Source organism: Silurus aristotelis (assembly GCF_946808225.1).
Source record: "Silurus aristotelis genome assembly, chromosome: 14".
NCBI classification, from domain to species: domain Eukaryota; kingdom Metazoa; phylum Chordata; class Actinopteri; order Siluriformes; family Siluridae; genus Silurus; species Silurus aristotelis.
The window spans coordinates 23,070,938-23,209,338 of record NC_139587.1 but is presented as its reverse complement, the minus strand read 5'-3'; the positions used below and the strand labels follow the sequence as shown (position 1 = coordinate 23,209,338).

The window sequence follows — 138,401 nt, the reverse complement described above, 5'->3', positions numbered from 1 at the left end:
TAAGCTTTCGGAACATCAGGCGGCCACGCCATTGTCAACAAACCTTTAAAAAATTATATGTTCGATAATGTTTATTGAGGATTTTTGAAAGAAGTCTCCAAGTTAAAATTTTTTGAGATTTCCCATCGGCCCTTTCTTTCAACAAACTTCATTTTGTTTGTCTGATAAATTAAAGAGGCAGACAAACAAAAACCTGATGAGTGATAACATAAATAATGTTTCACTCTCTTTGCAGACATTACAATGGATTAAGTGTAATTATAACTAGGCAAAAAAAGACGATTCTTTAATGGAGTAAAAATTGTTGAATCCCTGAGGCATATGGCGAATAAAACCGAGGATGCACTGATATTGGAGAAGAATCCATTTCATAATAGTAATAGCTACATACATTTTGTGCATCATGCATTGAATGGTTTCCTATAACTGTGTTTTCTATCAACTCATGGCCTAAATGGAGTAAATCATGTGTGTTAAACTAGGAAGAGCACAAATCTCATTAAAGTCTGACACGTTATGTCTTCTGTGTTGCAACATAATTTTTTTTTTTTTTTTTTTTGCAATTGCTCTGTTTAAATGATATCTCGCTAAGCCACTGATACTGACATCTCACTTATTAAATTTAGCTGAAGCTCAATCATGGTTCATCATGTTTTATCAGATAGTGTTCAAGAGCTATATGCTTTGGGTTTAGTTGTAATAGCTTGCCAGAGCTCTAAGACTGTTTAACTTGGAGACCTCTATGTCCCTTAATCCCCTGTTCAGCTAATCCTCCTCAGCCATTCCAGGTATTTGCAAAAAAAATCCCAGAAACAGAACTATTCTGAGAGCAATATGCACTAGAAGCATTGTCTGGCTTCCTCAGCTGCCAAAAACAGTGCAGGCCCTCGCTGCCCATCTACGGCCAGATTGATTACTTCATATTAAATTTGCTCTGGTTGATCCTTAAAGCTAAAGAACAGTAAAGAGCATGTGCCATCACTTATATCGAAGATATAGCTCTTGGGTTCCTGGGTGGTCCAGCTGTCTTTTGTAAAAGCCAGTTTTCCCTTTGATTTAAGATAAAAATCGATAAATTGCGATATTTTATATTTCTATTGGCAGAATAATTGAGGTATAATAATTCTGTATAATATTCAGCCATTATTTAACCATTATAGCTGAAACTCAGGAGTATTATAATAATGTATAAATTATTTTCAAACTTTGCAACTTTGGATTATTATTTATTTTTTAATCCATTCCAGAGTTCATGAAAGTATAATTGCTCTGCTCTCTGGGTGACAATCAAAAGCATCTGCTAGCTGTGTTTGAAATAAGGCAGTTATCTCTCTTCTCTCTCTCTCTCTCTCTCTCTCTCTCTCTCTCTCTCTCTCTCTCTCTCTCTCTCCTTCAGGCATAGCTCCCCAATGTGACACTGTGCGAATGATAGGGATGCTCTCAAGAACCCAGTTCTGAGCCAAACCCCGTTTTAAATGAGGAAAACCGAGGTCAGACATGACTTCCTCGGCTGTTAGCGCTTAAGGATTTTTAATTAATGGATAGGCGACACAGGCTAAAGTCGCATCTCTTTCTCAGCAGCACGCAATCAATTTGCAGGTGAACAAAGAGATTAGAGATTTAGTCTGGAATGCTTGCAATAAATAAAAAGTACAATAAAAACCATTGCCGTCATGTGTTGGGCTGAACTGCTCATATTACCTTGTTTAGAAGTACAGCACTGTGTAAATCAGCCAAAATGTGGAGCGTTTGAATGCTATGCTGCGCTCACAGCTTTATCTACCTTATGTGCCTTAACCAAATCATGAAAGCCAGTAATATTATTACATTTGGAAATAAATCAAATACATTTATATAGACACAAAAGTATTGAGATGCCTGACTTTTCACATGTGGTACTTTCACAAAATTCTGAACACATACAATTGTGTAGGATGTCTTTTAATGTGGTAGCATTAAATTTTCCCTTCATTTCTGAACTAGAAGACGCAAACCTGTTCCAGCATGACTATACCCTTTTGCACAAGGCCAGCTCTATGAAGATATGCTTTACATGGTTTAGAGTGGAAGATCTTGAGTGTCCTGCTATAAAGCTCAACCTTACGGAACACCTTTGGGATGAACTTGAACACTGACTGCACCCCAGAGCTCCTTACATACATCAGTACCTGACTTTACAAACACCCTTGTAGCTGAATGATCGAGTCTTTACAAGATCAGTCCAAATTCTAGTGAAACTTTTCCCCAGAAGACTGGAGGTTATTATAACAGTAAATTCAGACTAAATATGGAAAGGGATTTTTTAAAAGCATATATGAATTCTGTGGTCAGGTGTCCACACACTGTTCTCCATATAGTGTTCATATAGGGAATTGGCTGATTTGAGTTTGAAACGTAAGAGTTGATCATTGTTACAGGGCTATTAGAGGTTTGTTTGTAGAAATGCAGTAAAGCAGCTACGAATGCTTGGAAACAGTCATCAGCGATCACTTGTTGTAAGTCGAAGTGCTATTCATGGCACCTTGCACTCATTTTAAACATAAAACTCAGCACGAGGTGTTCGTTATTATCAGCGCACTTCTGCAACCAACAAAAACAGAGATAAATAAAGTGTTTCTTGACTCCCCCTCTCCTTGATTGATAAACATTTAAAGAATGTTACTTATATTAGGATCAGACGCTCACACCGGTATTATCTGTTTCACAATTATTCTCAGTCGTTGGTCGGTTTCAGGGTTTTTTTTTTTATATGTATGTTAATAGGGTCAGTAAACAGAATTGCCTTCCTGCAGGTTTCCCTCGGACTACTCCACGGTAGAGCATCTCACATCTTATGGCCTCCAAACCGGTGGCAGAGGATTAAACCGTGTGTTCCAGTTGCCCGCAGACCTCTGCTCAACTCGGGAGGATCAACAGAAGAAGATGGTGATGAATACAATGATACAAAATGACCTTCTGGGCAGATAGACAGTAACACTGACTCTGTTCAGGACAGGAAACATGTTTGAGCTGTAGATGTGTGTACAATGTTTGTTTTTTTTTTTACATGCAGAAGAAGGAGAAAAACATAAAGACCTTTGAATTTTCAAAGCTAAGATTAATTTGAACAAATAAAGTTGATGGATACAGTAGGTTTTTCCTGATAATGGTCTTTTTTTTTTTTTACCAGTCAGTCACTGGTTCAATTGTGTGAATGACAAGTTCATTTATCAATTAGGAAAAGCCCATTAGAAGCAAATCTATGCCTGGAGGATACCTGATACTATTAAACTTTTAAAAATGTACATTTATGGCATTTGGCAGATGCTCTTATCCAGACTGAACTATAGAAGTACTTTAAACTCTATATCAATAAATACATCCTCATAATGGTTCACTAGGTCAGGCAGAAAAAGTAGTATTTTTCTACTTGGTCGAAGTGAATATAGAAACTTATTCACCATAACAAATTCAGCATTTAGTATTTACTAGGGATAATAATTATAAAGCCCCAGCTCGAGTAATTTATGACTTTTAAGCCACAGAGATTTTGAGGAGAAGGTTGACGTATGCAGAAAAGCTTTAGACGCATGACAGAAGGTTCAGCTAATGATCGTATGCTGCCTATGACAGATCCATCCTTAAAAGGTCCTGCAATGAATTTAGCTTTCTCTAAAGATCAGTTCTTTAGGAAGGTCAATCACCGTAGCTCTAAACTCAATAGGTTTTAATGTGAGTGGCCGCAGGTCAATACAGCTCTTCGTGCTGGTCTGTGATTAGTTCTTTGGATGGCAAACATAAATCGGCTCTGGAAATCTTTTAGACACTGTTAGAAAAGAGAACCGGATCCTGAAGGATATGTCAGTCAAACTTTGTTTCGTATGATAATGGACGCTTAGGCTTTTTACAGTGTGTTTTTGCTTGTGCCCTGGAAAGATTGCATGATTTTTTTTTCCCCCTCACAGAGGACGACCCTATCAAAGCAGCTTATTAGTATACCGAAGCAGCTCTTCACAGGGGAAACAATCTCTTATTGAACATGACAAGCACATTACCTCCAGTGCAGGAGAAATTGAATCCCAAATTGAATTTCCCTAAAAGCCAGTGGTGGAGGTGCATGCATGCGAGTGTGTGTCAGAATCTTTCTCATAAAGCTGTTTGTCCACAGGGACAGACATTCAGCAGCTCAGATATGAGGTTCAGTGTCTGAGCCAAGCTGATTTCAGCATGATTAAGATGGCCACATGGGATTTCAACAAGACCATGCAGGAAGAGGCACCCTTTTCTTGATTTCTATTACTCCTTGCATGCAGCATATGGTATGTTTTCTGTAAATGTCATTTAGTTATGTGCGGTTTTATAACCATTTCCTAATCCTGTTAGCCAAAATAATATTTAGAGCACCGAGCAAAAAAATAAATAAATAAATAAAAAGAATAAGAAGAAAGAATAAACTGGATAAAATAACAATAAAAAGCATTTAAATTAAAAAAAGGCCACATTTAGAGATATTTTTTACTAATTTAGTCACATATGACTGAGTAGCTGAATCACTGACACGCACATTAACTCACTTTGACTGACATGCTGAGAGTAACATATATAGTGATTAACTCACACATTGATTCACTAACTGACCCACTGACTCACTGATTTCCTGTGACTGATTTACCTTGATTTAATGACAGCCTGACTCACAGATTACCTCCCTGATTTACTTAGACTGATTTAATGAACATTGAGCTCACTGACTCGGCTTAAAGCTGCTTTGAGACGATTTCCATTGTTAAAAGCACTATACAAATAAAAATAAATTGAATTGACTCACCTACTGACTCACCCATTGACCCAGACCACAGCAGTGACAGCTTGTTGGTACTGGGAATTTGTCATGACCTTAGATCCAAAGTACAACACCTTAACCACTGAGCAACCACATGAACCACACACACACTCACTAACTCATTAACTGACTCTTTCACTGCATCACTCACTGATTCTATGACCGACTCACACATTGCCCCACACAATGACTCACTGATTCACAGAGAGTCATAGCCTCATTTAATCACTGACTCGCTGTGCTAGGTTCACTGGCTAACTCACAAACTCTCAGTTCATCCTCAACATACATAAAATTACTTACAGATGACAGTGGCTACAGCTTGTAAAATTACACTGTTTGCTATCTGGGCTTATGGCATCAAACTTGAGAAGAAGGGAGGGAAAGAACTGCTGTTGTTCACACCTAAATGATTTGACCTAAAAAGTCATTAGCACTGATTAGCCCAATAAAACTAATTTGATTAACCTAAAAAACAAATGAGTAAAATTTACATAAACCTCATTACGCCTAATATCCTTCCTTTTTATCAATATTAATGTCATTACCTTGGCACAAGCACACACTATCAGTAGCCTAATTAATGTTAATTAAAGCTTTTATTCATTCACTCGCTTTTATTCTTTCATCTACAGTAACTGCACCAGTCTGTCACACCATACACACATACACCAAGGGGCAATGTAGAATAGCCAGTCCAGCTACCTGCATGTTTTTGGCAGGTGGGAGGAAACCCACACAGGGAGAGCATGTGATCCCAAGCGCAGGGTCGCCTCAGAAACCCTGAAACTGTGAGTGAGAGAAGCCAGAACTACAGTAAATAAGTCATAATGTCATGTTTGATGAATCAAATGCAGATTAAATGATCTGTGTCACAGCTTCGTCAGGTGGCTGCTGAATGATTTCTAAACGACTCAGTTTCTCTTTGGACACATTGCGAGTTACACGCACACATCCTGACGTTTGTCCTGAGCTCCATCCAGCCTGAGCAGGAGTGGGGTGGTATTGTTGGAAGAACCAATTAAAATTCAATTTCAGCGCTCAAACTCCAGGGGTAGACTGAGGCACTCTTGAGCTTTCACTTGATAAGTTGTGTGTCGCAGGAAAGTTGCTTGTTTGTGATTCTACCTCTTTTTTTTAAAACATTTTTATATACAGTGATCGCCTCAAGCCGTTAATAACACAGAAGATACAACTTGGATATTTGCAAAGGATAATAAGCCTTTTCAGCAAATCACTATAGTGTGTATGCATGTGTCTTTGTGTCTATGTGTGTATGTTTGTCTCCTGATGGGGATGAAATATCCACACTAGAATGCCAAGAAATTGCTTTTTTTTTTTTTATCATTAATTATAAGCATTAATAATGGCAGTGAAAAGTCCTCTAAAGGAGAGTAATACCATGTTGTGTGTGCTGTTACTTTACAGAGTAAAGAGTAGAAAGAAATTTGCATTTTGTAAACAACAGTATTTAACATTAATAACATCAGTGACACATTTATTGTTATATTCAATCGAATATTTAGCATTGCATGTTTTGTTTTGTTTTTTTATTTAACCCCATTACCATGTGGAAAACAAAATCGTACCCAAAAGAAATTGAGTAGGTGACAGATAGATCTTTATCTGTACATGTCAGGTGATGCGGGTATAAAATAGTGCTATAACTCTGCTATATCAAATGTCAACAGACATTCAGCAACACTGAAAATTGTTAAAATGTTACTGTGGTATAAAATAGATAAAACATCACACAGGAGCGTGCATTTATTTACATTTATGAAATTTTGTAGATGCTGTTAACCAGAGCAACTTACAAAAGTAAGTTGAAAAGCTTCTGCTGGAAGAGGAAGAAGTGGAAGTTAATTCCACCCCCTCTGTGCCAGAGTCTTGGAGCATGTCTCCCTTGTATGCTGAGAGCTGGTGGGACGAGTCAAGCAGAGGTGAGGATTGGAGAGATGGTGCTTTAGTGCGAGGTAAGATAAGTGCTGAGAGGTAGGAAATGTTGGTCCATTTTTGGCTTTGTAGGCGAGCATCGGTGTTCTAAATCTGATGCAGGGACTGACAGGATGCCAGTAGATGGAGTGTAGCATTTGGGTGGTGCGAGAGAACTTAGGAGGTCATGCAAAATGCATTCTGGATCAGTAACTCAGCATAAGAGTGAGTTGCAGTTATCCAGTCTTGAGATGATGTGAGGTGAACAAATAATTTGGGGTCGTAGCTGTAAACTGTTCAATGGTGTAAACATGTGCATCTTCAGCAAAATGACTCTGAATAGCTGTTGGAGATTTCAGTGTTGAACATCACTTCCAAACACTTGCAAATGTTTTTTCCTCCTTTAGAAGAGACCCTTCACTGACAGAACTGTTCTAAAGTTGAGTCACGGCGCCCTCTTGAGGCTAAATCAAGACACTGACATCTGTTTATATAAACTAGTTTTATTTGGACCTATAGCTGTTATATACAGGTTCTGTACAGAGCTTTGGTTTAATACCCTATTTGGTTTCAGTCATCTAAAATAATTTATCATACATGCATGACGGGGAAAAAGAGGGGAAAAAAATCTGACAAAAACTATAATGATAAAAGGCTAAATCAATCTACTAAATCTTTATTACATGCATAAAAGTTATAGGGACGCTACCAGGTATATTTGTAATCGATATAAATCTGAAAAATCTACTTCGGCACAATATTAATTGCTAAAATGCTGCACAGGTAAACAGTATTTAAAAACAGCACACCTCAAAGTTTTATCAGTAAAAACAAAAGGATTAGGAAGAGAGAGGATTTATATGGATTCTAGCGATCATTCTTTTGCAAGTTGCTGATTATTATCTAAATTCAAAAGATTTCTACAGTCCTATTATATAAATACTGAAGATTTGCTATTACAAATCCTTTTATCTTACTAAGTCTATTTTTTGTACAATGAAAATCAGGGGAGAGCGCGAACGCAGTCCCCCACTACCACAAATTATGCAGTCGAGATTCCTACATTTGAGGAATTCGCAGGGGTCAGCACAACCGGAGTGCAATGGCTGAGCCTCGCCCTGGGTGAACCACCTTCTTGATCATGGTATCTCCCCTGCCAGGTAAGTATGAGTTCTACAAGCATCAGCTACGGACTGCACCACAGCACACACTGTTCACCATCATGGTGAGTAAAACAGCACTAAACCATTACACACATTTCCGAGTGTAAAACACTGCAATCTAAAAGCACTGCAAAAGCAATACTACCTTTATTAAACACACACCAGTGCATTCTGTTTTATTAACAAGCAAACCCACTCACACATCCCATGATGCACTGCTTCTGAATATGTAATACGATGTTCAGGAAATGGCTTCGTTTAAGTAGCAAACGCACTAAAATTACACGTTTTCTCAGGAGAAAACTTAAGCGTGTCATTTCATGGTAAACTTCAATAGTCAGTAATAATATTTAATTTGAGTAAAGTTTGTTTTGAAGTCTCTCTACAATATTAGCCCCGCCCCCCGTGTTTGCAGATCAAAGCAAAACTACAGAAAAAACACAATTCGTTGTTTTAGCGAATAGAATAAACAAGTCGAATATGAATTGTATGTGATTAGAAGTTACTATATAGCCATAGTCTAAGAAAACAAATCGCTGTACAAACTACAGCAGAACATTCTGTCCGACCGGTAATGAGTCCGACCGGTAACGAGAATCCAGATACATAGTTCCGTCTGATTTATGTATTATATTTATCAGTTATACTTTATTACCCGTATAATTGTATATTTTAGAAACGATGTTGTAAGTATTCGGTGCCAAACTATACATAAGAAATGTTTTTATTATAACTGTTAAATGAGAATAATTTAGTTTACTTTCTTGTGCCAGTAATCATTATGTAGTTCATCTCCACTCTGTACATTCTGTATCATCTGATTCCTCCATTGTCCCTCTGAATCATTATCTCTGAATAGTTACAGCTAATTATAAATTCATATAATATCCTAGAATAACTTTTACATGTCTATATAACATCTGTATATACAATGTGTAGAGCTTTCGTACGTACAGTGTATATCTTATTGTACATTTCTCTACATATACTGTGCCTTACACACATCTTGCTCTAATCTAATTTTACGGATATACACTTACATGTACTTGTTCTACAGCTTCTGCACATTTCTACACTTCCAGTGCCTTTTAAATTTATTTGCTCTACATATGTTTTACAATTTTTCTGCATTTGTCAGTTTGCACAAAGCTGAAACTTCATCTATGGAAGGTGGGCACGGTTTTACTAAGCTGGACTGAAGAAACGCCTGGAATCTGAAAAGGCACCTGCACAGATTAGACAGACAACCGGAACCAGACGAGGGACTTTATCTGTAAACAGTTTCTCTTGACACATAAAAGTTTCAGACAAATCTAGAACATTTCCCAGCATTTTCTGCTGGGCAAGTGATGCTCTGCTAACACACAGGCAGGAAATACAGAGTGATGCCGAATGGCTACTTCAAGACCATTCACCAGTGAATCAGTCACCACTTCAGGTAAGGAAAAGATTCTACGTCCTGTTATATCATTCCCCAAAATGAACGAAACTCCATTCACTGAATGAACTGCCACTTTTTGGAAACCTGGAAAGTCCTCATTCTCCAGCTATATGTAGTGCAGAGGTTCATGGATCACATACAGTTTAATGCCCGAAAGCAATAAATCACTGCCTGCATAGGAGACTTCTGAAAAGGGTAGCACATTTGTAAAATAACGGATTGAGCAACACCAGTGTCTCTCAGAACTATAACTGGATGTTTGACCCTATTGGGGCCTAGTGATATATAACCAGAAGAGATAAATGACTCAAATGCAGGCTCATCAGTGGGCCTTGTTGCAGGACCCTCTGACCAACCACCTGCAGCATTAACATTGTGAATTGAAACCTGCTGGTCCTTTATTTTTATTTATTTAATTTTTTTATTAAACCAAGGACTTGGGAATTAAATTACCTTATTCATGGGTGTAAAACATTTGGTAGTAAAACATTTGGTAGTTTTAGGAGGAAAGCTGGTGGATGCACATTTGTGCATTTAAGTGCCATTAATGCATAGACAGATGCACCGTAATGGGAAGATTGTGAAACTTTTGATTTGGAAAGTTTTGTGGGTCAACACTGCAGCTCTATACAACCAATCTGACAATTCCCTTAAGACTGTGAGTGTTAATGCTTAATAAAAACTGTGAATAGAGAAGACATTTATGTCTGACTGGGCAGATACTACACTGTTTGAGGCGTTTTGGCAGATCGCTCTTTGGAGGTATGCATCAGAAGTCTCTTTGTGGCTTCAGACAAAACCCTCAAAGAGTAGATTTTGCACAGGTGGTGGAAGGTAAGTGTTTTTTTTCTATATTCTCTTTTAATTAACTTTAGTTTTAGTGTTTTAAAATAGTAATGTTATAGTATAGTTTTTAATTTTTATTCTTGTAGTTGTTTTAGTCTAGTGGTGCCCCCAAAATGTCAGCTGCTTGTGCCCGTTTCAGGAACCATTTCTACAGAGATTGTCCTAAACGAAGTTTGGAAATTCAAACTCCCAGCCAGCCTCATGGCAGACCCTCCGAGACATTTTCAATTTACGAGTACAGTGGTGAGAGATGGCATAAGATGAGATGAAAGTTTTTTTGATTTGTTTTCTAAGAAAGGGAAGAAAAAAGAATATGGAAGAAAGACACATGCTAAGCCGGATGCAAAAAAGACTGCAGAAATATTTTCATCTTTTAAATAATGGTTTTGGTGAATAAATCAGTTAAATGCTTTGAGATTTATGATCACATGCGACTATCAACCCATCCGACCGGTAAACCAGTCCGACCGGTAACGACAGTTCGGATACATCGTTCCGCCTGATTATAGTGTTAACTTGTTAGTCGAGTATACAACTCCTTTCACAAATAATTAATAAAGGTGAAAAATATAGCTGATCTTTCTTTACCAGTAGAGAGGGGGTGCACCGTTCCCGGAGGTACTGCAATACCGGGTCGATGCGTGGAGTGGACGGAGCAAGCCCCTATTCCATCTCCCAGTTCCAAAAATCAATTTAATATATGGTCCCCGGGTAGGGGACGTATCAGATATTAAACTGATAAGAACAGATACTACACTTGATCTTAGCCAAAAGGCCGAGAAGCGATACCGATAACTTCCACCAACAGACAGACACATTCTACATCACAGTAGACCAGAGGACGGTGACCGCTGATTTCTCTTTATTTTGGATAACAAACCAGAATAAAACACAGGGAATGTAGCGGTAATTTTTAAATGAGCAGGAAAATGCAATAAAAATCGTAATTCACACAAAACAAGAGAAACTATAATATATGCACAAACCGACCAATCAGAAACGCGAATATCAAAATCTAACACACTGCAAACTAACACTGTTTTATAACGTAGTTTTCACAATAGACCTTCACACTGGATAAATATACTTTAACTGAAGTGACTAACACATGACAACTCAATTGTGGGAAATTTAAAACATGTTAAGACTGACTCGAATTATATAACACTGCCCCTAATGGTCAAACGAGGTACTGTAGGAACACATCAGGGATAACATTTAAGAAAAATGTCTAATTTATAACACACGTGTTTACATCTATTTCACAAAGAAAAGTTGAAATAAACTAACAAAGGTCTAAATCACCAAACACGCTAAAAGCAAATCTCACCTAAAATATTTTAGTAAGTACAGGTAGTCGCCGACTTACTTACGACCACAATCGCAAGCCGCGGCGTACGACAGTGCGTACCAGGTTCCGGCATAATTTCACAGTACTGAACATACAGCCTACTCTACTTATGACCAAATTGTGTTACCACTGTCGTACGCCATTTACAATCAGCAGTTTATACAGGCCTGTTGATCATATACAGCACTGTCTAAATTCATTTGATTTATTCTGAATTTGCATTATTTTCCAAAATATTGCATTTATGGACACTTTAAATTAAAGTCTTTTAAAATGTGCTTTCCTTGTGTGGCTTACACAATCCCACCAGTACCTACCAAGACATAGACTACTGATACAGATTTCAGAACAGCTTCACAACAGCACCACCTAGGGGTCTAATTAAAAACAAAGCCAAACAGCTGATCAGCTGTTAATAATGTATATAAATTACTGCAATAAATTATTACACAGGTTCATGACCCTAGTCCCGGAGTCCCTGACCTGGACAAATTAAATGTTTTCTCCACTCTAACACAACCTTCATTTTAGTGACTTAGTGAGCTGTTAATTAGCTAATTCATTCAATCAGGTGATGAATGTTATGAGCAAAGAAAACTTTAGGACATGCAGGTGTACTCCAGGACCAGGGTGAAAAAGTGGTGGTTGATAACTGAGTCCCTTTGGTCATTTCTATCTATTTGATCTCTTCTGGTCTTCTCTGTACCTGCTGGTTCTGCTTTTCAATTAAACATGAACTGTTTTGCATGATTTACATTTGTATGCAATTGAGTCTGCTGTGTGTGTGTGTGGTGGGTTATAACTATTTTGAGACCACTTATAATCCACCCTTTATTTGGAGACTTATAAAATCAACAAATGGGGATTAAAGTCTGGTGGAAACATACAGAAACAGGAGATTTTGAATTATAATATTGTGCATGCCTATATAGTATAATAAAAAAAAAGAAACAGTACGTGTTCAGTAAAACAGTGCACCTATCCAAATTAAAAAATATTCACAAAGAACATAGAATAAAGCAAGTGTAAATGTTTAGCAAATATGTGTAGAGTATAATCATGCCATTTGAGGCACCTAGCTGGATTTTAACATATTAACATAGTCATAAATGCAGCAACAGACACTTTCTGAAAGCAGCACTTCCTTCTTTTCCACACTATGTAAGAAGACTCAATCAATGCATAAAGCCCAGACAATACTTCTTTATTTGAAAGACCTCATCGGTTTCCAAAGAATATTACTCCTGCATTTGGTTTAGATCGGGAACCTGCAAACCACAGAGGCACGAACACAGCATGGAAAAAAAATCCCTAATTTATCAGCCATTAGATGTTCTGGTATTAGAGTTGGTGATGAATGTACTTTTCTGAAATAGACTGGAAATCTTGAGGCCCAAAGTATCTGCAGTTCTCCTTAAATTCAGATGTCCATGGAGTATGGGGCGTAATATATGAAAAGTTTAATACAGACAGTATGTTAGATTTTTATCATGCCCGAACAAAAACTTAATTCTTGGAGAGGTTTTCCATACAATCTACTTTTCTGATCAAGGAAGAATCACACAGCACACAGAATGGTGCATATGTTCTTCAGTGTAATGCAGATTACAAACAAGTATATATGCACACGGAAAAAACCTGAGCTAAAACTGTTCCTGCTTGGGTAAGAAAACCACAGATGTGTGAGCCCAGACAAAGACATTTGGTGTACTCATCGTAAATCTCCTATAGACACTAAACAGACAACATAGGAGAACTAGTGTGGGGCTCAACTTAATACTAACAATGACCACTTTAACTTATTTATTTATTATTATTTAGTGCCTCACACCATTACCTAAGATGTTCTTCATGGGAACAGGATCGGTGTTATAAACTGCAAATTAAAAAAAAACAAATTTCATTTCATTTTGTCCCTACATGCATGTCATCCTTCATCATTACAAATCCAATCGAAGATTTTATGGCCTGTCTTACCATCGTCATCAAATATGGCAACATACAAAGTAAAATTACATCAATTCAACATACAATATAACAATCAATTCTAAACGATATTCAACACTTGTAAACAAATTTCGAATCTTCTCAACCAAAACTTTGGTCAGCAGTTACTTCATGTCCTCCGAAACATCATGAGGCTTCAGTGATGTTTTTCGCTGCTTGTTCAATATCAGGTTTATGTAACAGTTTCCCCTCTTTGAATAAGGTATTCAAAAGGGAATAAGAAAAAAGTGGAGGGTAATTACAACTATGCACATATTGTTATGGACTTGAGATCTAGAGCAGGGTCAGGTTAAGCTAAAGAACACAGTCGAGGGAGTTTGATCTTCACCCTGGAGGTGTCCCCTTTCTACTGTAAAGAAAGGATCTTTCTGTGGGCTCTCAACTGTTTCAGCACTGAGTACCCACTTAGGTGGGCTTCTTAGGCCATTAGACCAATTAGTGCACAGATTAAGGGGTGCTGTTTTGATCCTGCTTGTGTGAATCCACTGTGGCTGATAATCAGTCAGAACCCCTGTTCTGGTTACAGCTAGAACAGTCGCTGGACCCAGATACTTCGGCTCACCGACCTTGGTAGGCTTCGTATCAGAACCTGCTGATTAGGCACAAAAGAGTGTCGTGGCTTATCTGTGGGCAGAGGGAGAGTTAGTGAAACATCATAAATTTCTTAACCAGGGCAGAAACGTATTTGTCCACCATCACTTCCAGGTTACTTAAGAAAGAAATACAAGTGCGGCCTGGGCTGCATATACTGCAAATACTGACTCGTGGGCAAACTTTAAATGTTTTTTGTTAAAGATGGGGTCATTCTTATTTCTGTGAATACTGTTGGGAGAACAACAGTCCAATTTCGGGCCTGTCTTCCACTCCAGCTGTCTGTGAGAGATAGGGAATATTTAAATAACAATCAATTGCTAAGCTTTTAGACAAAAGTTGTGTTACTTTTTTAGATTCAAAAGGTGTGCCGTTGTCACTTTCAATCAAATCATCATCAAAACCATCTAAATCAAAGTTTGGTGCCCTGTAGCTTCGGCCAGACGGCAAAAATTAAAAAGCATATGGCTTGGATGTGAGAGATCCAGAGTGATGTTCTGAGCCTTTTTTCTCACTCTGGATGTGTTCTTGAAGAGTTGGCAGGGGAGCTGCAATAATCCTCTCTGATTTTGTAGCCGAGTAATAACCAGTTATTGAATTGCACAGGACAGACTCGATGATGGCTGAGTAGAATTGTTTGAGCAGCTCCTGTGGCAGGTTGAACTTCCTCAGCACTATGCATTCTTTAGCGTTTTATGTCCAGCTTCAAAAATATCTCTTAAAAGAAAAAATCCTGACAATTCCGCCTATCGAAGGGGTAAATAAATAAAGGATGGAAGGAATGAAGACATTTGTTAAAGTATGCTAAAATAAGTAGAACAGTTAAGTAAATTATGTCTTTAGACAAAAAATATTAAATGAAAAAACACTTATATACACATCTGTGTTACACAAATAGAGTTTAACAAAAGGTTAAACACTACTCTTCTTAACTTTTCAATTGAATTTTTTTAATCATTTTTCTTTGTGCCAATTTAATTTATTAAAGTTTAATCAATATAATGAAAAGTGTATTGCATTCATTTGATTTAATTTTTTTCTTTTTTATAAAATATATAAAATATATATATATATATATATATATATATATATATATATATATATATATATATATATATATATATATATATATATATATATTTCTATATATCATTTAACAAAACAGGTATTTTATTAAAAATGGTTATAAATTTGTAAACTGTTCATGCGCACAAATGTTAATAATAATCAAATGACAAGCATTTTTACATTTTGCATTTCTTCCCCCAACAGTACAGAAATTGTAACGAATAGTGACTTAAAAACCAACGAACATACCGAATGGTGAATTTTGTGTAAGGGGAGAATGCAGTGAATGCAGTCCCCCACTACCACAAATTATACAGTCAAGATGCCCACATTTGCGGAATTCACAGTATCACTGTATCCTGTGGAAAGTCAATATAAATATTTAAGATTAAGCGTGATTTCTTTACTATTAAATTTTAAATAAATGTAATTATTTTTACACGCTATGCCTGGGGAAATGTTTGTGTATTCTGTGTTGTAATGTTTATAAAACATGATTTTGAACATGAAATTTGGAAAAGAACCACATATAGCAGGAAAGATCAGGTGTCCCAATACTTGTGTGTGTGTGTGTGTGTGTGTGTGTGTGTGTGTGTGTGTGTGTGTGTGTGTGTGTATGTATTGTATATATATATATTTTTTTTTTTTTCTTTTTCTTTTTTTCTTTCACCAGGCCATATTCCAAATTGTAGGGTTATTCCAGCTATCCTTGAAGACAACTCAAATTTATTATGATATTTTACGAATGACAAATTTAAGGTCCTTTTATTGAAGTTCAAACAGGAAGTTTATCATTTATACGTCTACATCTGATAGCCAGAAAATAATACACCAGTGATATGGTGAAAAAGCAGCAAAATGAAAAGTTGATAAGCTGGAAGCAGCACTCAATGAGAAGAAATAATACTAAAAGTAACAAGGCTGGTTCGAAAATGTGAAAATTAGAACGTACAGTTATTTATGTATAAATGTAATAAGTAAAAGTAAAAAGTTGTCAGAAAAATAAATAGTGGAGAAGAGTACTGATAGCAGAAAAATCAACTTAAATACTTCCCACCTCTGGGACAGGGTAATATGGAGGGGGATTAACCACAACCACAAAAAAATTATAAATAAATTAAAAACAGAACAAAGTTATAATAAAATAAAAAATATAAAACAACCAAAAAGCAAAGTTATGAATTTGAAAAAACAATAGTATGCAAGAATTCTGTTTTTATACAGTGAAATCAGGGGAGAGCGCGAACGCAGTCCCCCACTACCACAAATTATGCAGTCGAGATTCCCACATTTGGGGAATTCGCAGGGGTCAGCACAACCGGAGTGCAATGGCTGAGCCTCACCCTGGGTGAACCACCTTCTTGATCATGGTATCTCCCCTGCCAGGTAAGTATGAGTTCTACACGCATCAGCTACGGACTGCACCACAGCACACACTGTTCACCATCATGGTGAGCAAAACAGCGTTAAAACATTACACACATTCCCGAGTGTAAAACACTGCGATCTAAAAGTACTTCAAAAGCAATACTACCTTTATTAAACACACACCAGTGCAATTTACTGTTTTATTAACAACCAACACCACTCACACATCCCATAATGCACTGCTTCTGAATATGTAACAATTCAGGGAGTTGCTTATTACTACTAAAATCACAAGTCTGCGTCACTAAACGGTAAGTTTGGACAATCAGTAAAATATTTCCAACAATGTTTAATAAAGGTTATTTTTAAGTCTCGCTAGTGTTAAAGCCCCGCCCCCGTATTTACATGTTAAAACAATTTCTTTACAATCACTTCCATTCACTGTTTTAGTGAATAAATCAGTGAAACGCTTTGACATTTGTGATTTTATACATCAACTGTTCGGCCGGTAATGAGTCCGACTGACAACGAGAGTCGAGATAAACAGTTCCGCCTAATATTAACTAATTATTTATTACCAGAATAATTCTATGTTTCAGAAACGCCGTTTTTAAGTATTTAGTGCCACGTTAAGTTTAACTGTACAAAATGTTTTTGTGGTTGCTATAACCGCTGAATGTTAAGAGATACAATTTGGATCATGTTAAAATAATAATAATAAAAAAAAACAGTCATTCCAAAATGAACACACTGATCCTGCATGAGCAAAGTCTTAAATCAAAATGCTTCACTGTAGTAAACTAAATATATCAGATTTCGATAATATTGTATGCACAACCTTGCTTGTACACAAAGCTGATCTCTCTTTACCAGTAGAGAGGGGGTGCACCGTTCCCGGAGGTACTGCAATACCGGGTCGATGCGTGGAGTGGACGGAGCAAGCCCCTATTCCATCTCCCAGTTCCAAAAATCAATTTAATATATGGTCCCCGGGTAGGGGACGTATCAGATATTAAACTGATAAGAACAGATACTACACTTGATCTTAGCCAAAAGGCCGAGAAGCGATACCGATAACTTCCACCAACAAACAGACACATTCTACATCACAGTAGACCAGAGTATTTTTTTTTAAACAATTTATTACATAACCAAAGCGAAATTATAACAAACAGAAAGAGAAATAAATGTTTTCTTACTCTCTCTCTCTCTCTCTCTCTCTCTCTCTCTCTCTCTAGATAGATAGATAGATAGATAGATAGATAGATAGATAGATAGATAGATAGATAGATAGATAGATAATGTCCAAAGCCTTGTGTGGAACTGGTTGTTATATGAAAGTTGGAACGCTGTCATTTGTAATAAATAGTATGTGTACAGTCCTTTTTTTTTTTTTTTTTTTTAAACTCTTCTTCCTGTCGTTGTGGCATTCTCTTTGATGAATTGCCTTCTCCCTCCATTTCACTCTGCTGTATTAGAGCCAGTGTTTTTTCCATCACAGGCTACTATTTTCACTTTATCCACCTTGACCAGGTCAGTGACCTCACGAAACTCCACATCGTTTAAAACAAATGTCCATACATTGTCGCAAAATCTGTACGTGTTCAGCGATCCTTTAAAGTTGACTCTGTTGCGAACTCGGTTAGCCAGTGCAGTGTTGATGGCTTTATCAAACTGTAACAGTACTTGAAGGGCTAGCTGTGGGGTAATCTGTTGAGTCTGTATAAGTTCATCAAGACTCTCTTGTAAACTATTTCCGAGTGTCGTGTTTCGGTAGAACTGATATGCCATTGCGTGTTTTATACAGGAAGCAAATTTGACCTCCGTAGATAGAACCGTTAGTGTTCTGTCAGTGTTCGTTAGTGACACATTCTACATCACAGTAGACCAGAAGACGGGGACCGCCGATTTCTCTTTATTTTGGATAACAAACCAGAATAAAACACAGGGAATGTAGCGGTAATTTTCAAATTAGCAGGAAAATGCGATTAAACTCGTAATTCACACAAAACAAAAGAGAAACTATAATATATGCACAAAAAACAGAAACGCGAATATCAAAATCTAACACACTGCAAAATCACATTGTTTTAGAAAGTAGATTTCACAATTAAGATTTAAATTAGATAAACATCCTTCATCTGAAGTGACCAACACATGACAACACAAATGTGGGAAATTTTAAAACATTTAAAAACTGACCCGAGTAATGTAACACTGCCCCCAGAGGCCAAATAAGATACTGCGTTAAAAAAAAACAGCTCAAGAAGAAAAAAAGTAAAATATTTTCATAAACTTATTAATTACTCACAAACACAAAATATTTGCACGAGGATTGAAATTGAAAGGATCAATTGTGGGCGATAGTTCTTTTTTGAAATCGTGTTTGAATCACAAACACGGAGTGAATATATATTTATATACAAATATTGTTTCTCATTTGAACTAATGCAGAAAATCTTCAGAAATAAAACATATCTCTAACTTTCTTTAACATCCTTCTACTAAGTCCCACATTTAGTAAAGAAGAATGTTCATCTTTGCACAAGCGTCTCTCTTCCGCCATTTTCAAAGAGCAGTTTATAGGCTGTAGATCATATACAGCACTGCCTTCCTTCTTTTCATTTACTATGGACTCTGAATTTATGTCTACAAAGTGTATTGACCTACCTTACAGACTGTCAGAAGCATCTGAAGAAGAGTTTTGATTCCACGATCCAAACTCCTCCGACTATGAAAACAATTGCTAAGGAAATAATTTCAAACATTTGAACGCCACCTAGGGATCTAAATCAATACAGCGAGACAAAAAGCAATTAACTAATTATAATAACTATACACCCTTCATATTTACAATTACTGCAATACATCAATAAACAGATTCACGGCCTGGTCTTGTAGACAATCACAGATTACAAGGTGATGGGTACTGTTGTAGAAAAACACCCAATGATTTCATTTTAAAGGGGGGATAACCAAATATTTAAAAATAAAATAAGCAAAAGGGGAACGGTTTATGCAATGTTTTACAAAGAAATTAAAATATTGAACAAAAAAATAACCGTGAAAAGAGAGCCCTAAGGGGTAGATAAACATTTTTAATAAGGATATTTATGGAAAATAAAAAAATATATATATATATATAAAAAGTAAAATATAAAATATTTAAAAACTCACAGCTGAAGGAAAATTTGAAAAAAGCTTTTTGCAAAAAGACTCATTTATAATTCCCCAACAGGACAATACAAAGTTTGCACAAAGTTTGCTATTTACAAAGAAAAGGAGAAGACAAACTGTTCCAGATTAAAAGGTAAGTCTGTGATCTGTGACTGATCTGCTCTGCTCTGAGAGGAGATTGGGGTACAGAAAGAACACAAGCAAAACTAAGTAGAAAGAAGGATATATACAATACATTTTTTTTTTTTTACATTAAATTTGCTTTTCAAACATTGGACGTTTCAATAAATAATATTCAAATGTTATTTGTAAAAGTGGACATTGTCCCAAAGAGGCTTGATAGAAAAAAATGATTATAAATATTCATTTTACATTTAGTTTATACAAGTTATCCATCAGTGAACAGTTGATAACATCAACTGTCCATCAGTGAACAGTTGATGTTATCAACTGTTCACTGATGGACAATTGAATGCAAAAATGTTCATGGCACTAAAAGCTCTAAGCTATTGTTGCATACTGTTTATATTAATTACAGTCCAAATCCATCAGTAGGATTCTTGACTTTTAATCTATTTATCTTGACTTTTGATTATTTAAACAAAAAAATCTCAGACTTAAACACTTCACACAGTAAATATAACTCATGGTACAAGGCCTTATGCACATACAATAATTCATCTCTTCACTGATATGCACTGACACATAAACTTACACACACACAGACTGATACCTGAAAACATTTCTTGGCATTTATACACATACAATGATACTGGTTTTATACCATTTTACTGCACATCTTGATGTTCATTTGAATTCTCATTGTTAAACATTTAATACAATCTTTTACTGATGATATAAAATACACTTGTTTTAAAATTTTCTATGGGATAGAAAACAAACAGAATGTCATTACGACAATATATTTATAGCACAATTATCCTATATAGCAATGGATGTACAGTAAGAGTAGAAGCTGGACTTTGCTTATAACTAATATGTTTATATGATGAGATAAAGGATCTTTTACTCCTTTCTAGTTAAGTGTAAAGGGGTATATAGGGGGTGTTTGATCTAAATTCCAGGATTACAGTGTAGAGGAATGGACTCGTTTAGATGGCATGAGAAAGAACCTTGAGAGGAACGAGACTCGGAAAGGGAACCCATCCTTATCTGGTTGGTGCCGATTGCCCAGTTATTACAGTTACATCACTGTTGAGGTGTACAGTTCAGTGCAAAACTGTTCATGCAAACTGTGGTCCTGAGCCATTGTAGTAGACTGTTGATATTAATTACAGTCCACATCCATCCTTAAAGTTCTAGAGTTGCTCATTAACTTAATGGATCTTTAGGCTATTGATGTAGAACCATCCCCAGCTGCACAGAGTGGCCACCAATTAAAGATAACTCCATCTAGAGGTAGAGTATAAGAATGAGAAGAGAAGAGAAGTATTGTTAAGCACTGTCATTGTTTCAAGACACTGTGTGATCAAGGTACAGGTATGGACTCTACAAAGACTAGCTTAGGCAGCAAAACTAAAAACGAGTGCCAAAAGGTAACAAAGACATGAGGGATAAGAGACAGCACACCATAACGCCTTCAATAGATTTGAGTAAAAGCGTGAGAGTGGGGGACAGACCGCAATCAAATATCCAAGTTCACCAAAACACTCATGATCCCTCCAGATCTCCTTTTTTACCCAAGAAAAACCTACTGACAAAAGTCTTGACTAAACAAATGTGGCTTTAGCCTAGACTTCAACACTTAGACTGTGTCTGATTCCCGAATTCCAATTCCATAACTGTGCTAGTTACAAGTATTAGTAAAAGTCCTGCCCCTTACAGTAGTCTTAATTATTTGGGGTACCAAAAATTAGTCAGCACCTTTTGATTGAAGTAAGTGTGACAGATTATAACAGAACAAAAGTTCACTCAAATTTTGTGGCGCAAAACCATTCAGTACTTGAATGTAGTACTTCAGTAGTAGTATTTTGTAAGAAATGCGAGTAATTTACACACCTCTAAAATGTTACTCTTGGTTACCTCTGACTGTCAAAGGCATTTATCATTGTATCGTAAAAACTATCGAAGAACGGTGATCCTGTAGGCGAGTAATAGCGTTAGTGTTGGCCTGCAAGTATGCCGCCAAGTCTTCACCCACTCATTCCCCTGCGAGGGCTTCAATGTCAGAGTCGGGGGATTGATAACTAATCCTATGGCATCCCCTGCAAAAAACAGTACTGCTCTCAAAACAGGAAAACAGAGAAGAAGCACTTTTCCAAAAGAAAATTACAGGAAATCAAACCAATAACTCAAGATTATTTAATGAAAAAAAGGAGATAGAAAACTGTAAAAATTTTATTAAAGGCATGTTTAATATTAAATATATTCCACTTCTTTCCCTTCAAAACTCAGTTTGCATCTGCAGTATGTTTTTCATCATTTTCCATCTATACTATGACATGCCATTCTATCAACTTGGCTAGACAGTACAGTATATCCCTATACAAGTCAGAATTAATCTGAACCAACATCTGTCTGTAAATCAGTTTTGAGTCAATTGGGGAAAAAAAAGGGACAGGGTAGACTACATAATGAAGAAATGTATTTACTAAACCCTTCCTTCAAATTAACGGTGAATAACCTCAAATTAATGATAAGAAAGCAATTTAAGCCCATATTTCTTCATACAACAGTAACACGTAAAATGTATATTTGAGTACTTCTTCCACATCTGCTTATAAAATTAGATATTGTTCTTGAGCATGTAGAAGAACTGTGTTCTGCTGTCCATGTAGCTTTTTAAATCAGCCAAATTCAACATATAACATGATGTTAGATTGTTATGCCCAAACAAAAAATTCATGGAAAGAAATCATGAAGAGGTTTCCCATGCGATCTACGATGCCTGTGGTGTCTTTTCAGATCAGGGAAGAATCACACAGCACGGCGCATACGTTTTCTTCAACTAAATGCAGATAACAGAAAAGTATGTATACACGCTGGAAAAAAAAACCGAGCTAAAACTGTTCCTGATTTATTAAGAAAACATAGTAACCAGAGATGTGTGAGCCCAGACAGTCCCAGACATTCTGTATACCTTAAATAATCATATTATAAAGCTTATATAGCCACTAAACAGACACAATAGGCACATGCAATATAAGAACTAATAGAAAACCCATCTTAATAACACTTGAAACAAAAATACTCAGACAAACAGACAGTAATGATGCACAAAATAGCAAAAATCGATCATTAACACAGTGAAATCAGGGGAGAGCGCGAACGCAGTCCCCCACTACCACAAATTATGCAGTCGAGATTCCCACATTTGGGGAATTCGCAGGAGTCAGCACAACCGGAGTGCAATGGCTGAGCCTCACCCTGGGTGAACCACCTACTTGATCATGGTATCTCCCCTGCCAGGTAAGTATGAGTTCTACAAGCATCAGCTACAGACTGCACCACAGCACACACTGTTCACCATCATGGTGAGCAAAACAGCATTAAACCATTACACACATTCCCGAGAGTAAAACATTGCAATCTAAAAGCACTGCAACAACACCACTACATTTAGTACACATACAGGAGAGTGATCTACTGTTTTATTAACAACAAAAACCACTCACACTTCCCATGATGCACTGCATCTGAATATGTAATAAGATGATCAGGGAATTGCTTTTTTTAAGGTAGCAGATGCATAAAAATCAGAAGTCTGGGGAAAAAAAAAAAAAAAAAAGATGCTGAAACTATATTGTAAGCTTTAAAAGTCAGTAAACATATTTTTAACTATTTGATTTAAACAGGCTGTTTCAAAGGATCTACGGTATAAGCCCCATCCCCTGTGTAGTTGGGTTAAAAAACTTATCTAGAAAAAAAACACTTCATTGTTTTATTGAATAAATCAGTCAAATGCTTCAAAATTTGTAATTACAAGTGACTACATATCAACTGTCTAAGAAAACAGAGCGCTAAACAAACACGAATTGCAGGTAAACGTTTAATCCAACCGATAACGAGAGCCTGGATACATCGTTCTGCCTGATATTTGTATGCATTTAGTTGTCACAATTTAGTATTTGTATAATTGTATAATATTAAGACAATGATTTTAATATTAGGTGCCAAAAATTACCCAAACATATTTAGTTGTAACTGTTAAATGTTGATGGCAGATATAGATAATGATTTGAATAGTGTTAAAAAGGATCCTTTAAAATAATAAAGCCACTTCACACAAAAAAAAAATAAAAAAAAAATAAAATAAAAAGCAAACAGACACGGATTAAACAAACCCTAAAAGGAAACCATATTCCTTTGTCAACTGAGCACAGTGAGATTACAAATAGCTCATATGCATGACTCCATTTCTAAGTAACAAGTGAAGATCAGATTGATACTGACCTACAAAGCTGATGCACCGTTCCTGGAAAAAACGCAATACAGGATCGATGCATGGAGATGGTGGAGCAAGCCCAGTATCAGATATTAAACTAATAAGAACAGATACTACACTTGTTTGTTGCCAAAAGGCCAAGAATAAATATCTATAACTGCCAACAACAAACAGACACATTCTACACAACAGTAGACCTGAGAACTGAGAGAGCTGCTTTCTCTTTATATTGGACAATAAACCAGTATAAAACATAGGGAATGTAGCAGTCACACTCAAATTAGCAGGAAAATGGGATAAAACTTTTAATTCACACAAAACAAGAGAAAAACTATAATGAAAGCACAAACTGACCACTCAGAAACATGAATATCAAAATCCAACAAACTCACATTGTTTTAGAAAGTAGATTTCAGAAAATACCTTAAAACTGGACGAATATCCTTCAACTGGAGCAACCAGCACATGACAACACAAATGTGGGGAATTTAAACTAATCAAATACAGGAAGCTATGTCACACAGCTCAACTATAGAAATAAAAATGGGTGTTACACAGGTTCTTTGGAGAAGGTATATTACTATAAAGCACAAAATGTGTCTTTGGGTACTTCCTTGGAACCAACTGGCTTTATCTTGGATAAAAGCTTATTTTGGTATCTCAACCCTGGATTCTGAACTTTCTTTTACTTGATATTTTAACTTTTTTACTGACTCTATTACTTCTGCTGGTAATTAGCCATGACACTTTCTGGCTTTAGTTTTGTCTTCAGTAAATGAATGCATACTTGATGATTGATCAATTGATCAAGTGACTCAGCTACTACAGAATATTCCACTTCTTTCCCTTCAAAACTCTGGAGTTTCTTATGCTGATCATTTTCCAACTATGGTATGACGTGCCATCCTGTAATTCCTAAACTCTTTTTCCAAACTGGATGTGAAAACCCTTAAAACAATTTTAAAAGAGCACTTTGAACCCATATTTTTACACAACAGTAACACTCAAAATATATTTGAGTACTCTTTTCACATCTGCTCATAAAGATTGACATTGTAATTGAGTCTGGGTCCATGTAGCGTCTCAAATCAGCCAACTACTTTAATTAATGTGAAAAAAGTTACTTACACAAATGAACAGAAAAACATCATAAATAGTACATGTCTATCTTTGATACAACAAAAGTCAGGGGGAGAGCGCGAACGCAGTCCCCCACTACCACAAATTATGCAGTCGAGATTCCCACATTTGGGGAATTCGCAGGGGTCAGCACAACCGGAGTGCAATGGCTGAGCCTCACCCTGGGTGAACCACCTTCTTGATCATGGTATCTCCCCTGCCAGGTAAGTATGAGTTCTACAAGCATCAGCTACGGACTGCACCACAGCACACACTGTTCACCATCATGGTGAGCAAAATAGCGCTGAACCATTACACACATTTTAGAGTGTAAAACACTGCAATCTAAAAGCACTGCAAAAGCACTACCTTTATTACACATAAACCAGTGCAAGCTACTGTTTTATTAACAACCAAAACCACTCACACATTCCATGATGCCAATGAATTGGTTTTTATTTTTATTTTTATTTTTTTTTAAGTAACATACTAAAAATCACAAGTCTGCCCAGGAGAAAGAGTGCATCACTGCATGGTAAGCTTTGACAATCAGTAGAATATTTTCAACAATACTTAATAAAGTTTATTTTTAGGTCTCGCTAGAATTAAAGCCCTGCCCCCGTATTCACAGGTTAAAACAAGTTCTCTACAAAAAAAAAAATCACTTCCATTCACTGTTTTAGTGAATAAATCAGACAAATGCTTTGAAATTTGTGACTATATATCAACTGTGCGATTGGTAATGAGTCTGACTGATAACGAGAATACAAATACACAGTTCCGCCTAATATCAATTTATTAGTTTATGATTTATTACCCGTATGATTGTATTTTTCAGAAACGATGTTTTTAAGTATTTAGTGCCATATTAAGTTTAACTATGTAGACTGTACACTTTAACTGTGTTGCTATATTAGCTAAATGTTGAAACAGATATGCCTTGTATAGTGTTAAAAAAAGAATTTGGAGAAATAAGAGTAATTCCTAAGTGAGCACACTGATCCTGCATAAATAAACTCTGAAACTAAAGAGCTTCACTGTCTTCTTCTTCTTCTTTCGGCTTCTCCCATTAGGGGTCGCCATAGCGGATCATCTGTCTCCATACCCCCCTGTCCTCTACATCTGCCTCTTTCAACCCAACTACCTGCATGTCTTCCCTGATCACCTGCACATTATCAACTTGTGCTGTTAATATCATGAACAGCAGCTACGCTACTTTCTCTCCACTGCTTCTCTTTCTCTCCCCATCCCGAGACACCCTGAGGTTCCATCAGCTCCAGTCACCTCCCACCTCGTGATGATTCCGGACCTTTGAAGAAGTAGATGCCGAACTCGCAAACATCCCGAACCATCTTGAGACTTACCAGTGCCAACTGGATCCCACTACATGTGTGGAGTTTTGACATTGGACCTCCTGGAGTGTTTAAAGGCTCTGGCATGGAGAAGCTGATGCTGGATCTGTGATGATCACAAATGCTGAGCTCATAAAACTAGGAGCTACTAACCATAAAGACTGTATAAGACTGCAGAAAGAACATCACTTATAATCTTATACTCCAGTACTCATGTTAGTTCTCACTCTCCAGTGTTCTGTATTGTTGAAAGATTTATGATCACACTCTTGATGTCACCCAAATGAGGATAGGTTCCCCTTTTGAGTCTGGTTCCTCTCAAGGTTTCTTCCTCATAACATCTAGGGGAGTTTTTCCTTGCCACGGCTGCTCATCAGGGATAAATGCACACCGTTCACCTTAACTGTTGATTTCTGTAAAGCTGCTTTGAGACAATGTCTGTTGTGAAAAGCGCTATACAAATAAACTTGACTTGATTTGACTTCCCTGACCACATCCATAAACCACCTCCTTGGCCTTCCTCTTTTCCTCCTTCCTGGTGGCTCCATCCTCAGCATTCTCCTACCGATATACCGCATGTTCCTCCTCTGCACATGTTCAAACCATCTCAATCTCGCCTCCCTCACCATATCTCCAAAACATCCTACATGCTCCTCCTCTGCACATGTTCAAACCATCTCAATCTCGCCTCCCTCACCATATCTCCAAAACATCCTACATGCGCTGTTCTTCTAATGAACTCATTTCTAATCCTGTCCATCAACTCATTTCTAATCCTGTCCATCATCGTCACTTCCAACAAAAACTTCAGCATCTTCAGCTCTGCTACCTTCAGCTCCACCTCCTGTCTTTTACTCAATGCCACTGTCTCTAAACCATACAACATCGCACTTCCTCATTCCACCACCTCGTCTCTGTATCTTCCTTTCTATTTTCAGATGTCACACCAAGTACCTTACTAGCTGTCTCCCATATCACTTCAGCAGTAGTTGCACAATCATCCAGCACCTCTTCACCAGCACTGAGCCCCTGTCTGACCTTTATCTCTTTCATCCACACCATGATAGAACAGTTTAAACCCCCCGACAATGTTCCTAGCCTAACGCCCTGGCTTGTGCAATCCTAATATCGGAGTTAGAAAGCTTTACTATAGTAAACGGAATTACATCGGATTACGCCAACGTATATGCACAATGCCTCTGGTAAGTAACTAATGAACATAATACACAACGCTGATCTTTCTTTAACAGTAGAGAGGGGGTGCACCGTTCCCGGAGATACTGCAATACCGGGTCGATGCGTGGAGTGGACGGAGCAAGCCCCTATTCCATCTCCCTGTTCCAAAAATCAATTTAATATATGGTCCCCGGATAGGGGACGTATCAGATATTAAACTGATAAGAACAGATACTACACTTGATCTTAGCCAAAAGGCCGAGAAGCGATACCGATAACTTCCACCAACAAACAGACACATTCTACATCACAGTAGACCAGAGGACGGTGACCGCTGATTTCTCTTTATTTTGGATAACAAACCAGAATAAAACACAGGGAATGTAGCGGTAATTTTTAAATGAGCAGGAAAATGCGATTAAACTCGTAATTCACACAAAACAAAAGAGAAATTATAATATATGCACAAACCGACCAATCGAATATCAAAAAGTTACACACTGCAGAATCACATTGTTTTAGAAAGTAGATTTCACAATAAAGACTTTAATAAGATAAACATCCTTCATCTGAAGTGACCAATACATGACAACACAAATGTGGGAAATTTTAAAACATTTAAAAACTGACCCGAATAATGTAACACTGCCCCCAGAGGCCAAATAAGATACTGCATAAAAAAAACAGCTCAAGAAGAAAAAAAGTACAATATTTCCATAACCGTATTATATACTCATGCACATGAAATATTTGCACGGGGATTGAAGTTGACATTGAAAGGATCAATTTTGGGCGATAGTTCTTGTACAACACGTGTTTGAACCTCAAACACGGACCGAATATACATTTCAACATCAAATATTGTGACAGTACAGAGAAATACTTGCGTGTTTCTTAGTGACACAAATGCTGAACATCTTCAGAAATAAAACATATCTTTAACACTTTTTAACATCCTTCTACTAAGTCCCACATTTACTAAAGAAGAAATGTTCATCTTTGCACAAGCGTCTCTCTTCCGCCATTTTCAAAGAGCAGTTTATAGGCTGTAGATCATATACAGCACTGCCTTCCTTCTTTTCATTTACTATGGACTCTGAATTTATGTCTAAAAAGTGTCTTGACCTACCTTACAGACTGTCAGAAGCATCTGAAGAAGAGTCTTGATTCCACGATCCAAACTCCTCCGACTATGAAAACAATTGCTAAGGAAATAATTTCAAACATTTGAACGCCACCTAGGGATCTAAATCAATACAGCGAGACAAAAAGCAATTAACTAATTATAATAACTATACACCCTTCATATTTACAATTACTGCAATACATCAATAAACAGATTCACGGCCTGGTCCTGTAGACAATCACAGATTACAAGGTGATGGGTACTGTTGTAGAAAAACACCCAATGATTTAATTTTAAAGGGGGGGATAAACAAATATTTAAAAATAAAATAAGCAGAAGGGGAACTTTTCATGCAATGTTTTACGAAATTAAAACATTGAATAAAAATTACAAAGCAAATAATAACCTTAAAAAATGAGCCCTAAGAGGTAGAGAAACATTTTTAAATAAGGATATTTATGGGAAAGTTTTAAAAAACCCAGAAAAATATAAATGATTAAATATTAAAAACTCAGAGCTGAAGGAAAATAAAAAAAACTCCTTTATAATTCCCCAACAGGACAGTACCCCTTTCTCACAGGGACAGTGCAAATTGGAGAATAAGTGAATATAACATAAGTAAAAAGCCAGAAGAAAGCGGGAAACACTGCAGCTAAAGTGCTAAAGCACACCCAGAGGTGAAGAGAACGTGTGTGGATTCATACAGAGAAGTTAAATCTGCACAAGCAGACATGAAGAAACCTATGCAGGAAAGTGAAGGTGTATCCGAAATATCAAGTACAACGCAGGTAGAAGATATCGAAAGCCAGATGGAGAGATGAAAAAGGTGCAGTGGTGGATTAAGTACACAAACCATGTACTTGAGTTAAAATAGAGATACACTCAGTAAAGTATTACTCCAGTAAAAGTATTTGCCTTCCAATGTACTTAAGTATCCAAAAAACTATGATTTATTATGGCTATAATTTTGTCACAAGACTCTTGTTTAATCAACTCAGTTTATGTGAAAAGACTCTAATAGTACTCTCAGCACACCAATTTATGAATAGAATGATTTTAATGAGTCAAACACTGATTAATATCTATTAAAATCATCATGAGCCCAAAACCTTCTTTTTAACTACATTAAAAATATTGCACAAATAAAGCAACAGGTGTTGTGGCAGGTTATAGTCAGGAGTTTCTTCCATCATTTATTATTCTCAAAATGTTATGCAAAATGTGTTGAACTGATGGTGAACTGTATGTTTGTGCTAAGTAGATACCACCAAGCAGCAATCACTCATTACTCATTGAAAAGTATACAGTATCTCACAAAATTGAGTACACCCCTAACATTTTAGAAATCATTTTATTATATTTTCTCAGGGACAATACTATAGAAATAAAAAATGTAATATACTTCAGAGGACTAAGTTTGACTAATAAACTTTCACATTTCCAATTAAAAGTAATGTGAATCCAACATATTGCATAAGATGCTTTAAAAAAATCCACTTTTGTAAAATTAGAGAGATCTTTATAAAGGACAGTCTATGGAACATTTGCCCATGATGCTAAAAGCTTATATGAAAATACTAACTGCAATGCACAGAGTTTGCTATTTACAAGGAAAGATAAGCCTGTGACCTGTGACTGATCTGCTCTCAGAGGAGATTGGGGTACAGAAAGAACACAATCAAAACTGAGTGGAAAGAGGGATATATATACACAATACATTTTTTTTTACTTTGAATCTGCTTTTCAAACATTGGACGTTTCAATAAATAATATTCAAATGTTATTTGTAAAAAGTGGACATTGTCCCAAAGAGGCTTGATAGAAAAAATTGATTATAAATATTAATTTTACATTTAGTTTATACAAGTTATCCATAATGAGCAAGCCAGTAGCCAAAGAAAAACTCTGATATTAGGAAGAAACCATGAGTGGAATCAGACTTAAAACTGAACCCATCATCATTTGGGTGACACAGAATGTCCATTAATTATGGTTCCATCATAAACTATTGTAGCATACTGTTTATATTAATTACAGTCCAAATCCATCAGTAGGATTCTTGACTTTTAATCTATTTATCTTCACTTTTGATTATTTGAACTAGAAAGATCTGGATAAAAAAATCTCAGACTCAAACACTTCACACAGTAAATATAACTCATGGTACAAGGCCTTATGCACATACAATAATTCATCTCTTCACTTATATGCACTGACACATAAACTTACACACACACACACACACACACACACACACACACTGATACCTGAACACATTTCTTGGCGTTTATACACATACAATTATACTGGTTTTATACCATTTTACTGCACATTTTGTTCATTTGAATTCTCATTATTGAGAATTTAATAAAAATTTTAACTGATGATATAAAATACACTTTTTGTTTAGGCTAGAAAACAAACAAAATGACATTACGACAATGTATTTATAGCACGATTATCCTATATAGTATTGGATGTACAGTAAGAGTAGAAGCTGGACTTTTGCTTATAACTAATATGTTTATTTGATGAGGTAAAGGATATTTTACTCCTTTCTAGTTAAGTGTGAAGGGGTATATAGGGGGTGTTTGATCTGAATTCCAGGAGTACAGTGTAGAGGAATGGACTTAGCAAGTTTGCAAGGTAGTCAGTTGGCCCCATTATTGTCTTTCTCCATTTCAGATTTCTTTCACTTTGGCATAAGGCTTTAAGAAGCTTCAGAAGAGGGAAAATATGGTATTTATTTGTATTTTTAAACAATGTGACATTTGGAGATGATGGTGCCACTCAACTGTGGTCCTGAGCCATTGTAGTAGACTGTGTAATTACAGTCCACATCCATCCTCAAAGTTCTTGAGTTGCTCATTAACTTCATGGATCTTTAGGCTATTGATGTAGAACCATTCCCAGCTGCACAGAGTGGCCACCAATTAAAGATAACTCCACCTAGAGGTGGAGTATAAGAATGAAACAGACAGATCTGAAGAGAAGAGAAGAGAAGAGAAGAGAAGAGAAGAGAAGAGAAGAGAAGAGAAGAAAAAAAAAGAGAAGAGAAGAGAAGAGAAGAGAAGAGAAGAGAAGAGAAGAGAAGAGAAGGGAAAACAGTATTGTTAAGCATTGTCATTGTTTGTTAATTGTTTAAAGACACTGTGATCAAGGTACAGATATTGACTGTTAACTTTTGGCACTTTTAGTTTTGCTGCCTAAGCAAAAGTCTTTGTTAAGACATGAGGAATAAGAAACAGCACACCATAATGCTTTCAATAGATATGAACTAATACAAAACCCATCTTAATAATAACCTTGATATAAAAACGACTCAAACAAACAGAGATGATGCACAAAATTCCCTTCAAAACTCGGCTTTGATTTGGCCAGACAGTACAGTATATCCCTATACAAGTCAGAATTCATCTGAACCAACATCTCTCCATACATCAGTTTTGAGTCAATTGGGGAAAAAAAGGGACACGGTAGACTACATAATGAAGAAATGTATTTACTAAACCCTTCCTTCAAATTAACGGTGAATAACCTCAAATGAATGATAAGAAAGCAATTTAAGCCCATATTTCTTCGTACAACAGTAACACGTAAAATGTATATTTGAGTACTTCTTCCACATCTGCTTATAAAATTAAATATTGTTCTTGAGCATGTAGAAGAACTGTGTTCTGGTGACCATGTAGCTTTTCAAATCAGCCAAATTCAACATATAACATGATGTTAGATTGTTATGCCCAAACAAAAAATTCATGGAAAGAAATCATTAAGAGGTTTTCCATGCGATCTACGATGCCTGTGGTGTCTTTTCAGATCAGGGAAGAATCACACAGCACGGCGCATACGTTTTCTTCAACTAAATGCAGATAACAGAAAAGTATGTATACACGCTGGGAAAAAAAACCCCGAGCTAAAACTGTTCCTGATTCATTAAGAAAACATAGTAACCAGAGATGTGTGAGCCCAGACAATCCCAGACATTCTGTATACCTTATATAATCATATTATAAAGCTTATATAGACACTAAACAGACACAATAGGCACATGCAATATAAGAACTAATAGAAAGCCCATCTTAATAACACTTGAAATAAAAACTACTCAGACAATCATACACAAATTATGCACAAAATAGCAAAATTCTATCATTAACACAGTGAAATCAGGGGAGAGCGCGAACGCAGTCCCCCACTACCACAAATTATGCAGTCGAGATTCCCACATTTGGGGAATTCGCAGGGGTCAGCACAACCGGAGTGCAATGGCTGAGCCTCGCCCTGGGTGAACCACCTTCTTGATCATGGTATCTCCCCTGCCAGGTAAGTATGAGTTCTACAAGCATCAGATAGGGACTGCACCACATCACACACTGTTCACCATCATGGTGAGCAAAACAGCACTAAACCATTATACACATTCCCGAGAATAAAACACTGCAATCTAAAAGCAATGCAAAAGCAATACTACCTTTATTACACACACACCAGTGCAATCTGTTTTATTAACAAGCAAACCCACTCTCCCACCCCATGATGCACTGCTACTGAATATGTAATAAGCTGATCAGGGAATTGCTTCTTTTAAGTAACACAATAAAATCACTGAAGTCTGCCCAGGAGAAAGAGTGCGTCACCACATGGTAAGCTTGGACAAACAGTAGAATATTTCCAACAATGTTTAATAAAGGTTCTTTTTAAGTCTCGCTAGTGTTAAAGCCCTGCCCCCGTATTCACAGGTTAAAACAAGTTCTCTACAAAATAATCACTTCCATTCACTGTTTTAGTAAATAAATCAGACAATTGCTTTGAACTTTGTGACTATGTATCAACTGTCCGACTGGTAAGGAGTCCGACTGATAACGAGAGTACAGATACACAGTTCCGCCTAATATCAATTTATTAGTTTATGATTTATTACCCGTATAATTTTATTTTTTAGAAACGATGTTTTTAAGTATTTAGTGCCATATTAAGTTTAACTACATATATCTTACGTATATATGTATATCAGCTAAATGTTGAAAGAGATATGCTTTGTATATTGTTAAAAGAATAATTTGAAGAAATAAGAGTAATTCCTAAGTAAGCACATTGATTCTGCATGAATAAACTCTGAAACTAGAATGCTTCACTGTCTTCTTCTTCTTTCGGCTTCTCCCATTAGGGGTCGCCACAGAAGATCATCTGTCTCCATACCCCCCTGTCCTCTACATCTGCCTCTTTCAAACCAACTACCTGCATGTCTTCCCTCACCACATCCATAAACCGCCTCCTTGGCCATCCTCTTTTCCTCCTTCCTGATGGCTCCATCCTCAGCATTATCGTACCAATATACAGTACCCCATGTCCCTCCTCTTCACAAACCATCTCAATCTCGCCTCCCTCACCGTGTCTCCAAAACGTCCTACATGCGCTGTTCCTCTAATAAACTCATTTCTAATCCTGTCCATCCTTGTCACTCCCAACGAAAACCTTAACATCTTCAGCTCTGCTACCTCCAGCTCCACCTCCTGTCTTTTACTCAATGCCACTGTCTCTAAACCATACAACATCGCAGGTCTCACCACAGTCATAAACACTTTCCCTTTCATTCTTGCAGATACTCTACTATCACAAATCACTCCTGCTATCACTCTTCTCCACCCACTCCACCCTGCCTGCACTCTTTTCTTCACTTCTCTAACACTCTCCATTACTTTGCACTGCTGACACCAGGTACCTGAACTCCTCCACCTTCTCCACCTCTTCTCCCTGCAACTGCACCCCTCCACTGCCCTCCCTCTCATTCACACACATGTATTCTGTCTTACTCCTACTGACTTTCATTCCCCTTCTCTCCAGAGCGTACCTCCACCTCTCCAGGCTCTGCTCAACCTGCTTCCTACTCTCACAACAAATAACAATATCATCCACGATCATCATAGTCCATGGAGACTCCTGTCTGACCTCTTCTGTCAACCTGTCCATCACCACTGCAAACAGGAAAGGGTTCAGAGCCGATCCTTGATGTAGTCAGACCTCAACCATGAACCAGTCTGTCGTTCCTACTGCACACTTCACTGCTGTCACACTGTCCTCATACATGTCCTGCACAACCCTCACATACTTCTTACAATACCACAATTCCTCTCTCTGCACCCTGTCGTACGCTTTCTCTAAATCCACAAAACACACAATGCAACTCCTTCTGACCTTCTCTATAATTATCCATCAACATTCTCAAAGCAAATAATTCATCTGTGGTGCTCGTCCTCGGGCATAAAACCATACTGTTGCTCACAGATGGTCACCTCTTCTCTCAGCTTGGCTTCCACTACTCTTTGCCATAACTTCATGGTGTGACTCAATTTAATTCCCCTGTAGTTACTGCAGATCTGCACACTCCTTCGCCATTTCTCAGGCACCCTCTCACCTTCCAAAATCCTGTTAAACAGTCTTGTTAAAAACTCCACTGCCATCTCTCCTAAACATCTCCATGCTTCTACATGTGTCATCTGGCCCAACCGACTTTCCACTCTTCATCCTCTTAATCGCTCTTCTCAACACACTTTCCTCACTAGTCAACACATTTCCATCTTCATCCTTTATTGCTCTAACTTGTAGCACATCCATTACAGCTCGGTCCCTCTGCCCGGCCAAACGGTACAAATCCTTTTCTCCCTCCTTAGTGTCCAACTTCTCATACAGCTCCTTATATGCCTTTTGCCACATCCCTCTTTACCTGCTGCCGCATCCCCTTGTACTCCCTGGACTCCCTGCATTACGAATTCTACACGCATTTCGGGTTATACCCTCTTTCCGGTTCATACTTCTCCTCAAGCCTCTGCCCTGTATATGTTCAGACTAAATAAAGACAAGGTGTTTAACAATACTCCGGTTTCCGACTCGCAGATCACTGGTAAGTGGCGCTATGGTGAGCCATTTTTTTTTTTTTTTTTTTAAAGGCCCGCGGGCAACTTTGTGGTCCTTGCGGACGACCTGGCGCCATGTTGGTGACCCGTGCCTTACATGCTCACATCATAAAGCTTCTATAGTCACTTAACAGACACAATAGGCACATGCATTAAAATAACTGATAAGAAACCCCATCTTAACACTAAAAAAATAACTACTCAGACAATCATACACAAATTATGCACAAAATAGCAATATTCTATCATTAACACAGTGAAATCAGGGGAGAGCGCGAACGCAGTCCCCCACTACCACAAATTATGCAGTCGAGATTCCCACATTTGGGGAATTCGCAGGGGTCAGCACAACCGGAGTGCAATGGCTGAGCCTCGCCCTGGGTGAACCACCTTCTTGATCATGGTATCTCCCCTGCCAGGTAAGTATGAGTTCTACAAGCATCAGCTACGGACTGCACCACAGCACACACTGTTCACCATCATGGTGAGCAAAATAGCGCTGAACCATTACACACATTTCCGAGTGTAAAACACTGCAATCTAAAAGCAATGCAAAAGCAATACTGCCTTTATTAAACACACACCAGTGCAATCTACTGTTTTATTAACAACCAAAACCACTCATGCGTCCCAGGATGCACTGCTTCTTAATATGTAATAAGATGTTCAGAGAATTGCTTCATTTCAAGTAACATACAAAAATCAGTAAGCTTTGACAATCAGTAAAATATTTCCAACAATGTTTAATATGTTTTTTTTTATCTCGGTAGTGTTAAAGCCCCGCCCCCGTATTTACATTTGCGACTATATATCAACTGTTCGGCCGGTAATGAGTCCGACTGACAACGAAAGTCTAGATACATAGTTCCGCCTAGTTTCAACTCATTAGTTATTATTTATTACCAGAATAATTTTGTTTTAGAGACGCCGTTTTTAAGTATTTAGTGCCACTTTAAGTTTAACTGTAGACAATGTTTCTGAGGTTGTTATAACCGCTGAATGTTAAGAGATATAATGCGTATTGTGTTAAAAAAATCATGTGAAGAAATAGTCATTCCTACGTGAGCACACGGATCCTGCATGAACGAAGTCTTAAACTTAAAACACTACATTGCAACATATTTGATAAATAAAATAGATAACAATATCATAGTATGCACAAACTCGCTTGTATACAAAGCTGATCTTTCTTTAACAGTAGAGAGGGGGTGCACCGTTCCCGGAGATACTGCAATACCGGGTCGATGCGTGGAGTGGACGGAGCAAGCCCCTATTCCATCTCCCAGTTCCAAAAATCAATTTAATATATGGTCCCCGGATAGGGGACGTATCAGATATTAAACTGATAAGAACAGATACTACACTTGATCTTAGCCAAAAGGCCGAGAAGCGATACCGATAACTTCCACCAACAAACAGACACATTCTACATCACAGTAGACCAGAGGACGGTGACCGCTGATTTCTCTTTATTTTGGATAACAAACCAGAATAAAACACAGGGAATGTAGCGGTAATTTTTAAATGAGCAGGAAAATGCGATTAAACTCGTAATTCACACAAAACAAAAGAGAAATTATAATATATGCACAAACCGACCAATCGAATATCAAAAAGTTACACACTGCAGAATCACATTGTTTTAGAAAGTAGATTTCACAATAAAGACTTTAATAAGATAAACATCCTTCATCTGAAGTGACCAATACATGACAACACAAATGTGGGAAATTTTAAAACATTTAAAAACTGACCCGAATAATGTAACACTGCCCCCAGAGGCCAAATAAGATACTGCATAAAAAAAACAGCTCAAGAAGAAAAAAAGTACAATATTTCCATAACCGTATTATATACTCATGCACATGAAATATTTGCACGGGGATTGAAGTTGACATTGAAAGGATCAATTTTGGGCGATAGTTCTTGTACAACACGTGTTTGAACCTCAAACACGGACCGAATATACATTTCAACATCAAATATTGTGACAGTACAGAGAAATTCTTGCGTGTTTCTTAGTGACACAAATGCTGAACATCTTCAGAAATAAAACATATCTTTAACACTTTTTAACATCCTTCTACTAAGTCCCACATTTACTAAAGAAGAAATGTTCATCTTTGCACAAGCGTCTCTCTTCCGCCATTTTCAAAGAGCAGTTTATAGGCTGTAGATCATATACAGCACTGCCTTCCTTCTTTTCATTTACTATGGACTCTGAATTTATGTCTAAAAAGTGTCTTGACCTACCTTACAGACTGTCAGAAGCATCTGAAGAAGAGTCTTGATTCCACGATCCAAACTCCTCCGACTATGAAAACAATTGCTAAGGAAATAATTTCAAACATTTGAACGCCACCTAGGGATCTAAATCAATACAGCGAGACAAAAAGCAATTAACTAATTATAATAACTATACACCCTTCATATTTACAATTACTGCAATACATCAATAAACAGATTCACGGCCTGGTCCTGTAGACAATCACAGATTACAAGGTGATGGGTACTGTTGTAGAAAAACACCCAATGATTTAATTTTAAAGGGGGGGATAAACAAATATTTAAAAATAAAATAAGCAGAAGGGGAACTTTTCATGCAATGTTTTACGAAATTAAAACATTGAATAAAAATTACAAAGCAAATAATAACCTTAAAAAATGAGCCCTAAGAGGTAGAGAAACATTTTTAAATAAGGATATTTATGGGAAAGTTTTAAAAAACCCAGAAAAATATAAATGATTAAATATTAAAAACTCAGAACTGAAGGAAAATAAAAAAAACTCCTTTATAATTCCCCAACAGGACAGTACCCCTTTCTCACAGGGACAGTGCAAATTGGAGAATAAGTGAATATAACATAAGTAAAAAGCCAGAAGAAAGCGGGAAACACTGCAGCTAAAGTGCTAAAGCACACCCAGAGGTGAAGAGAACGTGTGTGGATTCATACAGAGAAGTTAAATCTGCACAAGCAGACATGAAGAAACCTATGCAGGAAAGTGAAGGTGTATCCGAAATATCAAGTACAACGCAGGTAGAAGATATCGAAAGCCAGATGGAGAGATGAAAAAGGTGCAGTGGTGGATTAAGTACACAAACCATGTACTTGAGTTAAAATAGAGATACACTCAGTAAAGTATTACTCCAGTAAAAGTATTTGCCTTCCAATGTACTTAAGTATCCAAAAAACTATGATTTATTATGGCTATAATTTTGTCACAAGACTCTTGTTTAATCAACTCAGTTTATGTGAAAAGACTCTAATAGTACTCTCAGCACACCAATTTATGAATAGAATGATTTTAATGAGTCAAACACTGATTAATATCTATTAAAATCATCATGAGCCCAAAACCTTCTTTTTAACTACATTAAAAATATTGCACAAATAAAGCAACAGGTGTTGTGGCAGGTTATAGTCAGGAGTTTCTTCCATCATTTATTATTCTCAAAATGTTATGCAAAATGTGTTGAACTGATGGTGAACTGTATGTTTGTGCTAAGTAGATACCACCAAGCAGCAATCACTCATTACTCATTGAAAAGTATACAGTATCTCACAAAATTGAGTACACCCCTAACATTTTAGAAATCATTTTATTATATTTTCTCAGGGACAATACTATAGAAATAAAAAATGTAATATACTTCAGAGGACTAAGTTTGACTAATAAACTTTCACATTTCCAATTAAAAGTAATGTGAATCCAACATATTGCATAAGATGCTTTAAAAAAATCCACTTTTGTAAAATTAGAGAGATCTTTATAAAGGACAGTCTATGGAACATTTGCCCATGATGCTAAAAGCTTATATGAAAATACTAACTGCAATGCACAGAGTTTGCTATTTACAAGGAAAGATAAGCCTGTGACCTGTGACTGATCTGCTCTCAGAGGAGATTGGGGTACAGAAAGAACACAATCAAAACTGAGTGGAAAGAGGGATATATATACACAATACATTTTTTTTAACTTTGAATCTGCTTTTCAAACATTGGACGTTTCAATAAATAATATTCAAATGTTATTTGTAAAAAGTGGACATTGTCCCAAAGAGGCTTGATAGAAAAAATTGATTATAAATATTAATTTTACATTTAGTTTATACAAGTTATCCATAATGAGCAAGCCAGTAGCCAAAGAAAAACTCTGATATTAGGAAGAAACCATGAGTGGAATCAGACCTAAAACTGAACCCATCATCATTTGGGTGACACAGAATGTCCATTAATTATGGTTCCATCATAAACTATTGTAGCATACTGTTTATATTAATTACAGTCCAAATCCATCAGTAGGATTCTTGACTTTTAATCTATTTATCTTCACTTTTGATTATTTGAACTAGAAAGATCTGGATAAAAAAATCTCAGACTCAAACACTTCACACAGTAAATATAACTCATGGTACAAGGCCTTATGCACATACAATAATTCATCTCTTCACTTATATGCACTGACACATAAACTTACACACACACACACACACACACACACACACACACACACACACACACACACTGATACCTGAACACATTTCTTGGCGTTTATACACATACAATTATACTGGTTTTATACCATTTTACTGCACATTTTGTTCATTTGAATTCTCATTATTGAGAATTTAATAAAAATTTTAACTGATATAAAATACACTTTTTGTTTAGGCTAGAAAACAAACAAAATGACATTACGACAATGTATTTATAGCACGATTATCCTATATAGTATTGGATGTACAGTAAGAGTAGAAGCTGGACTTTTGCTTATAACTAATATGTTTATTTGATGAGGTAAAGGATATTTTACTCCTTTCTAGTTAAGTGTGAAGGGGTATATAGGGGGTGTTTGATCTGAATTCCAGGAGTACAGTGTAGAGGAATGGACTTAGCAAGTTTGCAAGGTAGTCAGTTGGCCCCATTATTGTCTTTCTCCATTTCAGATTTCTTTCACTTTGGCATAAGGCTTTAAGAAGCTTCAGAAGAGGGAAAATATGGTATTTATTTGTATTTTTAAACAATGTGACATTTGGAGATGATGGTGCCACTCAACTGTGGTCCTGAGCCATTGTAGTAGACTGTGTAATTACAGTCCACATCCATCCTCAAAGTTCTTGAGTTGCTCATTAACTTCATGGATCTTTAGGCTATTGATGTAGAACCATTCCCAGCTGCACAGAGTGGCCACCAATTAAAGATAACTCCACCTAGAGGTGGAGTATAAGAATGAAACAGACAGATCTGAAGAGAAGAGAAGAGAAGAGAAGAGAAGAGAAGAGAAGAGAAGAGAAGAGAAGAGAAGAGAAGAGAAGAGAAGAGAAGAAAAAAAAAGAGAAGAGAAGAGAAGAGAAGAGAAGAGAAGAGAAGAGAAGAGAAGAGAAGAGAAGGGAAAACAGTATTGTTAAGCATTGTCATTGTTTGTTAATTGTTTAAAGACACTGTGATCAAGGTACAGATATTGACTGTTAACTTTTGGCACTTTTAGTTTTGCTGCCTAAGCAAAAGTCTTTGTTAAGACATGAGGAATAAGAAACAGCACACCATAATGCTTTCAATAGATATGAACTAATACAAAACCCATCTTAATAATAACCTTGATATAAAAACGACTCAAACAAACAGAGATGATGCACAAAATTCCCTTCAAAACTCGGCTTTGATTTGGCCAGACAGTACAGTATATCCCTATACAAGTCAGAATTCATCTGAACCAACATCTCTCCATACATCAGTTTTGAGTCAATTGGGGAAAAAAAGGGACACGGTAGACTACATAATGAAGAAATGTATTTACTAAACCCTTCCTTCAAATTAACGGTGAATAACCTCAAATGAATGATAAGAAAGCAATTTAAGCCCATATTTCTTCGTACAACAGTAACACGTAAAATGTATATTTGAGTACTTCTTCCACATCTGCTTATAAAATTAAATATTGTTCTTGAGCATGTAGAAGAACTGTGTTCTGGTGACCATGTAGCTTTTCAAATCAGCCAAATTCAACATATAACATGATGTTAGATTGTTATGCCCAAACAAAAAATTCATGGAAAGAAATCATGAAGAGGTTTTCCATGCGATCTACGATGCCTGTGGTGTCTTTTCAGATCAGGGAAGAATCACACAGCACGGCGCATACGTTTTCTTCAACTAAATGCAGATAACAGAAAAGTATGTATACACGCTGGGAAAAAAAACCCCGAGCTAAAACTGTTCCTGATTCATTAAGAAAACATAGTAACCAGAGATGTGTGAGCCCAGACAATCCCAGACATTCTGTATACCTTATATAATCATATTATAAAGCTTATATAGACACTAAACAGACACAATAGGCACATGCAATATAAGAACTAATAGAAAGCCCATCTTAATAACACTTGAAATAAAAACTACTCAGACAATCATACACAAATTATGCACAAAATAGCAAAATTCTATCATTAACACAGTGAAATCAGGGGAGAGCGCGAACGCAGTCCCCCACTACCACAAATTATGCAGTCGAGATTCCCACATTTGGGGAATTCGCAGGGGTCAGCACAACCGGAGTGCAATGGCTGAGCCTCGCCCTGGGTGAACCACCTTCTTGATCATGGTATCTCCCCTGCCAGGTAAGTATGAGTTCTACAAGCATCAGATAGGGACTGCACCACATCACACACTGTTCACCATCATGGTGAGCAAAACAGCACTAAACCATTATACACATTCCCGAGAATAAAACACTGCAATCTAAAAGCAATGCAAAAGCAATACTACCTTTATTACACACACACCAGTGCAATCTGTTTTATTAACAAGCAAACCCACTCTCCCACCCCATGATGCACTGCTACTGAATATGTAATAAGCTGATCAGGGAATTGCTTCTTTTAAGTAACACAATAAAATCACTGAAGTCTGCCCAGGAGAAAGAGTGCGTCACCACATGGTAAGCTTGGACAAACAGTAGAATATTTCCAACAATGTTTAATAAAGGTTCTTTTTAAGTCTCGCTAGTGTTAAAGCCCTGCCCCCGTATTCACAGGTTAAAACAAGTTCTCTACAAAATAATCACTTCCATTCACTGTTTTAGTAAATAAATCAGACAATTGCTTTGAACTTTGTGACTATGTATCAACTGTCCGACTGGTAAGGAGTCCGACTGATAACGAGAGTACAGATACACAGTTCCGCCTAATATCAATTTATTAGTTTATGATTTATTACCCGTATAATTTTATTTTTTAGAAACGATGTTTTTAAGTATTTAGTGCCATATTAAGTTTAACTACATATATCTTACGTATATATGTATATCAGCTAAATGTTGAAAGAGATATGCTTTGTATATTGTTAAAAGAATAATTTGAAGAAATAAGAGTAATTCCTAAGTAAGCACATTGATTCTGCATGAATAAACTCTGAAACTAGAATGCTTCACTGTCTTCTTCTTCTTCTTCTTTCGGCTTCTCCCATTAGGGGTCGCCACAGAAGATCATCTGTCTCCATACCCCCCTGTCCTCTACATCTGCCTCTTTCAAACCAACTACCTGCATGTCTTCCCTCACCACATCCATAAACCGCCTCCTTGGCCATCCTCTTTTCCTCCTTCCTGATGGCTCCATCCTCAGCATTATCGTACCAATATACAGTACCCCATGTCCCTCCTCTTCACAAACCATCTCAATCTCGCCTCCCTCACCGTGTCTCCAAAACGTCCTACATGCACTGTTCCTCTAATAAACTCATTTCTAATCCTGTCCATCCTTGTCACTCCCAACGAAAACCTTAACATCTTCAGCTCTGCTACCTCCAGCTCCACCTCCTGTCTTTTACTCAATGCCACTGTCTCTAAACCATACAACATCGCAGGTCTCACCACAGTCATAAACACTTTCCCTTTCATTCTTGCAGATACTCTACTATCACAAATCACTCCTGCTATCACTCTTCTCCACCCACTCCACCCTGCCTGCACTCTTTTCTTCACTTCTCTAACACTCTCCATTACTTTGCACTGCTGACACCAGGTACCTGAACTCCTCCACCTTCTCCACCTCTTCTCCCTGCAACTGCACCCCTCCACTGCCCTCCCTCTCATTCACACACATGTATTCTGTCTTACTCCTACTGACTTTCATTCCCCTTCTCTCCAGAGCGTACCTCCACCTCTCCAGGCTCTGCTCAACCTGCTTCCTACTCTCACAACAAATAACAATATCATCCACGATCATCATAGTCCATGGAGACTCCTGTCTGACCTCTTCTGTCAACCTGTCCATCACCACTGCAAACAGGAAAGGGTTCAGAGCCGATCCTTGATGTAGTCCAACCTTCACCATGAACCAGTCTGTCGTTCCTACTGCACACTTCACTGCTGTCACACTGTCCTCATACATGTCCTGCACAACCCTCACATACTTCTTACAATACCACAATTCCTCTCTCTGCACCCTGTCGTACGCTTTCTCTAAATCCACAAAACACACAATGCAACTCCTTCTGACCTTCTCTATAATTATCCATCAACATTCTCAAAGCAAATAATTCATCTGTGGTGCTCGTCCTCGGCATAAAACCATACTGTTGCTCACAGATGGTCACCTCTTCTCTCAGCTTGGCTTCCACTACTCTTTGCCATAACTTCATGGTGTGACTCAATTTAATTCCCCTGTAGTTACTGCAGATCTGCACACTCCTTCGCCATTTCTCAGGCACCCTCTCACCTTCCAAAATCCTGTTAAACAGTCTTGTTAAAAACTCCACTGCCATCTCTCCTAAACATCTCCATGCTTCTACATGTGTCATCTGGCCCAACCGACTTTCCACTCTTCATCCTCTTAATCGCTCTTCTCAACACACTTTCCTCACTAGTCAACACATTTCCATCTTCATCCTTTATTGCTCTAACTTGTAGCACATCCATTACAGCTCGGTCCCTCTGCCTGGCCAAACGGTACAAATCCTTTTCTCCCTCCTTAGTGTCCAACTTCTCATACAGCTCCTTATATGCCTTTTGCCACATCCCTCTTTACCTGCTGCCGCATCCCCTTGTACTCCCTGGACTCCCTGCATTACGAATTCTACACGCATTTCGGGTTATACCCTCTTTCCGGTTCATACTTCTCCTCAAGCCTCTGCCCTGTATATGTTCAGACTAAATAAAGACAAGGTGTTTAACAATACTCCGGTTTCCGACTCGCAGATCACTGGTAAGTGGCGCTATGGTGAGCCATTTTTTTTTTTTTTTTTTAAAGGCCCGCGGGCAACTTTGTGGTCCTTGCGGACGACCTGGCGCCATGTTGGTGACCCGTGCCTTACATGCTCACATCATAAAGCTTCTATAGTCACTTAACAGACACAATAGGCACATGCATTAAAATAACTGATAAGAAACCCCATCTTAACACTAAAAAAATAACTACTCAGACAATCATACACAAATTATGCACAAAATAGCAATATTCTATCATTAACACAGTGAAATCAGGGGAGAGCGCGAACGCAGTCCCCCACTACCACAAATTATGCAGTCGAGATTCCCACATTTGGGGAATTCGCAGGGGTCAGCACAACCGGAGTGCAATGGCTGAGCCTCGCCCTGGGTGAACCACCTTCTTGATCATGGTATCTCCCCTGCCAGGTAAGTATGAGTTCTACAAGCATCAGCTACGGACTGCACCACAGCACACACTGTTCACCATCATGGTGAGCAAAATAGCGCTGAACCATTACACACATTTCCGAGTGTAAAACACTGCAATCTAAAAGCAATGCAAAAGCAATACTGCCTTTATTAAACACACACCAGTGCAATCTACTGTTTTATTAACAACCAAAACCACTCATGCGTCCCAGGATGCACTGCTTCTTAATATGTAATAAGATGTTCAGAGAATTGCTTCATTTCAAGTAACATACAAAAATCAGTAAGCTTTGACAATCAGTAAAATATTTCCAACAATGTTTAATATGTTTTTTTTTTTTTATCTCGGTAGTGTTAAAGCCCCGCCCCCGTATTTACATTTGCGACTATATATCAACTGTTCGGCCGGTAATGAGTCCGACTGACAACGAAAGTCTAGATACATAGTTCCGCCTAGTTTCAACTCATTAGTTATTATTTATTACCAGAATAATTTTGTTTTAGAGACGCCGTTTTTAAGTATTTAGTGCCACTTTAAGTTTAACTGTAGACAATGTTTCTGAGGTTGTTATAACCGCTGAATGTTAAGAGATATAATGCGTATTGTGTTAAAAAAATCATGTGAAGAAATAGTCATTCCTACGTGAGCACACGGATCCTGCATGAACGAAGTCTTAAACTTAAAACACTATATTGCAACATATTTAATAAATAAAATAGATAACAATATCATAGTATGCACAAACTCGCTTGTATACAAAGCTGATCTTTCTTTAACAGTAGAGAGGGGGTGCACCGTTCCCGGAGATACTGCAATACCGGGTCGATGCGTGGAGTGGACGGAGCAAGCCCCTATTCCATCTCCCAGTTCCAAAAATCAACTTAATATATGGTCCCCGGGTAGGGGACGTATCAGATATTAAACTGATAAGAACAGATACTACACTTGATCTTAGCCAAAAGGCCGAGAAGCGATACCGATAACTTCCACCAACAAACAGACACATTCTACATCACAGTAGACCAGAGGACGGTGACCGCTGATTTCTCTTTATTTTGGATAACAAACCAGAATAAAACACAGGGAATGTAGCGGTAATTTTTAAATGAGCAGGAAAATGCGATTAAACTTGTAATTCACACAAAACAAAAGAGAAACTATAATATATGCACAAACCGACCAATCAGAAACGCGAATATCAAAATCTAACACACTGCAGAATCACATTGTTTTAGAAAGTTGATTTCACAACAAAGACTTAAATTAGATAAACATCCTTCATCTGAAGTGACCAACACATGACAACACAAATGTGGGAAATTTAAAAACATTTAAAAACTGACCCGAATAATGTAACACTGCCCCCAGAGGCCAAATGAGATACTGCATGGGAAAACAGCTCAGTTAAACAAAATGTGAAACATTTGTGCAAACATATTACCTACTTCTAAATATAAAACTTGCACAAGGATTTTTTTATACACACAAACATTTGAATATATATATATATATATATATATTCTATTTCTTTAAATTATTGTTTTAACACGATTGAAATCATAATTTCTCTATCAATATTCAGCGGTTACAACAATAAAAAAAAAATTATGTACAATTTAACTTAATGCAGCACTGAATATTTGAAACGGTGTCTCTAAAACATACGATTTCTCATTTCATGAGAAAACAAACAGAACATATCTATACTGACATCCTACAAGTAATTAAAAACTTTCCCGAAAATTTCTCAGCAAAAATTGAGAGCAGTATTTGTAATGCCTGCCCACTAAACACAAACTAAAAGTCTGAATGCAAATTTCATCAAAACTACTCTGACTTATAATAAACAACGTATAATAATTAATGATAATACCTTTAGTTTTCTTTTCGTTGTTCAAACGGTAAACATTTGCATCAATAAAATATCTCTAGTTTTCACCTTTTTTGTAGTTTTCACCCTTTTCCGCCATTTTTAATTAGCAGTTTGCACATGCCTGTAGATCATTTACAGAACTGCCTACCTTCATTTCATTTATTCTGGACGTGAATTTTTTTCCCACAATAATGCATTTACTATAAATCATGTCAAATAAAAACAAAATAATAATCTTGCGTGGTTTACAAAATATCACTATTATCTAAAGCAAGGCCTTGACTATTAGTGCTACAGAATCCAAATAAGCTTTACAGCAGCGCCACCTATGGGTTTACAACAGCAAGACTGATCAGATATACACACACTAACCTCACAATGAATGGACACAATTTAAAGCTTTTCGGATGCATTTTCCAATTCATTTCTGTTTTGCATTGGTTTGCAATTGTTTGCATTGAAATCACTTTGAGAAAATGAAAAAAATCCTAAATGATTTATCTAGCTCTTATTATTTTTCTTTATATACATTCCCCAGTGAGTGTCTAAATTGATTGATTCATCCGTCTTCAATGAACATTTTATTTTGGGAAAAATTACCCCATATTTCAGTCCATCCCAAAGCACTTTAAGGGCAATCTGACAGACTGGCATCCTACTTAAGATTTGTTTTGTTTTTTACTTGCCATGTTTAGTGCATTTTGAGGAGAAGGATTTTACAAGCACTACTGCATTGGCAAAATAGATATGATTTTTCTAGGGGCTTATTGTTTATATTATAATATTAATATGTTACTGTTCGCTGGCATTTAATGGAAAGAGAAAGGCCTTAGTTAAAAAAAAAATCAAATAGGCAAAAGAATTCTGTGTGTCTCATAACCAGTAACCCATCAGTTTCTCATCCAGAGTCTGTTTCTGTATAACAGCCAAGGCCACTGGGATATGTTCAAGATCTGGCATAGTACAGCTACACAAAATTAATGAATGAATACAGGAACAAATGATAGAAAATGCTCTAGAAGTCATTCACTTACATCAGCATTTTCACATCCTTTGATTGGATGGTAAGAGACCGCACTAGTCAAAGCTCACAACTGCATCTGTAGTAATAAACTTACAAGGATATTTAAAAGACAGACTTTTTAAGAAAAGCTAAACAGTTAAAATCCAGCATTTGAACACCTCAAGGCAGTTGTTAAGCTTTTTCATTAACTGTTTAATTTTTTTTGCTTTTTCTTTCCCATAGAATTTGCACAAAAAAACAACCTGCCTTCAATTCAAATCCAAAGAAAAAAATTAACATTTCCTGAGGTTAATATTGTTTCTGCTAGAGATTTACATCAGACACTCTTAACCAGAACAATTGAGAGTTCAGGGCCTTGCTCAAGAGCAAAGCTGTGGCAGGTTGGTGGTGTTAGGACTTGAACTTGTCATCTTTCAGACCAAAGGGCATTTCCTTAACCACTGAGCTACCACCTCCACAGGATGATGGGATGATCAACATGGTGCAGTTGTGTCTGTTAAATTGTGTTCGTTGGGTTTCTTGCTTTCCTAATGGAATTAATTCCCACTGTATGATATCTGGGTTTGATGCAGCGCTCTGCTATACTGCGTTTCTGTATAATATTGATGTTATATATATATATATATATATATATATATATATATATATATATATATATATATATATATATATATATATATATATATATATATATATATATATATATATATATAAAATTAGTGGTAGGACACCACTAAAGGCCTAGGTGTGAAATGCACCGCCCAGTCCAGGCTCCAGTCCACTAGGGGGCGCCTCTCTCCATAGAACTCTAAAACAGTATACGAAGTAGAGAATGAAAACGAGCAGGCAGAAATGAAGCGTATACCTCTTACATCAAAACACCGTATTTTTCGGTAATTTGTGTTGAGGCCGAGTGTGAAGCGGAGTTTATTCCATTTGGCTGGGTAAGACAAATTATTTTGGTGTTCAGAAACCCTGTTTATTTTCATGCTGTTCGCTGAAAATGCCTGAAAGCTCGATTGAATCCCAAATGAATTCACCGCGGAAGTGTAGTGTACTTAATGGTGCACTGTTTCTATGCTTTGTAGTGAACTAATATAGAGAGCAGTGAGCTGTTTGGGATGAAGCCCTAGTCAGTCAGTTAGCTAGCAAGCTTGGCTACAGTTCCTAGCCATCTTTTTTGCTAGTTTAAATCGCCAGGTAGATTTTTTTCTTTAAAATGAAAACTAAAATATTGTAATTTGAATCTTCTACAAGAGGATAAGAAATGAGTTCGTTAGTTGGCCAGCGAAACTGATTTTAAGTGAGTTTTCACTCATTGGTTTGCTACTTGCTTTGGTATAGTTCCTAATTAGATACACGACGATTAACTAGTTTATTAGTTGCGTCAAGAAACTTGTCAGCCTCCATCAATTGCATTAGACTGCAGTAGATCACATATATGGCTGATGGACTCTGGATCACAAAGGGTTAAGGGCTTTGCTCATAGGCCCAACAGTGACATCTTGGTGATACCTGGGTTTTGAAGCACCGACCTCGCGATCAGTAACCCAGAGCCATTAATATTTATTATAAATGTCACATATGGGTTGACAAACACCATTACATTACTCCTCTTCACTAGATCTAAGGGGCCCCAATCATCTTTCAGCATGACAATGCATACAATGTAAAGTAAAGCAATGTTTTTGAAGGTTGGTCCTGACCTCAACCCAACTGAACACTTAGAGGTTGACTTGTATTATGGACTGATCCCAAGGCCTTTTCATCTGACATCAGTGCCACATCTCACTAATGATCACAAATCAACACAAATCCCCACAACGACGCTCCAAAATCCAGAGCTCTTTCCATAAGAGTAGAGGTTAGGGCTGCTGCTAACGATTATTTAGTAATCGAGTATTCAATGAATTGAGTAATCGGATAAGAAGTACTTTTTCTTTATTAAAGAGCAATACTTATTAAGAGAGAAAATAAGTCAGGTCTCTTAAAATGAACAAGTAATTTGTTTTTCTTTTTGGAAACGTACATTTTCTTTGTTGAAATTGCCTACAAAATCTATCAGCCTCAAAATGTTGGTAATTTAGTGCATTTAATTGCCATATTACATCAAAAAACAAATACAGTGCGTTCAAAATGTGCAAATGCCACGTAGAGCAAGTTGTGGGGAACTTTTCGTTTAATAAAACTCCTAATTATTTTCACTCTTATTATTTATTCTTACACTATTTATTTAATAAACCTCGCACAGTGTCGTGATGTGGTTAAAATGACTTTAAAAACAGTAACCACAGCTGGTTGAAGGATCGCTAATCTTCTTCTTTCGGCTTCTCCCATTAGGGGTTGCCCCAGTGGATCATCCGTCTCCATACCCCTCTGTCCTCTACATCTGCCTCTTTCAACCCAACTACCTGCATCTCTTCCCTCACCACATCCATAAACCTCCCCCTTGGTGTTCCTCTTTTCCTCCTTTCTGGTGGCTCCATCCTCAGCATTCTCCTACTGATATACCCCATGTCCCTGCTCTGAAAGAGAAAGAGAAAGAGAACTACAGTTGACTATTTAGCTTAACGAATGAGCACAAGAAAAAAAACGTAACACGAACATATCAGTCAAATGCCAATTAATAAAAAAATGGCAACAGTCGGCCTTTCAATCAATCGACCTCTAGCTACGTGTTAAAAAAGCTTTGGCAATTTATAATGTATGTTGTCTAAATGCATACATTAGCAGAGTGAGAAATATGTAGAAAGATGAATGTAGCTGCAGTTTAGCGACTCCAGTTGTTGAAACAAATCATTGCAGATTCTCGATTGTGGTTTATTTTGTCATGTTTGTTTATATAAATCATTTAGCTAAAGGAAGCCCGGTTAAGAGATTGGCAACAGTGCTATTGGCATTAGGTCATAAACTTTTCATTATATATATATATATATATATATATATATATATATATATATATATATATATATATATATATATATATGTATGAGTTACTGGACCTTATTTGAATTTAATGGAATGACCCTGGTATAGAGTGTATTGTATGTGCACTTATATAGAATATATGGATTAGGCAGTTTTACTGTAAGGAGCACACAACTAGTGCTTCTTTAAAATAAAATATCCTGACTATTGTGTCTTTATATTCTGATTTAGGACTGAGCTTGCAGTTCTTGATGAGCATGTCTCTCGCACAGAGAGTGCTCCTCACCTGGATCTTCAGCCTCGTCTTCCTCATCATGCTGGTCCTCAAGTTGGATGATAAAATTCATTGGAACTGGTTCCTCGTCTTTCTTCCCATCTGGACCTTCGACACCATTCTCCTTCTCATGCTCATTGTAAAAATGGCCGGCCGCTGTAAGCCAGGGTTCGACCCACGCAACGCAGCTGACAACCTGAAGAAGCGAGTTTGGTACCTGGTAGCCATTTTGTTAAAGCTGGCCTTCAGTCTGTTGCTGTGTGCAAGGCTGGAGCGTCTGACTGATATCTGGCTGAGTTTCATTTGTATTCCTCTGTGGGCTCTTCTTATCGGAGCCATGGTGGAGCTCGGCTACAATGTCTTCCACTTCTGAAGAGACTGAACGGGAAGACACTGATTGACTTGGGAGAAAGTTGTAAATATATTTTGTGTATCATATTGTGCATTAATTTACAAGTGTCCATGTGGATTTGAATAGCAACACATTTAAGAATCTGCTGCCTAAGAGCAGGAATGTCTGTACATTAAGAGTAATTGAGAGTGGAAGAATTGATGATTGATGATGGTTTATGTTGTGGGTATCAGGTAGCAGGTACTACATTCGCCTACAATTTGTTTGTTTGTTGTTTGTTTTTTTAAATTTTGTGTCTCCTTGAATTACACTAATTTCTTTTATGCCAAATGCAGGCAAACTCCCAGGACCTATTGTAGTTTCTGAGGTGTTTTAATTTTGCACTGGATTTATTAGTTAACGATGCTATCAAATAAGGAAACTTTATAGCTACCATTAGCAATGTTCACGATATGATTAAAATATCACACAATCCCCCTCAAATGTCAATGTTTTTCACAGCAGCACATTTAATACACAAAACTATTCAATCCAAATGGAATTGTAGTATTTTATCATCTGAAAGATTAAATTCTACCTTCCAATATGCGAAACGATAGACTATAAACCTGCCTTTTTAACATAAGTTACTATTAGGGCTACATGAAAAAACAAGCAGTCTTTGAAAATAGAATGTCCTGAATGAATATATCTGAGATAACATGAAAAATTGTTTGTTTTATTTTTGGCTGTTTCCCAAAAAGTGTGTGGAGATTTATCCATGCACACATCTTGTTTTACTGAGTATTATATTTTCACACTTGTTTACTTTAAATCCTCACATCCACACTGCTAAAAAGTGTTCAACTGATGTTCTTCGTCAACAATATAAAATGTTCACACCTTAGTGGAAGCATATTGCTTGTTATTTTAGTGTACATCTTATGTAAAGCACCACCATTATCTGAGTTATCATTAATGAAATGTATTTAATAATGAACGGCAAATTATAATTTTCTCCGCACTATACTGTAGATAGAAGAAATGTTGTGGAATATTGAAAGGAAAGTTATTTTCTGTTATTACTTCTTTAATTGCAGCTATTAAGCAGTCATTCCCTCAGCCTCGCTTTTTATCCTGCGAAAAAAAAACACAATAAGCATATTGTCATATTCCTAAGATGTTCTCTGTACTACTTCTATGTTACAAACTCTGATGTTGGTGACTCTCAAAATGTTGATAATCACATATTGAATAAACATTAAATAATTTATGTTTATGTTGGTTTATTCCACATTTATGAAAAGTGTTACTTGGACTTGAAAGACTCTGGTTAGCCCAAGTAGAAATCCCTCAAACGTTTAGTTTTGATAAACTATGATTAATCTTGTTGATTTGTTGCCAAATGACCGACTGTAATGAGGTAGAATCAAGTCAAACTATGTAACCCGATCATTTAAGGGGCCTTGTATAGGAGTGCAGTGGTTCTTTTCTGATGCATTTTCCATCAATAATATAGAGTTTTGTTTCTTTCTGTATTTCCTGGAACTTCCTGGCCTTCTGATCAGTAGTGCAAAGCATACGTTTTTTTTAAAAACCTGCTTGTCTGATGTAGAGTGTTTGTTGCCATTTAAGCAAATCCAGTTATTTTACATGATGGACAATCAACAAGTAAGCATACTGTGTTTAAAGATTCAGTGTCTTTCATCTTGCTGGATATCTTTCTCTATTACTGTGTTTATATGATGTGTGATGACAATAAATTATAATTTTTTTTTTACTCAAAGCAAGAAGTAAAATGTAAAAAATTGTGTTCAACAGTTAACTGGTAGGAATTGGTAAATGCAGTCTGTTTTTCTCCTTTGTTGACTTTTTGACACTTTCTTGGCGAATTATCATTTATTCATTCCAAGGACCAAGTGTGGAAACTTTTTCTAGTGCACTGGTTAGTGGTGTGAAAAAAATAAGTGTCTACTTTGATTGAGTAATATGGGCTGAACTTTACACTTGTGCTTGGCTAAGAGACAAATAATTGAGGCCAGTTTTTTGTGTGATGTTGCATTGCATTTAACTGGAATTTTGTTTACTCAGTACCTTTCATCCAGTGAAGACATATTATGTGTCTTGCTTAGGTTGATTGTGTTCTGGCATTATACTAGTACCTAGAATATCTATCATGAACATTTTCCCTATTCTATAAATAAAATTAATATGATCTTTTCTCATAGGAAATATAGTTTAAATAAGTTTTATTCCTGTTTCTGTAAAAACCTGGAACTACGGATACTACAGAGGGTTAGCCAATTTTTCATCATTACAGGCTTTTAGCTTTATTTGAGACATGGGTGGACATTTGATGCTCTCCAGATATTGGCTTTGCTGTAGTCAAGTGCTAACATTAACATTCCACTCGGGGCAGTTTGGTTAAAAGTAGTTTAGGTGAAATGTGTAAACGCTTTTTTCTTTAGTTCTGTTTCATGTGTTCTGCATTGTAGGTATTGTGAGAAGTTTTGAAACCCAGAGTTAAGTTTTATTTTAGTTTGACTTTCACATAATTTTGAGCATAAATTAATCTGGATTTTCCATTCTTATTCATTTATGACAACAACGTTATTCTTAAGATTGACATTCTTTGCAATACTTTGAATATACAGTACACTATCCTCTTTAGATTGTTGTAAGTCTTATAGGTAGCAAGTTGGAGTGGATTTGCACACTCCATATGTTTGGTTGATTAAGATATGTGGAATTAAAAGGCCAAGTGAATTTTTTAAACTCTTTGCTGTGTTCCTCAAACAATTCCTGAACATTTTTTGCTGTGTGGCAGGGCACAACATCTTTCTAACAGTCTACTGGCCTCATGAATTCCAGGGTCAAAGGTTTAACAGCAGAAAATAGTGCTCAGAGAATCACACTGCTTCTGCCAGCCTGCCTTCTTCCCATAATGGATTACGTTGAAATGTCTTCCCAAGCTAAGTGACATACCTGCACCATAAACATAATCAGCATGGGCACTAATCGACCTTAAGCTAAACAGTCCCCATACACAGCACCGCTTGTGTTATGACACCTATCAAAGTCAGCATTGACTTTTGGTGCTATATTTGCTCTTCTGTGGGATTTGGACTAAAAGAGCTTAACCAAAAAAAAAAAACATAATTAAAATCGAATCTAAATAAAGTATGCAATATCCGAATTATTATAAAATATCTACATTTTGGTTAAACTGAAACAATTAACTTATTTTATTCTTCATTATGGACTTTATGCATCTTATCTATTTATCCAACATAATTGATTCATAGTGTCTCAATATATCGATAATTGTTTTTAATAGTTATACTGACTATATTTTCTAGATAATAATGTACTATATATTATTACTTAATAATAACTCAATAGTGAAGCAAAGCGCTCTTACATTTAATTAACAGTAAAAAGAGAGTAATTAAAGTTAGCCCACTTTTCCACATGGTCTTATGGTTTTCTTTAATAGCCAGATTACTGTTGACCAGATTAGCATGATTAATTCAAGATGAGAATGTTTGTATAAATTAGGCCCAGTTTATTTTTATTTATTTGAGAAACAGCAGGAGTTCAGTCTACCATCTTTTATACACATTTCTACAAATTATGAAAATGTGTATATGCACAGAAAAGCATCTAATTACCCAATTGTGCAGCAACCTATCAGACATGCTGTCATGTTAAAGTAGTTCAGTTAAGTCTTTTTGTGCAAAGTATTAAAACAGGAAGGAAATGTGATTGTCTCATTTTGCGAAATTGTTGCTGACATGCATCATAACTGACACTTAACAATGTCCTTTTAAATTGGTTCAACATGCATGGCAATGATTTCGGTGAACTTCATTGGCTTCCAGTCACCAAGAAAAGAGAGCCGAAGGGATGTGGTGAAACTTTTTGAATCATGTTCAGCTGGGTGTTTGAGACTAAGGAATGTGTGTTGCTTCTTATAAATCCAAGTCAGTGCGAATTTAAGTAAACTGGGATTTAACAAAATTTTATGAAAGAACCTCGGTTGATCGAGATGCACTAAGGCATTTTGTTGGTATGTTGAATTTGTTTTATTCAGATTGAATTCATTGTACATTATACATATCATTCCTGACGTAGGCAGTTTTTAATGTTTGCATGTAATAAACATTGTGTACATCCATTACATAATTATAGTTTGCTGTGCAGAAATTAAGTAAAAAACATATCATGTAAATATAAAGCTGGTATAGGAATGAGATGGATGAAAACAATCAAACATAATGTAGTAATGGGAAGTGTTTAAATAAAAAAAATATAAACGCATAGCTAAGTATTAAAAGGAAAACAGTGAAATGTGTTGTTTTTAAAGGTAAAAACATTAGGAAGATCTGCCTTTCTGTGACTAGAGTTTTGTTTTTTTCACCCTCCATTGAACATTAGTGCACATAAAAACTCATTTATTCCCACATTCCACAGGATGCATTTATTCTACATAAGGAAGGTTTTTTTTCTTTTTCAAAGCAAGAATGTCTCATCTTTAAGATAAGATTTTCTTTTGGACACAGAGCACAATTTCTATCTTGTTCACTTTATCACCTCACTTTCACTGCCTTTTGCTTAACTTCAATCCTTTTATTTCACCAGTGATCAAATTAAATATAAGGATCTGCATTTGCATTTACATCTGATCTGTCTTCTGCATCATAAAATGTACAAGGACCAAAGTAACAAAGTGTTACCAAGAAATAAACATGCCTTTATGTTAACAGTAATGTCCCGAAACTATATTGACCTGGATAGTATTTAAATAGTGCATTGCAGTCTGCAAAAAAATTTTTGCAGAACGTATCCAAGCAGATCTAGTGCTCAACTTCTTTCTCAAAGTAGCAGGGAAGCATCTGTCCTTGGAAATTTCTCCCACAATAACAACTAGTCCATCAGAAGCCCTGCTCGGGTCTGATCATCATTCTAACAGTCTTGAAAGATTGCCGTTCATTGGTTGGGTAGGATTCAGTAGAAATATTATGCCAGGTGCCCCAAAAGATACCATTTCTCACTCCTTTATATCTTGTTTCATAATACTTCCCATTAAGGTTTGCAGCCATGCATGCATCAAACCACCATCCAGAGCTGTAGTAGGCTCCACAGTTTCCTGAGGTGTATTGATCATTGTCTCTATCTGGAGTTGTAAAGTTCTTTTGGTTGTGATTGAACTTTTTGCTGTAGAGCATAGCATCTCCAGCTGTGCCCGAATATCCTTCTATCGTCAGCCTGTAGTATTGGCTTTCATTGGCCACATGAAATTGGTCATACTGGGCATATTCCTTAATTCCATCTAAATCCTCAAGTTCAATTCGGAGTGCCATGGCTTTGGTTGTCGTCAACCAATGGATCTTGTCATTTCCAAGCCAGAACTCACCCATTAAGTTGCCAAAACCCCCTTTATAGTCATTCCAAGTACGATTGAAACTGATGTTTCCATTCAAGCGATGCTGAATTAAAGTCCAACCTCCACCAGAAGACTTCATGTCACAGAACACAGGAAAAGTTGTATTGCCTGATCCAGTGGGTGTCACATTGTAGATTCCACTTTTGGGATTTTTCATGAAGTCAGAACAGTCTTGGGGGAGTTTGTCTGTGAAACAGTGGAAAACATTGGTTAGTGTATTAATTTTATTTAGTGAAATGCAATCATGTTCTCATGTTAGCATTGAATGATACATAAGGAACACTACACGATGAGCTGTTCTGGCATAAATCAATAGTTCACATTAAGGTAACTAAAAATGGCAAATCAGAGAGATTTTCTTTTTTCTATTTATAATGGTCGTAATGTTACCATAAAGTTTTTTTAAACAGCACATTTTATTAATTAATTTATTAATGCTTTCAGACCTGAGTGATTTGTCAACTATTCATTTTCTATTATTCATTAATAATTTAGTCACGTCGTGCTTTTTAAATGTTTATCATTACATGTATTATTGTAATAATCACTTACTGTATGTTATAGCAGACTAAAGATAAAGAAAAAAAAAACCTGCTGCTACGAAGACTGAAGACTTATAAATAAGTTTATTATTAGGTTTAGATTATATAGATCAAAGTCAGAGTGAATGAGCTGTTTCTGTAAACTATTGGGTATTTATGGAAGAAATCTCCTGTGTCAGTGTCTAATTTAAAGTTTTTATCCATGTAAAAGACTTCAGGGTAAAATGAATTTGCTATTTCAGATGTTTTATTTAGTGTCCAACCCTGTTTGGAACAGGAGTAATGGCCCTTTTACAAGAAAACAGATGTTAAAACATGGCAGCATTCCTTTCACATTGTTTCATGTGTGCAAACATTTTATTTCTGGGCTTATTACTTTAAACTATGTAATGAGCCCCTATTCTGCTACAATAGACATATGGCAAGAAAGAGTATTGATCTCTTCCAGCTCCCCGTGTTTCTCAAAAGCACAACATCTGTTTTTCAGTTAAATATTTCATCTATCTATTATCATCCGTTGATCCATGCAATGAAGAGCAGACCAAATTCTTGCAATAAATTTACATTTCGAGCAAGGTCTCAGACCAACAGTAGGGCTGAAGAGCAGCTGTTGATGGTTGGATTTCTATTATATAACTTCCTGTCATCTACCCTGACTGTTTTCACCTTAATGTTTTAGTTCTAGAGATACAGATGTCCCCATATAAACTCCTCCTAGACCACAGATGTAATTAATCAAAAAAGACATTCTCAAGCACTACAGGCTTTGGGTGCAATGAGCAAGCATGAATCATTTTGCCATTGTACTGTAAATATGTTTGAGCTCCAGCTTTCAGTGATTGTCAGTTATATTATGTAATCATGCAGCCCTAGCATTAGGCTAATTCAATGCATTTGATACATAATGATTCAAAGAAGGTAAAAAGGGCAACACATTCCTTACCTCTGTTGTCTTTTGATGATTCATGGCTGTTGAGTATTGACTGAGGAGTTGGACCGTGATCACACTGATCATGACAGTTGCTGAGCAGCTGTTTCTCTATGCCTTGTCTGTTGTCCATGTTGTTAACAGTGAGTGGTTTCTTGTTACTTCCATCATTGGTGTGCCCAGCTGGCATTTGGTCTAAGGATGTCCCAGTCATTCTGTTTACATTATTTTTATTTATTGAATGTTTTACATTATTGCCAACTACCAAGTCAGTAGATCCTAATGGAGTTTTGCTATAGCTTTGATTTGTGACAGGAGCATTGTCTGCAGATGGGGTTAATGGAATCGCCTCTGTAATGGTCTCAACCTTGTCCATAGCAACAGTGTTTGTGTCTCTTGCTCTGTTTTCATGGGTGTGTTTACTAGATGTGGTTGAAACCTTTGAGCCTGGACCGGCCATTACTTCATCCAAAATGAGGGCCGTTGAGCCATTTGCTATGTTTTGGATGGTGTCCAAAGAGTTGGGTTGCAAATCTGTCACTGCACTGGTCTCTTGACCATTGCTTGCACTTTGTAACTCTTTGTTTACTGTGTCACTATGAGATCTTTTGGACTCAATTTCCTGGCTGGGGTTTTTAAGTCTGTGACGAGCCTGTTTATTTGACACTTTCACTCCAGAAGTGGTTTTGGCCTGTTCTGCATGATCTTGATCCATTAAATGTGGTGTTGTTATAATTGGAGCTGTAAACTGAGGGGTTTTGCTGGATTTATTCTTAAATTCCGTGTTTATCGTGTATGGGGTGGCTGCAGTTGTTGCATAGTTTAACCCATTCTTCTCATTGCTTATGACAACTAGAGGCGTCTTTCCGCTAAAATGTTGATTGCTTCCCTCTCTAAGTGATTTCTCAGGTTTTTTCTGGTTGGAATCTACCCTGCTAGTTTTGAATGGTACTTGTTCTGTTCTTCTATGAGTGTCTTTTTTCTTTTCCACAAGAGGTAATTTTGAGCCCCTTTCAAGATTTTTTGCTTCGTCCAAAACCAGAGCATGTCCTGAATGGCCACCAGTATGTTCAGGTCTTTGTTTGGTCGTAGTAGCTTGCAATGTACTTTCAATTTGGTGATTAACCCTTGTGTGCACTACTGCAACTGTAGAGGCAGTTCTTTTTAAATGAGCTTCATCCACAACACCCTGTGGTGCCAAAGTGGGCCTGACTGATTGACCCATGCTATAAACTGTGCTATTTAACTCATTATTAGTACTTGATTCCGTTTGGCTCATTATATAATCAATTATTCCACTTGTGTTTTTTGTCCCTTCTGAGCCAAATGCTTTACTTTCATTTAACAGTATTCTTTGCAAAATATATGGTTTTCTATGTCTGGGATCCTTTCCTATATTTATTCTACCAGTACTGGTTCTTTCTGGTTGGTGTTTGATTTTGTGCTGTTTCCCTTGACTCGTAGGAAGATCTCCAGTGGGCAGGTGCCTGCCACTTTTCTTTGCATCATTTCTCAAAGATGTAGTTGTGTTGCTGCTTTGTTTCTTTCTTCTTTCATTGTCTATACTCATAGGATTTGGAATCCTAAACTTTCCATTCCTTGGTTGTGTAACGTTAAGTTTTGGGTTTTTGTTTTTGGGTAGGTCATACTTACTATTCAGACTGTGATTTGTACCATTTACATCACGTCTGGAATCAGAGATGGATGATTCTGATCTCTCTTGTTGGCTTACAGTGTCAACTGTGTGATCTCTGTTTGGATGTATTTCAGCCTTTGTCTGTTTGTCAATTTCTTGTGGATTTATTTGATCAGATGTGGCATGAGATCTGTCTGAGACAGGCGATTTTTGTGTTTCTAGCTGACTGTCTGTCTCAGCATTGATAAATGGAGTTGATACCTCTGTGGTGTTTTTAAAGTTATTGTATACCGTTTGAGGATTTATTTGGTTAACATTATCTGGAGCATCAGGTCTGTCTGAGATTGATAATTGTGGCATTTCTAGTGAACGGTTTGTCTCAACTTTAAGTGCATTTGAATCCGTTTTATTCTTCCTCTCCTTATTTATTAAAGGTTTAAATGGGTTTTTAAATCCATTGCTATCAAATGTTTCTGGATATGTTTGATTTCCTGCAACTGCATCGGTTATGCCCGAGAAGGGTGATTTTGGTGTTTGTGGTTGACTGACTGTCTCAGATGTGATTGATATATGTGAATCCATTCCATTATTACTCTTTGCATCTATACCATTTGTGAAAGGCTTTGGAGAGTTTAGTGATGGCAGGTTTATTATATCTATATCCGCTGTGGAATTAGCTCTGTCTGAGATAGATGCTCTTAAATTCTTTTGTCCATTAGTTGTAGCAATGTTCTGGACTGGGTTTGAATACCTTACAACGTCACTCTCTGAATCTGTGGCAGTTCTGAATTTGTTTTTCTGGTCTATTTGGTGATTCTTTGGACTTACATCAACTATGCCATAAGTTATGTCAGAAATGGGTGATCTTGACGTATCTTGTCCACTGACTGTTTTGATGTTATTTACTGGGTTTGAAACCACTCTATCATCATTCCTTGGATCTGTCCCAGTTTTGACCTGGTCTTTACCATGTGCTGTTTGTGGATTTGTTAGACTTATATCAACCATGTCATCAGTTATGCCTGAGATGGGTGCTCGTGAATTCTTTATTCCATTGACAGATTTTGAATTTATTTCAGTACTGCTGGTGCCATTTTTACTAGATTGTAATGATGATTGAGAGTTACTGCTCTGTTTCTTTGGATCAGCTTTAGCATGAATGCTGTCTGAGACAGATAATCCTGAATTATTTTTTACACTGCCCGTATCATTGTTCTTTATTGGGTTTGAATCTATTCCAGTTTCACTCTCAAAATTTGTGTCCTCTTGATTTTTACTGTCTAATATTTGTGGATTTGTTTGACTTGCATCAACAATGCCATCAGTTATCTCTGAGATGGATAATCTTGAATTATTTTGCCTGTTGACTATATTTGAATCTATTCCAGTGTTACTATCCACATCTGTTCCAGATTTTAAAGGGGTCTGAAATTTACCCTTCTGTATATTTGGATGTATTAGATCTACATCAGGTCTTGCATTAATACTGTCAAGTGATCCTGAATTCTTTACTCCACTCACTCTATCAGTGTTATTAGCTGGGTTTAATTTTATTCCACTCTCTAAATCTGTGCCAGTATTTAATTGTTTTATACTGTCTAGTGTTTGTGGATTTGTAGGACCTACATCAACTATGCCAAAAGTCATGCCAGCAATTGTTGAAGTTGTTATCACTTGTCCATTTACTGTCTCTGATGAGTTAAATTTTAATTTTACTCCTGTGTCCATCTTTCCATCTAACTTAGATTTAAATGCATTTTTAGATTTGATTTCCAGTGTTTGTGGGTTTATTTGACTTACGTTAACTGAGGCATTAGCTCTGCCTGTGTTGGGTGATGTTAACTTCTTTTGTCCTCTGACTGTATCATCTGTGTTAACTGGTCTTAAATTCACTTGGCTCTCCGAATGTGATCCAGGTTTTAATACTTTCAACTTGGTAGACCGTTCAGCATGATTATTTTTTTTCATATTTTTGAAAGTAGGCTCTTCTATTACACTGACACTACCTTCTTTAGCAACATTTCTATTGTTAGTGTCCTCAAAAATGCTGGATCTTGATTCTTTTAATCCGGTGTCGGCAACTTTTTTGTTTTCTTTGTCCTGTTGTTTTCTGGGAAGTTGTTTAATCCTTGGTTCAAGTTCTCTGTTGTTTTGTGCATCCGTGCCAGTCACAGGTTGTTTTTCGCCAGGTACATTTTCACCTTTTGGTGTTTGGAGTTGCTTTGTTTCCACATCATCATCATCGTCTTCATTATCATCTTCTTTATCATAGTCATTATCATCAACATCTTCTGTAGTCATAGTAACCACATGGTATTCAGGGATACTCTTCACCTTGCCTTTTGCAGTAAGGGTTCCAGGGTACATCTCATTTCTGACCTTGTTTGTGTTGGACTGACCTTGACTTTGTTTTTGACTTTCCTGTGTAGGTTGTTCTCTGTCTCTAGGAATAGATGATTCAGTCTGTTTAGCCAATGGAAACTGCAGGATCTTCTTTTTTGCGGTTGTAAGTGAGGGCACCTCTCCGACCTTACTTATACTCTCACTTATTGTTTTTTCTCGCAAAGGGTTAAATCCTTTTGTTCCTCCATTTTTCTCAGACCTTGGTTTAGTGGTATGTTGGTTTACATTTCGTTCCTGATTTGTATTCCACTGTTTTCCAAATGCTGTTGGATTTTCATCCTTTGCTTCGCTGCTGATAACCATAGAGTCTTCCACTGCAGATCTTGATGTGGTCACTTGAACTGTATGCTCTCTCTGGGCTATATCCTGCTGGCTGTCTCTGGTGTTGAAAGTTTTCTCAGAAGCTTGGATCCTTTCTCCATCCTCCCTTTCATCATCTGTTGATGTGCTCCAGTCCATTCCCTGCCTTTCCTTACACCCGCGGCAGTCTTCTCTGAGCTGATTTACCATCTGTGTCAGGCTTTGCAGTTCTTTGACCATTTTCTCCAAATCCCTGAAAGGCTTGGGAAGCTGAATAGTAAGCGAAGGAAGAGTGATGCGATAAGGGCATGTACTTTCCCCATCCTTGCACTGCCCTAGAGGTTTTAACCTCACCCAGGAAGCACTGTTCTCAGATGGATCCGGGCAGCTCTGAGATGCCACTAATGTTATCAGACTGCCCCACAAAGAAAGCACAGATAGCAACATCTTGCCCTGTTTCTTAGGTGGATCTGTTGGATCTGCTCAGAAGTGTGAGAGGGAGAGGACTATAGCAGCACCTCCCTTTCTGAAAGCTGTTTGCAGTCTGAGTGAGACAGTGACGTGGATGAACAAGAGGGTCTCTGGACAGAAATTTGCCTTTTTGTGGTGACAGTGTAATTATCAGCATTTTTATAATTATGTTACAGCCACTGTAGAAAACAGCTAAAGGCAAAAAAAAAAAAAAAAAATGTATTTTTTACTAATTATTTTAATGTGTAATATGGTATATTCATCAAAAAGACAAAAAAAGATTAAACTGTGATACATATTTTAGGAAAATATGTAGACAGACAGAAGAGAAAAACAAATGTTATATTGTTTTGTTTTTGCACTATTTTTATTTCATTTTGAAACGTGACCATTTTCTGTAGTTGGGATAATATCAGTGGTGGTAATAGTACTGCTACTGGTAATAAATTATCTACATTAATCAAGTAATCATGAAAGTGACTTGGGTACAGTAGGAGTAAACAAGCCATCTGCTTGAGTAAAATCCTTAACAGAACACAAATATTTGCAAGTGATACATAAGGTAAGCTTTACTTAAGTGAACACCACCTCAGTTTGTGGCATTTAAAGATTAACTGATTACAGTTGGGCCAGAGATGCTTTCTACACTGTCTTAGACATTCCTGTTACTTGGCACCTGAAATGTAGACCTTCAGGAGGAAACTATATTGTTTCGAATGGGTCGCAGAAATGTTTGTAATTTGGACTATAACTCTGTAAGAGGCAGCAAAAATAAAGCAAGCAATCCATGTACTCACCTACTCTATTGAGAGTCCAGGTAGTTTGTTATAATCTACCCCTGGATAATATAGGTATATTTACTATTACACCTACAGTGTATAGTAATCGCCCATATCCAGAGCAACATAGCAACAAAATAATATTTTAATTGATCATGGTATAAAAAAGTGCTAGACAATTTAGTGCAGCATTAAAAGACAATTTAAAGCATTTTTTTATTAAATTAGTGCTTGAATAAGTGATTGGTGAAGGGATAATGAGTTTTGGCTTGAAGACAACCTGTGACTCAATACTCTGCCCTGCCAGAGGAAGTTTATTCTACCATCTGGGTACCAGAACATGTCTGGTCCAGTTCTGGATTTGGAAACAATTTGATTATTAATCAATAATAACTTTTTACAAATTGTTCACCTGTTTAATGTGGGCTACAGACCTTGTCCACAAATTGTCCAATGTGTGCTATTCATTCCTGTTTTATTCAGATGTTATTTAAGTAGTTGAACTTTATTTGTTGCTTGCAGCTTGACAGATGAATGCAATTTAAAAAAAATGCTAAAACTCTCAACTGGCTTTGAGGCATACCTCATTTTATCTTTCCTTGTGCCAGAATGATTTAAGTGAACAATGTACTTGTTAAAATGCTAGCCGTGATTTTAGATAAAAAGCCTGGCAAGTGAAATGTGCTTTTCCTTGAAGTGGCTGTTTTGTAGCCATGCAATCTGGTGCATCGCTCTGTGATCTGGAACACACATTTCACTTTCTGAATATATCATAACCACAAGCATGCAAGCATACAGATGTGTTAGATTGAACTTGGCAGATATATTGTCTCTAATACTATACACACATACACTTGGTAATATGGCCAAGGCATAAAGTTTTTGCTGTCTAACGTCCCCTTCTGCTTATCCTTAATACCGAGGAAATTGCAGAGCCGTGCAAGCTTTGATGTCCTAAATCTGTATTGTTTCAATACAGCGCTGTTGTAGCTTTTATCTAAATGAGATGATTTCACTATGCACATTAGGCCAAAACAAAAAAAAATCTCTTTCAAAGTCTATTTTGGTTAGTAGCAACAAAAACATTTACGAACCACATAACAAATAATCAGGAAATATATATATTTTTTATTATGCACATATTAAATATAGCCTTCAAATTGTTTAATAGAACAAATCACAAAGATGTTACCATGTATGGTTAGGGCTATTTTTGTAAAGTGCCCATGAAACGTCATGGCTTGAATTCCACCTGCGATGGTTCAACCAGTCAGTGTCTCTGCCTATGTAAACACTGTGATTTTCCATAAACCAGCTCACATAAACATCTGAATGTCCTTCAGTCTGTACTTCCAAGCTAGTGAACAATATTCAGCCATTTTCAGCTCTCTTATAGTGACAGTGATGTGATTTGGAACAGACAAGGCTTCTCATGGCCCATTGCTCATCACAGCTTTTTATTCCCAATAAAAGAGTACTTAAGATAATCTCTTTCTTTGCAGAAATCTTGTGTATGACAAACTGCAAAATACTAAATAAACATCTGCAATTGTTTCTTCTTCTGAATGAACAATAAATAATATGGATGTAATAATATCCAAATGTTTGCACTCTGAAAAGCTTGACTTCATTAAGCTTTGGGCTTATATCTTCCTAATATTTTCTCACTGATGCTCTTAATTAATCCAACATGCTCCATGCTTTCAAACGGCGAATGGTCTTATCGGTTCATTCTCACCCTTTTATCGAATACCCTCTCATATTTAATTATAAATGTCATATACACTCACCATTCCCTTTATTCCTGTGCATTTATCTAAAGTTAGGTTTTAGAGTTTACATTATTGTGAGCCTTAGTCAATAATTTCTTCTGTTATAGCACATTTGCTGTATTCAACATTGCATTTTGACATGCTTTTTAACTCACCATTGTAGTAGTGATGCTATCTACATATCTATCTATCTATAGATACCATAGACTTCCTGTAAAGTTTCAGTCTGGCCATTCTTCTCAGACCTCATCAAGATGTTTCCGCTTGCAGAAATGTTGCTCACTCAGTGTTTGATGTTCTCTCCCATAGCATGTAAATTATAATGGCTGCTGTATGTGAAAATCCCAGGACTTTCGTAAATACTCCCCAGATTCTGTTATTATAACTGTTATTCTGTTATATAACAAAAGCTTGTTTTATTAAAGCTTGTTTTATTTTGTGATCTATAGGCTGAAAGTGTACTGTAAATACAGAACAAGTGCAAATAATTTACTAGGAACTATGAGTAATTTTATTTAAACTAAATTTTACATTTTTGTGAGAAAACAAGTGCCTGGAACGAGACATTTAATGCTATTCACATTCAAAATAAATTGTTTAGAATTGTGTTTATGTATTTTAAACTTTAAATGTAAGACATAAATTGTGTTTAGTCTAGCAGCAGTACATATGTGTGGAGTGGGGCACATGCATTAGTACCATGTCTTCACTTTGTATATTATAAGTAAATGAACACTCAACACTCTTAGTCTTAGGTCTAGCTCACTCTGTAGTGAAAAATAAACTAACTAACTGATGAATTAAGACACACATACTAATGAAAAGTTTTTTCATTTTAAGTAAAATGTGTAAACAATATTTTACCATTATAATAATCGAGGACAGTTTTTAAATATACATAGAAAATAGTGACATCAGTGCTTCATGGTATGTGTATGGGCCAAGGATTCTGTTTTACAGAAAATGAAAAATATGTAAAAACTAATTTACAGAGCAACAATTAATATCATTTAATTAATTGTATCCATAAAAGTTCAAATTTTTGTTCCTTAAACTATGGTTGGGCCATTATTTATTTATTTATTTTTACCTCCAACACCAACATTTACTCGAAAAAAATCTTTTTTTTTCTTATACACTGTACAATCCTAGCTTATTATTTTCTATTAGCTTCTTATTTTATTATTATTTTCTATTATTCCTAAAATCTCTTAAATGTTTTAAATTATTGGTATATATTATGTGTAATTTAATTCAGTATATTGTTCAGTTGTAAGAAATCACGGTAAGTTTTCACAATATAAAACATGTTCATGTTTTCTTTACACTATTAACCTGTATGTTATTGTGAACATGAAAGAAAAACAAATGAGCTAGACTAGAGATGGGGTTTGGCCTCTTAATATGTGTAGGCAGAGAATTTGATAAACTCTGGCAAATTATCTTGAGCTCATAACTAAATGCTGAACGTGTAACAATTCATAGCCTGTGTATGTGTGATTATCCATACAAACACAGATGCTGCATCCAGTAGATTGTCAAACCTAGTAATTTAATTTATAAGGACTTTAGTCTATATAAAATGACTGGAATTAGCCCCTTTTCTTTTGTTACTTGTTTGAACATGTACCGTAATCTAATTTTGAGGTTGGTCCATTTTTGAGAGCTGTGACTAATGGTGAATCTTAATGTGGATAGTAGCTGCCAAGCAGCTGTTTGTACTTAGTGCAAATGGACAGTACATTAAATAAGTTGTCAATGTAATTAACTGTTTCTGAAGCACATTTATAAAAAAAAAAAAAACCCACAGAGATTAAAAACACTGATAATACATATTTATATGCATACACATTTATACAAATTCAGAATGCTCATACCCGTCTTTTCATCTTTTATCATCTCTTTTGTAATTTGCCTTTTTTTTTTTTTTTTTTTTAAGAGAACTATCTTTTTTTTAATACACAAAGACAATAGGCCACAAATGCAACTTAAAAAAATTACTGCAAGAGAAAGACTGAATGACATTGCCGTTCAGGAGAGAACATAAAACCAGCAATGTGCTCTCCTAAATCAGATCTCTAGATGTGGCAGGATGAATTCAGGAGCCTACTTTCCTGTAATAATTGCTACAGTGGACCTCTGTGCTTCTTCTGCCTATACAGGGAAATAGTAACACTTAAATTGAAAGCCCACAGCCACCTCACAAGAGTTGTATGACTGTCATGAACACTACAAAAACACATCGTACATTATATGTCTATTGATTTTAGCAGCTGTTATGTCGGATTTAAGTGACATGTACAGTACCTGATTTTGTACCACTGACAGAGTGTCATACGTGGTGAGATGATATTTTTCGTTCAACACTTTTATGATGCTTATGTCCTAAAGTTCTTTTCAAAAAGAAGCGTACAACCAGTAAAGAAAGTGCAAGAAGGTAGCTACCTAAACGGCAACAAGTTAACGCAAGTCTCACAAGTCTAACGGCAGATGCAGCTGTCAAATTGGCATTATATTTTATATACGTTTGGCATTCAGGTTACTTTTTAAATGTTTACATAGCACCACCCATCACATTGCAGGGCATTCTAAATCTGTAATCAACCAGGACAATGTAACAGTAATCAGAAGTAGAAAATGAAATAAATGCATTCACAACACAGCTAACACTGCTGAATTTGACAACTGCACCTGTATTTAAGCCCCAGTGAGGATCTTTTGGTATTTTTTTCTTTTACTTCTTTTTTTTTTCTGTGGACTTGCTGTCAGGTGCTCATTCCGAACGTAAAACGTAACCATTATTTATCCAGTATATACAGGAAAATTTACTGATTATACACAGTTTGGAGACCTACAGACCAAAAACTCCTGAATGGGGCTTTTAAGACAAGGAGATGACTATTTTAGGCTTGTTGTGCTCTGTAGATCAGAGGATAACGGCTGAGAGGAGAGGACAGAAGAGGAGAGGAGGGCAGAGATGAATCCCGGAAAGAGGAGCGTTAGATCACAGCTGGCGGTTCCTGGAATTAAAGGTCCATTTACTGTTGTTCTTAAAGAAGACCAGGTCACAGTCCCAGCTTCAGTCTGACTCTCACCAACCCAGGCTCCAACTAATCAAGACCAAGAAAGAAATAAACAGAGAAATCCATGTTCATTGCAAATTTTTATAAAACATCATAATTAACAGCAATATCTTTATCCAGCAGAACTGGTCAATCCAAAAATTTAATTCTTAAATTCTAAATCAACTTGGTGTTTGGAGCAGGCGTTTAGTTGTTTACCATGTTTATATAGCTAATATAACTAGGTTTGCTTGTTCGTCGGGTGTCTGCTAAATGCCGCAAATGTAAATGTAAATGTAAAATTTTTTTCTGTCCTGTGTGCTTATATTTCATAAACATAAACTTGTGATTCTTGCCCTAATGGAATCTATTAGCACTTGTTGCAACTCACATTTTTGTCCACTAGGTCTAATAAGAAAAGCTGCAATTTGTGCTACAACCCTGAAAGGTGAGCAGTCAATCGACAGCTTATACTTGTCAAATACAAAATTTTTTCACAATTACCCTAACCCTTTCCTGTTTTCAGTGGTGATGGACAGGTTGACGGAGGAGGTCAGACAGGAGTCTCCATCGACTATGATGTTTGCAGATGATATTGTGATTTGTGGTGAGAGTAGGGAGCAGGTTGAGAAGAGCCTGGAGAGGGGGAGGTACACGCCGAAGAGAAGGGGAATGAAAGTCAGTAGAATTAAGACAGAGTACATGTTTGTATGTGAAATGTGAAAGGAAATGTTTATCGGACTGTGGTAAGACCTGCTATATTGTATGGTTTAGAGATAGTGGCATTGACTAAAAGACTGGAGGTTGCGCTGGAGGTAGAGCTGAGCTGAAGATCCTAAGATTTTTATTGGGAGTGACGATGATGGACAGGACAAAGTGAGAGAGGCCCGATTGAGATGGTTTGGACATGTACAGAGGAGGGACATGGGGTATATCAGTAAAAGAATACTGAGGATGGAGCCTCCAGGAAGGAGGAAAAGAGGAAGGCCAAGGAGAAGGTTTATGGATGTGATGAGGGAAGACATGCAGGTATTTGGTTTGAGCAGCCAAAAGAAGAAGAAGATCTGCAGGATGATTACCAGTAATTGTTGGTATACAGGCCCTGTCTGAGTACGAGGAGATTTGGTCAGGATTGATTTGTACAGAAACAGGGATGGGTTATGGGGTGGCTCCTCTCTGGCTGTACGGTGTAGTCATGTGTCTAGTTGTAGAGCTCCTGGTCACTGCAGCCCTCCGCCCAGCTTTAATCTACACACATAAGAAACTATTAATCACACACACAAGACAATCATAGAGAGCAGATGGCCTCTAGCTAAACATTCAAATCTTTTAGGGTTCTCATGCACTGAGAGCATTTTGTACTTCATTTGGAAAAAAGATTGTGTCAGATCCAGAGAGTGCTCACTAAAGGTAACTCAACATACTCATTAAAGACAGGACAAGTTTACATGCATCTTAACACAGAAACCCATGCTTATATAGAGTGCAAACATGACACAACATCTCTGACACCAAGTACTAACAAGGAAATAATTTTTGCCAATATGGCAATTACCATGTTTATATATTTCAAGTACAATTTACATATTCTTGTTATTTTAAAGCGAACCATTTCTATAATGTTTGCAAGCAAAATGCAAAATTTTCTTATTCTATCAACACATTTCCTTTCTGTATAGCCACTTTCAGAGTTTATCACCAGTTTCTCTTTAATCCGAGTCTCAAAAAAGGTTTAGTTTGTCTAAATAAATAAAAATGAAATAATAAACAATGAAAATTAAAGAAATCTAAATATAATACAATAGAAATAAAAAAAAAAAAGAGAGACAAATAATTTAAATGATACAATTAATTAAATGTTTAACTTTGTAGATTTAAATAATCAAAATAAGATAATCATTTATTATTTATTATTAATTAGTAAATATATTAGTATATATTATACCAATCTTATATTATAGCTATATTATTCATAAACCTTATACCATTGTGCTGCTGAATTCATTATTCTAAATTCTCCCGGTGTTACAGAATTTTCCTATGACCACAGTTCTGACAGAAGTTTTAGCTGAAATTTAAATCATAGGTTTGATATTTATGCAGGCTACTGTCTGTCATAAGTTATCATTTCTGTAATAACATCTCATGGGCAGGGACTTATGCAGCGCACAATGTACATAATCTAGGACTAATAGTAAACCATCATTATAAAGAAAAGAATGTAACTGCACCAGAGATGGGAAGCAATTAAGTACAAATAGTTTGTTACTGTACTTAAGTAGATTTTTCTGATCAGTACTTTACTTCCCGTTTTTTTTAGACTAACACAAGTTTAACCTGATTCTTAAAAAAAAATAATAATAATTTTAAGATAATCCCAAATCAGATGTCTAATGTTAGTTAAGGAACCCTTACAGCAAAGCGTACACCTTGATGTATTGTATCCATGAATATTTGACGTTTAACACAACCTATTGCCAAAGACAATGTTTCATTACCTGCACAAGTGTAAAAGCTTTATCTGCATGCCATACAGATATAGTGAGAGGTGCCTGAATTATGAAAGACACAGCTTCGCCACCATGAACAGGTTGCCACCATGTTCTTATCACTGTCTTTTTAAAAGGTTACATCAGAACTAATATAAACTGTGCCCTTAATTATCGAGGGTGAGACAAATTTGTTTGGATGTGGAGTGCAGGAAATGTAGAAAGACAGCAAGCGTGTGTTCCATGCGGATACAAAACAGCACAAAAAAATGACAGACAAGTCTAAACAACATAAAGGGCAATGAGATATACAGGCCACATTTTAGCAGCACAAAGAGGGAGCAAAATATTTATTTCAAAAAAACGAAATAGCCTTCGAGATGTAAACAGAATTTTTTTAGTTATGCCTTATCCTCCAGTAAAAGGCTGGCACAGATAATGGATTGAAATGTTATGAAGGTTAATATGTGTATTGCTGGATGTTCTTGCATGGTTTTAACAATAACAGCATGGCATGAGGGAAGAAAAGGGCTGCTGAGGTTGGCTTTTTAAAAAAACATCAAACAAGTGCTCACCCTTCTAAAACAAAAAATGGCTGCCAGAGCGACTACGCCCAAATGCCCTCCTCATCATCCTATTGGTTAAGATGGCAGGGGTTCAGCCAAGTGCAGCATGGAAAAGAAGATCCGGTTAGTGTGTGAACAGTTCCCGGTAGAAGTGACTGCCAAATAAAGACCCAGGTTCAGTTTGGAAAGTTTGCCATTTTTAGATACTTCACATTTAATGCATTATTAAAACCAAACCTGGATCTGAACTTAGCGACAACTTCTACCAATATGAATCAGAGAAACACCTGTAAGCTTGAGAAGTCATGATTTATTGACAGATGATTCTGCATCAGAGTTGGAATCAGTTCCATTTCATTTAATGAGGTAAACGGACTGAAAGGGAAACTGACACTCTTTTGAACATTGGTGTCTATTTCCAATTCAAATACTAAAAAACAAACCTCAAAAACAGGACCTGAATGGAAATAACCTCAGCTCTGATCAGGGGGGTCTGCTACTTTAAAATGGCTTGCTATGAATGGGATACTTTATGAACATTTTATATTCTTCCATATTAAAATGCTGAGATATTTAATAATAAAGGAAAAACAAGATGATGGCAATAGCAGAGAATGATTATTTTGAGCAGCTGTGTCTGGGCAGTGGCTTTTGACCTGATCAGGGGATTTTGGAGCTTTGTGGTTGGTCTGGTCAGGTGGCATTTTCAGATGGCCATCATCGTAGTTATCTGCCATGAGCTTCATCCGATTCTGTGTCTAGAAAAAAATGGAGGTGCAGGTGTGAGGGAAAAACAAGGAGGAGAAACGAGGAAAAGAAATGGAGAGAAAAAAACAAATCAAATTAAAAAAAGAGGAGCAGATATAACAAATAGACTAGTGTGAGTTATTGAAAACGAATGTAAAGCTCAGAATTCCATATGATACATAATGCAATATGTTTAGATTTTTAAAGTAACCAATTAAATGTTTGACAATAACACTGAAATCTCGAACCAATATGAACCAACTTTGTTTAAAAACAGTTAATTTGCCAATTATGATGACACTAAAAAGGACTATATTAAAAGCATCATAGTTATGGGGAAATCACCTTATTTACCCAGCTTGTTAAAATTAATTATTTAATTATTCTGTTACACACTGGTTAGTAATCGATTTAAAATTAAGGTTCAAGTATTACAATTATCAATTTTTAATTCAAGTATCGATAATGATGAATGATTACAGTTGTTGCCTTAAAATCAATGCATCAATTGAAATCTTCCAATCGTTACACCCTTATCACTTCATGGCTGAGATGACGAAATTACAAGAACGATCCTTGTGCAGCCAGAAGTTTTTTAAAAACACCCGAAGTCCAGCTGTATTATCTCTTTTTATCATTCAGCATTAAACAAAATGGTTTCTGGTGGCAACCAAACAAACAACTTGATCTTAAAAGCTTCGGCTCATCTCTCACACACACACACACACACACGCGCGCCGTGCACACACACACACACACACACACACACACACAACTGTCTCAGCCAGAGCCCCATGGCACAGTCTGTACCTGCTGTTTGAGCTGCTGCACCAGACGATCCTTCTCCCTTCGTAGCTGCGCCACTTCCTCATGTGTCTTTTTCTTTTTGGATGAGGACAGCTCCAGCAGGGCAATGTTAGCATCCTTCTCACTGATAGCAGCCAGCAGAGCCTCCTGTCTACAGGACACAGTTGCTGTCACTTTAAAAGTGTACAAGTTAAATGACACTTCAGTGAATTGCCTCTATAGCATGATTTTCCCCTACAACTCTCTCATTAGAAGCAGCAGTAACCTGAACTGCAGCACATTTGTCTGAGGTTTACACTGCAAGAAACCTATTTTTACAAAATTCATTTATATATAAAATTTATAGGCTGTTTATGCTCTATTTTCTAAACATAAGATGTCACATAGTTTCCCATGAGTTTTAGAAGAATGACTCATTTTCTGCTGCTGTTATCGCTACACAAACACCAAAATCTGAACAAAGAAACTCCCACAAAACACTAATATGTAACTTATGCCTTTTTAAAGTTAAATTCATCTTCTTTTTTGATACATAGTTGGCAATGCATGACTCAACACCCCAGCTAAATCATGTAAAAAGTCTCTTAGTCTCATATCATATCAGCCTTCCCACACTTAAGGACTCATTTTCAGGACTTTTCTTTCTTTTTGTTTTTTTACAATAACAGCTAATGCTCAATAAAGGTCACCATTAAATGACTCACTTTTATTATCCATTAATAATACAATGGCAAACAACCCCATGATGACTAAAACACACACACGTGTGCGCGCACACACACACACACACACACACACACACACACACACACAACCCAGTTCAAACCATTATTAATGAATTGAGCATGGGTTATAGAAGTATACAGACAGGTATACAGACTTAATAATGAACATACACATATCCTGAACAATTCTTTTTGACAATTTATATTTAAAGGCAAAAAACAATACAGTAGACAGCCACAGTTAAAATAACTTACCAAAAAACCTTTTTTATTTATTTTTTGGGTTTTTCTTTTTAGTTATGTTGTAACACTGTGATTCTGGTAGAGATAATTTTTTTCCAGTTTAACCTGTCATAAATTTCCTTCTACTCCTTAAATAACAAGCCAAATTTTTCATTGGCATTATGTAGTCCATCTCTGTATGTTGTATGTATTGTATGTAAGCTGCAGTATTTATTTTGTTATAACAAATGTGTTAAAATGTACATTGTATTATGTAACATTAACTACTTTTGTTAAATCAGTAATTAAAAAACATTCTTGCAATTCTCCATGCAAACCTACAATATTTATAGTCAGTGCTGTCATTTAACCTGTTTTTCACACTTATATGTAATGATATGTTTTCATCACAGACTCACAGCACTACCCTGGTGATGGGGTGCCATACGCTTTTTTAAAATACCTTATTTTGGCAACAGAGATCTCAACAGTAAATCAAACCAAGCCACCAATGAGTATACCAAAGAACCAAGTAGACTTTCCAGAATTGTTAAGAAAACAATTCAAACCCATAAACTCCAAGGCCATAAACATCCCAAAGCCAATCAAAAGTGCAGCCTCTCCATTATACAGAAATGTGACCTTAATTAAATCCAACTTGTAACATAAGCTTGAAATAATAGATGTTGAAATTTTAATGTCAGCTGAGGTAGAGTAAATACACTAATATACACAATCTCAGTGGTTTTGCATTTTTTCAGGATAAATGAAAATCCCTGTCTATCAACATGTAATAAAACAAGTCAGGAATGATCTGGATACCCAGACAGAAATAAAGAGCCATGTTTTTAGGTCTTAAACTTGTTTGCATAAGAGATAAATGCATTATGTAATGCATCGTGAATGTGGCTCCGGGATGACAAGTTGTTTGGTAAACTTCTCAGTTTATGATTTGGTCTGCTTACAACACATAAAAGCTTGACAAGCATGATGTGTGATTGAGTATGTGACATTACTACTTTGACAGTTATTGTTTTAAATATGGACCAGACCTCTAGAGAACCCCATGTTTTAAGATGTTTTAGGGTACTTTTATACTCAGAGTTCCACAAAATAAGCACTGGTCAGAATGATGTTTGTGTTAAAAAATAATCTTATATGAAACACACATTGTAACCATAACCTTTATAGTACTGGGTAACTTACAATTATAGCTTGTCTAGACTATATCTAGACTAGATATATTATTATCAGTAATAAAGACAAAATAAACATTAACTCTGGTTATGAGAACGTTTTTTGTTTTGGAGGCGGAATATCTCTATTTGAACTTTTGACTGTGAGTATGCAGTCTTCAAAAAAAAGCCAAGTTGTCAATTTAGTTACACTGCAGTGTTGGAATATTCGCACTGAAATATAAATAATTTCCTTATATTAGCCCCTTACAAAATACTTTATACCACATTTGACAATTTGCTCTTAAATGTTAAAGCACTGTTATTAAAAAAAAAGTCAGAAACAGCTTTAAAAAAAAAAAAAAAAAATCAAGAAGGCATGCAGTTCCCATAAGATTATATGTAAAGCATGGGCATAAATCACGGGGGGGGGGGGGGGGGGGGGGGGGGGTAGGGGGGGGGGGTTAGCTAACCCATAAAAAAAAACAACAACAATATATTGAAAAAAAATCGCACTCTCTATTGTGAAAAATATATGTATGTATCCCTGAATAATTCTGTAAGTGGTAAAAAAAATAAAAAAACCCAAAAAAAATGCATTTAGAAACAGTTGAGTTCCTCACAGTGGTTCCTCACCTACTCTCTGCACACACGAGTCAGGTGTGTGTCTGTGGCTCAATTAATGTTCAACTCCATTAACTAGGGTATTTTATTCACTTTAAATAAAGCGATTCTCTTTAATGTAGTTGATGCAGACTCATTCATAAATTAGTTGCGGCAAAAATGCTGATTAGCGATGTAATTTTCCATGAATCTGCTATATGAGCGATTAAAATATTACTTATCCAGTGAACGTTAGCTTGTTTACAATAGCTTGTAGCATGGTGCACTGTAACTAACACACCAAAACCGTTTCCCATGCAGTGTTTTATTTGGGACGATTGGTATAATGTTAATTTAACATTAACGGCCACAATTAGCATATTGTTTATCTGTGCATTTACTAAATGAGCACTGTGCTACGTCCCAACTGACCCCACTGTAGTTTTTTGTATAATCAGATTCTATTCAGTTCTTAAGTGTCTTAATAAATTTTAAATAACATTTTAAACCTTTTTTTAATTCCTTGTTTTTATTGTTGTGATTTTTTTTATGATGGTTTTACTTTCTTTATGTAAAGCACTTTGAATTACCATTGTGTATGAAATGTGCTACAGTATAAATAAACTTGCCTTGCAGTGTCATAGACTAGATAAAATGACGGAGAAAAGGAAAATGGACATACGATCATTTTTCAGTGCACCTAAACCATATCTTTATAAGTACAATTTGACTGTATTATTTGTGTCCCCTTCAAAAATTGCTCATGAGAAATTTTTATATTTAATGTCCCCCCCACTGTTAAATGAAATTTATGCCCATGATGTAAAGCATGTGCTGGAGGTTGGGAAGTGTTGATGCAGCCTAAAGGGCAACAAAACAAATTCACAAAGAACGCAGTGGATACAATATCTATGTGACTTACTTCATCTCGAGAACTTCCTCCAGATGTCTCCTCCTCTCAGCCCTCAGTGTAGTCAGATGGGCCTCCTTCTCAGCCAGAGATTGCTGAGTGGATGACATCTTGGCTTTCATGGACTCAAGTTCTTGCTTTACCTTCTCCATTGCCCCGAGCAGCTCCTCCATCTGTTTAACAGACAAAAAGATGGAAGAAAAAAACAGACAGCTCACTGTGGTGTTAATGTCATATATATATATATATATATATATATATATATATATATATATATATATATATATATATATATATATATATATATATATACTGAGTCCAGGTTAATTCAGGATAAAAACCTTATTCTAACTTAGTCTTACTCAGACTTTTAAATAATAATACAAAAAATTTATTTGTCTATTTTTATTTAGTTGTTCTGAGAAAGAAAGTTCGAAGATATATTAAAACAAGATGATTATACCATAAATAGGCAATACGGTATCTGAAGAACATCCATACCATGTAAACATCAGAGTATATTTTCAAAATATTACACTGATATGTCTTATTAAATCATTTGTTACTCCCAGAGTCACTGCAGTGTCCTTATGTAATGTACTGTACTATAATCCTATTACAGCTGTAAGCAAGTATACTGTGATCCAGAACTGTATGTGAAACTTACTGAGCAGTTTTCATAGTGTTCCACCTCTCTTTGAAAGCAAGTTTCTAAGTTCTAGAGACCTAGGAATCTGGGAAACATTTAAAAGATTCATCTATTTGAACATACCTTTTTAGTTGCATCCTCTCTATTTGGAGGAACAGTGACTAACTCTTTGGCTCTCCTGCACTTTCAAGCTCATCACACTATCATGCAACCCTTCGAAGAGCCTCATTTTCACTGCCTTTTCTAGTGACTTTATTCTTTCACTCACTACACTACAACAATGACCATAGTTATATAAAATTTTTACGAAAACTCAAAATATGTACAAAACATATTTTGTATATAGAACATATTTTGTATACATTTATGTAGTATATGTGGGATTTTAACATAACGGTCCTTCTATTTTTTTTTTTTATACCTGTTTCTCCTGGTGAGTCCGTGCCGCCTCCTCCTGTGCCAACACCATCTCTCTCTCTGCTGTCATCTGCACACTCTCCCTCAGTGCCTCTTCCAGCTCTTCAATGCGCTCTGCCTTCTGCCTCAAAGTCTCCTGGTATAAAAAAATACAGTTTCCAAAAGTGCAAAACCTATTACTGAACTCACAATAGCTCTCTTATTGGCTTTACTGTGTTTAGGGCCAAGCTGTTTTGGATTCGGTCGTTAAAATTGACGACTGTGTTTTCTTCTTCTCACCTGCTGTGGGCCATCATTGGCACTGCGGCCTTTGCCAGCCGGCTCCCTGTGTTTTCCAGGCAGTTTTTTGCCCAGCTCTTTCATTTGCCTGGAAGAGGATTGAGCAGGATAAGCATGATCATTACTATATGTAATGAATATCATCTTAAATACTCTCATTACTATATATCAAGGTTTGGAGATGCAACTCAATAAAATGTGTTCACAAAATTATTTATTTAATGCTGTGTTATAACAAATTCGGTGTGGTTGAGGATTAAAGGTTAAAAAAAATATGTACAAACACTTTTAGTTAGATGACTATCAGTGGCACGATCTGAGCATGAATGAAAGTTAAGATGCACATGTACTGTGCGTACTAACCTGGAAGCCACACTTCGTGCAGAAGTCCAGGTGACAAATTGAAAAGAAGGGAGACAAAAGCAAAAGTTTAAACACCACTCAGCAAGTGCAGAAACTGTTTTAAATTTAAGATAGAGAAAGGTGCTCTAGTAAAAAGAGCAACATCATTAAAATGAAACAGACGGACAGAAAATGATTTTAAATATAATAAATGCTTTTGCACTGCAGATAAAGCAAACAAAGACATGTTTTCACAGAGACACTGATCAGACTCTGACGAATTATCACTTTTAACATGAACGTCAACATGAGCTTCCTGACCTTTCAAGCTCATTGATTTTTCTGTCTTTGTCATTCTTCTCATTCTCCATCTGGCGTAGGATCTCTAGCAGTCGGTCGACTTCGGCCTGGGCCTTCCCAGACTCCTCTCTGTGCCTGACTACATCAGCTTCTAGTGAGGCAATTCGCTTAGAGAGCTCTGAGTTGGCCTGTGCCTCAACAGCTGCGTTCTGGGCCTGAATGGATAAGCCATATGTGAACAGTATGATTATTATAGATAATCTTACCATTGAACTCTGTCTATGCCATTATCCTCTCTAAATTCCACCATAACCAATTATATCACAATGCCAAATAGTAATAACATTCATTCCTCCCTCGCTAACATAATCTTTGTCTGAATCTCTCTTACCTTTTTAAGCTGGTTCTCCAGTTTTGAGCACTCTTCCCTCCTTTGCTCAAGGGCAATCTCCAGAGTTTTCAGTTTGGAGTCTTTTTTTAGCCCAGATGAGGCTAAGGACGATGCATGCTCTTTAAGGTCCAGCAAAGAATTCTGCCCAGACATTAATGAAATAGAGTGACATAAATTAAGCTTAATTCTAGGCTGAACTTTCTAAAAACTGCCAGCAGTTAACTGTTTCATTCGTGGAATTTTAATCTCAGCATGGTTTATATGCTGTGCATATGCTGAGACTGAAGGCAGTAAATTTACTGCACATTTATTCCATTTAAAAATTCCAAGATGTTTTTGGCGTTCGATTCAAGCATTTTCAGTCTTCACTGACAGCATAGTTTAGTTTATATTTGAAGTTCATAGTGAACCCTCTATTGAATGGTTAATGCGATGTGTTTGCATTTGTCCATTCGGTGAATAGTTGTGTCACACAAATTCCACTTCTTAGTGCACTCTGCGTTTCCCAATGAGCCGCACACTGCTTTCATTTTATGTTTTTGCTTACAAACACATGCTCATGTTTTAGTTATAGTTCTGTCTTCAATGCTGTCCTGTCATTTATTTGTTGCCTTACTGAGTTCCTCTGTTCTGTATTAAATCTTTCTTCTATTTATACCTGGTTCTGTCTGATATTTTCCATAAAACCTTATTTGTCTAATTATTTTTTTTTAATTTGAGTTCAGTATTCTGTGTTTAGTCATTTTGAATTTATTGTTGCTTGTTTGCTTTTTTATAGCATTCACTAGTGATATCCCTGCCATCTTGTCTCTTGACCCCTTCACAGTATTCCGACTATTCTGCTTTTGTTGTAATAAAGTTCACAATGATTTGACACACTTGCTTTCAGCATCCCCTTTCTGCTTTTTCCAGGTCCTTTAACAATTTACAGTAATGAAATTTGTTTTATTAATTTATTTTATTAACTTTCAAAAAGAAAGAGTACCATGTAGGCAAACTGGAGCCTAAAATTGGATCTTTAAAATACTCACTTCTCGGTCTGAAAGGTCTCCTTGCAGCAAGCTCACTTTCTCTTTAAGCTCTTTTAGCTCTTTCTTACTGCTGTCCAACTCCTCTGCCTTCTCCCGCTCCTCCCGATCTCGCTGTTCCTTCAGCCGCTCGATGATTCGTTCCTTTAATAATGAATAAATGGGTTTAGATTTGGAGTAACACTTTAAGTGACCTGCTTAGCATTAAACGTTTATTCATTCATTCATTCATTCTCTCCCGCTTATCCGTAAACGTTTATGTTACAGAAATCTTTTATGAACAATAATTTTAATTTCCTATGTATCAACTATACATGATTCTTTGGTTGCAACTCAGCCAGTCACCTTCTCAGCCAGCGAGTCCTCCAGGGTGCTGAGAACTGTATCTGTATTCGAAGTATCAGTCTGCAGAGATTTCACTCTTTCTCTCAAGCTGCTCATCTGTTTTTCTTTATCCCTCAGCTGCTCCTGCAGGTTCTCAATCTAGAAAATCATCATATAAATACTTTTATTCACATATAAATGAAAACAGCTTAGTCATTGCAGGAACAACATTAAAATGTCAATTCCAACCTTTTTCTGTAACACATTGATTTTTCGTTCTTTGACTTCCAGCATGTCTTTAAGATCATGTATCTCGCCATTTAGTGTGCTTTTCTCCTCAGACATGTCTTGGATCTGCTTGCTCTTTTTGTTCAGCAGCGTTTCCTTCTCCTCAAGACGCAACCTCAGGGCATCCACCTAAGAGATTATGTTAATCAGTCCAAAGTAAATCTTAAGGATAAATCGTTTGTGTTGGTTGTTTCCTACCTCTGTCTGTAAAATAGCAGCTCGCTGTTCTTTGGCAGTCAGGGACTCTTTGAGCACCTCAATATGCTGTTTGCTATCAGAGAACTGATTGGTAAGCGTCTCAAGTTTGGTCTGCAGGCCAAGGAGCTGGGTGTCCTTCCTAGAGAGGTCCTGCTTCACCTGGTCCATCTGATTCATAGAAGATCATTCAGTCAAAGTTACAAATAACAATATGTTTAAGACAAGATAATAAAGGAATAGAGGAAATTACAATATTTTTCCATTATTTGACACGTATTTTAAAAGATGCTGTTAGTAATGATGTAAGATTTAAAACAAACTCTATTTATAGACAAAAACCTTGACATTGCCAAGGAGCTTGTGTACCCTGTGAACCCCATGTTAATGAAAGCTTAATGGTGAACAAAATTGAGAAAGACATCAGCCCAAAAGCAATGCTAAAAGCCTTCCTTAGCAAGTACAAAAGTATACCCTGCAGGATTGGGATTACCGTGTCCCACCATGGAACAAAGTTTGTGAGTGGTGTCCTAGTAGTTCATAAAATAGCAACATAGAGAAATCGCATGAACTCTTCACCTGTAGGGTCAGGTGCAATGCCAGTCATGCAGCAGACATGTGATGAACATTTTAGATGAACTAGAATTATATATTAAAAAATGGAAATAACCTAGGATTGTGTGTGAGTTTGCATTACATTCACACACAGAAAAAGCAGCATGGTAAATTCCAAATCAGGAGTGGACTCTCTCCTACGTCAAAATTCTCTCTGGAAGCAGCCTTTAAGAAAGGTATGAGAATATTCACCAGAGCCAGACTGAGAGCCTCAGAGTTGGTATTTTTCTCAGTGGAGAAGAAGATTGCACAATTTTTTGAGAAAGAAACTATAATTGATGTCTGTCTGTATGTGTAAGGGAAGGTGCCTCCCTGACAACATAGTGCTACTGGGGCACTTCAGTGCTGTTGTTATAAGCTTTGGAGAACATTATAATTTATAGTATAAATATGCCAGTTTAATTAAAGAGGAAATGAAGCTTTTCAAGGATATACAACACAGCATGACTGTCACAATTGAGGAAAAATACCTTGTTCTTCATGAACTTAGTGTGGTTTCGGTAAACCTCCATCTGCTTCACCTCCTCTTGTCGCTCCTCGCAAGTGAGCATGTTACTAGAGCGTAGCATCATGACCTGGTCCTCCAGCTCCCTGAGCCCTCGCTCCAGAGAGCTGATCTGTGAGTCCTTTACATATGCAACACATGCATAAAAGACTAACAAAACCACACATCTGACATCGGGAACATGAATACAATGTTCTGTACTGTGTCCACTGCATTTAGGAGATTTATGTATGCTAAACTGTGTACATTAAACCAAACAATTGTGGAACTTAAAAACAAAAAAAAAAAAACAATTCAGGGTGTTTTGTCACGATCTCACCCACCCTGCTTCATCTCTTATTGGCAGAGCAGGGTAGGCATGGTTGTGAACAAAATAGAATACTTTAATAACTATTTGATTACTTATTTTTTCCAAATCTAAAACAATGATCCATCATCAGTCTCGTTAATGTCCAGTTCATTACTCACTTATACATGCTAATGAATTTTATTTGGTATCTATAAAGAATCTAATCGGTAAGGTATGTATTTATGAGAGTGAAGAATGTTAGGTTTGAATGAAAGAATTTGAAGGATTTAAGTAATTTTGCCCAAAGTGGACATATGCTCTACCTTCATCTCAATGACAGTTTGCAGAGCTTTGGTTTTTGTAGACTCTGGGGTCCCTTCAAGGCGCCGGTGCAGCTCCTGCAAATAAGAGGCACATGCCTGGCACTTTGTTCATACCATAGCCAGAAATAGAGCTTTCAGATGTGTCATCAAACCTTCAGGGGAAACTGCGCCTGAGCTATGAATTTGGCTTAACACTCTATCACTGTGCTAGAGTCTTGTGATTGGCACAGTACTATAAAAGCAAATAAGCTTCCCTGGAGATTTCCTGTTTCCCAAATGCACTTTAACCCCTTTAGATAAAAGGATGACCAATGTTTTGTAAGAAAAAACTTTTTTTTTTTTTTTTTTTGTACATTTCTCATTTCCTCTTTCAATTAGTTTTTCAGTATTTTTTATGCAAAAATTCTACATTGCATGAGCATAGGAACAAGCTAATATGAATTGCTGTGTTGCTCACTTCTCGCAAAGCCACCATCTCTTTATCCCGCTGCTCCAGCAGGTTCTCCAAGTGATGTGCATGCATCTCAGCGTCGGCTAGGCGGCACGTGAGCTCGTGGTCTTCCTCGCTGGACTTGCTTGATGGCCCTTTATTGTGCAACATCTCCAGGAGCTTCTTGACAGAGTCATCACGTGCAACCAGCGTCTGCCGCTGAGTCTCCAGCCGCAGCTCCATTTCTTGAATGGTGCGGCGGAGCAGGACAAGCTCACGAGCCTGCCTTTCTTGATCCTCACCCGGCTCAAGAGTGAGCGGCTCCCCAGGCGGCTGGAGCAGCTGGTTAAGATCACGTTGGATGCGCAGTTCAGCCTGAAGCGCCTGCACTGTGGTCTGGAGGTGCTGTCATGGATAAGACAGAAGGACAACGCTAGTAAATAAATCAATTTGTACTGTTCTCATTTCCCACTGGGCACTCCTCCTTCCCTTACCAGACATATAATTAATATGTGAAAGTAGTTATTACTTTCTGTCAATAATCTTTTTAAGTCTTACACTCTCCTAAAGTATTATGTAGTTTTACATTCAAAACAGTACCATTACAATAAAAAAAATCATTCCTGTTACTTCTATCTTCTCTGAAATTTTGTGATATTTGTATGTAAAAGATATACATGCCCATATTCGTGGCCCTATCAATCAAAAGACGAATTACAGGGATTTATAAAATGTATAATTTTAATTGCAAATGAAAGTAAATAAATATATATGGTATAACAATTGCCCATATAAAATCAGCTAAAAGGTAATTGTAAGGAAAAATGCTTGAGCTTGCCATAAATCACAGCTGCATATCTTTTACTTTCTCAAATAGATTGAATGCACTGAAAACCAGAGATTTATACCTCTCCAAACAGCAGACATTTACAGTGCATATTCACCTAGTCTCTTGAGATGGCCGCATACAAAATTAAACAATGGTTTATCTGTCGTAGACTTAATTCCCAAGATGGATGTGGCATATATTCTATTATATTGTATTGTTTGTCTATTTCATCACATTTAACATCTGGAAAAAAAAAAAAAAAGAATTTAAACTTGAACAAAGAATTAAAAAATAGCTGATGAATTCAGTGTGGAAGCCGGGCAAGTGTTATTGTGGTGGGCAGATGCAGGGTGTGTATGGTGTGGTTTAGTGAGGCAGAGAAGAGGGAGGATAGAGCCCCCATGTGGGCCATCTGAAAACCATGGATTATTTACCATACATAATGGAGAACAGTTCATTTTAAGGCAAGGATACTGAGAGCATGAAATTTTTAGGAAAAACAATATAAAGATAAACAATAATAAACCCTTCTTCCTGACTGTTACATGTGGGCAACAAAATCTTTACCTTTATTTATTCACCTGTCAGATTAGAGATTATCAAGTGCAGCAACAGAAAACCAGTTATTGCACAATTACTAAATCACACACACTTTCATTTACTGTATATTGAATGGTAAGGTTTAATTAAGCCAAAATAAGCATTTCGCTAAATAGCACATAGTACTAATTAGGGTTCACATATAATGTCTCTAAAAAATATCTGTGTAATTTTAACTGAAACTGAGCAGCAAGACAATGCCTATCCCACCAAATTACACAGCCATCATTAGCTTTCTGCATGATGCCCATTTGTATGTGGATGTGACAAGACAGCCATGTTGCTGCAAATCCCAGTTTAAGACTAATCACTAAAAACGAGAGGGCTCAGTGCACGGTGGCAGAGAGAAAAGAGCATAGAGCACAATATTACTGAGATTCATAAGGAGGACCAAAAAACTGCAAACAGTCATCTTCAATTATCACCCAAATAAAGATGGGTTCCCCTTTTAAGTCAGGTTCCTATAGACTAAAGCTATAAATGAACTATCTATCACTCAGTGGGACAGTAGGACATTAAATTAGCACCATGTAGTGTGTGAAGCAGGAGTAAATAGGCATGTCAGGACCAGTCCAGACCCTTATTCTCATTACACAAGGGAGGAAAGTTGTTTGTTTTTTGGAAGGTTGGGGAATAAATTCTCTCACTTTCACTCTATAGACGTTTTTTTTCTGTTTTTAGTATAATGTCAAACAATGAATATGAGGTTTTAAACAATAAGACATTCATATAAACAGTTGTCTGGAAGAATTGGCAATATGTTCAGTTTAAATTTCTAATAACAAAGCTCTTACAAAATAAAGTATCAGTGTCAAGTATAAACATGCCATGTGGAGATATTAAGAAAGGTGTTTAAAGGAAAACAGTTGCATCAACATTTCTGTACATTTGAAACATGTATATGTGTATATACTTGTATACTATAGTATGTCAATTTGTCTATTCTTTTATATATTTGCATTTATTTCTCTTTATTTTTTCTTGCTGCTGTAACAAACATTTCCCCACTGTGGGACGAATAAAGGTATATCTTATCTTATCTTATTTTTTAATTAAGCATAATTTCGGAAATAAGGAAAGGAACATTTGGGAAAACTGACCTAAAAATATATACAATTATTAATTTTATTGTGGTAATAATTTTATTTATCAATGTTTGCCATGTTCTAAAAAATCATCTTATAGAATTGAGACTGATGGATGTGACTCAGGATGTGTCACACAATTATGTGACTGGATGTGTGAAACCTTTTTCATTTAGGAATTTGTTCTGTGTTATCATGTTTTATTTAAACACACAGGCTAGGACAAGCAATGTCAATAATTTTATAGATTTTTGCATGTAACATTTAACTTGATCATTTAGCAATATCTCTGTTCCATTTTTATATTTATTTGTTAATGTAATCTTTTGTTATCAAAGAGTGAGTGTTTAAGCTTTGAAAATAATCATGCTTAAAATCATCTTTAGTTCTGTAAACAGCAGAATTGAGTATGTTTTGCGATCAAAGAAATGGCTGAAACTTGTCACCATCTCTTAATTATTTATTGCTGCTAAGCACTGTTGGACTTTTAGCCTAAATTGTTTATAGTACTCTCGAGTGGCCGAAGTCCTATAAGAATACAGTCCAAAGGTCAGTCAAAGCATTGGGTCAAATCCATGTACACCATTAGGAAATACCAAAGCTCTACAAAACAAAGATTGTCTAAAGTGTAAAATTTCACCAACGTAAGAGTTTTCAGCAACATTCACCAGCTGGCTTGTTGCTAAGCTACCCATGTTTTTAACTGTTGTTGTTATTATACTGTTATTTTAGTCTAAAACATAAATAATAGCCACTCAGGCCTGAAGTTAAAGTAGTTTTTTTTATGAGCTTCACGTTCTTTTACAGTGCAAACAAGCACACTTTCATTAAGGCATCCATGTTTTTTGTTGTTGTTTTTTTTACTTTGCACTTCGAACGCCTTTATCTGAAAGATGCAACTTACAATTTGCAAATTAACACTTACATGGCACCACGAATGCAGCATTATCTCTTACATATCATCTCACAGATCAGTTTTCAATGATTAGACTAATAATAATACATTTAATATTAACTAAGAATTATACTTAAACCGCTGAATTGAATTGTGGAACTTTGAATCCAATGTTTGTTGGTTCCACTATTTCCACATTGTATTTCTTGTTAGTAAAAAAGAAAGTTTTTCTTCTTTTTTATGAGCTGAGAAGTGAAATCTGACTGTTATTCCTTTATGTTTGGGCTTATTTTTTTCCTCAGAATTCACAGAAGTGCTTATCACTAAACATAAATCAGAAATATGTCAATATTTATTATGTTTCAGGGTGGTGGGGTTTTTTTTAGATCAAGATGAATGTCTTACTGAAAGAGTAGGGGTGGCAAATGTATACACTATTGTTACAAGCAATACAGTAAATCAAAATCAGTGATTAACCAGTTATTACTGCATTATCTTTACAGCAATATGGCGGTTTTATTAATGTCTACTTTAAGAAAATAAAAGCAGCAGCCATGCTGTAAATTGTGTGACTGGGATGACACCTTATAATTTTCTTTCTCATTGCATATCTGCTTACCATTGTTTTCTGGCTATCAAACTTGAATTTCTTCTAAATGCACCTCCATACATCCTTACATTGCCAATGCTAGAACTACAAACAGGAATGAATCAAAGAAAAAAAAGGTGGCTCTGTTATCTGTGTGTGGGATTTTGCTGGCATGGTTTTCTTTCTCACGTGCCCTTTACGGTTACGCTGCAAATTCTTGTGACTGATCACTTATATGTTATGATGAACATTCCTATCCTGATAGCAATAGTCTATTCAAAGATAACTCCACACCGTCTACGAAGTATGAGGGCTCACTGAATGGTTTGATTAGCAAAAAAACAATGTCAATCATATGCTATGTAATTCACAGCCATCAGATCTCAAGCCAATTGAACAGAAATCAGAGCATTAAGATATATAGAGAGGATTTTCCATTTATATTATTAAAATACCAACTGAGAGAAATTCTTTTAAAATAACATTGACACTTGTCAATCATTTTCAGGGCTGGATTTTCTTATTAAATAGTTTATATAGACATTTTATTAGTCTGGTTTTGAACAACAATTAAACAGCACAGCATATGAAAAAAATAATAATTAGTGTCTTGATATAACCTAACGCAAAGGCTCTTTTAACATAATGTCAAGAAGTATGCCAAAGGTATGCAATTAAATGATTTAGGGACATCAACCTTAATTGCATCAACTATCATTATAGTATCAAAATAAGTCCCAGAAACCCACCCTCACACACACACACACACACACACACATACGCCTCACCTGAGTCTCATCTTGAATGGCACGATATTGCTCCTTCCACACAGCTATTTTGGAGGCCTCATCCTTGCGGAGTGCCCTTTCCTTTTTAAGCTCAGGGCTCCAGAAGGTCTTGATGGAGCTCATGGATGAGCTGAGTTTGCTCTCTTTCACTTCCACCTCCTTCCTCATGAGCTCATTCTCCCTCAACACCTCCTTCAGCTGCGCTTGCAACTCCATAATGGTGTTGTCCCTGGCCTGGCGCAACGAATGTGGCACTGTGGAAGCTGTATGGAGCTCTCCTCCAAAGCTCATGGAGTCTGTGGACACAGTAGGTACCATGGCCATGTCAGGCGTGCTCCCAGTGACTGTTCCACGTACACCATATGGGATGCTCCCACCAAATCGTCCGGTTGCCATGCCACTTTTCGGGATGTCGGAGGAGGTGGCAAGAGCAACCTCGTTGTCGCTCATGTACATGGGACCAGATGTGGCATAAGCAGCGTTGAGTGACTGGATGTTCTCCATGGAAAGAGTTTTCCCCCCAGGGCCACCAGGCCCACCACCACTGCCCCCCATGCTGTTAGTGCGGCGGTGTCCCATTCGGGGTGAGCGTGGCAGCCGTGGAGATCGGCCTGAGTTACCCTGGCTGTTCCGATTCCCACTGTGGTTGCCATCCATTTTGCTCACAGAGCGAGAGCTGCCGTACATCCTGACAGACAGACTACAACCAGTAGACAAAGTGAAGATAGGACAAATATGTACCACACCCAAGCTGTTAACAAAGAATCATTCTTCTTTCATGTAAAGACGTACTCTTGCCTTCTTCTTTGTACAAGAACAGCAGATTTCCTTTCCTTCGTCTGGGAGAGGACTGTCTGTTCGAAGCTAATGTGGAACACCTACTGTGCCCTGCAGAAATAAAAAAGGTACAGCCTGGATATAAAAAAATGCCATGCCAAAGTATCACTGCCATGTGGGTCACTGGGTTGAAAAGCCCACACCTTTGTTCGAGCTGAATGTAGACAGATGGGCATTTAAACCTTTTTTTTTTAATAGATAATATTAAGGCCTAAGCTATGGCATTGATGTTTAAATACACACTTACTAGCAATAATATCACAATTACAATTTGCTAAATGTTTCAGCTCATCACGAAACATTGTATATTTTTAATTCTTTTTTTTTTTTTTTTTTTTTTTTGCAACATTTTAGGTCACCCCTCTCGAAATACATCTAGATTACCCACCACCAGGTGACGGCTATGCAATGAAGAAAAGGTGGGGTTGCGCCGTATTCGTGCTCCAAGTATTCACATATTAAAGCGTGCAATAAATCACAAATTTTACAATGTCGCGTTCAGATACAGATTTTTTTTTTTTTGCTGTCCGTTCAAACAGACATGCAAGTCACCAGTTCCATGTCGGATGCCATCATGCTTCTTATATATAGAATATATCTAGGCGTGAGCTCGAAAACTCGGATAGACGCGCGAGATGCGCAAACACGAGCGCGCGCTCTAACCTACACATTTTCCTAATTCCTTAAAGGGCTTTTTTATTTAATAGTGCACATTGTCCCAGCTCTCTACTATCACCTTTGTTTAATTATTCAGCTACAAGCATCCTCCCCATGCCCTTCTCCAGCCATCTACCATTGTACTAGTTTGATTGCTTATAAAAGGTTATTCACGCCTTAAAAAAAAAAAAAAACCCATTCTATCAATAAACGTGAATAATATTTAAGACAATTACATTATTGCCTAATAAAAAAAATTTTCGATTGATTTTCCGTACACAAAATAACCATGGACATTCATTTCATTTATCGCAATGTATCCGAACACAGACATAATAGCAAAATCAATTTCTTTGCAAAAATCAAATTACCATCTGTTGTTTTAATCCATGGGTTGAAATCCACGCTCTGCAGCCTGCAGCGTTCAAACAGCGCCCTGATAGGAGGAGACGCCTATTTCTCTTGTATTGCTTGATTTTGTTTTAATTATTATTTTTCTTTACATGCAGACATTAGCAGCATCCTTTCCCATCAGGGATGGAAGGAGCTCGGTGACGTAACGCCTACGCTGCGCGCTCGCGACGTCCGGCTGCCTCATCTGAGTGGGCCGGGCTTACGTCATATATTATCAATTCCACGCAGGGGACCACGGAGTGAGGAGCCGCCATTTTGTAGCGTGCGGATTACTACACGTATGCACTCACATACCGTCCACTGTATTAAAAACACCTGTCCAAGTGCACATGCATGCATGCACTTCTCTAATCAGGCAATCATGTGACAGCAGCATAATGCATACAATTAATCAGGCACTCGTTAAGGGATTTAATTCATATTCACATCAACCAACAGGAGTAAGAAAAAAAGTGTGATCTCTGTGACTTTCACTGTGGCGTGGATGTTAGAATTAGATGGGCTGGATTGACTGAAAGATTTTCACAAAGGGCACTTTCACAAAGGGCAATCTTTAGAGTGTTTATAAAAAATACAAAAATACTTAATCAGTTCTTCAGGTTCCAACATCTATGCTGCAAACAGGCTCAGACTTTTTTCTTCATCCTGATGTATCTACATACATTTTTTTTTGCATAGTGCTAATTAGATAAATGCATGGTGCATAGATACATCAATGGTCCTTCTGGTGCAATTATGTACTGTAAATATTTGTAAAGGTTTCACATTACCATATATAATAAATACAGTCTGTCATTTTGTAGTGTGCAGACTGACTTGCTTTAAACTACCCTAACGCACATGTGCGTTTACCAACCACTTTATTATTAAGAACATGCATGCAGTTATCTAATCAGTCAATCATTAAGCAGCAGCATAATGCATAAAAGCATTCAGGTACTCGTGAAGAGATTCAGTTAATATTCACACCAACCATCAGGATTATTAAAAACTGTGATCTCTGTGACTTTGACTGTAGCATGGATGCTGGAACCTGATGGGCTGGTTTGGGATGAGATGCTGATATCTTCAGATTTTTGCAAAGTACAATCTCTAAATTGATTATTAAATACTTAAACCATTTTTCTGGTACCAACATCCATGCCACAATCTGACTCAATTAGATAACTACATGAATGCCCTTCAGGTTCAATTATCTACTTTAAATATTTTTCAGAGGTACACAAGATTCACAGTACAGTGTATAATAAATAAACACTATGGCAAGATATTACTACTGCAGTAAAAATAAAAAGGTGAATTTTAGTACTTGTGTGATGCCCCCCTTCCAGGTGCGCTGAACGACTTCCACGCCCGGTTTGAGGTGCAGAACAGCGTGGAGGCAAGGAAGACCACCCATCCTCCCAGTGACCAGGTTCTCTGTATAACCACTGCTGAAGTGAGGAAAACGCTATGCAGAGTTAACCCATGGAAGACTGCTGAACCAGACAACATTCCTGGCAGAGTGTTCAGGGAATGTGCAGAACAGCTAGTGGATGTCTTCACTGACATCTTCAACTTCTACCTGAGCAACACCGTTGTTCCTACGTGCCTCAAGTCTACGACCATCGTCCCACCGTCACACTCACACCCATCATGATTAAGTGCTTCGAGAGGCTTGTCATGAGGCACATAAAGACCCAGCTTCCACCATCACTGGACCCCATTCAGTTTGCATATCGTCCAAACCCTTCCACAGACCATGCCATCTCCACAAACCCCCATCTGGCCCTAATTCACCTGGAAAATAAGGACACACACGTACAAATGCTGTTCATAGACTTTAGTTCAGCATTCAACACAATCGTCCCTCAGCTCCTGATTGAGAGGCTGAGCCTACTGTACCTGAACACCACCGTCTGCAACTGGATCCTGGACTTCCTAACTGGGAGACCTCAGTCAGTCTGGATAAGAACAACATCCCCAGCACCACCACACTGAGCACTACTGTTCACTCTGCTGACTTACAACTGAGGAGGTGAAACAGTTAATAGCCTGGTGCAGAGCCAACAACTTGTCTCTGAACGTTTACAAAACCAAAGAGATGGTTGTTGACTTCAGGAGAGCACAGAGTCGCCATTCTCCACTAATCATTGATGGATCCTCCATGGAGATCGTCAGAAGCATATAATTCCTAGCTGTACATCTGGTGGAGAACTTCAACTGGTCACTCAACACCAGCTCCATCACCAAGAAAGCCCAGCACCTTTACTTCCTGAGAAGGCTGTGTCTGGTGTATCGGTCCCACACTGTCGTGTTGTCTGTCAAGTCAAGATAAGTCAAGTTTATTTCTAAAGCACTTTTCGCAATTTACATTGTCTTAAAGCAGCTTTACAGGTGAATGATGTGTATTTATCCCTGATGAGCAAGCCTGGGGCGACTGGGGGAACTAAACACTCTCTTAGATGCTATGAAGAAAAAACCTTAAAGGGGAACCAGACTCAAAAGGGGAACCCATTCTCATTTGGGTGATATTAAGAGTGTGAATCTTAAAACAATACAAAACACCAGGGATTGAGAACTAACATGAGCATGTAAGCATTGTGAGTAATGTCCTTTCTACAGTCATACAGTCAGTTGACATTATGGAACCAGGAGCTACTGAGAAACTCATAAAATAGCTCATCAGATGAGATCATCATAGATCCAACACCAGCATCTCCATGCCAGAGCCTTTAAACACTCAAAGAGGTCCAATGTCCAAACTCTACATAAACTTGAATCCAAAATGCAAATCTGCTTGTACGTCTCAATATGGTTCAGAACGTTTGCTGGCTTGGCATCCACTTCTTTAAAGGTCTATAATCTTCATGAGGTGGGACAAATCTGTCGGCACTGTTTTTTGTCTGCACTTGGTTGCACACGTGCACTTTATATGGCGAGGAACTTACTTTAGTTTTTGCTCTATGTTCTGTTATGTAGCTTTATGTTGTTAAATGTAGCACCAGGGTTCTGAGGAAGTTGACTCGTTTCACTGTGTACTGCGTCAGCTATATATGGAAGAAATTACAATAAAAAGCTTCTTGACTTGACTTGATCTGATTACTGGTGGTTAATATACAGTAGTGGTTTTCTAGTAATGAACGGGGTTGAGAAATTCTTACAAATTTGGTCTGTAATTGTAAGTTTGCAAACCGCACCTAGATGGTTGGTATACCTGAAAATATGCAAATGTATAAAATGATGACTCAGAAGTGTATTTACACTAGCAAGTGACAAAACAAAATCAGCCAACTATTCATTTCCAGTAGCTCTGCACCACAGAACTGCGATTTCATACACAAAATTTAGCCCACAGCTGAAAAGGGAATGCAGATAAAACATAATAACATTAATCCCAACATTTAATGTGAAAAAGCAGAATGGCAGATAGGATGCAGAGGCAGAGAGAGAGAGAGAGAGAGAGAGAGAGAGAGAGAGAGAGAGAGAGAGAGAGAGAGAGAGAGAGAGAGAGAAGGATAGAAAGAGTATGAAAAAATATAAACAGTAAGAAAAAAAATCATCAGAGTGAGGAAAGGTGAAGGGAGTTTTAAAAGATTATAAGAAAACTGATGCACTCAACCACTTTGTTAAATGTGGATTAAATGGTGTTTATATAAAGCTTCTAATTTAAAAAGCAGGAATGAGACTGGAAAATATAGAATACACACAAACACATTCACAAACACACACATACACACACACACACACACAGATACAGTATATGTGTGTGTGTATATATATATATATATATATATATATATATATATATATATATATATATATATATATATATATATATATATATATATATATATATATAAGAGCTGTCAAAATAAACGCGTTAATAATGCATTAATGCAAATTCATTTTAATAGTACAATTTTTATTAACACGGTTAATGCAGTGTGCATTTCTGTTTGACCATTTTTTAAAAAACTGTAAATAAATAAATATTAAAAAAGGCAAACCTTCATTGCAACACACAGCTGTTCATTATATCCTTTCTTCACTCTACCAAAGATTATTTTTAATCACTAAACATTTGTTTTACTAATGCGCCAAGTTTTGAATCGATCACCAGAATTCGCCATGATGCACACATTCGGCAATTAAGACCGTTTGTGTGTAAACATAGAAAAAGTTATGTGTCCTGGTGATTTAACTAATTTAAAACATTTACAAGAATATTTTGACTTTATGCTTTATGTTAAGTTTGGTTTTACTGATAAAATTGACAAATATGCATGCTTTATGCAAATGTATGTTTATTATGACCATGTTGATTCGAGTATAAAAAACTTAAGAATTATTAATTTAGGGTACATTTAGAACAGATAAAAAATTAAGGTGCGATTAATCACGAGTTAACCCATGACAATCATGCAATTAATCGCAAAGAAAACTATCTGTCAATATATTGTATATATTCACTCTATATCTTATTAAAACTTATAGACAATGCACTATACACAAAACAACAAAACAGAGTAAAGCATGCAAAGTGAAATTATATTATATTTGTGAGAAAGCTCAGCTCACACACACAGCTAGTAACACATTTGTGGAGGTCTATGTTCCTTTATATAGTTAATAGGATAGTTATTTAGTTACTACTGGGATTGCATCAGGGATCGGCTCTAAACCCTTTCATGTTTGCAGTGGTGATGAACAGGTTGACTGACTGGGACAGACAGGAATCTCAATGGACTATGATGTTTGCGGATGATATCGTAGGTATCAGATATTGTAGGTAGAGAGCAGGTTGAGAAGAGCCTGGAGAGGTGGATGTACGTGCTGGAGAGAAGGGGAATGAAAGTCAGTAGGAGTAGCTGGAGGTAGCAGAGCTGAGGATGCTGAGATTTTCATTTGAAGTGATGAGGATTGACAGGATTAGAAACGAGTTTATTAGAGGAACCGCGCATGTAGTGCAAAGTGAGAGAGAGCCGATTGAGATGGTTTGGACATGTGCAGAGGCGGGACATGTGGCATATCGGTAGAAGAATGCTGAGGATAAAACCGCCAGGAAAAAGGAAAGGAGGAAGGCCAAGGAGGAGGTTTAAGGATGTGGTAAGGAAAGACAGGCTGTTGGTTTGAAAGAGGCAGATGTAGAGGAGAGAGTAGTATAAAGACGATGATGTGATGTGGCGACCCCTATTGGCAGCAGCCAAAAGAAGAAGAAGAATATAGTCATTATAGTTCAAAGAAAGTTAACAGCAAAACCAGTCAGTTATTCATTATGCTGTCATTTTTTCCTTTTTGTTAAAAGCCCCTGTAACTGGGAGAGGTGTTAGCTCAGTGGATATTATGTTAGACTTTGTAATCTTAAATCATCAGTTCAAATCCCAGCACCACTAAGCTACCACTACTGGGCCCCTGAGCAAGGCCCTTAACTCTCACCTGCTCAGGTGTGTATGTATAATTGTAAGTTGCTTTGGATAAGGGCCACATGAAGTAGTATGAAACCTAGTACTGTAAAGATGGATGCAGAATTATTAGCACCCTTTGTGGGAATATCTGCTTAATTTCATCAAAAAATTAACATAATTTTTGGGAAAGTGTTAGCTAAGTGGTTACGATGTTCGACTTCTGAAGAAAAGATTGTAAGTTTAAATACCAGAACTACCAAACTGCCACTGCTGGGCCATTGAGCAAGGACCTTAACACTTAACTGCTCAGTTGTATTAAAAAATGACAAAATGTAAGTCACTCTGGATGAGGGGAAATGGCATAAATGTAAATGTAACTGTGGTAGTAGTGCCCACTTGTGACCAACACAGCAGGCAACTTTTAACTTCTTTCAGGAATAACAAAGAAGCACCTTCTAGCAAATTAACAAAAGAATCTCTAACCACATCACAAATATATTATTATAAGCACATTTTATGTGTCTTACTGTGGAGATTTTTTACCTTAAAAACAGAAAATAAAACATTTTCCAGGACTGCAATCAGGTGCACCTTCTCTAGGGAAATAGGTGTAGATAGTGACCACCATTTCCCTTATTTATTTTAAGGCTGAGAACTATAAAAAATGATTGCTAACATTTAGTTTTTTCGGTTCTATGGTTATGTGGCAGTTGCATATAATAAACTCGTGATTTCTGTTTCTTTGTTGTGGAGGCTAATTGTTTTAGTAGATTTCCAGAATGTGGTCATGTTATGTGGTGCTCTGTGCGGGAGGGGGCGCTCGTGTCCACATTGCGTTTCGAGGTTATTTTGGGCTGTCTCGAGGGAAGAGAGGGGAGAATGCGGATTGTTTTTTAACCGGCTGTGTTTTATGGTGTCGCACTGAGATGGAAAAGCTATAAAACGCACGCCCATAAATCCAAATCAAGTCGGTGGAGTGGAAATCGTTTGATTTACGGACTCGCTGTAATAAGTAGCAAAAGGCGCTTTTGTCTTGCGACAGCAGCAAAAGAAAAACGGCTCGTGTACACTTGAATAGCCCGGAAACGGACTCTCTGTCTGGTGTCTGCGGTTTATGAAGATCGCGAGACTCGTTTGCATGAGTGTTTTGTTTTTAGTTGATCATTTGCTGGATAAAGGACGGAGATTAAACCGAAAAAGACGTGCAACAAAAGAATCCGCGTGCACGGCCGCAACTCTCGCGAGATGTCGCGTTGTTTCAGCTTGTGACATTCGAACTTTGTAAGTCCGCCGTTCGGTTATAGTCGGCTCCACCAGGCAGAGAGTGAAAAGCCGAACCTGGCGGTTTTGTTCCGTAGGGTGTCCTGTCACGCCGAATGAACTACACACGCGTGTAAAAGGAAAAAAAAAAGGAAAAAAAAGAAAAAGGACTATGACGCAGACTCCGAGTCGTCACATGCGTGTTCTCGAGGACGGCCGTTAACTTCGCCTGCTTGGGGGACTTTTCGGCAGTGTGTGCGCGCGCGGCGTTCGAGGAGAAACCGGAGATAACCGACAATGACTTTGCACATCATTTCGGTAAGTGTTTTTTATTTTTTTTGTCTTTCGGTGGGGAAATAATTAAACACGTTTGTTTTTTGACAGTATTTTCTTGTAACCCTGCGAATTATAAATCTAAAAATGACACCCTGTGCCCCAGGATGTCTCCGGTTAGCAGCTGTGGCTAACTGCGTTTGATTTGACTAACGTTAGTTAGCGAGAGCGAGCAGTTCGGGTGTTAGCGTTAGCCAGTCTGCGTTATGGGGAGAACAGAAGAAACCTGCAATATTCTTATGTTCTTTATATATATATATATCTCCTTCTAAGGCAATTATATAGTGAAAACATTTCCAGAAAAATAGTGATGGTCATTCATTAAACGGCAGCCGTTAGCTCGAGTGGTGCCCATTTAGCAAGTCTACCCAAACTCATCCGTCATTGTAAACTCAACTATTAATATTGGCCTGCGTGTTCAGGTAAATACTCATTATTTACGACCCCCTGGACTGACCTGACTTTTATTAGTGACTGCAATTAAGCGACCGATCGAGCTAGGTAAGTTTTTTTAGCCGCCACATCCGCTAAGTACAGGTCTGTGGGTTTGTGATTGCTAGTGTCACCTAACAGCTAATTAATGTGGCTGGTTCAAAAAGTGCCTGCGTTTACCTTTTTCCAGCCTTCATCTAATCTTGGGTTTATAATGACTTTGTAAAGTCGAGTTGTACAGCGTCAAAGTTACAATGAATGTAGCTCAACCAGTGTCAGCGTTATAAAATGAAAAAGCGTGGATACACTTTAAGTTGTGATCCAGGTCCTGGTTGTTTAGAAGAGAGAGAGAGAGAGAGAGAGAGAGATCTCATTCAAACCAGATTATTATAATTTTTTTAGATTGTCATTGGACAATAATTGAGCACTTCCTCTCCTACATGTACATTAACATCTCAATGTATCTCATTCCTTAACTACTGATATCTTTCTGATGTTTTGTACTCGATGTTTGTTTGCATCTAAAGCGTATTTGTTTAATAAAGTGTTTAGACCAATCGGTTTTCCCAGACACATCTGTGACTCAGTTTAAGTGATTTCTGTATAACTCAGAGATAGGTGTGTCTTCAGGAAATGCACATTGTTGTCACACCAAAATTCAATGGCTACTTTGTCTTTACCTTAATTTTTTCTTATTTATTGATGATACTTTTAATTCAACTTATTTGTTTCGCCATAAACGATTGTTGAAAAGTTTCTGGTACAAGACACACTTGATCAGTAGTAAGTTACTTGAAACATACATGCATCCATTCATACATACATACATACATACATACATACATACATACATACATACATACATAGGTGATATCTGTTGTTGAAATACAACTTTTTTTAATCTCTGCCAATAAATTGTTTTGTTTTGGTTTTGGGTAAAAGACTGACAAGAGCAATCACTTACTGTCGTAACTTTTGCACTGCAGAAAAAATGCAAAACTTTTTTTTTTCTCTTCCTGCCAACAGGATACTACATAATCTTTATTGTTATATGGTGTACTCTGTTCTGGTGCAGTAACACACATTCTATAAATAATACAAACCGGATGGATTCAGATTGGGACTAAAATCTCAGAGATACAACAGGGATAATCACATTAATGAGTTTGAGAAAAGGTTCTATATAAATGACACACATTAGTATTGTTTTATTTTCTCTCAAGACTATAAATTCTATTTTCTGTGTTACAGTGAAACCGAATTGGATGATATTTGCAACCTTGTGCAACCCGGTGACTCAAAATTGCACATCAAGTATTACAGCTTTTAAAATCACACCTTATGTTGGACGAACATTGCCTACATTTCCCCATACGATGGATGCCCAAAGTTTAAAAGCCCTTGTTCATTGTTATCAGTTTGTGTTAGACTGTGAACTGGTCTCTCCCTTCTTTATTCATAGTACCCTTCCAGTGCTTTACTCAATCTCTTTAGTTTGTAAGAGCATTGACTTTATTTAAGTGATCATCCAAACCAGTTGAAAAGAGGCATTTAAGTATTTCTCAATTTATTGTATATAAGTGTATGAGAGTTATCTAGACTTTGAGTCTCCTCACTGTGTGAGCATAGATATGTCTGAAAGTTTTCGAGAGAAAATGGTAAAGTTCCTGTCCCCTGCTTCAAAAAACTCCAATGGCTCCAACTCGGACACGCAGTTGGGTGAGCGGATTGGTCCCGAAGTACGCCGCCGGCATCACACCATGGAGAGGGACTCGAAAGCTGAGCACCGATTTGTCCGGCGCAGTGTTATTTGTGACTCAAACGCAACAGCTTTGGAGCTTCCTAGCAAGATTGTTTTCCTAAATGTGCCGCAGGATTTTTCAGCTGCCTCCAATGATCTTAATGCTGATTCGAAACCCGCAGTAGAGAGTGAGATCCATTCTGTGACTGATGGGCTCGCTGTTGAAAAGGTGGAGGGAACGAAAGATAGTGTTCAAGAGGAGATCGTTGCAGAGCAAAGGCCTGTGGTTTTAGCCAGTCCGGTTGTGGAGACAAAGGAAGAACCATGTCTGGAGCCAGACAGCAAGACGTTAGAGCAGGAGTTAGGCAGTAGTGTAGGCACAAAACAGAAAAATGATAAGGAGGAGGATGAAGAAGCTAAAGTGAAGGGTCGTGTGGATTCAGGGCAGCAGCGTGGGACTGAGAAGCAGGACCAATTGGACATCGAGGAAGTGGAGACGAAGGCTGTTGGAACTTCCCCTGATGGACGATTTTTGAAGTTTGACATTGAGATTGGACGTGGCTCGTTCAAAACTGTGTATAGAGGATTGGATACGGAGACAACTGTGGAGGTGGCATGGTGTGAACTGCAGGTAAGTTATTTCTTTGTGTCATTCAAACTCTGACTCTGCTAGTTTAGCTTTGGGATTTGTGTATAAAATGTGTGCTATTGCTTTCTAGTTGTATTGATCTGGTTGGTGGTGCAAAATATTGGACGTGGATTTTTAAATATTAATCTGCAAATATGTTTTCATCCAGTAATTTCTAGGGTGTTTAAAAGATTCCTGTATATTCCAAGGAAAAAAAACTCAAACATCTTATGTAGCTTAGAACACTACCAGGCAAGGTTGTAGCTCTTGATTTTACTTTTATGATGGCATCTAAAATCATTGTGAACTGCGTTAACAATTATTTTCTGCAGTTATACTCTACATGGAGAACAATAATCACAAAACTATATAATGCTGATTCTGCAAGCATGATGGTTCTGATAAATGCTCCAGTGACACTGCAGACCACAGGGCAACATCCTGCTGCTGGAAACATCAGCTTGTGACCCACTTCTTGCTATTTGTCTTTATTGACATCCTGTTTCCTCCTTTCGTTTCAGAAGGGTTAAGAGAGGAAATGTAATAGACACTTGTGAGAAGTTTTGCTCTGTAAATGCAACACACTAGTCATGTTGAGAAAGTGGGTCAGAGTCTCTTCTGGTCTACATGAACAGCAGCTCTATGGCTTGTTGAGGCTTGCCTTTCCCCTCTCTGCTCCTCCTCCTTATTGCTGTTGCTGCTGGGTAATGACAGGCCATTGCATGTGGTCACATGACCTACAGCTCTGCTGCAAACAGCCTTCAGGTTGAGCCAGTTTGGAAAATGTGCTGAAACAAAAGCTGCAGTATCTTTTACACTCTCACTCTTTTAAATGTTCTCTCACACTCGCTTTCTCTACGGCTCTTATTTCTTTCACCCTCTTTTTTTTTTTTTTCCCCCTCCCACTCTTCCTGTCATGTAGTTTTTTTTCTTTTTTTGTATGTCATTTTCTGTACTGTTTCCTTTGATTTGTAGCAAAGGTGCATTAAAAACGAATAGACTTTAGCAGTATCAAAAGGCAAAGTACATGCAATGCTCGTGCAAAACACTGGCATCCATCCATCCTGTAGCTCATGTAGCACATGACACTTTGGAATAATATTTAGGTCTGAGCAGAGGAAAAATTTATAAACGGTTTCACTTCTGTTGTCTTCGGGAGAAGTGCTTTTTGTGCTTCCAAAGCAGTTTGGCTTTTAAAAAGCTACTGAAAAGAAGTGCTGAAACATTCCTCATGTTTTGTTCGTGCAAGTCTGTTTAAGTTTGTCATATGTGGTCAGCAGCAAACTTTTTTTTTTTTTTTTGCAACAGTAGCTTTGTCTTTCAGTGTGTTGTGTTGCACGGTTTTGATATCAAGGTTGCTTTATCTGATTTCAAGGCAGATATGTAATGTAAAAACACTAAGAATTGTAAGTACATGCCACACCTATAGCTTGTCCATATTAATCCTACCAAACTTTGAATGTAAAACATTATGAACTTAATAGTTTTAGGATTTCAATAAAATTGAACATGAATGCATATGTACAAACGCATGTACAACAAAAGATCTAGTGGCTTCAAGGCTTCAATCTGAGGAGCTTTTAATACATTACTGAGTGGGATGATTCTGCACACACATTTTTCCATTGCTGCCTCTGCAGACAGCAAATGTATAGGTTGTGAAGTTGAGCCATTTCTCCACCTACATTCCCCCGCATTGCAATGTGATCCTTTTTTGCTAGGTTCAATTGTTTGAAGTCATTGTAAAGTTGGTGTTAATGTTCTCCTTGTAAAATAGGACGTGGGGCTGGGGAGTTATACTATTAGCTTTGGGGGAAGTGCTTTTGGAGGACCTCCAAAGCTGGATGGTTTTCATTCCAGGAACTGTGGGTAACCTCATGGTGAAAATTAGGTCATATTAGGGGAGCTTGAAGTTGGTGGGAATTTAGCACTATTTTAAGTTTATACTCTATAGATATTGTATATGTTCAAGACCATATACAGTAATTTGTTTAACATTGCCAAAAATTCAGTTTAGAGGATAATTACACAACCTTTTAATGTCACATTTAAAACAACTTTCAGGACCGAAAGTTGTCCAAATCCGAGCGGCAGCGGTTCAAGGAGGAAGCTGGCATGCTGAAGGGCCTGCAGCACCCCAACATTGTGCGCTTCTATGATTCCTGGGAGGCTCCCTGCAAAGGGCGGAAATGCATAGTGCTTGTGACAGAGCTCATGACATCTGGCACCCTAAAGACGTAAGCACTCTAATCAAAAATGTCTATGCCCATAATAGAGTAGCACTGATTTGGCAGGAAATATGTTCTATTGAAAATCTTTATATTGTCATAAATAAATTGTAGATATTATATTGTATTATATTTTATATTTGATCTGCAGGTATTTGAAGCGGTTTAAGGAGATGAAGATCAAAGTTCTGCGTAGCTGGTGTCGGCAAATCCTAAAGGGGCTTCACTTCCTTCATACCAGGTCTCCTCCAATCATCCACCGTGATCTCAAGTGTGATAACATCTTTATCACCGGGCCCACTGGATCAGTCAAGATTGGTGACCTGGGCCTTGCCACTCTCAAGAGGGCTTCTTTTGCCAAGAGTGTCATAGGTATGACCCCATAAATCACCATACATTGATTCTCTGTCCTTTTTGTGTCAACTCGCTATTTGGGTTTGCTGGCAGGAAGAAGAAACTCTGTCCTCTTTTAAAGTTTCTTTCTTTTCTTTGGCTTCTAAAAGTGTGATTATAACATTGTGGAGCGAAGGCAGACCACAGTGTTTCTGTGAGCCCCCAAACCACAGCAAACCAGGGCCCCTGCTTCTTGCTCGCGCTGTCTCTCCACTCGGGATTCCCCTCCCTCCTCTAGGTCCAAAATTGTTTTGTTGATCATATTATCCTCAGTGTTTTAAGAGGCCCTTATTTCAGGTTCCTCCAGAGAGTAAGTCATTTCTTAACTCTCTTTTTGTCAGTGATGTGCGTAGTTGTATTGTGGCTTGTCTGCAGGCAAACCTGATCATGGGAAAGGGATAGCACAAAAGCTAGAGGTGAGCCCTGGGCTTTCAGGTACCGTTCTGAATGATCTTTGTCCTGTGGTTTGGATATTGGTGGTCTGTTTCTTCAATGAAATACGTGATGTTGATTTTAATAACTGTCATTCTTTTCTCTCAAGGTTAGATCTTCTGTTTTGATATTTTTTTCTTACAGTGTCTTAAAATCCAAGCCTTAATCAATCTGCTCGTTTCCTCTCAGTTATAGACTTAGAGTCCATCTATCATTTTAGGAAACTTTAGACTCTAACCTCAGATCTCCCTTATTCTACTTTAAGGATTATTTAGTGTACTGCGGTAAATGCAGAAAATGGGCCTGGTAAGTCAACCAGTACAAAGTGACACATTACAAATCTAAATCAATTCCAAATATGATAAGTTTTTCTGTGTGAGGTCTTTGATTTATGGGCAGCTTTTTTTTTACTGCATAAACTAGTGTGCAGAACCTCACTAGTTATTGACTAGCTATGGAAAATATTATGCTTAGCAGTTTTAAATTGCTCTTTTTTTACAGGTATCCAAAAGGTAAGTACCTTTTTAAGGGGATTTGCAGCAGGCTAACCAAATGTACTGGAGTTCTTTCCATAGCTTGGATTTTAGCTTTTTCTTAAATTATCGGCCCTGGGCTACTGACCATTGACTCAACATTAAACATTTTCTAGTAATATGTTTGGTGAACGCTTGACTTTACAAACTCGGCTTTTGTAAATATTATTGAATGCCTAACACTTTTAATTAATGGTCAATCACCACATTCAGCAGACTGAACTTGAATTCTTTGGTCAGCCCAGGCCTTTTGTTAGGTTCTGTACTCTAGTTTTATTTTTTCAGTCCTGCCCTAAAGGCCTTACACTGAGAAACTTGGGCTTTTTATCATGACGGCCTAACTGAGAACAGTTTATCCCCCCCCTCCTCCTCTTTTTCGCTTTCTATCCCTTTTTCGCTCTCCCTTCTCTCTCTCTTTTCTCACAGGTTTCTGGAGAGGTCATCTTCAGCAGCCTCACCTTCCTCTCTCCTCTTCACAGAGAGGGTGTTGTAGGGAAATGAGAGAGAGTTCTGAACCGTTCTTTTGATTTAAGGTACCCCTGAGTTCATGGCGCCTGAGATGTATGAGGAGAAGTATGACGAGTCAGTGGATGTCTATGCCTTTGGGATGTGTATGCTGGAGATGGCTACTTCTGAGTACCCGTACTCCGAGTGCCAGAATGCGGCACAGATCTATCGCAGAGTGACCAGCGTAAGTGCCCAACCTTTTGCTAGAGGAGAGGGCCATGTGTGCTCGTCCTCCTCCCCTCTCCTTCGCTCCATTCTTTTATATCCTCCCCTTTTTGGCCTTTTATGAGGCATTTTCATCAATATTTTTTCAACTTTTTGAGTGGTAAGTTGTGTTTTTAAGAATTTCAGTCCAGTTAAATGCAACATTATGTACAGAAACCCAAAGTGAAACCAATATGCACATTTTCCACAGAGCTGTTTTAAATCATGTCATGAGGGTACTAGGTAGGGTAACTTTTTTTGTTTGCTTTTGTTTCATTGGCTCTTGAAAGAAATGTAATATCAGAGTAAATAGTTTAAATAAAATGTGATGTAGGTCAAATGCATTTCTAAATCTTTAAATCGCTAAAGTTTTCTCCAAAATTACAGAAGTGATTCATTTGACCAATCAATGGTCTGCACCTTATTTATTTATTAAATTATTTTCTTTGGGCTATGTATAAATATATCCTTGCCAAGCTCACATGGTATTTGGACAAAAAGCTTAGCATCACTAATTGCATAGTAAGTATCTTGCATGGCAGCGATTTTGACAATAGTCAGGTGTATGTACTGTCAATTACAGTATTAAGTAGTACCATTTTGTTTTTTTACCTACCTGGGGTAGTGGTTGCTCAGTGGTTATGGTACTGGGTTACTGATCGTAAGGTTGGGGATTCAAGCCCCAGTATTGCCAAGCTGCTTCCCTTAGGCCCTTGACCCTTTATGCTCCAGGGGTGCTGTATCATGGCTGACCCTGCGTTTTGACCCCAGCTTTCGAACAAGCCGCGATTCGGAAGAAAGAATTTCACTGTGATTTAATGTGTATGTGACAAATACTGAAAAATAGTATGATTTGGATCTATTGTGTTCTACTTTTATAGGGAGTGAAGCCTGGCAGTTTTGATAAAGTAGCCATTCCTGAAGTCAAAGAAATCATCGAAGGATGTATTCGTCAAAACAAAGACGAGAGGTCTGTTGGACAAAATTGTACAAACACAATAAATATAATTCTTCTGAAGTTATATCGTTTTCAATTTTTTCACTTTTTTTTTCACTTTTTCCAGATATTCCATAAAGGACCTGTTGAACCACGCCTTTTTTCAGGAAGAGACTGGAGTTCGTGTCGAGCTTGCTGAAGAGGATGATGGGGAGATGGTGGCTATCAAACTATGGCTGCGCATTGAGGATGTTAAGAAGCTCAAAGGGAAATACAAGGATAATGAGGCCATTGAGTTTTCTTTTGACCTCCTCAAAGATGTCCCTGAGATTGTGGCACAGGAGATGGTAGCAAAGCATTTACTACTATTTCAACGTTTCATTCAAACATATCTATATCAGTGGCTTGTCTTTGTTTTATTTAAACTCCTTATTTGACTTGCTTTGTTTTTTACTCTTTCTATTCCTTTTTTTCAGGTTGACTTGGGCTATGTGTGTGAGGGTGATCATAAGACCATAGCCAAGGCCATAAAGGATCGTGTGGCTCTGATCTGCAGAAAAAGAGAACAGCGGAAACTGGTGCGGGAAGAACAAGAGAAGAGAAAACGGGAAGAAGAAAGGGTGCAGCAGCCTCCCAGCGAGCCCCCCATTGTGAAACCCCCCATGTCAAATCTGACACCAGTTCCCATAGAGACAGAGGAGGCAGAGGGGGAGCAGCACCACCTGCAACAGCAGCCTGGAGTGCCTGCTTCTTGTAAGCAACATAGTCAAAGTTAAGTCATTACCTGTAATGACTAGGCCTATTATAACTATTATTTATTTGTATACCCTGCAGCTGTAAGTGGTATGGAAGGCCAGTACTTGGTGACTACATCAGAGTCTCATTCTGGTCAGCCAGTGCTGCCTTCTTATAGCTCTATGCAGCCCGAGCAGCAGCCTCAGTCCTCTGCAGTGCAGCACAACTCTCATTCCCAGCTTCCTCAGCAGCATGCTGTCCACCCACATAGCCTGGTGAGACACATTTAGGATTATTTCTGCTCCATTTGACTCCATTGTAATTAATCGATTATATGAAAAAGTTGGTTTCTGCTTTAATGTCTGGTGTTTGTTCTTTTGCCAGCCACAGGTTCCTTCTTCACAAGGAAGTAGTTCCCAGCCTCTGATTCCTGTGTCCCATCCTGAATATAGTGCTCCACCACAGGTACTCCTCATGTCTGCTGGCACTTATTACTGATTCTTAGTATTGTTTCTGTTTTCTTTCAGTTGCTCAGATTTTAGATCAACTACTCAAAATCTGAATACCAACCATCTGTCTGACTTTTTTTGTGTGTCTGGCAGACCACTCTGCCAGCTTCTGTTCAGCCTAGCCTCACCCAACAGAATAACCAACCCTCGCTGGACACTGCACTTCAAAGCTCAACTCAGCCACCACCACCGCACAGCTCTCAGGTGGTCCAGGTACACAATGGGTGTTTTTTTTTTTGTTGTTTTTTTTTTTTTTTACATTCAAAATCTTGGGATTGTAGATTTTTCCTACCTTTATCGAAGACACCTCGAAAAAGACGCAGCAATGACCGTAAAACCACCTATCTTCGTTATGGTGCACAAGCAAAACATTTTGTCATTACAGAAGTGCACTAGTCACCATTGTTTAAACAACATCACAATGACTATCCATTATCTATTATGTCTGAAAACAGTACCATTAAAGCAGACATTTTCTGTATACATATACAAAGGTCATAGTAATGAATGTTACTGCTAGTCCTTCCTGCACAGACCATTAGTTCCTCTTGGTCACAGCTGCCCATGTTAAGTAAGTAAAGTAAAAAAAAAAAAAAATTCCAAATGAAAATGTTGTTTATTCACTAGTGGCTTATGAAAAGACACATTTCCAGTTTTCTTGTGCTGTGGGTTTTGGTGGTTCATCTTTCTTTTTAAATGGAGGTGTTTTTTCTATTTTCACCTAAATTCAATTAGTTGTTTACTTCCGCTTACATGAGTGTTCATTAAAATGCTTGAAGGTTAAATGATTACTCATGGTTCCCATTTCACTATCTTTCTCATTGTTCCTCTTTTCACTTTTATGCTATAATTCATACATTTACAAATATCTGTCACTGCTTTTGTGCAATAATTGTTACCTTTACTTCATATTTGACAAATAAACATTGTTTATGGTACAGTAGTACCTTGACCTACGAGTTTAATTCGTTCCGTGGACTAGCTCGTATATCAATTTCCTCGCACATAGAGGATAGAGGCGATAAGCGGAGGAGGAGGGGAAAACTAGTTTTTTTACTATCACTATTGTACACTAAGTATCCCTAAACTTTTTTTTTTTTTTACTTTTTCTTCTTTGCTTATCTTAATTTTTGTCACAATCTTCGCTTTCTGGCTTCGCTTCTCCATCTAGCAGCGCCATTTCGAGCTCGTACCTCAATTTCTTGCTCGCATAACACAATGCAAAAAATCGACCGAGTGACTTCTCGTACCTCGGAAAACTCGTACATTAATGCACTCGTAGGTCAAGGTACCACTGTATTTGCATTAACAAAAACTGGCAATAAAGTTACAGCACTCACACATGACGACTGTCTTTTAAATGGGTGTTCATATCCTCATTCTTCTGAACTGACTAAACATGCTTCAAATTCTTCTATCATTAACTTCTTCATTCTTCTCCTGTTTTGCATTTCCACCCCCTCTTTCTTGCATGCTGGCTGCCAGGTATGGCCAGATCAACTCAGCCCTCCTGTTTTCTCTCCACCTACAAATGCTGAACATCTGTATTTCTTATATCAGGCCTCTCAGTTACACCGGGTGCGTAGTAGAAGGGTGTGTGTTCAACAAAAGAAGGCTGACGTCTTCCCTTCAAGTGTTCTTTTGTTAGAGGACTGTACAGAAAAGTGTAAATGCTAAGCATGTCTTAAAAGTATCTGGTAATTTGGGATAAAATGGTGAATGAGGGTTTTGCTTGGGTGGAAAAAAATCTCAATGTTGCTCTTTTTATTTTAGGTTTCTGTAAGTATTTCTCAGTCTCCAGATCAGACTCAAACACAGTCCATGCTGATTCCACTATCTGCAGAGAGGTAATTTTCATTTATTTATTTATTTATTTTGTGTGTGTGTGTGTGTGTGTTGGGGGGGGGGGTTAAAAAAAAAAAAAAAAAACCTTTCTTTTTTGTTAAACCAATCTGAAAGTTAGTCATGCCTAAATGGCCCCTGGAATGTTTTATGCATTATTTGCATTTATTATTCATTGAGTATTATTTGTTTGTGTGAAGTAATCAGCTCCATCTGAATAACATAACTGACGTATTGCTGTTGTTCTTTATCTTAGTGGCCTGTCGGATGCAGCTTCAGGGTTGAGTGATGGAAATGAGGGCAAGCACAAGGCTAGCTCCACAAAACGCTACCAGCGCCGCTCAGTGCGCAGCCGCTCACGTCACGACAAGTCTGCCAAGCCTAAGCTTGTTGTGCTTAATGTAAGAGGCATCAAGTTTCTCTGAATATTGGTTATAGTGTCAAAGAAAAATGGCACTGTAATAAATACTGACTATATTAGTTAATAATAGTTATAGCTATATTAGATATATGTTAGATTATATGACTTATTTAGATTAAGACTGCATTTTTTGGATTATCTAAATGTTTTGATTATTTGGATTAACTGCTTGTATTACCAACATAAGTATTAAATTACTTGTCTATTGCATGGTTTGTTTTTTTCTTTAAACCAGGTATTGTAATCCTAATTACATGCAGTTCTTTACTATATAATATACTACATTTTATAGTTAAGCTAGTGAACAGTATTCACACTAGATTAAACAGTTGCACAGACAAATTGGGGGGGGGGGGGGGGGTATTTACTAATGAAAACTTTCCCAGATTCATGGTTATCCATCCATAGTTGGTTCTCCATATTTGTGATTTGTGTTTCAGATTTCCAGTATTGGTGACAGAGTGGCTGAATGCCAACTGGAAACCCACAACAGAAAAATGGTGACATTTAAGTTTGATCTGGATGGAGACAACCCTGAAGAAATTGCACAGATCATGGTAGCCTTTTTTTTTTCTATTGTGTTCTTCACTGTAAACATATAGAGTTAGATCTTTCCTTTTTTGTTTTTCTTAATATCTCATCACATAAACACTACAAACTAGGTAGCTAAATAACAACTGTTCTCTGAAGCTCTATTTTCTGTCCAGAAATTTTACTATAGATTATTACCTGATCCTGTTCCACACAGGCTAAAATAGTCAAAATGTCAGCTTCTTAACCTTTACCAGCAACATTTACTCTCATAGTTGCTATGGTTTCTCTGCCCGTGCCACGCTACTGAGTTATCTAAAAAAAAAAAAGTTATCAATACAGGGGGGAAAAAAAGTACAATTATTAAAGGAATTGAATGTCGGAACAATCAATCACTGTACTAGTGTCAATGAGTTTCCCCATACTGGTGGAAAAAAGCTTGTTCAACTTCACTCTCCTTTGTAAAGTCCCATGTCCTGTCACTTTGAGTCACTTTCTTTATCTGCTGTTGTGAGGTATTTGCTAAATCTTACTGTAAAATTAATGACTGCATAACAATAAGTTTTGGTTAATGAAGGATTTTGCTGTGTTCAGGTCGAGAGTGACTTCATTTTGGAGAGTGAGCGTGAGTCCTTTATAGATCAGGTACAAGAGGTTATCGACATGGCAGATGAGAAAAGAGAAGCTGCTAAAGGCGGTCATTCTCAGGTATTGAATAAAAAAAAAAAAACATTAATATCCAGTGTAAAAAAGAAATAAATACAAGCAACTTTAATAACATTTGTTTTTATTATAGGTGATAAGTGATGCAATCCAACAATCACCTGAGATATCAAATCCTAATCTGCCAAGTAAGCACTATTTAACAGATGTTTTAAGGTTATGTTGTTATTATATGCTATTAAGTGTCTCAAGTGTAATTTTGTTGAGCAGGTTTGCCACCCAGTGTGGCTGCACAGGTGGTGCACTCAGCAGGGCGGCGTTTTATTGTCAGCCCTGTACCAGAAGCGCGACTTCGAGAGTCATTTTTTGGCCCTTCCTCTGCCAGCACATCTTTTGGAGATGACCCGGCAGGTGAGTCATTTCTTCTAATGTAGGAACAAGGATCTTGCTTTGGTAAATGATGTGCATTTAATTGAGCTACGTATTTCCTTATTTTAGTGTCTGAATCTTCCATGGGGCTCGGGCAAACCAGCCAGCCCTCAGTATTACCTCCCCAACCAGTATACCAGACTCCAGTTACAGCTGCACAGAACATTTCTCCCACATTGCCTGTTGGTTCCACTTCCCCAACTACTTCTGCTCAGATACCCCGAACTGGCAGGACATCCCCTTCCCCAGCCCCATTAGATCAGCCCATCACTCAACGCCGTACCTCACTTCCCACTCCAACTATCCCCTGCCAGCTGCCTGAGAACAGCCTCACTGTTCCAGCCTCTGTTGGAGAACAGCTTCTTGCTCCTGTCCAAACTTCCACCCCAACACCTCTGCCTGCAGTTGCCCCCAGCCAGTCTGGGGAGAATGAGGGAGAGACACAGGGAAAGTCACCAGGCATTGAGGACATCCAAGCTCTGGACAAGAAGCTTCGTTCTCTATTTCATGACCAAGGTTCATCCTCAGGTTCCTCAGCCCAGACTGATGCATCAGGAGATGTCACCTCCACCTCCTCACCCCCCAACACCATCAGTTCTCCACCTCCTGGCTTGGCCTCCTCTGCAGGCCATGTGGCACCAGCTAGCTTGTCTCTGAGCTCCAGTGGGAACTTTGTACCTGGCCTGTTTTCTTCTCAAAGCCAAGGAGGTCCTGCTACTGTACAAGTGCAAACTAGTCAAGTTGAGCCTACTGTAACAGCACTGCAAGTAGGCACAGTTGTACTTTACAGTGTTTTGCTGGTGTAGTGTTAGGAGCAATCTTTGTTTAACTGGTTTTTATTTACTTTTTCCCCTATAATTTAGACTCCTGAAAGTGGACCCCAAGATGGCCTGATCGTGGAAAACAAACAGCCAGTGACGTCACCAACTGGTGAAGGTTTTAGACTTGGGCGATTTCAGGTACAGAGAAACATCAACTGAACTGATTTGGTTAACTGAACATTCTAGGTCATAATTGAACAAGTATTTTTTTTAAATCATCTGTGATTAGGTTTCAGTGACCACCGATCAAGTTGTGGATGGTGCCTCTTGCCCGAATACCATTCCAGTATCATCAACTTCTTCGTCTTCATCCTCAACATCCTCAGCAGTCTCAACCCCTGAAAACACCATTCATAAGTATCAAACCCTGCCCAGCTCTGAGCAAGAATTTTCAGAATCCAGTCCTCCTACAAGTTCTGGACCTCCTACTGCTGCTACCACTACAATTGGGCGCTTTCAGGTGACCCCCGGTGCTGATGTCAAAGTTACTACAGCTGAAAATAAAGATCAAGGCTCAAAAGAAGAGGATGATGTTGGTATGTACAGTCTACCAACAGTCCAGCCTAACTCTCAATGCTTTGGAAGCAGTGATGACTCTGAGCCAGAGGATGAAGCCTTTAAAAAAGAGATTAAAGAGCTCAGGGAGAGGTGAGAATTGTTTAAATAAATAAATAAATCAATGCACTTGATTGTCTTGATTTATTCAAACCTTGATTTCATTGACCATAATTTCATAGGCATGTAATTGAGATCCAGGCCTTGCAGTCCAAGCAGAAAAAGGAGGTTGAGGAGCTTTTTGCACGAATGGGCAAAGCATGTCCTTCCATAGTGTCCTCCTCCCCTGTAGCTGTGTCAGGAGGTCGGCGTAGGCTCACCAAAAGCAAGAGCAACAAATCTGGCCGTAGTGGCAGTATCCACAGCAGTCCGCATCAGCAAGGTTTATTGAAATTTTTCACAAAGGCACACTATCCAGCCACAATGGCAAATTCCTGTTTTTTTTTAAACTTTTTTTGTTGTGTTTTCCCTTTGCTTGTAACAGATAAACGTAACAAACAGGCTGCAATTAGTCAGTTGACTACAGAAAAGCCTCCGGATCCTCTGAATACACTTGTTAATGATGTTCAGTCAGAAGGTAAAGATTTTGCGTTTTCTTTTTATTTGAGGTGTTGTTGAACCAATAATTTGTATACATTTATTAGTCCAAACTAAATAATCCTGCCTTCTTTATTTTAATTAAATAACTTATTAATCAGAAGTCTTTTATTTTGTAATTGTTAAATATTTTTTATTTGTTTTCTGTTTTTTCCATAGGCACAACCATAACAAATAAAGGAGAAAATGGGTCAAGTCAAGCTGCTAACCTTCCAAGAAAAGGCACATTTACCGATGACCTTCATCAGCTGGTGGATGACTTTGCTCGGGATGCCATGAGCCATGCACAGGTCAAGAAAAATGGCAAACTAAATTCACAAAGCCTTGATGTAAGCAGCCCTAACCACATTTTTTTTTTTTATAATGATATAATTTTTTTAATTGGGAATTAGCATTATGGTATCAGGAATTGGTCAATTTAATGTACGTTTATTTATATGTATTTTGTGCCTTCCTAGACAATTCCTCGTAAATTCTCTGCACCAGGGCAGTTGTGCTCTGTGGGTGGTTTATGTGCTCCCTGCGACAACTCTTCTGCTGGAAGGAAGGGTTCATTGTGCATGATGACCCAGCAGCACAACTACCCCTGTATCCCATATGTCCCCCCACAGTGGGTAGGGCCAGCAGGAAATGGAGGAGGCTTGTTACAGCCTACAACCACAAATGCTCTCCAGTCCAGTTTCCAGCTGCCCACAGTAGCTCAAAAAGCGGGAACTAATGGTGCAGGAACCAACATGCGGACCACTCAAGCAAGCTGAGATACAAAGGGACATCATAACGCACACTGATTTAGCCCAGTTGTTGACTGTGAAATGTTCTCAATCACCTATAAGCGCATTGCAGTCCTAAACTAGACTAAATCTCAGTCTAGCAAACCAGTTTTGCAGGACGTATGGCAGTGTAGTACATCAAAGGGATATACTCAGAAAATTCTGAAGCTCGTCTCCATTTTAATCTGTGGGAATTTGCAAGTGGGTAAGTGAGTAAATAGCAGAAAGTCTCATTGTGTGACTTGGTTAGTATGTGAACGGTATGTGCAGTTATTGCAACTTTGGGTCTCACAGGTGGATGTGTACAGATTTGGTATGACAGTGCTAGACTAAGACAAAACTAAAGCTATGGCCTTCATTTCTAAGTGTTAGTCTCTATGAATGGGGACGCATGCGTATGGGGATGTCATGCTTTATAATGTAATAAAGTTCCTAGTATGCAGCTAAATGGTTAACATTTTCCTAAGCAGCCTGCAGTTTAGCTTAAACGGCTCTTATCTACGCTGTATAGTAAAAACAGCATGACTAGTTTGGACTATAAATGCTGCCCGTACCCAATTTCTGTACCTAAGCAAGACAGCAATAAATAAGATGACTAAAGTAAGTTGGTGAGAAGTTGGAGCAAGGAAAAGCTTTGGTTTGGTGAGGCAGAGTTTTAGGTTTATATTATACATCCTTATTACATAGTAATCGATAGGGGACCTGTTTCTTTACATTTTGAAATGTGTTTAAAAACAAAAACCCAGATGTTAAAATTTGACCTAAGGACAGAGATGTGCAATATATGAAGTTTAAATGAAGCAGGGTGACTAAGCACTTGACAAACCTTACAACCTTTTTCTTTGTAAGTATTTGCATTGTGACTTTTGTATTTGTGACTGCATTTGACTATACAACTTGTAGGCCAGTAGTTTCTCAAAAACCCCTGCTGTAACTGTGTGGATGTATCGAGTGGGTTGTAGGCGTTTTGCAGTGGCTTCAGCCTGTAGCTTTCTGCAGACTCCGGGGCTGTTTGCGTATAGGGTGCCTTCTTAAATGATATTTGTTGTGCCAGCTTTGACACACACACAGTTATCCTCTCTATATGCATTTTCTTTAAATACATTTGTCACAGTTCATGCTGGTTAGTACTATCCTGCTCAAATTTGGTAGAATGTTCTCTTTGTTGAAAATCAGTTACGATATATAGGAATGTTGCTGTGAAGTAAATTAACAAAATATCCAAAATGTACACTTTCTGCAGATTTACAGTATTGCACAATTTGACTTTATACTCTCAGTACCACTTACTAAGCCACAAAAACACAGTGCCATTCCCACACAGAAGTGATTTTTCTCTCACCTCTGAATTGATTCGCTCGACTTCTCTAGAGAAGGAAAAATGTTACTGCAATGCAGAATATGCACCATTTTTAAAAGGTTAACCAGGCTCGGGAGGCTAATGTTACTTTTGATACTTGAGTGCATTAATTTTTCTACCTTTTCTTTAATCTGATTTTTCATAACCACTTGATCACAACAGTTTTTCAAATACCACTAGTGTCACAACACACACAAATCCAGCTATACTCGCATTGCTCTCAAAGCTGCATGTTTCCGAACCAGAATTTCAAATGTTTATTGAATCAGCATTAAATGTTTAGGTTAGAAAAAGGTAATACTGCTTATGCATTGATTCTCAGTTGTCAGTTTTGTCCCGGTTTTTTAGGTGACTATATTGATGGTTGTGTTAATCCTTTTTTTTTTTTCTTGTGTATATACCAGAATTATTACCAGATGAATTAAAAAATTTTAAAAAGATATTTGATCTCCATGTTTTCATTATAAGCATGGGTTTCACTTTTAATACTGTTGTACATATACTCAAAGGGTACTTTTATTGCTTAAAAATTTAAAAGTTTTCCACAGACCATTGCAATGAACATAAATAGGACTCTTGGACTTTAAATCTTCAGGTGTAAACATTTTTTTATTAATATGTTTAAGATAAAGGCTACAGAAACTCTTAAATGTACCTTGTAACATGGAGCATTTTCCATTATAAGGGGTTGTATGTTCAGTAACAATTTGAGCAGCATTGAATATTTAACACCAACAATTCTGTACAAATAAAACATGCAATAAATTAAATTCAAAATACATAAAATGTCATTATTTCAAGGTTCAAGCTTCCTTTTCTTCATGTACTGTCCTTGTCGGTGTGGGCTCTGGCCTGTAGGAATTAAGAATTTTTTTAAATATAAATGATTATTGCTAATGGTCACATGTCTGTTGTAAAGATTAGCTTTACCTGGTCTTCTAGCTGTACTCTGAGCTGTTGAATTATTGTGTATATCATTTGTGGGTACTTCTTGCCTTTGATGGACTTGATTGTCGTGTGACCGAAGTGGTGGCCTCAGTGAAGTAGATCTCTGAGGAGTTCTACTACGTGTCACCATCGCATGTTCGCTCGGTGTGGCAGGACGAGACAGCCCTGATGATTCTCTCCCTGGATCATCAAGCATATCAATGCCATCCAGAGTAAAGTTCCATAACTCTGGGTCATCTGAGGAACAGGGTTGGCCATTGATACAGAAACCAACTCAGACACAAGAATTCTCATTTCTGCAGCCAATGGCATTACTAATTAAACATGTGACACTGGTTTAAAAAAAAAAAAAGCTAATCACTCTTCATACTACAAACGCTTACCAGTCATATTTTCCTCCTTCTTAAAGAGCATTTCATGTCCAGGTGTGCTGTGGTTAATGGGACCCAAAGCCTGGCCTGAGAAGACAGTACTGGTTTAGACAAGGCAACTTTTTTATTTCACAATAAAAGGGGTACCAAAAGGAACGAAGGAAATCTAAAATTAGATTTAGTTTCCTAAAAAAAATCGTGATGGCAAAATCAATTATTTTCGCAGCTTTCCTGCCAACTATTAAAATGACTTCCGTTGAAAGTTCAAAACCTTTTATCAGTGCACAATAGTGCCACCTGGTGATCAAAGGACGAAGTGCAATCATTGCAAAGCATCTAAGTGCACGCTGATGCAGATTTTGGGCTGCAGCTAACAAAAAGGAAAAAGAAAATTTTTTATATATAAATCAAGACAAAATAATTATTAGAATAATAATTACTATGCATTAATTCAGGATACTTCTACAGTACATTAAGGCTACTTACTTCCAAGCATGTAACTATTAAATTACCTTTTCACCCGGTCCTAGCTACCATTACATCCTAATACGACTCATTTCTGAACTATAAACTTATATAGGGTTAGGATTAACATGTTCATTTGCTTCTCTAAACAGCATATACTGGTTACAAAAAAACAAACGCAAAATGAAACAAAGGCATTAAATATATTATATATATATATATCTATCAATCATTGTACACATTTTCTCCCCTCATTTTGTATTTGGTAGAATTTTATTTATATCGCATTTTTACAAATTGAGGTTACTTTGCTGTTTATCTAGATATGTCTTTTAAAAACAAACAATTGTTTGTGTTGCATGAGTATGAAAAGAATGCAATTTTGCTTTTGATAAAGTAAAGCCACCGAAGTAGACTATTGTTTTTTTTTTTCTTTTTTACTCTGTTCGCATGTGCAACTTGTTATGAAAATAAGGAATGCTGCAAACCCCACCTCTCAAATTTCCTGAGGAAGTATCAAAGACACAGACTAGACATTAGTAATGGAGTCACAGCTAATGAGATGCAGTTTGGGCAGTGGAAAATTAATCTTAGTTCTACCAACCCAGACTATCCTAATATTGATTCAATAACCCGAAATTTCTTGCTCATTACAAAAAAAACCAAAAAAAAACAAATTTTATATTCTCTTCCTTGTTAGGCCACTTTAGTTAGTTGTACCTCCGTTAGAATGAGACACAGTGGGTTCACTCTTTGCATGCACTTTTCCCTGCTGCATCCTCTTAGCCTCCATCTCCTGTCTGAACTTCTGCTGCAGCTGCTGCTGCCTCAGCTTTCTCTGCTGCTTGGAGTCCAGCGTAGGGTCATAGCAGGATAAGTCAGCCATGTCCGCTGATGATCTGACCACAGACACACACAGACTGCGTCAGCACCTTGGATTTTACAAACAACAGGAGCAGCTGTATAGCTGGTGTGGTTCAAACTATCAATTCATTGTGGTGTTTCTGTAGCAAGAAGCTTCATATGTTGTCTGAAATACCTTTAAATTCACTATTTAATTGAAATGGGACCCAACAAAATTTCACCAAAGTTACTAAAATAACTATATAAGGTGTACTGAAAGGTTCAGTGATTTTTAAACACTAAAATTAAAATAATAATAAAAAACCATTTCCATTGCAATATTGATAGCATATAATCATATACATTATATGGCCAGAGATTTGACACCTGACCATCACACTCATTTTTACACTTGAGCCCTTTCCAAACCGTAATGTGCGAAGCAAACAAATTTTATATAATGTGTAGGATATCCCATAGAATAAAAAAAATTCCTTCACTGTAATTAAGAGGTTTTAACAATGTACCTGTGCCAAAGTTAGACATGATTAGAGAATTTTGGAGAGAAAGAACTCACTAATGCACTTCTGATAGAATGAATGAATGCAAATCCCCACAGTCACTCTGCGATATCTAGTGAAAAGCATTCCCTAAAGAGTGGAGATCATTCGAACAGCAAACCAGGACAAAAATCAGTGGTAAAGCCAATGGTTTAGGAATCAAAATATATGGCTGTGATAGTCGAATGTCCACATACAATGAGGAAAATAAGTATTTGAACACCCTGCTATTTTGCAAGTTCTCCCACTTAGAAATCATGGAGGGGTCTGAAATTGTCATCGTAGGTGAATGTCCACTGTGAGAGACATAATCTAAAAAAAAAATCCAGAAATCACAATATATGATTTTTAAACTATTTATTTGTATGATACAGCTGCAAATAAGTATTTGAACACCTGTCTATCAGCTAGAATTCTGACCCTCATAGACTTGTTAGTCTGCCTTTAAAATGTCCACCTCCACTACATTTATTATCCTAAATTAGATGCACCTGTTTGAGGTCGTTAGCTGCATAAAGACACCTGTCCACCCCATACAATCAGTAAGAATCCAACTACTAACATGGCCAAGACCAAAGAGCTGTCCAAAGACTCTAGAGACAAAATTGTACACCTCCACAAGGCTGGAAAGGGCTACGGGGAAATTGCCAAGCAGCTTGGTGAAAAAAGGTCCACTGTTGGAGCAATCATTAGAAAATGGAAGAAGCGAAACATGACGGTCAAACTCCCTCAGACTGGGGCTCCATGCAAGATCTCACCTCGTGGGGTCTCAATGATCCTAAGGAAGGTGAGAGATCAGCCCAGAACTACACGGGAGGAGCTGGTCAATGACCTGAAAAGAGCTGGGACCACCATTTCCAAGGTTACTGTTGGAAATACACTAAGACGTCATGGTTTGAAATCATGCATGGCACGGAAGGTTCCCCTGCTTAAACCAGCACATGTCCAGGCACGTCTTAAGTTTGCCAATGACCATTTGGATGATCCAGAGGAGTCATGGGAGAAAGTCATGTGGTCAGATGAGACCAAAATAGAACTTTTGGGTCATAATTCCACTAAACGTGTTTGGAGGAAGAAGAATGATGAGTACCATCCCAAGAACACCATCCCTACTGTGAAGCATGGGGGTGGTAGCATCATGCTTTGGGGGTGTTTTTCTGCACATGGGACAGGGCGACTGCACTGTATTAAGGAGAGGATGACCGGGGCCATGTATTGCGAGATTTTGAGGAACAACCTCCTTCCCTCAGTTAGAGCATTGAAGATGGGTCGAGGCTGGGTCTTCCAACATGACAATGACCCGAAGCACACAGCCAGGATAACCAAGGAGTGGCTCTGTAAGAAGCAGATCAAGGTTCTGGCATGGCCTAGCCAGTCTCCAGACCTAAACCCAATAGAGAATCTTTGGAGGGAGCTCAAACTCCGTGTTTCTCAGCGACAGGCCAGAAACCTGACTGATCTAGAGAAGATCTGTGTGGAGGAGTGGGCCAAAATCCCTCCTGCAGTGTGTGCAAACCTGGTGAAAAACTACAGGAAACGTTTGACCTCTAATTGCAAACAAAGGCTACTGTACCAAATATTAACATTGACTTTCTCAGGTGTTCAAATACTTATTTGCAGCTGTATCATACAAATAAGTTAATAGTTTAAAAAAAAAATACATTGTGATTTCTGGATTTTTTTTTTTAGATTATGTCTCTCACAGTGGACTTGCACCTACGATGACAATTTCAGACCCCTTCATGATTTCTAAGTGGGAGAACTTGCAAAATAGCAGGGTGTTCAAATACTTATTTTCCTCACTGTATATATTTGGTCACACAGTGTAAGTGAAATTAGATTTTGTTCTATTTTTACGACACAACATATTAATTCCTTAATGTATATGAGCCAAGTGTTGGTTTTCTTCTGGTGGCACTGTATTTGTTCATGCATAATTCCATTATTTTCTATAATGGCTTCTGAGTTGTTTTTTTTAATACCACATACATTTACCAATATTGATAAGTATTCCAATTTTGAATTATAAATAAACAAACCAACTTATGATGAATGTCATGGCTTCATTAAAGCAGCAAACAGTCCAGTTATGAAAATGTTACCTGGACATATTAGTGGACCCATTTTCACAGTCCTGCTGAGCCAAAGTGTTGACTAAATTTGATGTGATATTTGGGATTGGGTTCCTGGAGCTCATAGTGTTCTGTGGCACTGCAGGCACTAGCTGGATTCCAGTCTGTACTGACGAGGAGTCCAGTACTGCTTCAGTTCTCTCTTTACTGGAAGCCCTGGAGTCAGTACGAGACAGGCTATCGTAGCGAGCTTTCTCCACTGCTGGCTCATTATCGCTGCGCTTCGTCTTGTTTGGGTCTAAAGGTGAAGGAGGCTGCAAAAAAAAAGCAAACTAATCAGTAACTTGCACTTCCACTTATAGCTTTCACACATGACTGTCATTTCCTTCTGATAGTGGAAGATAACTAGAGTACAAGCTTTAAGCAGTCAAACATGAGCGACTTTGTCTTATCAGAGAACATGGTCATAGACCCACATAGCTGTGATGTTATTTGCCAAAAAACGCAATCTAGAAAGTTTTGTTTCTTTAATGACAGTTACAAAAAACGTAAAGCTAAGCAATTAAATAATTATTTTATTACAATTATATTAAAATCAACATGTCAATATTATATTCTTGATATGGGTAATTTAATATGTCACAAAAGTTCCACTTGAAGTAGCTTGTCGATATGCAACAAGAAAACACATTATTACTGAAGTATTGCATTCAGGAGACATTTTTTAAATACACATCACCAAAATATTGCCATCAAGTGCAAGGATAAAATACTGGAAAATGACACAGGGTGACTATAATCTGGCAGTTAAAACTGCAGAGTTGTACTTGGAAATGATACCGATGGGAGAGACACATCCTGTTATCACAGATTCCTGTGAATTGTTGCTTTAGGTACAGTATTTCTAAATGAAACAAAGAAGTTCACAGGGAAAGTATTTTAATAAAATGAACTGCTGACCTGCTTAGGGATCTTGTTGACTGCCATCAGATACTCCTTGTTAAGGATGCAGTTTCCAAGAGCATTTCCAAAGCACCTAAATGCACCAACATAAATGCATTCTATATTTTCATATGAAAATAGAAATAGACCAGAATTGTTTTTATGGAGTTTTATGTTGAAATAATGTAATGTATTAATAAAAATACCATTATTCAATATAAAATGAAGTAAAATGTTAACAGTACTGTATACATAAAATAGCATTTTTGGAGTGGCATCCGTTTATCGCGTTTTTTTCGTTTACACAAAACACCAAAGTTTTTCCCTTTAAACAAAAAATCATGTGATTACTTCAGTGCTCGTTTTAGCCCATCTGTAACAGCCTCTTTCCTCGCCTTCTCCAGAGACAGCGCTTTCGATTTGAGACCCTCGCTTACTCCGTAGCCCACATCTTCATGGAATGCTCCATCCTGAAGAAAAAAAAAAAAAGACCTGCTCATCATTTAGTGGAAACTGATTAAAAAGTCCAAATCTCCTGCTATGTGAGAACAACCAGCCTCACTGGTCCTGTTAACGATAAGTTTAGATGCTTCTGTGTATACTATGCGCAATTAATTAACTACATTGTTTGGCATGACAGCCCTCTTACCTTCAGTTGAACTTTCACAAATGCACTGACGCCGACGTAGAATTTCCCGTTAATCAGGTCTACAAAGTCTACACAGAGTGAACAATGCATTAAGAGAAACTCAGAACCAACAGTGCACTGGCACATCTCTTTTAGTAATAATAACATAAATTAAATGAAAAGCATGTTTGATGTGTGCTGCCCATTCCAGATTTAGTCTCCAGTTTCCTGTTATATATAGCTTTGGAAATTAGTGTACATTCAACCACAAGAGCATTAGTAAAGTCAGGGTACTGATGTCAGGCGAGGAGGTCTGTGGTTCAATCAGTGCACCAGTTCATCTAAGTTGAGGTCAGGGCTCTGTGCAAGACACTTCAGTTCTCCAACCTTGGCAAGCCATTTTTCCATGGAGTATAACTATTTTTTTTTCTTTCAGTACTGGAGTTTTTATATTTAAACAATTTCTAATTTTGCATACTACAACAGGCAGCAGGAAATTCTTTTATTTTGATTAATAAATAAAATACTATACCCTAGGGACAGCACTTGATTGAGGCTAAATTCTTTCTACAACAGAATAATGAACAAAAACACACCTCCAAAATGTGTCAGCAATATTTAAAGGCTATATTTATCGGAGTGGCCAGCACAGTCTCCAGATCTAAACCCTATTGATATAGCTGTTGTGGGAGCAGCTTGACCGTATGATATGGAGGAAGACTCAATCAAGCCAATCCATCTTGTGGGAGATGCTCCAGGATGCATAGAATGAAATCTTATCAGATTATCTTGAAAAATCACAGCTAGATTGCCTAGACTCTGCCAGACTGGAATTGCTGCAAAAGGTGTTTTTTTCTTGTGAAGGCAAAGTTTAAAGAAAACATTCATAATTTCCATCAAAATCATTATTTCTAACTCTGACAATGACAGCATGTACTGTTCTTTTGCTGTATTTTCTATTCAGACTAATTTTGTGTGTGTTTCCTTGGAAAACAATTTAATTTTTTTTCAGTCTTTCAGTATTAGTCAGATCCTGAATCCGTCCTTACCAACATTTTGTTGAGAAATTGAGTGAGACCAGCCATTGTAGCCAAACATTTCATTAGCCAGACTGATGACCCTGTGACCCTCAATGTAGCACACCTATAAACAGACAGGAAATATTTAGTCAAACAACAAAGGAAATTTAAGGACTTGGTAACAACAGGGAACAAACAGTACGAGAAGGTTTCCTTGCCTTTTGACCTCCTCCTGCCTGCCGGGTGCTAATGTACTCAGGTCCGAGCTTCTGTTGAAGAGCATTCTGAATGGCCTGGTACTCCCCAGCAGTGTACCGGTACTGAAAGATCATCACATAACACTTTGATGATAAAGATAATTTAAGATTCCAGGGTCCTGTCTGTGGATTCAAGAAATTTGTGTCTGGGTTTTAGCTTGCCTTTTAGTGTGGATGTGTGTAAGTGTAAGTGTGTGTACATTAGTGATAAGAAGATCGGGTCGTTTTAGTGACTTGGTTTTTTTAATCTCGTCCATCAAAAAATAAACTAATCTTTTTAAGTCATTTAGTTCATTTCGTTCCTTTAATCAGAAATAGTTACATTTTCAATAAGCAGATCCTCCAACACGACAGACAGACAGACAGACAGACAGACGGACGCACTTAATAATTGAACAAATAAATGAACAAAGGCAAATAAATGAACAAACAACTCAATTCTGTTTCCTGTACATAACCTATGGATATTTTGTGATTCTTTGCTCATTAGTCCCATTAAAGACTCGTTCAAAATGAAGAAATCGTTTTCATGAACTATCCATCACTATTATACACTGTGCTGTGTGACAAAATGGCCTTTCAGTCAGGGTATTTTTATTTTTCCTGTATTATATCTAGCATTCCTGCGATATGCTTTATAACCACTACAACCCTCACACTGAGAAACTAGAATCCATACACAGGTGAACCCATGGATAGATGGATTCATTCAATTGATGAATGGAGAAGATTCCATGGATTGATAAATGGATGGAATAAAATACATCAAAAAATGGATGGACTCCATTGTTGGATTAATGAATATAACACGTGCCAAAAGAGTGAAGATATACCACAAATTATCACCCAGAGTTTTCATTTATTAAAAAGCAGCTTTTAAGATCTTTCAGGTTCACAAGTAGATATGCATGGACCAACATGAAGCATTTGTGCATGGTTTGTTTTTTATTTTTTAACAAATAATGCATGTTTGCAACTTTTTAATTTGAAAGCTTTATAACTACATATGTACATACCTGTCCAAAACACATACTGGTTGTGTGCTCTTGGTCTTCTTTCCCATTACAGTGTTCCATATGTGGCTAATTTCAGTAAAAGTCCGGAATGAATGCTTTCAGTAATCACATGTGGGTTGTTCAAACTTTATTTATTATAAGCAACAGCTGCCGCAATGAGTCATTTTAACTTAGCTAGCTGGTTAGTTAGCTTTCATGCTTATTTACTCTTTTACAATAGTCACTATTCATTACCGGAAGTCAGAGAACGTCTGTATCTGTGTTTTCCACTGCTGTTGAGTTTTTTATATTTTATTCGTAAATGCAGTATAAACCTGCTTACAAAATAAAATACATATTTTGACTTCCCGCGTTGAAGAAGCGGTGAGTTACTCCAGCCTATCCGGGCACAACGTGGGCGTGCCAACAATTGGTTCAATCCCAAATAACCTCTAACGCCTTCAAATGTGCACTACACACTGCATCAAACAATGAATTCGACACCCTATGAAGTGCACTATTTTTGCCATTAGCGCGATTTGGAATTCAACCAATATGGCTGTACTCGACTTCCTGTTTAAATTTTACTGGAAGAAATTTGTAATAAAACGATGAAATATATTTTCTTGAAATATGTAGATTTTTGTATGTCGAATTTGCAATGAACGTAAATTGCATATCAAGTGCACTCGAGAGCTATAACAGGTTGCCTTGGCAACAGTCTCATGACTGACAGCGTGACTCGTTTTCAGACCACTCCCCTTGTGTGGCTGTGATCAAACAAAATAAAAGGGATTTTTTTATTATTATTATTTATCCATGGTTGGATTATGTGTGTATTTATGGTAATCCTTTCTTGGATTCGCCTGTAAATACTGACTTGAAAGAGTTTACAGAGTTTTCCTTTTTTTAAGTGACTCAAAAAGTTACTATTAATGCTGAAACACAGGGTCTGTGGTGCAGAATACACACTAAATATGACACCAGTCTATCATGTACACTCATGCACTCCTAAGAGTAGGGATATTGGGATATGGGGAGAACATACACAGAAAATCCACACAGATAGTAACCTGAGTAACTTTTCATCAATTCTCAATGGCCTGGTACTCGCCTGCAGTGTACTGGTACTGAAACATGGTACTGATTTAAATCCATGGATGGATGGATGGATGGATGGAAAAAGGTTAGCAAAAGATAGATGGACTGGAATCATGGGGCATAGTAGATCTTATGATTATAATATATGTCAGAGTTACATATACCACATACACCGAGTTACATATACCACAACATCAGGCCAGTGAAGTGAATAACACTGATTATCTCTTCATCGTGGCACCTGCTAGCGGGTGGGATATATTAGGCAGTAAGTGAACATTATGTCCTCAATGTTGATATGTTAGAAGTAGGAAAAATAGGCAAGAGTAAAGATTTGAGTGATTTTGACAAAGGCCAAATTGTGATGGCCAGACGACAGGGTCAGAGCGTCTCTAAAACTGCAGCTCTTGTGGGTTTCCCAGTCTGCAGTGGTCAGTGTTTATCAAAAGTGGTCCAAGGAAGAAACAGTGGTGCACCTGCGACAGGGTCATGGACGGCCGTGGCTCATTGATGCATTTGGAAAGCAAAGGAGCGAAGATCAGTGTTTTGAGATCTATTAGGTTTCCAAGTAGAGATCCATGGATTAACATGTACCACATATGTGTACAGAATAATACGTTTGCAACATTACTGTTTTAAAACTATTTGTACACACCTGTCCAAAACACATGCTGGCTGTGTGCTTTTAATCTTCTCTCTAATTTCAATGTTCCATATGTATTTATTTTTTACAAACGTCTGGAATAATGTTGCACATAGCGAATAAATGAATGCTGGATCTTATTAACCCAAGTTCAGGATTGAACCTCTTTTCTGCTTTTCCTAGCTACAGATACATGAGCATGTAGCATGACAATATGCTATGAGCATAGTTCATTCGGGCGTTTCATGGGGTAGCTAGTATAATTGTGTTCAGCCCAAAGATAATTTTTGTCTATCGCATCAGATTATTTACCTTTAATAATGCCTTATTGGTGTTTTTTTCTACCTTTGTGGAACCAAAGGTCCAGCACACCAGCACATCCAATAGTGAAAAGAAAATGCACAGACTTGTATGACAAAGCAAGGCTGGCTAATAACTTTCTAGCCTAGCCTGAATATTCATGCAGGATATCAGGGAGATGTGCAATACTGTACAGTTACTTGTGTATCAGACACAATGTCATAATGTAAAGCTTTGTTCAGTATTTAGCATCTTCTTTTTGAGCTGAGATATTTATTAAACATTTTTAGGAATCACAACTGATATCAATACCTGTCACTGCTGATGTCCAGACATGATGTAATCTCAGTTTACCATATATTTTTTAAAGATATTGTGGTAATGCTTGAAGATATTGTTAATTATTTGGCTGGTATTGAACTGTAAAAGATGGGTTGTGATAAGCAGGTGACTGAGATCTTAAAGCTGATGAAAAAATTAAAATAAATCTGTAATAATGCCATTTCAATTCATTTTTGTAAAAAAAAAACAATTATATATAATTTAGTATTGCTGTGATGCCTGAGCTCCCAAAAGAATTTAGTTCACATCTGTCTGTTTTGCACAGCCTTCAGATAATGTGGTTCCTGTGACCAGTCATGTCAAATCAAGTCAAGTTTTTTCTATAGCGCTTTTCACAACAGACATTGTCTCAAAGCAGCTTTACAGAATTTAACAGTTAAGGTGAATGGTGTGTGTTTATCCCTGATGAGTAGCCATGGCGACTGTGGCAAGGAAAAACTCCCTTAGATGTTAAGACTAAGAAACCTTGAGAGGAACCAGACTCAAAAGGAGAACCCATCCTCATATGGGCGATATCAGGGGTGTGATTATAAATCTTTTTAACAATACAGAACACTGGAGAGAGAGATCTAACATGAGCACTGGAATGTGTAACCAGGAGCTACTAAGCAACTTATAAAATTGCTCAACATTTGCGATCATCACAGATCCAACACCAGCTTCTCCATGCCAGAGCCTTCAAACACTCTAAGAGGTCCAATGCCCAAACTCCACATGAAGTGGGATCCAAATAATGCTTGTATGTCTCTAGGGGGTTCAGGATGTTTGTGGGGTTAGGCGTCTACTTCTTAAGGTCTACAATCTTCATGAGGTGGGACGTGACTGGAGCTGGCTCAACCTCAATCATCCTGTCCCTTTTGTCATTTCTGATCTGCCTGATTCATCTCAATGCTCACTCTGTGCAACTAAGAAATGGTTCTACATGACCATCCTAAAGATGCATGAAGTTATTGAGAAACCCAAGAACTATGAGGATGGATTTGGATTGTAATTTAATATAAACAGTCTACTACAATGGCTTAGGACTGCAATGTCAATGAACAGTTCTGCATTTAAAGGCCCTTCACTGAACAGTACACCTCAACTATGATGAACACAGATGAGCAAGGGTTCCCTTTTGAATCTGATTCCTCTCAATGTTTCTTCCTTACACCATCTCATGGTCTTCTTCCATGCCATTAGGGATACACTTATAAGGGTTGATCTTATAGGCACTAACATATAAATTCAAACAGAACCTATTTATCTCTGTAAAGCTGCTTTGGGAAAATGTCAATTGTTGAAATTAAGGTGTACTGAATAGAGGATAATGTGTCGTTGTAAAGCACCTCCGTCTCAAACACATCAGCCCAATCCCAAATCACTTCCTATTCCCTATTTTAGTGCACTACCACCGCAGGATATGAAACCTTAAACCTTGCATTGTTTCGCGTCATGGGTGGAATCCCTCCCTGTTGCCAGTTTTCCCGCATTAAAAAAAAACCCTCCCTGTGCAGGAAAAATTCTGGAGATAGATCAATAAACGTGTTGTGTAGTACAACTGTAGTATCGCCATTTGGGTCTCGAGCCCTTTCCTTTTCGCGTCTCGACGATGGCGTCGTGCACGGCGCGCGCTCTCGTCCGCGCTCGCGCACCCGCGCACGCACGCACCTCATCGCACCCAATGTCTGGAGGAGCGTCTGGCCGCGCGCGCAGTCTGCAAACCGGGCGCGGGTAGGAGGGGCGATTCGAGGCTACAGATACCACAGGAATGACAGGAGGAAGCCGCCTTGCCCCACATCCGCATTTACACATTCAACTCACTTCACTGGAAAACAATACCGCCCTGGACGCGCATTCTGACGCGCATCCGATCTCTTCACGCCTCCAGTTCTTTGTTAATTCATCTCAGTAATTTATCTATTCATTTTTTTTTATTGTTTTCATCACCCAAAGTTACCGTATCCGAGGTGTCCATGACTGTTTACACGCAGTTTTCAATCTAAAAGCGAATTATGGTGAGTTAAGACAGCTTCAAACGTAATGCACACATTTCTTTCTTTTCTTTGGCATTGCATATTTTATTGCTGTAAATACAGGCTTGTTTGTTGGCTAAATAACGGGAATGCGTCCTATCCGCCAATAGGTACACCGAGTACTGGGGTGAACCGCCCCCCCAAACACACACACACACACGCGCGCACATACACAATTACAGTCAAATGGGTTACAATGTTATGCGCCAGGCATATGGACAGAGGTTGTAATGTGTGATCGTGTCCAAGACAGGAAAAAGAAACTGTATCAAAGGGACACCAATGTCCTTAGTGTCTCTACTAGGAGCTGCAGCTGGACGGTGATCTTACCTGTCCACCGAAACGCGCACGTTTGTGTACTGTGAAAACACTTAATTCTAATTGGGTTAAAAGGGAAAACACACACGATTACACATCACGGGACTGTGCTCGCGTGTAAGAGGATTTTCGGCGTAAAAGACGGAGCACGTGTTTGTGAAAGCGAAGTGGCTCTGTGATGATGTACGAGCCTTTTGTTGTAGCTCTTTGTTGAACGTGGCATTGCACGCATCAGCCGCTAGGTGGCGCATTTTGAACACATTGCACATGTCTGCACATGTCTTTCCTGTGCTTCCCTGCTCTAAAAATTCATTGTAAAGCTCAAGTTTGGTTTTGAGCTGAAGACCTATACAAGGGCTTTTTTTTTCTAGAGCAAAGAGAAACTGCTGAGGTGCAAAAATGGGATCAAATAGGGATTAGTTGTACAAACCTCAGACTTTCATGTAACACGCTACAGTTTTCATTTTTAATCTAATGATTCCATATTTGTTCTGAACGTGTTATGATACAGTCTGATTTCATTTTAGTGCCTTCTGTTTTATGTCACCCACTTTATATAGATTCTCAGGCAGGCCTACTGTTTATTTGCAATTGATGACGATGTAGACAAGGACTATTTTAAGTATCAAAGTTATGGCTGGGCCTATTTGCACATCAGTTTATTTTTAATATCCCAAATTATAATTGATTTGAATTTATCAATATTTAATTACGATCAATAAGAAGCAAACTTCCAATGGTTGCCGGGTCATTTCTCTTATTGTTTTTTAAACCAATGAATGAATGAATCCAAAATCATCTGACCTTTAACATTTCAGTGGTGATGTGGAAGGACTGGAGGAGTCATCTGCATTGTTCCTTTATTAAATATCACAGTGATGTGTTCAGCTGTGCTCAACCTCAAAACAGTGTTCAGAACACTTGGTTTTAGAAAAGTACATGATGCCTTTTAAACAACATGACTCAAATATGAATAGTGATATCAGTGGATAAAAATGTCTCACTGTATCTTACCTAATGAGCCAAAAGACTGAACAACACCATACCGTAACTTGCAGCCTCCTACCGATGTCACAATTTGCTTAGCGTATTGGTGTTCTTTAGAAATCTAAATATAAACACAATAGGACAAAAGGGATGCATTTTGTGTGATGAGTCAACAAGGTTTAGAAACTGAGAAAACAGCTATTTCTTTCTTTCTTTCTTTCTTTCTTTCTTTCTTTCTTTCTTTCTTTCTTCCTTTCTTTCTTTCTTCCTTTTTTTCTTCCTTTCTTTCTTTCTTTCTTTCTTTCTTTCTTTCTTTCTTTCTTTCTTTCTTTCTTTCTTTCTTTCTTTCTTTCTTTCTTTCCTTTTTAATGATAGAAACGTTTTCCCTTTCTTTTTTAAACCATGTTTGTATCATATTTGGAATGGTAGCTTAAGAAGTCTTAGATAAGGAAGTAAGAAAATACCTGATCCATAGAAAGAAGATCCAATAAAGAAGCCATTGAAATCTGTGAGGTCTGGATCAGAACATTTTAAGTATGAATTATGTTTGCATTTTGAATTCAGTAAAAAAAAAAAAAAGTTATTTAAATGTACCTGTCTCTGTCACCGAGATGGCACTCTTTTCTACCTTCAGCATCATTTAGTTAATATGGTTCATAGGGAACCTTTATGTAAGTTATTTAAAGTTCACTTATGTACCTAAGGTGTTTTCTTTCAAATGATTAAGATGCCTCTGAGAACTTTTTGGACGTGTATACACTAGGGTTGAATTTAAATAAAGCAAGCCCACATACAGACTTTTTACACAGGCCTTGGCTCTGTATAGTCAATGTGGGTGTCCTTTCAATCTACTGAGTCAAAATAAAACATATTATACCACTTTAGGTCCCTGGGTAGTCTATTGCCCCCGCAGTGACACTCCTTCTTTTGGACCTTGAAACATGATTCAGTTTTAGACCATTTTTTTTCACACACACACACACACACACACACACACACACACACACACACACACACACACACACACACACACACACACACACACATTTTGGCGTTTTTCCTAAACTTTTGAGGCACTTTCCGTACCTCATTTTTACTGAGTAATACTGGAACAGGATTTGGCACCTCTGTAGCATTTTTATGCAAAAGTGTATGGAGCAAAACAGGATGCTAAAAAAGCAAGACAAGTGTCATGTCTGTTTCTGAAACTTGTAGGCCCATCCACTAATGTGGGTTTTGGATTTCACCAAGACATCACACTGTGTACTTCTTATTCTGCATAGTTATATCACAATAATTACTATACAAATTGATTTTCTAATAAAGCTGTATTAAACATAAAATAGACTAGCTTTATTATACCCGGCTTACATATCACATCATTTTCTTCTGTAATTAAACATAGGCAAGTGGGCAAGAGGCAGTTTATTATATATGAATGGAGGAAAAATATTTTTAAGTTTAATAGGATTGTTTTTAAAATGATTATCATGGATTATATGCCTCCTATTAAACTATAAATGATATGAGAATGTAGAATTTATTGGAATTAATTTGATTCACACTCTTTTGGATGTAATATGGTATATATTTTATGTATAGAGCAGCAAAATGTACTTTTGAACATGACCAGAAGCAGAGAGCACTTACTACAAATCCATAGGGTAATTGAACATGAATTATTTATATTAGTAGTTATATAAATGTATTTATTTCTATGGTTTTAAACATCTGTATACTTGTTCATATTGTATGTTCTTTATTAGGAGCTTTAATCTGAATAAATGTTGGACTCTCTTTCTCTCTCTGCATTGCTTGAATAAAGATGCTGGAAGACTTCAGTGGGACACACACCAGACCAGGCACCCCCCTCAAAACAAGCTCATTTAGCTTTTCGGCCCTGGCATCCCTACCACACTGCCTTCACATGGATGCCAGTGCACACCCTATCAGGAGGTAAGATTCTAATTAATCTTTCAGCACAGCATAAAATCAACACTTTAATTTAAAAAAAGGCAATAAGTCAATATTGTTTGCAATATTGTTTCTCTACATTTTATGCCACACAGGGCATTAGTTTATTTTTCTGTTTTAAGAGAGATCACTAGGGTTAAATAGTAAGAGGAAATAGAGCTCTGTGTTTAAGATGTTGTGAGTTTGTAATCCCAGCACCACCAAGCTTCCCCCTGTAACTACTCAGTTGTAAAAATGAGATAATTGTATGTCACTCTGGACAATGGCATCTGTCAAATGCCAAATATGTAAATGTAAATCATTAATCAATTGTCTAATGTAATAGCTATAAACCAATAATTCTTGTATTGACTCTTGTAGTTCAGATTGGGTTGACAGAATCACAAAGGACTAGACAGCATAAGCACAATAACCCTGACACACAAATGCATCCATTATATGTTTAACCTTGAGCTTTTAAATGTGACTCATTTATAATTCACACTCAGTTCCTGCTTTCACAGTGGTGTCTGTGAGTTTAATAAACAGACACACGAGGACACATTTAGGTGAGCTGAAGTCCCAGATTTTGGCTTTGAATGTAAAACACCCACTTTCTAAACAAGTTCACTGTCAATCTATGAGTTATTATATATATATATATATATATATATATATATATATATATATATATATATATATATATATATATATATATATATATATATATTTTTTTTTTTTTAAACATACAATTGATTTGTTCGGTGTTAAGAAGAAATTTGAAATTTTCTTACAATCCATTCATGCAAGCTACATGGTTGTCTCTGGAACCTGACTGGTCAGGAGTATTTAATTACACCACAGCTCTGTTGAGTTGGTCAGACATTATAGAGTATTTTTTTTATATAGCAGCTCTGCCAGCTGTTATTCACATCACGTTTATATCCACGTGCCAATATGTTATCCTTATCAGCACATTATATAATATGGCTAACGTGTCAGAAATGTGTTGTAATTTAACAATGAAAGTCGTATAATTGGTAACATGGTTTACAGTATAGTAAGGCATTGTTTATATAAAATGGAATTGCTTTGTGAAAGTCAGTAAGTTTTATGCCACAGGAAAATCAGGAAATTCAAGACAAAGGAGTTTGATTTTTTTTTACTTATTAAGCTCATGAGAGGGAAAACAAAGGCTAAAGAATCGTATAAAATAATGTTTAAATCTGTTCATTTTAACAGGAAGGATCTTGCAAATGTGTGACAACAATTAAATGGAACGTCTATTTCTTGCTGTTGTAACAGGAAGCCAGGGGCTCTATAAATTGCAAACAGCTTCTTAAATGGCTAGAGGTTTGATTATGGAGGTAAAGTATTTGCTTAAATAACGTACTGTATATCAAATTGAAATGTAAAAAAGTCCACCTTTAAAATCTACATTAGGGCACTTTTTGGCAAGTTCATGCTTGAACACTTTCTGTTTCTTTTTTGCTGCCTTGCTGTTGAGTGTTGTTTTGAAGTCAAGTTCTCTGCTTAAGGAATTTCCTCATCACTGCTGACCTCCACTTATGCAACACTAACGCATGTGAAACTACTACTGCGGTAAAAACTCCACAGAATTGTATTCGTGTCTGACTACATGTACAGGGCTCAACGGTTTTATTTCATGAACCTCTCGAAAGAACACATGTAATAAGTGACATTCTGAGTTCAAACATTTAGAGCCATTGTATACTTGTAAGTAATGCTGGTTCTTTCTATAAAACCTAGAAAAAGTGAATAGGTCATAAGAGGGCATAATTTGTTTCATTCCATTCAGATATGCATTGCAACATTATTGTGCACTATTGTTCCATTTCGTAATGCAGCATATAAGATCCTTTGGTTTTTGCATGTTACTTCTCCAATTCACTATTGAGTAGGGTTCATATTTGGAGATTAAGATGCTCTTGGGAAAAACATTGGTTTTAAGTTTCTGTGGCCAAGTATGATCCACATGGTAGCAGCAACAAGATTTTGAAATGAATTTGTTACCATTCGTCAGCGAAGCATTGTTGCATGCATGTTTTCAGAAAGGTATTGTATCTTGCAATGCTTTCCAATGCTTTGTGAAAGTGTTGTTTAACTGAAAACCACAAGAATCAACGAACTATGCAAATCTGAAATTATTTTTGTGGCCTTTTACACCTCCTCCAACATCCTCCTTACTATCTACACATTGGGCCAATTCCTGTTTCAAAGTTGTGAAACTTTTTGTTATGACCCTGATTGTGCTTGTTGGTTATTGTAACTCTGTAAGTATTTTATATCCATTACCTGATTTTAGTCATTTATTTCATAGAAGGTCTATTTCATGGTAATGTAAGAAAAAGGAATTTACAGGAGTGCAACTTCATATCCCAGAGTTCTTGTGGATTAAAAGCAAAGAATATTATTTATACTTTAATTTGTGTTTATTTAAAATATCATACATGCCTCACTGATTATGGCATCCTATTCGGCACATATTTGTATGAGAATTTTTTTTTATAAATTATGTAATTATAGTAATTATTAATATAACAATTAATTATTGTAATAATTTTACTCTTGTAAGCTTATCTTATAACAAGGTTTTTTTTGCTATGTGCATGTATGGACATACAATTGAAAAATCTGAAAATATAATTTAATATAAAGAGGAAGGAAATAGATTTCTGAAGAAAGACGGTCCTGACTCATGGTCAACGGTTAACCTCTACTTTCATTTCCCCCTCCCTCACCCACCCTGAGTCATGTTTACTCCTGGCTTTGTCAGATTCAGCTCGGGACAAACTGTGCCGTTTTCTCTTTCTTTCTCTCTCTCTCTCTCTCTCTCTCTCTTTCTCTCTCTCTCTCTCTCTCTCTCTCTCTCTCTCTCTCTCTCTCTCTCGTTCACATGACCATGAGGACTCTGTACCGTCTGAGGTTGGTGAGCTCTCCGAACCTGAGTCAGCTGGGCAAGAATGAGAAGGCGTCACTGGAGGAGCGAGGATCTGGTCCAAACGCGACATGGAACAGGTGACCTTTATGAATTATGTGCTTATGTTTTGCATTTGGTCAATTGCCAGTGTAACTACACCAGTGCACTTCTACTGACTATTAAATGAATGCTGTTTAGACAACCATCTAAACAGATTAATTTCTCTGTGATCAGATTAGAGGTTTAATTTCTCTGTATTTGCACCTATTTATCACAGCATTCACAATGCAGTTATTGGTGTTTTCCAAAAGAAGGGACTGGCTGACCACGAACTCTACACACTCAATGAAGGTGTGAGGTGAGTCAAGACATTTTCACCTAATCCCAGTCAGATCAATATGTTGTGCTTTCATGTAGTTCTGTTACCTGTATCTAACTGGATATAATAAAAAACATCTATAGGGCATAACTGAATGCTCTTACACTGTCATTGCATCATTTTTAACTCAAGTTGAAACCGTACATGGTGTAAACTGCATTTATATAACAAAAAATATACTAAATAATTATTTTAAAAGATCAGTCTTAAAATCTTAGGGGTTTGAACAGAAGTGTCAGGAACAATTTGGGGGCAAATATTTCAGTTTAATATTATAACCAAACAGGATTCAGGGGCTTTGGAAGAATCACATTGTGCTGACACACTAATCATTAAATAAATACATGTTTTACTACAGGTATGTAAACTAAGGCATTTAACCATATGTACTGTACCACATTGTTTTTTAGAGCGTTAGCTCAGTACCTCTAACTTGATTGGTTCCAAGAGTGATTATATTTCCTATAACTGCACTGGAACGTTTCAGTGATACTCTGCTTATCTGTGTTCATAAGATTTACTTCCCAGTTTGAACCAGTTACTTCAGAAATGTTAGTGACATCATCCGTGGACATGGCAAACAATTACTTTTTACTTTAAATATAAAAGCTTTTCAGTTGAAGATAAGAATGAACATGAGCTGCAAATTTGACCAGAAGCCCCTCCAGCAGCAGTGTACAAGTCAGTGTGAACTAGTTAGCCAGCTTGCCAATGTGCTATAAAGTGAGTGTGTTTTTTTCTGGATCTATGTCTATTAGCAAAGCGAAAATAAAAAGAACATATAGCCATGTGTCTGGAAAAATCACTTACTCAATATTAATTTCTTGTTTATAAAACTTTCATATAAAATCAATATTGTGCTCTCAGTTGTGTGGTTGTACAGAATATCTGATTACTTATAGCACTCAGACTGCAGGCTCGTGCCTGCGGCCAAATAACTGCTGTGCTGATGTGTAATAAAACCACACTCTTTTCTCAGGCAATATTGCTTAATTATAATATGTAAAGAATGAAAATGCAGGGGCATGCTGGAAAATAATCAATATTGGGTGACCAGGGGTAGATTATTTTTTATAAGTGCACTTCATCTCCTTCTTTACTATAGCAATTTGGCAACAATTATTTTATTACTTTATTGAAAAAAAAACATCCTAGTTTTTTTTTTTTTTACACATTTACAGTTACACTTCATTTTGGGAAAGTCAAAGAAACAATTAACAACCAATAAAAGCTATACGTTTCCATTCCATTACTTACCAGCCTCTTGCAAGAAAACTGCAAAAACAACATTTTATGTGGAGCATACGCTGTACAGGTCTCTCCTGAAGTAATTGTTGCTCTAAATGTCATTAAAATAAGATTAAATTGAGCACATTAATATTAACCTTTGATTTACCGTGCAGCCAGAACTACTATCAGAGCTGCCATTATGAAAAATGTATATGAATATAAATTATAGGATTTCAAAAGGATATAAAAGTGAGATTAATGTAATAAGTAATTCATAAAATTAATAATAAACCATTTTGAATGAATTGAATTATAAACAGGTCTGGGGTTCAAGCCCCGGTATCTCCAAGCTGCCACTCTTGGGCCCTTGAGCAAGGCCCTTAACCCTCTATGCTCCAGGGGTCCCTTACGAGGGAAATATCAAGGTCCGTGACGTCGGAGTGACGTGGGGCCGCCTTCCTGTGGGCTCACCACCTGCAGGAGGGACCGTAAGGGACGGTGCTATGAGGATTGGGCAGCAGTCGGAGGCGGGGGCCTGCTTAGACTGCTGCCCCCGCGACCCGAATTACGGATAAGCGGGAGAAAATGAATGATGAATGAATGAATTATAAACAAACAAACTATAAATATATTATAAACAACTATTAAATAAGTACTACTTTTTTTTAAATTCGGATTCACCTCATCCTTTCTACTGATACTAATTTGTGCTAAATTATTTTGCCAACATGAAAAATAAATAATAAATGTAGCTGTATCGTGTAATAATACAAACATTGAACATCATAGGAAGTTCATTAATAGACTAATAGACTAATCTTGTGGCAATTTCTCTTATTCAGGCAGCTACTGAAAACTGAACTGGGCTCTTTTTTCACTGAATATCTACAGGTAAGGCTGCCTCATGAAAGTTATGTCTATGTTGACACGATACACTGATTACACAGCCATTAAACATCTGTCTGTCCCTATTCTCCCTGTTCCAGAACCAGTTGCTGACCAAAGGCATGGTCATTCTTAGGGACAAAATAAGATTCTATGAAGGTAAATCAACAAAATGCTTAATGGTTAAATCATGCAGGGAAATTATGAATATAAGGCTGATGCAGGCTTTCAGACATGTGACTATAACAGTGAATTTTTTTTTACAGGTCAGAAATTACTCGACTCCCTGGCAGAAACTTGGGACTTCTTCTTCTGTGATGTTCTCTCCATGCTACAAGCCATCTTTCACCCGGTCCAGGTAGCCTAGTAAATTCCATCTACACACACTGTTGTTTGCCAAAGGTTTCCCAACGGTTGTATCTACAATTTTTTTTGGGTCAGAAGATAAGATATCCCATCCACCTGCTAATCTACAGCACCACCCACTGGTATTTAAACTTCATACATTTGTGGTACTGAATACATAACACTTGCATGCTGCAAAAGGCAAGGCTGTAGAAAAAAAAAAGTGTGTCCTTAAAGCACCTTTTTGGTTTATGATTTTTGTTTTTAAGCCTTGTGCGTTGTTGCCACAATAAACAGAGCATACCTTTTCCATTACATAGATCTTCTAACATAATGTTGTGGCATTTGTAGTGGGATATTTTTTTTTTCTTTAACAATTGTCTTCGCCAATTAAAATCAGTTAACCAAAGATGTATTGGAAAATTAGAAAATATGGATCTTTCATGGTAGCTCTATTTTTAAGAATCTAGTAAAAGATCTCATGTGTATGTATTTCACAGTCGAGTGTTATGTGTTATACTTAATGAGTTACTATGCTAATATGAGTAATGTAAGATGTAGTTTAGCTTCAGTTCCTTAGCAAAAGAATGAGAAACCAAGTTATGACTTTAGAGTTTGCTTTAAAGTCTGTTTTTGTTTATAGGCTATAACCATAAGGGAGCATTTACATTTACAGATTATGAAGATGCACAAATTTAAAATCATTGCTCCAGCGTCAATTCGGAACAGTGTGCATTGGATTATAACGTCCAGAGCTCTGGATTATTACATTTTATCAACTGTCCCTTATTTTACGAGCATAGAGCAATCTGCACAGTGCAATATAATCAAGACAAAAATTTTAAATAAATATATGCATAGTATATATGAGATTACGTCCAGGATCGGGTTCAGTGTCAGAAGAAAACAGAGCATTCTGTAGCAGGATCTCACATGTCAATGGTGTTATATGTTATGACGCAGGGAAAAGAGCCGTCAGTGCGGCAGTTGTCTCTGCTGCTCTTCAGAAACACTATCACTCTAAACATGAA

The 138,401-nt window shown here is 37.3% G+C and overlaps 7 protein-coding genes, 1 long non-coding RNA gene and 1 pseudogene across 21 annotated transcripts in view; 4 read left to right on the top strand and 5 right to left on the bottom strand.

Moving 5' to 3' along the window:
* The window catches only part of immp2l (inner mitochondrial membrane peptidase subunit 2), a 128,677-nt gene extending 125,544 nt beyond the window's left edge, over nt 1-3,133 (top strand). For all 3 annotated transcript variants that reach the window (XM_083560907.1, XM_083560908.1, XM_083560906.1), the window contains one exon: nt 2,793-3,133. In XM_083560907.1, coding sequence (XP_083417033.1) covers nt 2,793-2,951 — 159 coding nt within the window. In that variant the 3' untranslated portion in view covers nt 2,952-3,133. The remainder of the gene's footprint in view (nt 1-2,792) is intronic.
* Nucleotides 3,134-17,997: 14,864 nt separating this feature from the next.
* Nucleotides 17,998-18,428, bottom strand: LOC310736918 (transcription initiation factor IIA subunit 2 pseudogene; annotated as a pseudogene). The gene has a single exon. The product of its transcript is annotated as a transcription initiation factor IIA subunit 2 pseudogene (transcript).
* Nucleotides 18,429-31,344: 12,916 nt separating this feature from the next.
* On the bottom strand, nt 31,345-41,312 carry LOC310736920. Of its 2 annotated transcripts, none has more exons than XR_014536706.1 (2): nt 40,923-41,312; nt 31,345-31,930 (listed from the first exon to the last, which is right to left on the bottom strand). It is a non-coding gene; the product is annotated as an uncharacterized lncRNA (long non-coding RNA). The 2 variants fall into 2 exon arrangements; XR_014536707.1 differs by lacking the exon at nt 40,923-41,312 and adding an exon at nt 38,118-38,514.
* A 7,873-nt stretch (nt 41,313-49,185) lies between these two features.
* tmem60 (transmembrane protein 60) lies at nt 49,186-53,204 on the top strand. The gene is made up of 2 exons (XM_083560917.1): nt 49,186-49,342; nt 51,558-53,204. Exon 2 carries the CDS (start codon nt 51,578-51,580, stop codon nt 51,971-51,973), a length of 396 nt encoding a protein of 131 aa, XP_083417043.1. The 5' UTR covers nt 49,186-49,342; nt 51,558-51,577; the 3' UTR covers nt 51,974-53,204.
* Nucleotides 53,205-55,992: 2,788 nt separating this feature from the next.
* On the bottom strand, nt 55,993-63,709 carry fgl2b (fibrinogen-like 2b). The gene is made up of 2 exons (XM_083560811.1): nt 58,863-63,709; nt 55,993-57,563 (listed from the first exon to the last, which is right to left on the bottom strand). The coding sequence occupies exons 1-2, from the start codon at nt 63,631-63,633 to the stop codon at nt 56,866-56,868; spliced, it is 5,469 nt and encodes a 1,822-aa protein (XP_083416937.1). The 5' UTR covers nt 63,634-63,709; the 3' UTR covers nt 55,993-56,865.
* Nucleotides 63,710-68,028: 4,319 nt separating this feature from the next.
* erc1a (ELKS/RAB6-interacting/CAST family member 1a) lies at nt 68,029-90,778 on the bottom strand. Of its 5 annotated transcripts, none has more exons than XM_083560850.1 (20): nt 90,541-90,777; nt 89,468-89,563; nt 88,676-89,375; nt 83,917-84,294; nt 83,460-83,534; nt 82,813-82,968; nt 81,731-81,898; nt 81,494-81,661; nt 81,266-81,403; nt 80,924-81,064; nt 79,893-80,033; nt 79,523-79,716; nt 79,223-79,234; nt 78,860-78,947; nt 78,585-78,716; nt 77,527-77,687; nt 73,883-74,030; nt 72,982-73,083; nt 70,350-70,518; nt 68,029-69,318 (listed from the first exon to the last, which is right to left on the bottom strand). In XM_083560850.1, the coding sequence occupies exons 3-19, from the start codon at nt 89,360-89,362 to the stop codon at nt 70,429-70,431; spliced, it is 2,979 nt and encodes a 992-aa protein (XP_083416976.1). In that variant the 5' UTR covers nt 89,363-89,375; nt 89,468-89,563; nt 90,541-90,777; the 3' UTR covers nt 68,029-69,318; nt 70,350-70,428. The 5 variants fall into 5 exon arrangements, with proteins under 5 accessions (XP_083416976.1, XP_083416978.1, XP_083416977.1 ...); XM_083560852.1 differs by adding an exon at nt 72,335-72,393 and having other exon boundaries at nt 88,676-89,563; nt 90,541-90,776; XM_083560851.1 differs by having other exon boundaries at nt 72,982-73,077; nt 88,676-89,563; nt 90,541-90,778.
* Nucleotides 90,779-96,796: 6,018 nt separating this feature from the next.
* wnk1a (WNK lysine deficient protein kinase 1a) lies at nt 96,797-115,269 on the top strand. 4 transcript variants are annotated; one of them, XM_083560812.1, is made up of 25 exons: nt 96,797-97,548; nt 99,247-100,367; nt 102,429-102,601; nt 102,744-102,964; nt 104,484-104,641; nt 105,543-105,631; nt 105,726-105,945; nt 106,075-106,351; nt 106,433-106,608; nt 106,724-106,798; nt 106,936-107,055; nt 108,328-108,420; nt 108,616-108,689; nt 108,941-109,085; nt 109,546-109,662; nt 110,231-110,344; nt 110,433-110,487; nt 110,570-110,710; nt 110,798-111,495; nt 111,592-111,687; nt 111,779-112,197; nt 112,287-112,486; nt 112,589-112,681; nt 112,861-113,030; nt 113,160-115,269. In XM_083560812.1, the coding sequence occupies exons 2-25, from the start codon at nt 99,627-99,629 to the stop codon at nt 113,457-113,459; spliced, it is 4,965 nt and encodes a 1,654-aa protein (XP_083416938.1). In that variant the 5' UTR covers nt 96,797-97,548; nt 99,247-99,626; the 3' UTR covers nt 113,460-115,269. The 4 variants fall into 4 exon arrangements, with proteins under 4 accessions (XP_083416938.1, XP_083416939.1, XP_083416941.1 ...); XM_083560813.1 differs by having other exon boundaries at nt 106,718-106,798; XM_083560815.1 differs by lacking the exon at nt 108,328-108,420 and having other exon boundaries at nt 96,798-97,548.
* Nucleotides 115,270-115,421: 152 nt separating this feature from the next.
* rad52 (RAD52 homolog, DNA repair protein) lies at nt 115,422-124,384 on the bottom strand. Of its 2 annotated transcripts, XM_083560888.1 has the most exons (12): nt 124,187-124,384; nt 123,953-124,018; nt 122,898-122,999; nt 122,710-122,803; nt 121,682-121,749; nt 121,384-121,502; nt 121,051-121,126; nt 120,121-120,404; nt 117,336-117,514; nt 116,163-116,237; nt 115,762-116,016; nt 115,422-115,683 (listed from the first exon to the last, which is right to left on the bottom strand). In XM_083560888.1, exons 2-12 carry the CDS (start codon nt 124,010-124,012, stop codon nt 115,628-115,630), a joined length of 1,368 nt encoding a protein of 455 aa, XP_083417014.1. In that variant the 5' UTR covers nt 124,013-124,018; nt 124,187-124,384; the 3' UTR covers nt 115,422-115,627. The 2 variants fall into 2 exon arrangements, with proteins under 2 accessions (XP_083417014.1, XP_083417013.1); XM_083560887.1 differs by having other exon boundaries at nt 123,953-124,384.
* A 3,502-nt stretch (nt 124,385-127,886) lies between these two features.
* Nucleotides 127,887-138,401, top strand: part of prr5a (proline rich 5a (renal)) — a 13,274-nt gene continuing 2,759 nt past the window's right edge. Inside the window, exons 1-9 of one of the 2 annotated variants that reach the window (XM_083561745.1) lie at nt 128,019-128,314; nt 131,240-131,301; nt 131,463-131,593; nt 134,519-134,629; nt 134,809-134,889; nt 136,983-137,031; nt 137,127-137,184; nt 137,292-137,383; nt 138,334-138,401. The exon at nt 138,334-138,401 is cut by the window's right edge and continues 73 nt beyond it. In XM_083561745.1, coding sequence (XP_083417871.1) covers nt 131,263-131,301; nt 131,463-131,593; nt 134,519-134,629; nt 134,809-134,889; nt 136,983-137,031; nt 137,127-137,184; nt 137,292-137,383; nt 138,334-138,401 — 629 coding nt within the window. In that variant the 5' untranslated portion in view covers nt 128,019-128,314; nt 131,240-131,262. Of the gene's footprint in view, nt 128,315-131,239; nt 131,302-131,462; nt 131,594-134,518; nt 134,630-134,808; nt 134,890-136,982; nt 137,032-137,126; nt 137,185-137,291; nt 137,384-138,333 lie in introns of both variants that reach the window. The other variant, XM_083561746.1, reaches the window with a different exon arrangement.

Bases quoted from the DNA above. Each gene is read 5' to 3' on its own strand.
- rad52 (XM_083560887.1), bottom strand. From the start codon at position 124,012: ATGGAACACTGTAATGGGAAAGAAGACCAAGAGCACACAACCAGTATG. The intron at 117,515-120,120 runs GTAACATTTTCA...GTCTGTGGTCAG, and splicing joins GGGTCCACTAATATGTCCAG to ATCATCAGCGGACATGGCTG. The intron at 116,017-116,162 runs GTAAGCGTTTGT...CCTGTTCCTCAG, and splicing joins GAAGGAGGAAAATATGACTG to ATGACCCAGAGTTATGGAAC.
- wnk1a (XM_083560813.1), top strand. From the start codon at position 99,627: ATGTCTGAAAGTTTTCGAGAGAAAATGGTAAAGTTCCTGTCCCCTGCT. The intron at 105,632-105,725 runs GTCTGTTGGACA...CACTTTTTCCAG, and splicing joins CGTCAAAACAAAGACGAGAG to ATATTCCATAAAGGACCTGT. The intron at 109,663-110,230 runs GTAGCCTTTTTT...TGCTGTGTTCAG, and splicing joins AAGAAATTGCACAGATCATG to GTCGAGAGTGACTTCATTTT.
- tmem60 (XM_083560917.1), top strand. From the start codon at position 51,578: ATGAGCATGTCTCTCGCACAGAGAGTGCTCCTCACCTGGATCTTCAGC.
- erc1a (XM_083560850.1), bottom strand. From the start codon at position 89,362: ATGTACGGCAGCTCTCGCTCTGTGAGCAAAATGGATGGCAACCACAGT. The intron at 83,535-83,916 runs GTGAGCAACACA...TCTTATTTGCAG, and splicing joins AGATGGTGGCTTTGCGAGAA to GAGCTGCACCGGCGCCTTGA. The intron at 81,404-81,493 runs GTTGGAATTGAC...ATGATTTTCTAG, and splicing joins TCAATGTGTTACAGAAAAAG to ATTGAGAACCTGCAGGAGCA.
- fgl2b (XM_083560811.1), bottom strand. From the start codon at position 63,633: ATGTTGCTATCTGTGCTTTCTTTGTGGGGCAGTCTGATAACATTAGTG. The intron at 57,564-58,862 runs GTAAGGAATGTG...ACTGTTTCACAG, and splicing joins ATCATCAAAAGACAACAGAG to ACAAACTCCCCCAAGACTGT.